Source organism: Chiroxiphia lanceolata, chromosome 1 (assembly GCF_009829145.1).
Source record: "Chiroxiphia lanceolata isolate bChiLan1 chromosome 1, bChiLan1.pri, whole genome shotgun sequence".
NCBI classification, from domain to species: Eukaryota; Metazoa; Chordata; class Aves; order Passeriformes; family Pipridae; genus Chiroxiphia; species Chiroxiphia lanceolata.
The window spans coordinates 127,776,272-127,903,743 of NC_045637.1; the positions used below are offsets into that span (position 1 = coordinate 127,776,272).

At 38.4% G+C, this 127,472-nt stretch overlaps 3 protein-coding genes across 3 annotated transcripts; 1 reads left to right on the plus strand and 2 right to left on the minus strand.

Moving 5' to 3' along the window:
• Window positions 1-1,989: 1,989 nt before the first annotated feature.
• On the plus strand, window positions 1,990-38,606 carry VWDE (von Willebrand factor D and EGF domains). The gene is made up of 29 exons (XM_032696577.1): window positions 1,990-2,077; window positions 7,291-7,475; window positions 10,282-10,513; window positions 13,284-13,543; window positions 14,986-15,075; window positions 16,309-16,453; window positions 17,110-17,324; window positions 17,647-17,720; window positions 19,715-19,988; window positions 20,070-20,278; window positions 20,720-21,705; window positions 22,907-23,043; window positions 25,835-25,990; window positions 26,586-26,690; window positions 27,055-27,169; window positions 28,165-28,415; window positions 28,535-28,754; window positions 29,302-29,439; window positions 30,012-30,074; window positions 31,557-32,237; window positions 32,565-32,660; window positions 32,746-32,841; window positions 33,363-33,458; window positions 34,408-34,503; window positions 34,843-34,938; window positions 35,433-35,528; window positions 35,628-35,723; window positions 36,988-37,083; window positions 37,644-38,606. Exons 1-29 carry the CDS (start codon window positions 1,990-1,992, stop codon window positions 37,802-37,804), a joined length of 5,553 nt encoding a protein of 1,850 aa, XP_032552468.1. The 3' UTR covers window positions 37,805-38,606.
• Window positions 38,607-44,427: 5,821 nt separating this feature from the next.
• On the minus strand, window positions 44,428-51,381 carry LOC116790981 (von Willebrand factor D and EGF domain-containing protein-like). The gene is made up of 5 exons (XM_032696589.1): window positions 51,128-51,381; window positions 49,872-49,967; window positions 46,818-46,922; window positions 46,306-46,401; window positions 44,428-44,845 (listed from the first exon to the last, which is right to left on the minus strand). The coding sequence occupies exons 1-5, from the start codon at window positions 51,336-51,338 to the stop codon at window positions 44,736-44,738; spliced, it is 618 nt and encodes a 205-aa protein (XP_032552480.1). The 5' UTR covers window positions 51,339-51,381; the 3' UTR covers window positions 44,428-44,735.
• A 32,396-nt stretch (window positions 51,382-83,777) lies between these two features.
• On the minus strand, window positions 83,778-102,179 carry TMEM106B (transmembrane protein 106B). The gene is made up of 8 exons (XM_032688192.1): window positions 102,094-102,179; window positions 98,685-98,906; window positions 96,161-96,224; window positions 94,694-94,853; window positions 93,757-93,897; window positions 93,619-93,668; window positions 90,241-90,294; window positions 83,778-89,551 (listed from the first exon to the last, which is right to left on the minus strand). Exons 2-8 carry the CDS (start codon window positions 98,902-98,904, stop codon window positions 89,413-89,415), a joined length of 828 nt encoding a protein of 275 aa, XP_032544083.1. The 5' UTR covers window positions 98,905-98,906; window positions 102,094-102,179; the 3' UTR covers window positions 83,778-89,412.
• Between the last annotated feature and the right edge of the window lie 25,293 nt (window positions 102,180-127,472).

Here is a 127,472-nt window from a genome sequence, read left to right on the forward strand (position 1 = left end):
TATAGTATCTTAAATTCTTCATTTGACAGTCTCAATTTTCCTCCCAAACATCCTGCTACTTAATAATATGCACATACAGAATTCTAGTTTGAGTTCCTATTCCATTTTAAATGAGAGAGGTGTTTTCAGCAGTGCAAACCAATTTTACATAGCCTATGATTTACTTAATTAAAACTATGGAAATTATGGACTAAAACTTTCTGAAATTGCGACCTGCTGGAAAGATCTATTCTCCAACTATAAACATGAGGCTGGCCTAGAATTACTTTCATTTTCCACAGATTCACTCTCATTGACACAACTCTGTCACCATGAGTGCCAAGTACTACTTTTGGCAAGTTGTCAGCTCTTTTAACCACAATATGCTCTTTCTCTGCTGTCTCTGTAAGAGGCTGATAGTAGCAGAGGTAGCTGGTAGAGGAAAACCAGTCTGGAAAAGATAAAAGGTGTCTGTACTCCAGGAGCCATTACTGCCACCTCTTTCGATCCTGTGAATGATCCATGACCAAAGGTGTAAATTCTCCTGTAAATACCACTCTATCATGATTTAGCAGGCGTCAAAGAAGTAGTTCAATGTTTAAATTTTGTCAAAGCTCCTCATATGTCTCTTTCTAGGTCCGGATTTTGTAACTTGCTTTGTAAAATACCTCATTCTTTCCTCTTGTCTTCTTTATAAGCATGTGGTTTTAGAAAAATTAGAAATAAAACTCAAACTAATTTCAGACATATGCAACTTTTCAGGATAAAAGTTTATCATATCTGCTAACAAATAACCCAGATAGTTGAGTAAACAATTAAGAAAACTAATTGTTAAAATTTCCCTGAATGCTTAAGACAAAAGTATCTGCCTGAGAGAACTGTCAGAAATCCAAGACTCGACATTCAACTCTTAGGTTGTGCCAGAGATTCCTTTTAAAAACTCACCGCCATCATGGAGTTGAACTGCCTCTTGCAATGAAGAGGCTCAGAGTGTGTAAGCAAAAGAGGACAGATTACCCCCAAAACGCTGCTGTGCATCTGCCTCGACTCCAAGCCCTGATATCTCCTTCTGCAGGGAAACCTGCTCTGCAAATAGCCACCCGGGTTAGTATCTCCTGGAAGCAGTCCTCTTTGACCATTGTAGCCTGAACATCTGTTCAGTGGAAGGCAGTAAGCTATGTTTCAGTGTCATCAACATTTGTTAGGTCTAGGTCTGCATGTCCTACAGAAAGTATTAAACATTTCTGTGGACTGCTGTACACCTTGGTGTGTGCAAGGTAGTTCAGTGCCTGCACAACCTCAGGCCTACAATAGAAAATATCAGGATTGCCAAATCTAAAATGCTGAAATTTGTTCTGTCCTTTGTCCTCTGACAGACATGAGGAACATCTCTCAGCAAGGCTTGAAACTTGGACTTTTGATACTGTTAAATGTTTGCTAAACTCAGTCTGCATTAATGGTAATGAAGGTTACATATAATAAAGGTTGAAGAAATATAAAACACTCTTAGCAATCTATGGAACGGCCAGTTTGAAACCGGTTCTTCTTCAGCATTTTACTGCACATTAGAAAGTAAAACCATTCTGGGTTGGAGGGCAGTAGGACATTGCTCACGATGTCGACCGGCTTTGAGTCTGCCTGGGATAGGGAAAAGCATCTTTACAAAGCCCTCAACAAGAACTAACAACTGTTGTTCGTTTTCCTGCTGAGAATCCTCACCAGGGACCACCGGACAGGGGATGCCACCGCACCCCGGGCACAACCCCCAACCGTGTCCCCCCAGCGCCGGGAAGGGACAGGGAGTAGACAGGGACAATCCACCGCGACCCCCGGGGGGCCGGGCCGGGGCCGGGGCCGGGGCTGGATGGGGGGCGGGCGGAGGGCCGGGCCCCGCCGAGGACCCCCGAGGGAGGGGCTGCGCTGAGGAGCGGGGTGGGCGCAGGGAGCCCTTGGAGGAGCGCGGAGACACCGCCTGGGCTGGGAGAGCCGCGGGGGCCTCGGAGAGGAGCCATGGCAGGGACCGCCCCCGCAGCCCCGCGCCTCTGGCTCTGCGCGGCCCTGATGGGCTGCCTGGCCGCTGCCGGGGCCCGCCGGAGAGGTAAGCGGCGCCGGGAACCGGGCTGCGGGAATCGGCACCGGGAATCGGGAGCATCGCCGCCAGCAGGTGGACGGGAGGGCGCAGGGCGAGCGGCTGCTTTGGGCGCCGCAGGGCGGAGGGGCAGCGCCGGTGCTCCCCTGTGCCCCCGCATCGCCTGCGCATCGCCCCGCGGTTACGTGCCACTGGTTTCACTGGAAGAGGCGTAACTTTACCAGCAGTGTAGGAACTGCCCTTGTCGTAGCGCACTGGCGGAGAAGACCTGCCTAGGGAAACTCGAGGACCAGGAGTGCTGGTTGTCCCACTCTCTCTTCATGGCGCTCTTGTCCTGCGTGCTGGGGCACGGGTGGTGCGTTGGCACATCCTTACCTGGGACTTCTGCAAACTCCGTGTCTCTATTGTTTCAAATTTAGGACAGAAAATCCACATAAAAAAGTAGATGCAATTGTGTATTACATTGAAAACGACTACAAAAAGTTCTATAAACATATATTTTACGTTTTTATAGAGGTTATGCAATTATTTACTACCTTTGCAAAACACCCCTTAGGGTGTGGACATGAGTGGTTGAAAAGTGTTTTTAACACCAAATCAAATAAGGCTATTTATACAGATGTATTAATGTGTTCGTGTTGATTTGATTTTCTTCGGTATTCTGTGCATAGGAATAGTCATATTCCTGTTCAGTGGGATTGCAATACTGTCATTGCTACAACATTTTTGCTCCCGTTCTCATTTGTCTCATCCAAGGAAATGGCATCTTTTAGGTATTTACAGTAATTTTTATAGTTTGCTTTGAAAGTGTTACTCTAAATAGTTTTTTCAGGATCACTTCTTCCAAAAAGTGAACTTCTTTTTATTTTAGCATTTTGGAAGAGTTTAAATCCACAAATACATCTAAGCACTTTTATTAAATGCAGTCCTAGTTTTAATTTCTGCCTTGGGATATTGATATGCTGCCTCCTTTGCAGTCAGTAGATGCAAGAAGAGGCACATTCATGATCAGAAAGGGCACTTACTAAAGATACTGTTTAACTGAGGCCACTTGCCAGACCCTGACCTTTGGACAGGAGGAGATATAAACTGATAAGCTGTTTATACCATAGGAACCCAGTTGCCAGTTCTACCACTCTACCCTTGCCTATCTGTACTCTGCTGTGGCTCTTTTTCTCATCTCTGCTCTGGTTTGCATTCATCATTTCTCAGTTATTGACTGCTCCATCAGTCAATATTACGGACAGGTGGACAATCACTGAGCCCTCTTTGCACATGGATGGAACAGAGATATGAACAGGAAGTTGAAAAGCCCCTCCTTTGTGGAACTCATTTTCTGCCTGAGTGCCTCAGAGGCAGTCGTCAGGAGCCTTAAATATCGCTTTGGGGAAAATGAGCTCTTTTGTGAATTTCAGAAACCTCTTTGACTTTTGGTTAAGGGGTGGTATTCAGAGTACCTATTAGCTGACCCAGTTTATGTCAATCATGATACAAACCCTGATGTGTTGGCAAACCTTTCATCTACATCTCTCCCAATAGGCTCATCCATTGGCACAATATTATCCTTGTCTTTAAAATGTTGCAGCCTAGGGTCACATTTCTCAATATCTGGCAGGACCAAGAAGGCCTGTGATGGATCCCAGTAAAGCTCACTGTACTAATTCTGAAGACCTCCAGGAAAAAGCAAATATGGAATCAAATTCTTCCTGGTATGCAGACACTCGAGTTGAAGAAGAGTAGAGACCTATATGCAATATATGGAGGGTTTGTGGAAAGAAGCACAGAATATGATAGAATATTCTGGGGAAACAGCTACATATATTCCCATGATCAGCAGACAGTATGTAGTATCTGGACCTCCAAATAGAAAAGAGAGTTTGACTTTCTAGAAATAAGTCTCTCCTGATCACATGTATCCTATTGCATGTATCTCCTTTGAGTTAAGTTAAACCAGAGGTGCACAATCTGCAAAGAAGCCTGAATTTCATTATCTCAATTCTCAAGTATTTGTTTGTGTGTTTCATAATTAGAATTTCCTTATTCTATGGCAAATATTTCAAATTAAGGATATAAAATCACTAATATATTTAAAGGTCCAAAAAGAAATAATTAAAAAGAATATTCCCATATATATGGAAAGATTTCCATCAAGAACAATCATGATTTAATGCTAAATTTTGTTAAAACTTACATGAGTTTCCATTTTGTGTCAGAACACTTTAGAATTTTTCATGATTGTGGATGAATTCAAGACAGCAGTAGTGCATACATCTTCCCATACTTTAATGTTCTCACATGCTAGACAGAGTTGGTAGGTAAACCTGCTCTGCAGGTAACCTTCCTCATCACTTTGCAGCTATCACACCCTGTTTTCAGGTCCTTATAATTTTGTCAGACTTTACTCACTGGGGAGCGACTCATTGGAGAGAGACTGTTTACAAGAGCACGCAGTGACAGGACAGGAGGTGATGGTTTCAAATGGAAAGAGAGTAGATTTAGATTAGATATTAGAAAAAAATTCTTTACAATGGAACAGGTTGCCCAAGAAGCTGCGGCTGCCCCATCCCTGGAAGTGTTCAAGGACAGATTGGGTGGAGCTCTGAGCAACCTGGTCTAGTGGAAGGTGTCGCTATCCATGGCAGAGGGATTGGAACCACATTATCTTTAAGGTCCCTTCCAATGCAAACCATTCTATGATTCTATAAAATTGCTGGGTGTTAGACACAGGCAAAACTTTTCTGGAGCACTACACCAAAATCAGTATTCATCATTCTGAGAATATTGTTTTAAAGAATGTTTATATCAAAATATATTTTTATTTAATGCATCCTGAATAAGTAAATTGTGACTTCAGTGGAAAATTTAGCCGACTCTCCTCTTAAATGCCATGGTTTGAGCAGATCTGGTCTTCAAGAATAACTTTTTCACAGAGAACATGATATTCATTTCTTGTCCTTATCTATCGATAAATATGATAGTTTTATTTGTTTCTGCTGTTGCTAGAGTCAGACAGCATTTCAGATGTGTAAAACTCAAATGTGCAAAAAAGTAATTTTTATTTGTGTTATTGATGATGGTAGTTATTTTCAGTTGTTTTGCAGGATGTGTAAGGAAAGGAAAAGAGAAAAAACATCAACCAGTATTACACGACTCTGAAGTTTCCATACAATAACTATGTAAATATTAGCATACTTCTAGAAAGGAAGAAAGAGTATACAAAATACTGTATGACATTTTAAAGTGATATGCATAATAAGAAACTTATAATTTGATCTTTAGTAGGATTTATAACCCTATTACAAGTGAGTACAGTCAGCTGCTTTAAAGATCTATCAAATGATGATCTAATTAAACTGTGGAGGAAAAGAAAATAAAGACTTGTCTCATGTCTAGCTTGATTTATTAATGGAGAAGGTAACAGATATTAATTGTTTCAGGAGTGGCTCAGTTACAGGAAAGGAAACTAATGAGGGTGCTCTATGAAAGGAAGAATTCCAATAATAGAGGACAGGAAGAAACTTTCACCATGGTTCATAAACTGCTTGTGCTGTAGCTTGCTTGGAAAACATTTTAATAACACACATGACTGACCTGTGATTCTTCAAGGGCTTTTCTTTAAATTCCAGTGGAGGTAAGTTCTCTGTAAGGTCAAATTGTATGGACACGAATAGCCTACAGGCTACTACGAGCAACTCAGAAGCACAGTGGTGGCACAGTCAATCACACCGACTTCCAGCTGCCCTTAAAGGCTAGAAGATAAAGCTATTGTTACCTGCCTGGGTAGCCTAAAGCCATATTGGATTAAATCTTCAGTCTTTGAAAGACTACAGGATTCTCATGCTGTGTGCTAAAAGAGATGAAGTCTGTTCTTTCACTAAGGCTTCTTCTCCATTTAAAGGTAGAGAATTACCTGGTTTGGAAACTGTTTTATAGTTGTGGTTATCTAGACAATGGCACAAAAAATGTGGAAGATTTTTCATTATTGCATGATTTGAACCAAAATATGTTTGTAGTCAGTGACACAATTATACCACACAAAATACGCGACAAATACAGACAAACCCAGGACCGAAAACTGAAGATCGGAGCATTCATATTCAAAATATAACATTAGAGAGCTTTGCTTACAGCTGCATTTTAAAATTCATTAGCAGCATAATGAAAGCAAGAATTAAGATTCACTGTGTCATTCAGCATAACCTGAAATTCTGTTCACAGTCAGCATCGGTTGGTATCCATTTTAAAAAGGAAGGTAAATAGATAGGTATACTTCAAGTGTAATTTACTTCTACTTTATTTTTCTCTACTTTCACTTCCCAAGTACATTCCTGAGAAAGAATGGCTGTTCAGTACATTGCATGTAAATATAACATTACTCAGAACTTCTGTTGTCACTGTCTTTGACAGGAGTCAACTCAGCTGTCAGATCAGACTCAGAAATTCTGGCATTGTGCTTTATTTCTGAATGAGTCTGCATTTAAAAAAAAAAAAACCTATCATAAAACTTCTTTGGATTCTGATCCTTCATTTTACCTATCAGAAATCTTGAGATATTTTTTGAGGCCACAAGGTCACTTACATGTCCAAAAATAAGTTTTTCAGTTGTATTTACTTTATTATAATTTAGCCTGTCAGTCATGCAAATTGACATAAAATGCATAACCAAGTGTCTACCCATTTCCATATACACTTTTACTATAATCTGCAAGTACACATACAAACTGTATGCAACTATCCAACTATCTTTCATTCATTTGAGGGAATTCTTAATTTCATGCATTGGAATCCTGTAAAATGATAGTCTATTTAAAAAAGAACTTTGGATAATCCTTACTTCAGGTAAGATTTTGATCTTCTAATATATCTGACTCCCCATTTATATTCAGGTTCTTAGGTTTAATGAACATCAGTGGAACCAGAAAGTCAAAATCTAGATAGACTGTATAAACATATTCCTTCCCTCCGTTTTTACATCTAGGGTAAATGGTTACAAATTTGCATGTATTGTCCACAAAAAAGAAAGTTATCACATGATGAATTCTATTAAATTTCAGAGTGCTAACATGAATTTGTTGTTACTAAGACTTCAATATGTTTTTCTGTAAAATTAGTGTCAACCATATCGTGATACATCCTTATTTTCCCTTAAAAATACTTAACATCTTTTTAAAAATATTTGTTGGACATTCTGCCTTGATACTTGAAATACTCTTGCTCCACAGTTCTTGAGTGCTCTCCTGCTGGACATCAGATCCTGCAGAGTCCTTACCGAAGCGTTGATTTTGATTCATCCCATCTCCAGCAATCAGCTATTCAGGATTTGATCTGTGACCATTCCCTAACACCAGGATGGTATCGCTTTATGATTTTCGATAAGCCTGCTGAGATGCCAACCAAGTGCGTGGAGGTATTGTTGCAAATCATTTGATTCTGAGAAGTAACTCTCTTTGCTGAAGAATTTTTCAGTAGAATAGGTATAAAAAAAAAAGAATATGGTTATGGAGACTGATGTGGAAGAATACAAAGTACCCAACTTTTCTAAATACTTAATTATATTAAAATGCATTACCTTGAAAATTAAGTCTTAAGCATTGAAAATTTTACACTGAATGGGCAATAGCAGAAGATGATAAATTAAATCCCTTCTAGAGCACTCAAAAACTGTAATTTGTAGTCAGTGCTAAAGAAGATTTTCTCAGTGGCAGCATAGCAGGGATATCATGTTGTAAAGCTGCAACTATGCGATGGTCAGTCCATTAGCAAAGCCATGTGAAAGCAGAATAATAACTTGAAGCCACATGAATCCAGTACTTGTGGAGCTTTTAAAGTGATCATGTCAGAGAGAAGGGATTACTCCCTAAGTGACTTGAACTAACAGAGCTAACTGAGGATGAATTATCTTGTCATCTGCAAGCCCCCAAAGACTCAAGAACTACTTGAAATATTTAATACTTTAGATGTGTAGTTCTTTATTTTGGAGGATACAACAAACTGTAATATTCTAAGAAGATATGTCTTTGTAGTTTCCTATTTTAAAACATTTCCATGTTTAAAAACCTAAGACTGTCATCAGAATATTTTACCCTTGGTTTTTCTAAAAAATTGAAGTTTCCTGGTCACAGTCTATTAAAAAATTAAAATAAAATCCCATCAATTAAGTGCTTCTAAAGGAATACAAACCAGTTAAAGTATACTAATGAATTAAATTGAGTTTATAGCAGCCTGTCTTATTTATATTTATTTATTAAAACTTCACAGCTGTATAACGCCATTGAAGTACCCTTAATGTGCAGCTAACTCAAACACTAAGAGGGATGTGCTGCAGAGGCTACTCATTATCCAGGTTTTATACTGAAAAAAAAATAAATCAAAAAGTATGATTCCTGAAGGACTTTCTTTCAATTATGTTTAATACAAAAAAAAAGGAAAAAGTTAATCAACTGGTTGTGTTTTCTCAAAAATTGATTCTTTCATGTAAAGAAGTAGCATGAAAACCGGGCGAAAAAACATTGTGTTTTTCAGAAGAGAGGTTAGACAAAATATCTACTCATCTCATCTAGGTAGGTTTTAGAAATTTGAGTGAAATTCTCAGTGCTTAGTAAATATTGTTAAAAATAGGCTACCATCCTAACACAGAGGAGCTCAGATAATTGCAGTTGGAAAGAGATTGATTCAAAGCTTATTCAGCAAATTAAATTTATGCCTTGACATCTGCTTTTTTGCATCTGTTGACAAAATCAAGACATTTATTTTGAATCTCAAAGTCAAAACATTAAAACCAAACTAAAATGAATGTCTTGTTGAGGAAGTTTCCTCCTTTCTTTTCTTTTAGGGGAACGTTTATTATAGCTGCATTTAATCTCTGTCAAAGATTCAGATTTAAACAATCCATCCCATTTCTGAGTCCTTGTTATTAATTCTGTCCTTCTGATTGATTGATGGTGGGCTCAGAGATTCTAGATTAAGAAAGAAAAGTGTAATTTAGAGATAAATAATTGCTCATTGAGTCTGCAGTAGACTTTATACCAAGAGATCTAAAGACGAGTTGATCTGACACCTTGTTACACTGTCAGGTCAAAGAAAGGAATACTTGAGGCAAAAACTGAAGAAGAGGGTCTCAAAATCTCACAGTTTCAGATTTATAGTTTTCATGTAAATGTTTTCCAAATGCTGGCTTTAACATGCTGTGTCCCTTTGCTTGTTTCTCTTCAGTTGCTTCCAGCAGCACATGAGAGCCAAGAGTTGATCTTTAACCCATTCTGGTAACCCACGAACCAGATTCCCTCTTTGTCTCCTCTTCTCAGAATTTATTTTTCTGTATTCCACTGGTCAACTCTTGTGTCTGTTAAGTCAGACTTATTCTTTGGTTACCATGGTTAGTACTACTGTGAAGTTTTGGCCTTCAGGGCAGCTTCTTTGATCTGAAGACCTGACATAGCCATAGTGGTGAGGGGTGAGGGAAAGTTGTCCGCTGAAGACTTCTTACTCCATGAAGAAAAGCACTGAACAAGGCTTTCACTTGCAAGAGAAGGAGCAATAATCTGCTAAAATGACCTGTTCAGTCAGCATCTGCACTACAAACTGTGGTCCACTGCTTTGTAAACACCAAAGGATTTAGGGTTGCTACAAAGTCAATGTGATTGTTATGAGGTTGCAACAAGCGTATTTGTATCTAAAGATGAGGAATTGAAAGACAGGCGGGGCTTATCAGTTGTCTTGCATTTTCAGGTCAGGCCACATCTTTTAGAGGAAATCCAGGAGATTAGCAGAGCCTTCAATTCATGGCAAAGGGTGTTATATTCAATGTAGTTGATATTCAGTGTGTGTATGTTCTGCCTTGTATTTGCTGTGATAGCATTCACACAGTCAGTTACTGCAGGTTAATGGGTGCAGAGTATCTCACTAAGCCATAACACAACTGTGACCTTCTTTGGGCAAAACGCTCAGTTGTGGCTCCCAATTAAGTTCTTCAGACAGTAAATTATAGCCTGTCTTTAAAAAAAAAATTCATTAGACTCAATGAAGGACTTAAGTCTCTTTTGTGTACATTTGTATTCAACCTTGAGGAGGAAAGTCAGCAAGCCCTCTGTTACACTGTCTAAACTTTGCTAAAAGCTCATGCAGGTAATTAATTAATACGTACCTCTCGTTAAAATACAGCAACAGTTTGATTTAGCATTAACCATTTTCTGATCTTTTTTCTGGTGGTGAAGATGAATCACTGTGGAACTCAAGCCCCTATCTGGCTGTCTCTGAGGGAGTCAGAATCCATGCCTCGACCTGGTGAGATCAAACAGTTAACAGCTTGTGCTACATGGCGGTTTTTCTTCAGCACTTCAAAAGACTGCTGTCTTTTCCGAATCCCTGTCAGGGTGAGGAACTGTGGAGATTTCTTTGTTTACTTACTGCAGCCCACCCAAGGATGCATGGGTTATTGTGCAGAAGGTGAGAAAGTGCATGCTCTAATTCAGATAAGCGTGTGTGTGCTTATAAGTGTGCTTCTGTGATACTTGGCTTAGTGGAAATATCAGAAAACAGTTATGCTAGAATTTCTTGCAGTTCTTACTTTTACTATTCATACAATAGAAGAATGATTTGAAATGGTAAAGTGGGTTCAATTCAACCCTTTTTATATTACATGTAGCACTCAACTATTGTTCAAAACTCAAAAACTTAAGAATTGAAATTTTCCATATAATGAAGTGGGGTTGTTAAGACCCATCTGGAAATAAAAATTCACTGTACCTACAATGGCACTCATACTCTGCAAATATCCATTACTGAACATGTATCGGAGTGAGCTTTGTCTAAGAACTTGACTAAACTGTGTTTATATCTGTTACTTAGCATTGTTCAGAATACTTTTGTTACTGTAATGCTTTTATCATCATTCTGGAAAGTATACATTTTGTTGCTAGAAGAAAATTTAACACAGAAATACTTTACTGATGCACACTTTATTAGTACTGTGAGAAAGACATTTAGATTTTTTGCAATGTCTCTCGTGTTGGACCCTTGTGCTGCAGAAGTTTGTTGGTGTTCACAGCTCAAAACTTCAGTATTTCATTATTCATGCCAGATTTTTCAGATAACTTAAGTAAGGCATGGTTAAATCCTTACAGTTATACCGTGAAACGCTGTGAAATAGGGACAAATTAGTGCAGTAGGAAATTCTTACTAGCTCGTATAATGTACCATAGTGAAAAGGCTAGTGATATTTTTCTGCATCATATACTGTAGTGCTCTGAGTCATAATCTCTATTACTGACTGCTTTCAGAAGCTTAATAGCAAATCTGCCGGTGGGCTTTCTGCTGCCTTTGTGGCCTAACATTACATCTTTAGGTCCAATTGTGAAAGCATTCTCCAAGGTTCTAGCATGCATGTGACTGAAACAATGAAGAATTCCTGCACAGTAGGACTTGCATTTACTTTGGCTCAGGGCTTGTGAAGAGGAAAGAAGATATAAAACCAGAGAGGCAGCAAGCTAGCAAATTTTTACTGTCTCAAAACAAAGCAGGCAAAAAGCATAACTCTTATTTGGCTCTGCTGAATGCTGTAAATCTGAAACACATTTTGAGTTTACAAGCACTCGTATAAGATGATGTTTTTGCATGAAGTGCACTGTACTGATGTGCTACTTTTAGTATCTAGGTTACCATGCGTACTGTGTTTTCTCTTTCACACTTGATAGCTGTAAACACTTGATGCAAATGTTCAAACAGTTTGTCCTCTACATACTAAGAAATTCAGATGTTGAATTGTGAAGTGTGGAACAGTGAAGTCTTCTCTTCATTCTTTTTGTTGAATGGGGTTTTCAGTGTTGTTGCTGCCCTTCTTATGTAGTTTGAGTGAAGTGACTAATCTCTTTCCGCTCCTATTACAAATGCAAAGTTCCACTTATTTTTTTATAGTATTCAAAGTACAAAACAATAGCAGTGCAAAAGCATTTTTTCTTAGGCCCCTGTAGGAAAGAGGATTTTTTTCAAAACAGGTCTGCACTGAATTTTGCTGTCCAGTGTTGCGGTTAATGAATAAGTGTTCAGATGTGGATTTGGGAAGGCAAAATATATATTCAAGAGAATAGTTTAATTCCTTTTTATTCAGTAACAACATCTATAAGTATTGGCTGAGTACATCAGCAGTAAAAGATGCAGAGGTGGTAAAATATTTTGTATACCCTCTCTCTGAGGTGATTTCCAACACAAGCCTTTGTACTGACTGCTGCCATAGTTATATATGGATCAGATTACAAGATTGCCTCTGTTCTGCAAATTTGCACTTCAGTTAGTGTTTTGTGATATTTGGTGTATTTGTAATATAGGCCAATAATTTAAGAGCACTGGAGCACATACAGTGTATGTGTGTGAATATACAATGTAAGAACAATTTATGAGTGTTTTAGATGCAAAGCCACAGATGTGTGATCCTGAGGGAATGGAATTTCAAGGTGCCTGCAGCAGTGAGTATTTTGTTTTGATTTTCAAGATTTTCTGTGCATCTGTGACCCAATAATGTCAATATTTAGTTATATTTTGTCTTGAATAAAAACATGTTCATGTTATCAACAGTGTTGCTTGGCTTGTTGCAAAATGAGCAGTTTGGAGGTAATTTCAGACAAATCTGGATTGCAAAAGTACTTTCTCAGAAAAATGTTTTGAGTAATGACTGAAATGTTAAAAAGTAACTGTGGTTATTCTGATTTACAGATTAATTTGATTCTTTGAAAGTAAAATATAAGAGGAATCTGCAAATCTACAGTTGCTTATTCTGTTCCTTTCTAAATAGCCCTTTTCTTTTCCTTTATTCTTTTTTTTTTTCCCACTTTCTTCATAAGTAGTGAAATTATTCTACTGTAAGGCAAATTCTTTTGCAAGTTGCTCTCTCCTATCTGGTAAAATAATTAATTGCATTTTATGCCCTTGTTTATGTTTTGTTTGGTTTTTTTTTTTAATTCCTCCCCCCCCCCCCCTTTAGCACCTTCCTATTGGCTAGACTATAATAAAAGGTTCATAAGGAGTTTTTCTCCATTTAACAATTCATAAAAGGAAGATACACATTTTTCTTTGTTCTCTTATGAAATTATGTAATAATTCCACATATGAAAAAGATAAATATTATTAATCTATTAATTGGCAAAAGGTAGTCAGTGTCATTTTATCCAATACTGATTTTGTGCAGAATAAAAAGCACAAACCACATTTCTGTTTGAACTAGGTAACCTGGCTGCTACATCAGCTCCATCTGTGTCACCACCACTACCATCCATTCCTGAAGTTGTAGCAGAGATGATCAAAGGCAGCATTTACTTAAGGTGTACCTTTGGCGTTCCTTCTGCAAACAGCTCTGTTGGATTCCTTGTAACTTGGTCAAGACTTTCCCCTGAAGGTATCAAAGAAGAACTTACACACGAAACAGCAGTTCATACCTTCTCACTTCTAGAACTAGATGGGATAAACGTCAGACTTGGAGACAGAGTATGTTAAAACTTAATTATAATTTCTCTGTAACTTTGTAAATATGGCCCAGTAGACACTAAAAGTGATCGGAGAGAGATCCAGCACCATGCTGTATAATTTTTTCTGGAAGAAGCCTACTGCCTCTACTTGTTTATGAATGTGTAAATACCACAGAACATATCAGTAATGTTTTGATATGTTTAAGGTTTTGAGACTGTCTCACTACAGTGTAGTGTGCATCCAGGAGGTAAAGTTTTATTCATGTTTCATCTTCTTCACCCTCTACTGTGATTTTAATTCAATACTGTAAATTAGGAGGATTTTTGGATGCAATTGCATCTCAATGAGAGGCTGTAAGAGCCAGAGGTTGTGAGAAGCTGTGTTTTTCATTCATTAAATAGATTTTTTTCTCTGAATCAATAATGAGCTGCTGCTTAATGGTTTTGTCTGTAGGATTGTATTTAAATGGTTTAATTTCTGCCATCAGAGATTACTCAGTGTGAGTACCTGCATTACCTTCCATGGTAGCAGAATCAAGACATAGGCTCTCATAGTAACTTTGAGAAGCTTAAGTATTGGAAAAATCAATAAATATATTTACAAAATACAGGTTATTTTTCCGGGCCAAAATAAAAAAAAAAACAAAAAAAAGTGTGGTTATTGTGCATGTGTGTGTTCAAGCCAAAGACAGGCTGCTTGGATGGCTTATGCACAACAATAACAATTGTTAATCCTTAAAAATCATTCAGGGACTTCAGTGACAGTCAAAAGGAAAGGCACAGTCATAAGTTACCTGCTGCTGCTATGAATCTTTGGTTTTTTACAGAATTGGAAAAATTGCATGTGGTTAACATATCTCAAAACGGATACAACAAAATTAAAAAATAAAACAAAACAACGAAGCCAAACACAAAACTGAAGCAAACCCACAGTGTCTAGTATCAGGGAACTAGTTCAGTGGAGGGAAATCACAGCAAATTCATCATCTTGAAAAAGATTATCCAGGCCCGTAACATCAGAAAAGCATAATCTAAGACCTAATGGGCACAAAAAATAATTAAAGGGCAAAAAATGTGAAATGGAAAAAAACAAGTAAATAGCATGTAATCAAGTGTAGAATGCATTTTTGCAAGATGTCATGGGTTGCAGAAATGCTCCAGAAAAAAATTTTTAAATCTGGGTATTCGTTAAATAGGACAACTTATATGCAGCTTTTAGTTCAAGAAGTCTCTGCACCACTGGTAGTGTAAGTCAAGGAAAGGTCTTAGGTAGCTCAATCTGTTTCTAGGTTATTTTCTATGCTGTATTTACCAATTACCACTGGCAACTGGTAACTTCTGGTGCAATCAGAACACTGACCATGACAAATCCGTTGAACTGACCCATGGTGACTGGGTTTTGTCTTTATTTGACCACTTCATACCAAAAATGTATTCTATTATGCTGGTTTTGCCCTACAGGTCTACTGTAGCAGTTCTACTTTTTTCATGGAGAAGCCAGATATACAAAGCTCTTCAGTTGAGAGCAAGGAATTTTTTGCTGGAATTAAGGTAATTTTTAAAAAACATTATGTTCTATTTTATTGTAGTAGGAATCTTTGAGTATTGCTACAGCAGTCGTTCCTCTGACTAGAAGGCACTTAAAATGTATTAATTGTGAATTAATAGAGCATGTTGTCGGCTGAGGTGAACTTAAATTTGTCAAAAAGCATAAGAGTCACAATTGTTTCTGTGCTCTTCATGTACTCAAGGTGCAGGAAGGCTGAATTGGCACCTTGCACATGCAGTACAAGCCTTGGATTCCAGCAGCTTGAGCCAACTCTGGCCCAGTGTTTATAAACATGGAGGGCGATGGCTCAGACCTGAGCCCAGGGACACTGTTGTCCATTAGTTTAATGCTGCTGCCATTTCTGGCATGATGTTGTCCTTTGCCAACAGGCTCTTCCATCATGTGACTGACAGGACAGTCTAGGCTGGGCCTTCTTCCCAGCTGGCTATAGGAGTGAGGGAGGGTGAGGCCAACCTGATCTGGGCTTAAAGAGGGAAACTGGGACATGGTCTGTGAGTTCTGTGGATACAGCTGTAGGGACCCATTCACTGGCCAGGAATGGGACCTCAGTCCAGGAAAGACATGCTGCATGTACTTACGTGTTGGCTATAGTCTTATTGACTTAGCCTGAGCTTATGTTTCTGCAGGATCAGGGCCCAGATTTATCTCATGTAAGTACAGGTCTGCAGTGTACACTGCAAAGGCCCAATGTGTTATTTTTGTTGCCCTGTGAGGCTGAGTTCAGAATTTTACCCAGTGTACCAAGCTCAGCTGTAGGCCCCTGTTACTGATCTCTAGTTGCATTTTCCATTATACATCTTTAGCGAGCTGTATTGTAAGCTTATGGAGAAGAATCCCAGGATAAATATGGTGCTTTCAGACTCTTTTGGGAATTGTTACCTGTAGGTAACTTTTCCTCTCTTTCCCTCCCCACTACGCCAAGACAGTACACCAAACTGTATCTTGGCTTCCAGGAGTTACATGGAGAATACATTTTTGTGGGGTTAATGTGGTTTGTTAGTTTCTTTCCTTTCTGTCTAGCCTTTAATCTTGCCTTTTGCTTATCCTTGCCCCTTTTCCCACCTCTTGAAGACTCTGGCTGTAGCATCCCCATCTTTTCTCCAACATACTGCTGCTCCTCAGCCCATGTAAACAAGCACTCCTAGCTGGTTAGTAAGCAGTGCTGCAGTTTACTCACAAAACACGCATTTTAAGTAGAGTTTCTTCTATGTTAGATACATCCAGAAACTTATGATATATCAGAAGATGGGAAGGAATACAGACTGACAATAGAAAGTAGCATTCCTATTCCTTGTCCTGAGTTCAGCCAGCTTGAAAGTGACTGCAAAATCTCACTGACATTAAATAGTGTTGATGAAGGTAAGTATTACACTGATTTTGTTGCACTTTGTATGTTTAATATATTTTTCTAAATGTTCCTGCTGTATCTTTTCTTGGAGAAGCTACTGCACTGTAAAATATTTTCTAAAATGTTAACGTGTTCACAGGCTGTATATGATTCTGCGGAAAGTATGGAAGAGTATGTCCATATTACTTGTTGAAGTTAGGTGGTTTTTTACAGCTATTGATAGCCACATTCTTTAACTTGAATAGACAGAATACTTTAATACTTGTAAAGTTTAATTCAGTTAATTTTGCTTACGTGTTGGTTTCCAAGTACTATATATGCAGTACCAAAGTCCTCGTTTTTTACTATTATTGACATTTTCTGTAACACTTTCTCAAGCACAAGTCCCATGAACCAGGAAGAGCAGACAACCATTTTTATGTCACATTAGCAAGCCTATCATGGTTTCCATTAGTCTATCAAAGTGGGAAATTAAAAAACAATTTCTTGTGTGTGTGTATAAAGGTGTGGAGAGGAGGTTTTGCGTGACCAAATGCAAGAAAAAAGCATAATTATTTTAATTTATGAAAGAGTATGTAGAAAAGTTATTATGTATATTAAAACCAGTATACAAAATGTGACTTCTTTAGAGGAAAAATTCACTAATTATGTATTTTCTTTAAAACAGGTAAAGAACAGTTAGGTTTAAACTTGGCTCTTTCTTCTTGTCATGTGGATCTTCTCCAGAAACCCTGCAATAATGGAATCTGTAGTCAAGCTGTAATTTATTTCACTGCTGTGACAGACTTCATGCAAGATGGAGACAGAATTACCAGAATTGCAGTTGAACCTATATCCAGTGAGAATTTCCTGTGGAATGGCTATGTTCCAGAAAGCACACAGGTTGAAAATCTTCATATTAAGCTCTGTAAACTAGCCAGAAATATGGCTGATGTTAATGAAGTTTCTATTTCAGTCCTAAATCACACCAAGATTTCTAAGTAGTCAGTTTTAATTGTTTTATTTTCAATTAAATTCTGTGTTTTCATTTAAATTATTTTTTTTTACATTTTAGTATTGATATAACTACTCAGTTTGATTAAAAGCATAATATAATATAATATATGTATTAGAATGTAAACTAGTATACTAAGATAAGTAATGTACCTGAGTCTGTTTATTTCCAAATCTGACATGGCTTACTATTTGCTACTTTGTTCTGAAGATTACAGTTAAGGATCTACCCACTGCCTACTGCTACTCATTTACTGATCCTCATATAATTACGTTTGATGGAAGGTAATTACTGAATTGCTGCTCTTAACTTAAAGCATGTGGGGATGTTTTGTGGGTAGTTTTGGTGGGCTGTTTTATTTATTTAAGCATTTATATATTTATTTCAAATCTCTGCTGGTGATACAAGTCAGATGTAGTTTTCTGTAATAGCACTGAGGTTTTTTGGGATTTTTTTTGACAATAAGGATAAATGTGCTTCAGTTTGTGAAAAAAAGCTTGCCAGTCATGATGGGGTTTGTAATATTTGCATTTCTAAAGGCAAGCTTTGGGGTTGTTGGCAAGAGAATGAAACAAATAGACTATTTTACTTTCTAGAGCCATCCGTCAAGAGAGGAGAGGATGCTGTGCAGTCTGTTGACTATGAAAAATAGTAATGCTCATATATGAACCATGATAAAATGATTAATTAGACAAAACTTTCAATGCAAAGGTGTTTCCAACTATTTCTGTGTGTCAGTATCTGAATCCTTATAAGGATCAAGTTCCTAGAAGCTTTCTACTGACTGTGTAGCATTTTGCTGAGTTTATTAGTGGCATTGAAAGCAATAGTGGCATTGACAGCACTTATTCAGTACTGTCACTTGCACGTTGCTGGCCGCCTTTTTGAAGTGAAGACAGCTTCCTTGGACACAGCTGTTGTGTTTTTGCTATGCTTCTTTCTTTCAAAATGTTTCTAATTCACAAAAGATGTCTGAACAAACACATGCTCCAAGCCTGAGACTTTCATATTCTCTGTTCAATGGAAGCACATTTCTTCAAGTAGCAGGGTGAGAAGAAAGAGGGTATGTTGCCTCCAAATAAGGATGTTCAGACCACAGCCCCACTCCTGTGAACTTGATAACAGAAGGAAAAATGAAGGATGTGATTGATTCTCTGGCAGAAATGTGACTAGTAATAATAATAAAGTCAATGGAGTTATCCTGATCTTGCAGTTTCTCCTTCAGTAGAAGTTTTAGGGATGTCTTCCCTGAGCATTTTAACTGTGGATGCATTGTGATCAAGCTTCCTTGTGAAGCAGTGTTTTACTGTGATGTGGTCTGTCAGAAAGCATATGCTGCAGGGAAAGAACTTTCTTTTTAAGGATAAATTATGTTGCTACTTTATTTTACAAATTGAGGAAACAAATAGAAAAGGAACTGTCTGCACTGAATCATGGACAATCTTATGCAGTCCCAGTAGGGCAGCCATCTGCAGTTTGTCTGCAGGACCATTATATACAAAGCAAATTGCCAGTCTACAATTAACTGTCAAATGCCATTTATAGCCAAGAGGCTGTTAAACTCACAGCAAAAGTTTGGGGGTTTTCTTTCCATTCTTTCTTCTTTTTCTTTCTTGCTACTGAATCATTAAATTGGCTATTTTAACCTTGCTTCAGGGGACAGATGGCAACCCTAAGGAAAAAAAGCAAGTTGCTATTTATGGTTTCCATTTTAAATAATCTTTGGGAATAAGCACTCCCCATCTCCATCTTAATAAAGCAGACCTTTTTAAAAAAGATGTGACTTTCAAAATCATTTTGTCAAGGGTACTTGTGCAGTTTTCAGCAGCTGCTGTGCATCTTATTGCTCTCTCTGCATAGGTATACTGTTGCAGAAACAGAAAGGTTGAGAAGTACCCTCCAGTTCCCTGTCACATGCAGTGTTAAAAAAAATTCAAAGAATGTCAAAGGCTTCATGGTTATGTTTCCATTCACAGCCATTGTCTACATATACTCCACTTCTGATACTTCTTTTATTCCTTATTTTTCTAGTGTAAAAATAAGGTTTAATTTTTTTCTTTTTTTTTGATTTAATGCTGCACAGAGGAAGATATGATGGTGTTTTTTCAGGATAAATTGTGTGTTAGTCTGCGGGCTGTACTGTTTGTTTTCTCTGACTCAGGAAAATGCATTGCATTATCAAAGTTCACCAAATATTAGAAATTTATTTGAAGATAAAGTTGCTGACATGTGGTGATAATAACCAAAGTGATATCACATGATACTCTTTTGATTCCAGAGCCTATGACAATTTTAAAAGAGGAACATTTGTTCTCTATAAGAGTACATCTCGAGATTTTGAAGTTCACGTTCGCCAGTGGGACTGTGGAAGTCTTCACTACCCAGCATCCTGCAACTGTGGCTTTGTTGCCAAGGAAGGAAGTGATATAATTGCATTTGACATGTGCAGTGGTCAGCTACATGAATCACAACCACACTTATTTGTAATAAACAGAGACACAACAGGAAGCAATGTCAGAGTCACTGAATCCTACCTAGGAAGAAAAGTAACAGTAAGTAGTGAATAATTTCTTACGGAATAGGTAAAATTAAAACCCATGTTTCTCATAATGATATCTTCAATCTCATTTTAGATTTTGTTTTCTTCTGGAGCTTTCGTTCGTGCTGATGTGAGCAAATGGGGAATAAGCATAACGCTTAGGGCCCCCAGTTCAGATTACAGACATACAGTGGGACTCTGTGGCACCTTTGATGGAATTGCGGAGAATGACTATCACACTGCAAGTGGGGTGGAAATCCCAAATCATGCTAATGTTCCTTTTTCTTTTATTAAGGAGTGGAGGTAACAATTGTTCTGTTTAAATTAACTGTCATAATTTTTGGTTCTTCACACTCTTAAAAACTTGTCAAAATACTAAACAAAATAATCTTCTCAAGTTTTTAAGTTAATGTGAGAATGCATCAATGCATTCCATAATTAATTTAAGAGAAAATTGAAACTGAAGTGCCAAATAAGTATTTAAGTACTATGATGTAAGGTTAGTTTGATTAGGTTTGAATGAAGTATCAAGGTATACAGAAAATATCCACTCATCTCAATTCTTTTATTATAAGTTGTTCTCGAGTTTTTGTGTCTTAATTGGCCTTTAAATATAGCTGTGTGCTGCAGATTCAGTGACATGCTGTAAAAGTATGAAACAACAAAGAACAAAATGTTAATACTTTAATAACACAATTAATATAGTTCAGATGATGCAGTTTCATCTTTTGCTTTCTTGTCTAGAATTTTACCAGGAGATAGCTTGTTTGACAAAACACCTGTTTCTTTAACATCTTCGAGAAAAGTAGTCTTCTGTGACTGTGCACTTGAAGATGATGGATTATATCCATCAGTGAACAAACTGGGAACAGTTTTTCAGTCAGAACTTCCACTGTCTTGTAAAGAAAGTGCAAGTGTTAGATTTCTTTCTTTGATACCAGGACTGGATGTCACTGCTGAGTATCTTGGTCCTATTGATCTTGTCAGAGGCTTTAAGAAACGTTCATCTGCACATGAAATGGATTCATCTACACTTCTGCAGAGGCAGGATAATCAAACCAAACTTCACAAAACATCACGAGTAAACTCACGTGTCTCGGCAACCTCAGGGAGAAATATTGGTATAGAAAGAGAAGGAAGTTCAAGCTCAGGCATTAGAAAAAATTCTCATCGTTACAGTAGTCATCTTCTCAAAAGTCTGTCAGTTACAAGTAGAGGGAAGCGTCAAAATTATTATGACTACCATCCAGTATTCCTATTCCAAAGTCTCAGCCAAACAGACTTAGAGGAATATAGTTATTTTTTCCCAGAGGACCATGCCACTGACGCAGACCAAAAGTTCCTTCCTTCTTGGCCCACACCTTCAGGCCTCACCGAGTCTAGTGCTCTGTTACTCTGCCAGCAGGCAATAGCTAATTCCAGTATAGGAAGATCTTGTGGTGCCCTTCTTGGCCGGCGAACAGAGGATGCAATCAATATGTGTGTTAAAGATTTGCTGCTGAAAGATGACCTCAGTTGGGCAGAAGCTTCCTTACCTCTTCTGGAGAATGAATGTGAGAGAAGAATTTTAGAAGAAATAAATTACAACCCACAGGAACTTGAAGGCTCAGTTGAGAGCCTACTTACTGCATTAAAGTGTCCCAGTCTCTGCAGTGGTAATGGGGAATGTACAGAATGGGGCTGTGCATGTTTTCAAGGCTACAGCTCGTATGACTGCAGCATACTGTCTGGTAAGCGGGGGGAGATTTAAGTAAGGCATTTACTTAAATAATGCTCATGCAACATACATGTATTTTTCTCTCCTGCTTTTGTACACGGACAAGGGTGACCCTGTTTATTACCCAATAAATTACTTGCCCTTGAGTACAGCTATAAATATTTACCATTCAGCCTTCTTGTTTCCAAAGGACAAAACATGGGCTTACTTTCTGGTATGCCAGATTTAAAAAGTTTACCACTTGGTCAGTTTGCAATCTAGAGTATTGCCCCAAGAGATCGACAATGTTTCCACACGCTGTCTTCTTCAGAGAAGATCTCCCTTCCCCAGTATTTTATAGTCTGTGTGATCCTGTTTACTAACAAGATCTGTAAGTGAGATGTTCTTCTCTTTATTGCTGTTACATGTCTGTAAGATAACTATTAGATATGATTGGATTAGAATCGATGGTGAAGAAAAAAAAAAGATACAGTATATAGAGCTGGGCAGCATTTTTTAAATTTTCAATAAATAAGACAGTCACTAAAAATTCAGTTAAGCAGGGACACAGGAAAAATATAAACTCTACTACAAAACTCAAAACGCTCTCAAAATCAAACCTGCTAATATTTTGTTTTGCAATGGTGTTTTTGTTTTAGTGACCTACTTAAAAGCAAATAGAGAAAGAGGTATTCTTTCTATAAAAAGAAATCTTTTATTCCTCTTGAAGTCAAATAAGATGGTTTTACTTCATAAAAACTATTTTGAGTATTCTAATCTGTCAGATTATTTCCTGAAATAACTTCCACCTGAGATATTTTTCTTTAGTCCTTAATTAAAAAAAAAAATCCCATTGTAAATTATTACATAACCATCACCTTTCCAGTTCCTATTACTAGGACCTGAGTTTCATTTTGATTTTATTCTGCCAATGTGATCTAAAGAACCATAGTTGAAAAAGCAAAACACATATTCACAAGTCTTTTTTGTCTGTTGAATTTTCTCTGCTTCATAATATTCAAGTTCTAAGAGCAGACAGAAGCCTAGCTTTAAATTTAGGATTCATTTTAACAATTAAAAAAAATCTTTCTGTTTATGCCTTTCTTCAGCTGGGTCCAGATTTCGTTGTTTACATAGTTTTCATAGTTAGATAGAAAAATAAACATATTGCTTAATGTAAATGCATATTAATGAGTTAATATACTGACATTTATTGTCTAATCTCTACTTCCAAGATGAGGCTCCAGAAATTACAGAGCTGGAGAATGCTGGGCTGTGTGATATTCGACAGTATGACTGCACATCAGCGAGAGTTTTTGGACATGGCTTCAGGGAGTCATTGAATCTGAAATGTGAAATCATCAAACTGCAAGTAGGTCTCCCTGAGTAGTGACAGTTATATTTTAAGCTTCTTGTAGAACGACAGACAAAATGTCTAACATATTATTCATTGATGTGGGTACAACCCAGTGCTTCAGTCAAAGCTAAAAGCAAAGGCTCTCAGCACTTTGCAGCAGACACTGAATTCTTTACAAGATTGCCATTTCCTCCATAATAAAAGAAATACAAAACATAATGGGAATGCTCAGCAGCTGAGAGGGAGATAACAGCATAGGGCAGCTATCCATCAGAAGAGGGCAAGGGCAACTCTGTTAGTAACAACCAGTACATTGCTGTTCGTTTTTTTCAGTGCTTATGGAGAGGAATTCAAGTACCACTTCTTTGAAAAAGGACATCAAGGTTAAAGACATTACTAGATTTCTGCCTAAATTCTAATGTTTGAAATAGCCCTTTATAAACAAAATAAATCTGTTAGGAAAGAGAAAGGCATTTTTCACGTGTTGTCCATTTCCCTGAGGCTATTTAATGGTATACATCAGCTCTATACCCCAGATTTGAACAGGAAATTAAAAAAATTGCATGGTAAATGTTGTATGGTAAACTAAGGGGATCCATATAGAGAGACTGTTGTTATTCAGACCTAGAATTTGCTCAAGGCAAATTTATAAGCAGTTTACATGTTTTGGCTGGAATAAACAGTCAGCAATTACAAGTTTTTATGTTGTGTTAGACACGAGCAAAAAAAGCTTCAAAGTAAAACTGTGTTTCATTGATGTGATGCTGGAGGGGGTAAGAGTTGGCAAAAGGGGAACCATTCAATGGGAAATGTTCTTGAGACAAAAGGTTTTCTTAGCTAGTTCTGGCAGACGTTAAAATTATTTTGACAGAATAAACAATGCTGGCTATAGATTTTTCTTAAACTCAACATATATCCACTCAACTTGGCTTGAAATGATAGTCTAGAGTAAGTTTACACTCCATTAGGTTAGAAGACTTTTAGACCATGCTCACCGTAAGTCAATTATTGGGAATTCACTTATCACAGTTTGAAATGTCTCAGTTTTAACTTGTGGCAAGATATTCTGAAATCTCTCTTTTAGGTGGTGCATTTGGCTCCCGGCTACAAAAACTTTCTATTTAATCACTTTTAGTGATGATCTGTTCACTGACAAGAGCCAATTTACCGCTGTTAGCTGCAGTTGAGGAGAAAGCTGCAATTTTTTTGCTTGAGAATACAAAAGAAAGGAAGTTTGGGGGTTTGTTTTGTTTTGTTTTGTTTTTCAGGATGGAGTAGTAGTGAATTTATGGAAATGTCAATGGACTTGCAACAGAACTCCCCATATTTTGAGATTGAGCTTAAATGATTATAATTTCATAGGGGAGGCATTTTGACAGAATTAAGAATTTCTTAGTTTCAATATTTTCACTTTTGAAATGTTAGATCAAATATGGTAGGAACTTCATAGAGGTTTGGGTTGGACATGGCCAGCAAGCTATGACTACAGAGATACAGAATTGAAATGTAAAGCATGAGAGTGTGTTTAACCTCTGCAAAATGAAAATATGGTTTTACTTCCTTCTGGTTTACACTGAACCCTAGAAGTAAGTTTTTCTATGAACCTACTGAGCTGGAATGCTAGTAGATCTGAGGGCTCTTTAATTGGTTTTTGAAAGGTTGATCTGTTTCTGAAAAACTTATCTGAACTTGCCTCCAGGTAATAACAAAAGATTTCTGGAGAAATAGACTGTATCACTTTTCAAAGGTTACAGTACTAAATGCACTTAAAATTATATATTTAGAAATGTTTAGCATTTATACTTTTACTTACTCTTGCTGTGAATTATTTAAATGAATACACGGTGAAAGAAAAACAAAATGTTTGATTGGAACAGAAATAGCTCATATGTCTTTTTAGCAAAAGTGTTTAATTTTCTATCTTTAAAAAAACCAACAAAAAAAAAAACCAACAAAAAAACCCCAAAAAAACCCACAAAGGCTTATACAGCAGATGACCTATGTGAGGACTGAGATTGAATAAACGTCTCGATTGGCTTTGGTAATTGGAAAATGTACCAGTTCAGTAAAACCTAGTCAAGCTCAAAATTATTTTTAATTTCTTAAATTAATTTCTGTTCTCTTGATTCTTAGTCTGTCTGGATTCTTACTTCCATCTAACTTTATTTTTTTTCATATGCTTATTCCTACTTCCACATCAATACTTCAGTCAAACAGTATTATCATCCTTATTCTGTTACCTTGAACTCTCAAGATGGATCCTTGGATGACTTGTCTTCAGTGCAGTTTAGAAGAAAAGTCTACAGGGTCAATGGTGTCTTGTCCTATTGAAAATCTACTGGCTTGTACAAGGGCTAAAAGGCTTAGTGCCAGTGTTCCCCCAGCACCCAGAATGATACCTGAGCTCTGCCAGAAACCTCATCTGTTCCTTCGATTAAAGCCTGTCCTCACATGGGAGCAGAGATGGAGTGTGACAGAGGCACTTGCATGTCAGCTCGGTGCCGTTGCAGGACCACCCACTGTTTAACCCTCCTATTACTCCCCAGTTGGAAGAACTCTTTGTCCTTGACAGTGCAGTGCCAAAGGGCTGTGCGTCAGCAAAGGCTTCTCTGCCTTTCTTCCACAGTAGCAGGCTTAGCTAAAAATCTGTGTGTGCAAATAATGTCATTTAATATTTGCCACTGCATTCTAATCCAGACACATTAGATTTGTTCAAAACTGTACAATACATGTGTTTTTTCTCTCTGATAAAAATATTTGCATGATGTGTTTCACTGAAAAACAGATTTTCTGTCTTACCGTTTAGTATAGTAATAGACAATGGATTCCTGGAGAACTTCTAACTATGCCAGCTGTCTTCCAAAATGCCAGGACTGTCTACTGCCAATTACCAAATGATGGCCAGCAGTCTGATGTCATGGATGTGGTTGATGATAAACCCATTGCCAAGTGGCAAATAAAGGTATTTACAGAAATATTCACTTATGAATATTCCTATTAAGATGAAAATATATCTAGTAGATGTTATTCTTTTTTCAGTGGTTCTAAAGGTGGAACTCAGCTTGCCTAACTTGGGGTCTCAGTTTCATCACCTAAGGTGAAGTGTTGAGTGTCATTTGAGAGTGTTCTCCTGCAGGGGGACTGTAGATATGACCTAGGTCCTACGGAGACACTTGTTCTTCAGGAGTAGAAGTTACCCTAGAGCATTTCAAATAACGTTGGGTACATTTATGGTAGAATTGAATTGAGCCCAGGCTATATGTACTAATCCCTGTGTGAGGCAGATGTCTGAGCTCTCAAACGGATTGAGTCAGTAAGGTCAAGGGAGTGTACAAACTGTTCAACTTACCCTAAAGTAGACACCTACATGTGGTTGGTCAAATATCTGCCTAGACTTATGGGCAGGTTTGATTAGATTTCTGATGACTGTTGTGAGAGTTTAAATACCCATATGTAGCTGTCTGTTACTAAGTGGAAGGTCACGTCAGCAGCCCACACTGGTGATCTATCTATTGATACCTGTATTGGTTAATCCATTTTTGCTGTACACCTTGCAGATTTCTAATGATGGACTCATTTATAGCAACTCTAAAACAATGATATTATATGATGGAGCCTGTCAGATATGTGAATCACAAGAATCTGGATTATGTACGTTAAAGGTATGTGTTTCACTACTCTCCATTATGAATAAAATGCATTTTTTCAGGCAGAAAAAAAATGTAGAAAAATCAGCAGAATGTATCCTGTTCTTTTTCCAACAGGGATTTTCTATGCACAGAAATGATATGCACAGAAAGACAATTGCCTTGAGATGAGGCAATATTAAATGTAAAGAATCAAACCAAAAGCACTTCATATAATTACCAAATAAAACCAAGCTTACTGTCAGTTGCTTAGATTTAAAAACAAGCTTAGTTGTTTAATGGAAGTGCAGAATTATTAGATTTTATTTGGTGCTATACAAATTCATAACCAATTTGATAACAAAAATATTAATAAATCACATTTTTATTTCTCTAAAAGGAGAAAACATGCAACATAGATGGACTCTGTTATGGTGAAGGAGACACAAATCCAACCAGCCCTTGCTTACTCTGCAGACCTGACATATCGAAGTTAACTTGGTCAGTTGTTGAAAGTAAGTTCTAAGTAGTTCTTTTGTAATACCAAGAAGTTGAAAGTCTACTAAGCTTTTATATTTATGGAAATAGTGATGGTTTAGTTTTAACTATTTACAAAAAAACTAATGAAAATTAACAACTTTCGGTTTAATTGGCACTTCAAAGTCTTTTGGTATTTAGCAAGCTACATCCACATATGGTTGTCTTCAACATATAGAAAGTATTTTAAAAAAAATTATTCTGATACCAAACAGATGGAGATCACAAACTGAATTAAATGACATGTAATATTTATTAGGCCCTTAATATTTGGACATCATCTACATCAATGGCATAGATACATGGCCTAAATATTTGAAAGTATATCCAAAGTTTTCATACTTCAGCCCATTTAGAAACCACACTATGTAAAGAAGACCTAAGATTTTCCTTTTCCTTTTCCATAGTATAAAGTTCTAGACTAGAAATGTAGTTCAATCTTTTGTCTCAGATTTTGTATTTTCCATTGGTGTTTATGTGTATGAATGTGCTGGCAAGACTGCCTTGATTGGAAAGGGTCTTGTGTGAATGGGACTCCTGGTGCCTGTATTGGTGAATCTTGTCCTCATTCAAACTTATACTGAAAGCCAGCGTAGCTATACCTATTTCAAAAGAGTGAAACCTGAATGAAAGGAATAAAATTAAACTCATCCAGCAGTCATGAAGTCAAGGGATTTTCATGTTATGGTCATATAGTTAAAATATAGTGGCTAAATTCAATAAATTCTTTTTTTTTTTTTGATGTATAGATGCAGTGCATTACAAGCTCTTGCAAAGTAAAAGTAATTTCTTGGTTATGTTGGTATAGTTAAAATGAAAATATCGAGTGTTTTTTCTGTGCCATACCAATGGCATTAGAATTTAAGAGGAAAAATTCCATGTGACTTTCTTAATAGAAAGACATTATCCTTTTAATTTTTTTAAGTATACTGTAACTTTTGCTTAAAAGATAAAAACATCTTCTTTGTTACAGACAATCAGCCTCCAGTCCTTGAAACTTCTCAGGTTATGCTACAGACTTTTTATGGAGAAGATTTTGTATATCAGTTTTTGGCTTCAGATCCAGAGGGCTCTGCTATTCATTTCACATTGGATTCTGGTCCAGAAGGTGCCAGTCTTTCCCCATCAGGTCTCCTTTTGTGGAAAGCTGTGTCAGCAAATCTCCATAAATTAACATTTTCTTTGACAGATGACTGCAATGCAACAACTAAGGTAGAAATAGAGGTAATGAATATTACAGTAAAATGACACCTACTAATAAGATATTTAAGATATCTAATTACAGAACTCATTGCTAGTACATTAAAAAAATAGAAAACTGTCTTATTGGGCATGTCTTGTAGGTCAGTGTAAAATCATGTGATTGCCTAAATAATGGCTCATGTGTGACAAACATTAATTTCCCACCTGGAAGTGGAAGATATCTTTGTGTGTGTGTGGCTGGATTTGAAGGTGATCTCTGTGAAGGGAATACTGATGACTGTAGACTTAACCAGTGTGGTATTGGCAGATGTGTGGATGGAATAAACAGCTATTACTGTGAATGTCCACCTGAACTTCAAGGTAAATTGCTACTTTATTTACACACATTTATCACGTTCAGTGATAAATAGGAGTTTCTAATTATGTCTGAAATTTTATTTTTTTAATTTTTGACCGTAAATAGCTTACTGTTAGATTATGAAGAAATTTTCTGTTCTGGTGATAAAGATATATGGTATACTTCAAGATTTTTCTTGCATGAATACAATGGTTGTTTATTTTAGTTTACTATGAAAGCAAATTTCCATAGTTTTTCTCCACAGAGGTAAACTCAGCAATATGGAGAAAGATACAAATGATGAGTTTGGTTACAGTGTGATTTCTCCTGCAGATAAACATGTAGTTCCCACAGCTCATTTTTTCCATATTCTCCAATAAGCAAGATACTTAATATAAGATGAAAAAATGTGAATTGCAAACCTAGTCAGCTGTTCTTATTAGCTGTACTGAAATGATAGATATTTTTTTCTCTATTTCAGCACTGGCATACATTGTACTTTTATAAATATGCCATCAAAGTCTAATGACGCAATATTATAGAAAAAATTAAATCTGTGTTTTAATGCAGGTAAACACTGTCAAGAGGATGTAGATGAATGTGTATCCAGTCCTTGCTTCCCTGGAGTATTTTGCTTCAATACTTTTGGTTCTTACTATTGTGGTCCATGCCCAAATAATCTGCAAGGAGATGGGAAGTCATGTTATGGTAAAATTCCTTGTTTTTCAGAAGAGTAGTACTATCTTACTGTCAGCAGTAGTACTATCTGTAGTCAACAAAACAGGACTGTGTCTCTGGTGATGGCAACATCAGACTGTACTGGGTTTCATAGCTGTAAAAAACTTCTTCTAGTGACAAGAAAAAAAACAGATACAAAACACCCCAATTCTTTTATATCAAAGTAGAATACAATGAAATTTTGGGGGGAGGGGGTGTTCTTCATTATTTTCATAATATGAGAAATTATTGACAAAATATTTTTCTATTAGATAGATTAGCATAGAATTATTTACCCAAATCAAGCCATTTGCCAAATAAGGTGCCCAAACATTTATTTACAATGCAATTACTGAATAACTTGTATTTTTAAAATACTCTGTTAAAAACTTCTTTAAAGTTATTAAGTTTTAATGTTATTAAAAAATATCTAAGAAATATTTTTCCTTTTTATTCTGAATTTTGAGTTGTTTTTATCTATTGCAACTTTTACTTTATTTAAAGTTGAAACAAATGTAGCTGCTTCTGTGCACTACTAATGTGCCTTCACATATTTTTTTTAGAAAGCTTTGAAGACACTGATGTTGAAAGGAAGGATTCCACAGGAGAAATTGGAGGAAATAAAGGTGATTTCTTTTCATAAAGAGAATTGAATTTCCAATTCACATACTGATAAGAATATAGTTGTCAAACAAAGGTCCTAGTCAGTTTTATGTTAGTTAGTTTAATTTTTCAGTTTGACACAATTTAATTCATTACTAGGGTTGTATTCTGATCTGAAAAATGAGACTGAAATGTCAATATCAACAAATCCCTTAGGTCAGTCAAGTAATTTTATTGAGTGTGATGTATGACACTCCTAGAGTTGCCTTTTGTTTTAGTGACTAACCACTGACATAAAATAGGTAACATGGGGATAGGAACATCTGTTATATGAGATAAGCAAAAGTTTATGGCATTATGTTGAATGCCATTTTCCTGCTTTAACTCAAAGGAAAGGTGAAAGATGTGGCAAGTGACTGTCTTTATTCTAAAACTCTAAATGCTGTTGCTGGCATTTCCAGGTCTGTGCCTGCTGGGGCTTTCTTTGCAGGAAATTCTCGTGTGTCTTTTCCCTTTATCTCTGAATTGTTGTTGAGGGAGAAGGGAGGTACTCTCTCACTCCACTGCCAATGCTGGATAACTCTTCATCAGCTGCAAAATGGTTTGCTTTTCAGCATTAGGAGATAGCACTCTAATACGATTCAGTAACGTTTAACCTTTTGTGGACCACTTTTTAGGACTTTTGTAAATGGATTGGGGTTTCATTCTTCCTCCTTCTCATAATGCTAAAAGACCACATATGGCATTCCAGCAGTCTTGGATTACAGTGCCTTACTCTTTCCACAGACTTCCAACTTTTCTTGGGCAGAATATGAAGAACGTTTCATTCATTTTGCGCTCCTTTCAATGAGGAGGCTGAGTCAGTCTCTGTTGTTTAGCAAACACATGCAAAACCTACTAATAAAACCCATGTAGAAACTTTAAGAAAGTTGCTTAAAAAGTTTGAAGAGTAAAAGATGGTAATACTTTTGCAACAAGGTGGTGGATTATTCACCGAGAATACTGTCCATGGTGCATCAGTAAGTAAAATCATCCATATAATTGTGATTAAATCTCTGCTTCTGGACTCTCAGCTTATTACTAGCACTTAGACACACTGATGAACCATATGCAGTATCTTTTCTTTAAATTCTTTCAGTTACCTGGCTGGAAGCCATATATGGATCTGGTAATCTGCTCTGACAGTAAATCTCTTTATTGACGTGGTATGGGAAAATCTCTGCTATCTAACTCATATATATGGTGATTCCTCCTTATCTTCCAGCCAAGAAAAGGCCATGGTGAGGGTGGGAAAGGATGTAAACAGAATACCTTGATCTTCTCTAATTCTACCACTTAGGTTCTACTGCTTACATTCTGATGTAACACATGGAGGGACTTCTTGAATCACAGAATGAATGGGCTGTATGTTTATCTGTTCAGAAAGCATTCCCCACGCTCAGAAGGAAAAGAGTCTGTTACTGTTCACATACTTTTTTCCCCCCTTTCTTTCTAACATGCTGCAGGGTTTCAACAATCATCCTTTGAGAAGGTTTTAAGCATCTCAAGCTATATTCCCAGTTCTACAGATGTCTCAAAGAGATTTATTTCTACAGAAATGGTCAGTAGCAGCGCACCACCAGCCTCCACAGTAAAAACAATCACTGCCTGGAAGTCACTTAATTCTCAGAGAAGTGCTTCTTTACAACCTGCTGTTACTGGAAACATTGCTCACACTCTCAGGACCATCAGTGGTCACCTTGCTGACATGGAAGTGAGTTCTTCAGTACATACTGTGATGACTGCATCTTCAGAGAGCCATGCTGTATCACCTGAGAAGAAAACAAGGCCACAAACTGAGGCCTACAGCTATTTTGACACTAGCAGGAAGACTTCTCCTAGCAGCAGAGCAAATATAAGCAAAGGACTTTCTTTGCCAAGCAAAGCATTCAAAGGTGGCAATGTTCAGAGAGTTCTGCACCTATTAGCCAAGCATAAAGCAAGTAATTTACCTTTTGCCCCTGTCAAAGTCACTGTCCCACCAAAAATGCTTCCTGAAGAACTGAGTGAAGCAGTGATTCCTAAAGCAATAACCTGTACTGACTTACCCTGTTTTCCTGGTGTACACTGTGAGCCAAGTCAGGATGGAAGCATCAGGTGTGGTCGTTGTCCTTATGGTTATTATGGAGATGGCTTCACTTGCAGAGGTATTACAAATAACTGAACTTAAATGCCTTGAAAAAAAGAATATTGAGATGTCTTCATAACTTGAAAGTACATTGTTACTGTATAATCAGTGAAAAGCCCAGTGTATTGAATTTTCTCACTTTCACTATTAATATTGGCATAGCCTACAGGCTTTTAGTTGTATGGATGCACTTAAAAATATTTTCCTGATGTGTCTTAGACTCCCATTTACAGACAGTGGCATAATGGATTCTCTGTGATTTGTGCATTATGTTAGGCAAAACACGGTTGTGTGAAATGCGACTTTTATTTTCCTTATTCCCTTTGTTTTCTTCATTGCCTTTCAGCAAGATGTAGACAAACATGTGGCAAAAATATGGAGTGTGTGGCACCCAATATTTGTAAATGCAAGCCTGGTTATGCTGGTTTTAACTGTCAGGCTGGTGAGTATGGCATTTTGATTTTGCCTGTGGTAACTCATATGCACAAATTAATGATTTGAAGAGTGATATTGATTTTTTCGCACAGCTCTGTGCAGACCTGATTGCAAAAACCATGGGAAGTGCATTAAGCCAAATGTCTGTGAATGTCTACCAGGATACAGTGGCTCCACTTGTGAGGAAGGTAAATAGAGTATTTTTTGCTTTTGAATACATAAATACCCAAAGGATGCTGTGAACAACTTCCATGACTGTTCATTCTGACAGCAAAGAGGTGTGCTCATTTTACTTTTACTTTAACAGAACCCTTAAGTAACACAATGGTGTATATCCTAATTTTCTTGATATACATTGTAATGTTGCTTGCGATGGGATATTCCTAAATTTAGCTTTTGCTGTAAGTAGAGGACTTCACCAGTGAATGTAATTGCCCCTAAGCTAAACAGTCCTGAAGAGTGGGAAATACTCTCTGGAAATTGTGTCAGGTTTCTTTCTTTCAGGGTGGCCATCACTGTTGAGACTGTGTACTCTTGGAATGAAATTCTTGTTGTTATTCTTGTCAAAAGGCATTGCATATGTCTCCTTATTTTATTTCCAGTTCTTTGCTCACCGTCAGTTATTAACATTTCCCTTTTTATAAAGCATGACCAATCCATGCATCTTTGCGGAGCTGATTTCTTGAACAACATAATTCTGTACCTGCAGCACATTGTAAACCACCCTGTCAAAATGGAGGCACGTGTTTGGCCAGAAATCTCTGCACCTGCCCATATGGCTTTGTGGGACCAAGATGTGATACAAGTAAGCAAAAGAGCATGAGGGAAAAATACAGAACATTTGCTTCTGTTGTTCAGGAGCAAGAAAGTAAATTATGGTTTAAATTTTTATGCACTCTGTCTAATGCTAGCAAATGACATAATACCTCTGCCTCTTTGAAGGAGCCCATACTTGGGCTTTTTGAACATTAGATAATATTTGCACATAACTTTGAAAACCTAATGGACTATTAAAGTTTGGCTAGATTTCATCCTGGTAATTTCTATCATTCAGAGAGTCCAAATTTAGACATGCTGTTTATATATCATTCACTTGAATGTACTACTTTATTGACCCAGAACTGAGAAAGTTCTTTGTCTCCTCCTCAAATCCCAGCACTTTTGGACTCAGTTTTTCTTGTTCTAGTCTCGTTTGTGACACTAAAAAAAAAAAAAAAAAAACAGCTGCTCTTTGTTAAGGAGTACTAAAGAGAATGAGATATAGTCTTGAAGAACTGATTCATGGTTTTCCAGAGCCATGATACTTAAATGTCTTTGCTTGTTAGTCTCGTGTCACTACGAGCCCTTGCTGAAGTGATGGAAGACATTTGACTGAACTTTCGTGGAGTCCGTCAAACTCATCATGTTACATGGTCTACTTGTCTCTTAGTATAGCATTTCCCATTTCTTTTAGAATTTTTTTGAACTTTTCTAGGTTTTTAACACTGAATATAACCAAACCATGGATAATTGCATGGAAAGACATTTCATTTACTTTGTTGTCTGGTGCTAGCTATTATGTGTTTGAGATTGGATTAATCTGTTCAGCAATTCCTCTTCAGCTAGTGGAATTGTATGTTATTTCCTGTGTTGATATGTAGGAAAGAACTGAAATATTAATCAAGCATAATTTGTAACATATCTCTTTCTCTCTCTTCACCCCGACGTCCTCCCCCACCTTCTCCTTTGTTTTTGCCCAACGTTTTGGATTCTAGTGGTTTGCAACAGACATTGTGAAAATGGTGGTGAATGTCTCACTCCAGACATCTGCCAGTGTAAACCTGGGTGGTACGGACCTACATGCAGTACAGGTAACACTCCTGCAACTTCCATGTTCCTAAGAGAGTGTCCATGGGACCTCCCATAGTTTGAAATCTGGAACTGTGTGGCTCAGAGAGCAGAGATGGGCAGCTGCTTACTGCAGTAGAGCTCCAGCACTCCCTCATGACTCTGCATGTAGTTTTGCTGCCAGCAGCACCTCTTGGAAGTCTTATACTGATCCTTTAATTTTGGTTAAGATTCTGTGGGAATGGTGTTACCTGCAGTTATCTTAGGTGTTTAGTTCCAGTCCTTGCAACACACACACATTTTTTTTTATATACTTTATTTGGATGTCACGCTTCCCACTCTTCCTGACCCTATTTCTGCAGCAATGTGTGATCCTGTGTGTCTCAATGGTGGTTCCTGTACTAAGCCAGATGTCTGCCTCTGTCCACATGGATTCTTTGGTGCCCAGTGTCAGAATGGTAATATTTTATGTTTTTTCTTACCCTCACCCCTTAGCTGCCAGTATGAGACAATGTGTGATAAAACATTAAGGCACGAAATTAACAATCAAGTCATGTACCTGAGAAGTGGTGCAAAACAGATATTGTGTTATTTTTTAGATTTTATGACTGATTCAATGAGTGTTCAAGGAGAAGGGAGACTCAAAATTTGTCTTGTCTTCCACTCAACATTTGAGCAGCATTCAACCAGTGCCATTGTATATTTTTTGTAGTCTAGTTACTCATGTACACGTACAGTTGCCATCCTTGACCCCTTTTTATCTGATTTTGTCTTTACTATTGATGTTGGCACCAAACCACATTAATATGATTTTTACAACACTGGCCTGGTAGTTCTGAATGTCTATACAAGCTGTCAGAATCTTAGTCTTGCTCTCTTGTTTCATAGAAGTATATCACTAAGGCAAACAAAATACCAACTACAGCCTCTTCCTCCTGTTTCTGTCTTTTAGCTGTCTGCAGCCCGCCTTGTAAGAACGGTGGTCATTGCATGAGAAATAATGTCTGTACTTGTCCTGATGGGTACACAGGTGGAAGATGTGAAAAAAGTAAGCCAGTGTTAAAATCCTTCCAGGATCCAAAAATAACCAACAAATTATTCTGTAATCAGTTAAATGTATTGAACAGCACATGTTTTTGATTTTAAGGTATCTGTGAGCCAAGGTGTATGAACGGAGGAAGATGTGTCGGCCCAAACATTTGCTCTTGTCCTTCAGGATGGAGAGGAAAAAGATGTGACATTCGTAAGTACCTTGTAGTTAACAGGAGAACCATACCTTACAAGTAAGATATGATTTAAGGTAACTCTGTCCACACAAGTAATAGGAAGTTAGTGCCAAAGAACTTAAGTATATACACATGTTGAAAAAAATAGTAGTCTGTAACTTGGAAGCGAAATTTAGGATGGAGAACTAATACCATGCAGTTCTTAGGCTAAATCATGAGACCAAAATATCTTCTAAGTTCTTGTACAGTAAATATTATCTGTTTCTTTCTTAATTCTTGTCTAAATAAGAAATATCCATATTTCTGCAAGGAGCTGAGTTCAGTAAAGTGAAAGAAATTCAATTTGTGCTGTAGGATATAAAAACAGATAGAAAAAGAAGTTCAGTGAAAGATGGAAAAACTGGAAATGGTGGGAAGCGATTGAAATAGAAGATGCAATGAGCACAAGCTCTTTAGGACAGGCAGAAATAGGACTGTGATGGTAGAACATCTGTGGGTCACATTATATCTTAATGAAGATACTGATGGTGCATAAAGAAAATGTGTCAGCGTGGATAAAAGCACAATCTGCATGAAAATCAGCATGAGGATGGGTGGTAGAAATCCCATAGCTAAAGTGTTAGTGTCTGTCATAGTACTCACCCAAGGCTCAGGAACTGATGCAGGCAATGAGCTCTCTAATGGCACGGAGGAAAAACAGTTTTCCCTGTATTACTTTCTGTAATTATTGGAAAGGGGGGGTTTTTTGTTGAAAAAAATATTACCAGTATGGACATGGATGAGATATTCTTGGACACTGTGGAAGAGAGATTTGATTATCAAATAGGCACCTAATGAATGGAAACAATAGCAGGTTAATTATCGTTTAATAAGCAGGGGCAAATGTGCAGAAAAATGGGTCACAGAAAATAACTTTGGATCAAATGTTCATGAGTTGATTCACCATGTGTTCAGTTGCATGACAGACAAAAGATCTCTCACCAAGGTATGGGGTTTAGAAAGGTAAATTTGGAAAAAGCAAAGCTATTTAGCATATTTCAGGCTTTTGTAGCAATCTGTGGTGCCACAGAACATCTCAATCTGAGCTTTGGCTGTAGGGCTTTTTGTTTCCAGTTGCCTTTCTTCTTTAATATCCTGTTGATCTTAGATAGATAGTTCAGTGAAGATGATGTGACTCGTGTTTGGAAAGCACTCAACCTCTCATGGGCATCCTGAAATCTGAGTCATAAGTCAAAGTAATCACTTGGAATTTAACCAAACTTTGTGATGATGTTTGTGCAGCAATCTGTCTTCAGGAATGTAAGAATGGTGGGGAGTGTATTGGACCGAGTACATGTCACTGTCCTCCGCAGTGGGAAGGAATCCAATGTCAAACACGTAAGAATTATGTGACCTGAAACCTCTTGCTTCAGCACAGTTCAGACTGCACAGTACAGCCATATGCAGAGCCTTGAAGTTCTATACCTTGGTTGTATTTTACCCTAATCTGTGTCAAAGGCAGGATAAAGAGTAGAGATTCGTCTGCCCATTCTGAAGCCCTCCAGGATATGATGGCAGTCTGGGACCGTGGCAGTATGTGTTGGCTTGCTCTAATACTGTACGCTGCTGTACCAGCCCTGAGAAGCCATTGCAATAGCTTGAAATAGTAAGATGCATTAAAAAACATCTTACTCTTGTTCCTTGCTCGGTCTGATTCACACTCTTGGCATGTTCTCATGTTAAATCTGCATCAAAGCATGAGGGGGATGGGATGGGCATAAGAACTTTGTTGGTTCCACATGACCGTTAAGTCTCCTATGCTGAGGGGTGTTTCCTTGCGAAAATACTGAACGAGTTCTTGGCTCCTATAAGCAAACAGAATAAGTATATAGAAATAGTAGCCACTTTTCCTCCACCAAGGTGTTTCCATGAATAAAGCCACATATCTCTTGTTTCAGCTGTATGCAACCAGAAGTGTCTGTTCGGAGGCAAGTGTGTGTTGCCCAACGTATGCTCTTGTCGTCCAGGTTATACTGGAGTCCTCTGTGGGAAGAAAATTCAGGTACATGTGGAGTCAAGATGCCATCACAGATACAGTGATTTGGGAGTCATTATCTAGTCCATCCTGTCCAATGAAGCAGCACGATATACACCAAATGTGTATTTAGTCTGATTTCTCCCTTTCAGTCTTCAGTGAGGGAAAATTAATGAAATTCCTAAGAGCTATTCCAGTAACTTTTAGGCTTTAATACTTAAAAAATTGTTCTCAACACCTAATGTACATTTCCTTTGTTTCAAATTAAGCTGATTATCTCTTGTCATGCAGCAGGGATTGGTAACTATCCTCTTCACAACCACTATTCTCTCTTCCAGCATCTGGCCCCATTTTAGGGAGAAGTGTCCCGCTGTTGACTTTCTTAGCTTGCATCAAGTCAAGCCCTGATCTTTTCCCAACTAACTACACTGCCACTCAGTTCATCCCTGTTTTATACAAATGTTCATTATCCCAAAGTGTAACTTGGGAATAGCTTTACTTTTTTGCATCATAAGGTATAATGGTGATTTCTCTGTTTTGTCACACAATTTTCTGTTGGATTCCCTTGCTTGAGTGCTGACAGTCACTCACTGAAGTAGTTTAATTAAACATTTCCTTACAAGTAACTTCTTTGTGACATCTGAAGTAAAAGTATGCTCTTCTTGCATCATCTGTAGTGTTTCTCTTAATTTCAATGTATAGACACTTTTCTGGTGCCAGCAGAATTGAGAGATGGGGCAGATATGCTTCAGAAATTGAAAGAGAGAAATGCTCATACATCTTTTGAAAATACAAAACTACACATCTTATGACAATAAGAGACTATTTTTTTCAATATGGATTTCCAAAATTGGCCCTAAAGAGAGAAATATTTTGATTTAAATGTTTACATAACTATGTCTGCAAAGCATTAATATATTTTTAATCTAGAAAATGTATATTGCTGATCAGTCAGACAGTGCTGTATTGATTAAAACGGCAAATTTTCTTTAAGAAATAAAAGAGCTATAGGCACAAGTTTAACTTATGTTGTGATTCTGTGGATCAGGAAAGCAGAGACTCATGGATAACTTTATCGTAAACATGGGTTGCATCATTAAAGTATGTTTTTAATTTTTTTTCTCTCTCTCCAGGGTACAAAGGCATCATGATTGAAGAAATATATCAATTAAATTGCAATGCTTCATGGATGTATGAGACTTGAAAATGCCAAAAGGGTTAAAGGCAATTATAGAGCTTATTTAAATGAAAGGAATATTCAGAAGTGTTATTTTTAAAGATTTGTACTACCAAAAATATGGTGAGCTTCAAACCAACAATCTTGTAGTCATTAAAGCATATGTATACTTCTATAATTTTTTGCTACCTCATGCACAAACCCCACAGCTTCTGATGTCTTCATTGGACTCAGATCTGATGACTGATGCAAACTCAAAATTCTGCAGTTTGTTGATGCAGTCAGCTGGACTGAGATTTCCTTTGTGGGAACAAGATTGTAGCAGCTGCTGGGTGTCTCCAGCAAGGAAGGCAACACTTCAGCACTTCCTGAATGGTACCTTCTGTTTGTAAACACTGTATACATTATGTATTATTTGGCTGCAGACAGAAGAAAAAGCAGAACTATGTTTTTCTTCTTCTCTTGTATTTGCATCATTCCTGGTATAATGATAAGCCAGTAGGGAGGAAGGAGGGAGAACCTGAACTGAGGCTGGGCTACTAACAATGGAGGCTTCCTTCCTATCTTGTTAACAGTCAACCAGGTGCAGAATGACTCTGGTTTATCTATGACAAGCCTTTGCAGCCACAAGCCAGATACCAACTCTTCTGTTTTGACTTCCTTACTTACGCTTATAAATTTGAGTACCCAGCTACTGAATTATTGATGTGTCTGTAAGACTTTAGGCCCCTGCTTTGAGATAGCATTCAGTCATATGAGGAAATTTTGTCCCCAAGTCTTTAGGAGAAATTTGACAACGCTTTTAGCAATGCTGAATCTTAAAATGGGAACTAATAAGCAGAGAAATTTGTTGTATATATGCCATCTGTACACATCATGTCAGAAAGTATTTGTAAGGACTTCTTAGAGGATTTCTTTCCATTACCTATTGCTCCAATGAACTGTTAGCACCTACCAGCTACCAGATAGTTTTTGAACAAATAAAATTCCATTTTTTCTTAAGTTTCCTACAGAAGACTGCTACCTTCTCCTACAGCTGTTAAAGACATTTCAGTTCCTGCCACAATGAACTTGAGTTCTGTAAAAGACACAAATATCCCTTTACTTAAGCCATTCAAATTTACTGTTTTGTTTTGTTTATTCTAGACCAAAATTAAATATCATGAGTTCCTGTTCTCCTGAGCAATATTTAGTTTACATATTCTAACTCTGAACGGGAAGAAAATAAGAGCTCATTTTGCCATTTACTGCCACTCTGGGATGCTGATTGCCAAATCACAGCTTTTAGCAGCTCTGTGCATAGATTTCTCCTCACCTTTTTATAGTCCTCTTATGTCATTTTGCAAAGTAAGCTGACATTTTGAGAGCTCAGCATCATTCCAGAATGAGACCTGATGGATTTCCAAGTGCCTGACTTGTGTATTTAAAAAATATTTTCAGTTTCCCACTTGCATTTTAAATTTCAATGTTTCCATAGTTTCTTTCACTCAAGCATCCCAGTGGCTGATAGCCTGATAATCTGAGAACTGTTCTATTATTTAAAACCTTTCTCACATCTCACAAAGATCTTGATGAACAAAACCTGACTAGCTCCTGGAACTGATGCCTCGGGATGATGCTTTGAATACATAAGGTTCTGAAAATGTTTTTAAAGTGCAAACACACCAGTATCACATAATCTCATATTGTAATCACCCCTATTCCACATGTCAGTTACAGAGGTACTGTGCTAAAGAGAAAGAGAACATCTGTCTGGAACACTGCTAATAGTATTTTGGTTAATGAGTTTCTGCAACCCTCTGTTCACAAAACTTAATATGTATATGTGCATTCTAGGATTTCAGGCTGAATAAAGGGGTTTTTTCATCATAACTTTTAGTATTTCCCACTTATTTTCAGTGGTTCTAAAGGCAGAAATTATTTTGTTCACATTTTCCAAACACAAGCTGTGTGAACAAAAGCACATCCAGAGTTTTGCTATAGTGGCTAAAAATGCTCAGTGCTAAACTGTCCTATTTTCCAGCAAACACATGGTGCAGAAAAATTACTACTACATGCAAAAGGCCAGACAGCTACTTCAAAACTGTCCAGTAATTATGTGATTAGTTGAAACTATTTTGTTACTATGTTGTCCATCATACACGTGAAACAGAATTCACTGTAATTAAAAAGCACATTGCAACAATACAGCAAAATTGCTCAGTGCAGCAAGAAGAGGCAGAAGCATAGAGAGTGCTTATGTACTGAGGTTAACAAGATTGTTCTAAACTTGCAATCTGAAATTAAGCCCCAAAGATTTAGGGGATTTGGGACAGGGAGAGAAGGGTTGCATAGTGCTGGAGTTCACACAATTCTGATATGATGGAACGAATGCCCACTTGTGCCAAACTGAAGATCTTGCAGTGACCCTTAGCACATTATGCAGAACACAGGCACCTTCACTGAATTTTCTTGCATGATTTCTTTAGACACCAAAGACTGCTGCAAAGTACCTATGTACATCATCCATTTATTACCAGGTTGTACTACAGTTGCTATTCAGGCCAGCAGAAATTCTTCCAAGTGCAGATTGACTTTTGTCCCTGATCTTGAAAAGATCTTTAAAATGCAGTACAATTAATGCTTTCTAAAGGAAGGACTCGTATCACAGAAGATACCACAGCCAGCCATGTTGGCTGTGATTTAAAAATAAAACCACAAGTGGGCCCCATGAGAAAGGCTCTTTCTTTTTACAAAAGTTAATTACATGTTCTCAGAGCTGTGAAGAGAAGCAAGTTAACATTTCCATTTACAAAAAGCAAACTTATAAAGAAGAATCAGCACAAACCCTAAAGTAAATAGGTATAAAAACTGAAGCTACTTGACAAATTTGTTACATCAACTCCATTACTGGTCCAAATGGGAAGATACAAAGTTCAAATTCTCAATAAAATGTAACATCTGGATAGATATACAAACCCAAATGTAGAGGTTAGAAAGTGTTACTAAGGACTAAAGATGTTTATGCTGTTTCTGTCACATTAAAGGTGTCACATGGCGGTGTCAGGTCATTTTATCCAACTTCCACCCACAGCTCTGTTTAGCCAGTAAATGATATTTTACAGATAAATCACTTAAATCAATTCTTGCCACAATCACTTAAGAGTGAAAGAGAAAATATAAATGGTAAAATATGAGTGTAAGTAAATTAGAAAGAAGAAGCACTTCTCACACTTCCACGCACACTCTAAAAAGACAGAGTATCAAAAATGCAACCAATGCAATATCCCTACAATTTTTCCAGTTCTTTATAGTGAAAAACAGAGCATCCTACTAACTATAGTTACAATTAGCTCTAATAAGTAAGAGAGCTAATATGTTCTGTTTTGTTTTTCTTGATCTTTGAGCTGCATGCATGAGCCGCTTCCCACAGAAAGACACATCTATCTCCAAAAACTACATTCTGTAACTTGTACATTCAATTCTCCAGCAAGTGGAAAACAAACAAAAGACAAGAATTACTGACAGTTCTTTTAGTAAATGTATGTGGAATGTGGAAATAATGTGGGGACCTGGACTGTCTCTTTTATTCTCTCTTAAAATTTAATTGAATTATTAAAAGAAATTATATTTAACAAAACAAAAAAACCCATGAAAAATCCTGTAGCCAGTAGATGGTGCTACATTCAAGTAGTATTTCTAAAATATTACATTACTTTCTGTGTGATATCAAACTACTGTTTACTTATCTCAGTAATTTTTAAAGAAGACATTCATTAAATTAACATTTGTTTTGGCCTGCTCAGAAGCACCAATTACACATCTCTCACTGACTGCTCCTTTTACTCCTAACAATGTCAAGATCTCTTTCAGCTTCTAGTCACCATTATTGTCAGTTTTGTCTGTACTAGTCGAAGTCAGTCTTTTGGGAATAATACTGAGATATGATGCCTCTCTGTATTTACATAGTTCTGCTCATTTACTCTAAATCTTTGGTCTGATGTAAGCAATTTTTTTCCCTTCACTCCCCTGCAAACAGTATGTCACCTAAGGTATTCAACTCCTAAATTTCTAAATTATGGTATGATTATTGTAATGAACTGTGACACTGAATTTCATCATCATCAAGCCTACTTCAGAACCACTGATAAATCATCTTGTTTCATGCATGAAAATCACTTTTTTTACTAGCAGGTGTGAAATAGACAGTGTATCACAGCACAAGCAGCATAAAAACCATGCACTTCTCTTATGTGGTCCTCTGTCTCCGGGAACAAATCCTGCACAACATGCCTGCAGCATGTTTTGTCTGAACTAAATGCAACAGCCTCTAAAGCAAGGGCAGAGGAAAGCTCGACTGTGCCACTCAGCAATTGCTCGTAACAAGAAAACAGGAGTCTCATGGACTACACCCTTGCCTTTCATTTGCTCCCTGCATGCCTGGGTTCTCTCTTTTAGAGGAGGCTGGTAACTGAGAAGACCCATTACCCTTGCCTCTTTGCTCAGTGACTTGTAATCCCTGGAGAAACATGCCCATATAAATCACTCTGCCCATGAGAGCTACTGCATGTTCTGGTAAGGGAGTTTATACAAAGTTAAAATGTTTTCCAACAAATGGACTAAAGTGATGCATAGCTAAAATTCTCTCATCAAAAATTCCAGTTTCACCTAGAAAACAAGGAAAACCAAACTATCTCTCTCAAAAAAATAATTGATCTGAGCATAATTCAGAAAGTTGACTGATTCAACTCAAGTGTTTTGGCAAAACCTTCCTCAACTGCAGCATTCAAGCAACAGCACAAATTAGACATGGAACAATGGACATAGGAGTCTCAGTCCAACATGCAACCTGACCAAAAGGCTGCAAAATCTAAATAAGGCCACATGGGAATATCTCCAGAAGGGAGGCCTCAACATGTTCCACACAGGTGATTTGTGACAGGCACAGCTTTTCCTCACTGCCAGTCTGTAGCCTCCCATTGTACTGCTCCTATAACAACACAGTCTTGAACGGAAAAGAATTATCAATGTCTCCAGAAGAAAAACACATTTCCCTATCTCACTGGGATAAGGAGAAGAAATAATTGGAAGTTGAGAGATGATCAGATAATATGACTGTAGAAGTAGTCAAGATAAGGACTCTTTTGGAGTATCAGTATGGATTAAGCTTTTAGAAAGTAACAGCAGAATTGTCTGAATGAATACTGTGTTTCTCTGGTTTTGGTTGTGGGTTTTTTTTAAACACTGCTTAACTGATCAAGATCCAGATCTGATTGGGGGGAGGGGCAAGCAGACATAAAGTGATAACCAGGATTTAAATAAGATGCAAACTGCAAATGTTCCAAAAAGATGCAAACTGCAAATTTCCTCTTGCAACTGTTTAATCTCATTGAAGTGAAATTATCACTGAACTAACAATCACTTCTGATGATCTGAATTGAGGGCTTTTTGTTTCATATGCTTTTTAAAACACACATAATTAATAGAACACAATAATTCTAGTCAAAGGGGGAAAAATCAAAAAGAAGAGCATAGATCTATTCTGAAGAACTTGAAGAACAAATTTTATTTCAAGGTCAGCTGTTATCAACCAAGACATAACACTTCTGCTTATTAAGAAAAAATGGGAACAGAAGAAAACGTGCCATACGCTATACACAGTTGAATACTTAAAACAACTTTGTTACAATCAGCAACACTTTCATATAGAAAAGCATTTACTTAATATAGTGAGGACAAAAAGCTATTAGAAATCGGTTAGTTACCATGTTTATTTTAAGGTCCCCCACTTCTGCAGATTTCATCTCTGGATGGTTATGTAAAAAAAAAAAAAAGCAGCTTATCTTTGCTGAAGTTGCTTCATTCCTTCCTTTTCTTTGTGCACTGCAGACCAGAGTATGGCAGTCGACATCTGCACACGTTTGGAGCTATGCACTTCCCTCCATGTTGACAGGGTAGTTTACATACAGCTGAAATGAGACACCAGATACACAGTATGTCTTCAGCACAATACAGGATCATTTTTCTTCTCGCCGTGGTAGCAGAATTGTTCCCTGGTGACTGCACTGGGACAGTATAAATAACAGCATAATGGAAGAACTGAAAAGCAATGCCTTTCAATTTATGGCATCGTGGCCTTCACTGGAATACAAGCACAGTATGTCTAGTCTTATTCATGCTCCATTTCCCTTTTAAAATACTATAATTTCTGTTCTTTAAGGCATGGGCTGGTTTTGAGATGGATGCTTCCATGAAAGTGAGAGAACAATAAAAATTTCTGCTGAAACCTTTTTAAGCGAGTTCTTGGATCCACATGCATGAGAAAAGTCACCACTTTCTCTTCCCCCATAGGAAGGGCAGATGAGGGCTGAGCTTCAGCTGTCCCCTAGCTACACATCAGTTCACTTAACAAGCCAGGGGCTGCAATTTGCTTATGAGCATCTGCACCAACAGAAGTCAAACTTAATGCAGACCCAGTTAGTTCGAGAACAGTGATTTTGACATTAAGAACCTGACCACTTCTACCACTATTGCAGCTGCAGGGAATGGAGCTAAGCATTTTACAAGTTCTTTGCATCTCCCACAGTTGGCTTTTATTATAACCCTCTGTCTCAAGACACTGACAAATACAAAGGATAAGGATTTACATGGTCAAATGGGAACATCAAAGTATTATTTGTTAATGTTTGCTTGAACATATATACTGCAGAAGAACTAACACTAGATTCCTACAGCCACACAAAAACTTCAAATGCAGAGGACTTAATTCAGAGACCTTGCACCCACAATATCCAGTTTAAAAGCAATGTTTACATGAGCTTTAAACATCAGGGCAGTGCTGCTACAAGCATACAAGGCCCACGAAGAGTAGATTAAAGACTTTATAATCATCTGCTTTTGTGAATCAAAATTTGTAAAAATGCCAGTGTTTGTTCAGCAAGTGTCAGTACTAATACTGACTACAGGCAACTTTCTCTTACTCAGAATTCTAAGAGCACCTGGAATTGATTCTGCCAACTTATCCTCAAAGTCAGAATCAAGTTTCAGTTTTGTATGTCCATAGAATTTAAGGAAGTTTCTAACCCACACCAGCAGCAATAGCATTTCTGTAATGGCTATTTTCAGTTCTTTATTCTAGGGTCTCAGTATATAAAAAATATTTCAGAAATACAGACAAGACATATCAAGTAATTAATTTGGTGGCAACCAAAATCTGAATCTCTGTCAAAGTGGAAAAATTCTGTGTTTTTGACCAAATTAAAAAGCCTTATGCATACTTGTAAGAGCCCCAGTATGCGGAAGCAGCTCTCAGTTACTATTCTAAGATACTTCCCTAGAAGCTTTGTTAGGCACTGAGGATTTGAACACTACATTGGTAAATCAAACAAGCAGAGGAAAGGATAAACGAAAAATGTCAGAAGTCATTTACCTAAGTGACATGCTCCACCGACCCATCCAGCTGGACAGCTACAAATCCCAGGAGCCACACAAGCTCCATTATTCCGACAACCTTGAGGACAAATTGCTAGAAGAAAAAGAATGGATAAGTCAGCAGGATTTACAAAACTGATATAAAAGAATTCTGACAGAATGAAAGATTCAGGATGATACAAATCAAAATAGCAAAACACATTTTTCTTCCAGGCCAGATACTCAGCTGGTATAGCTCCAAAAGCACTTCCAGGACCATGAAAATGGAAAATAAAAGTATTTATGCATTATGTTAAGATTTTTGGTTTAAATCTTAACAGATGTACACCTAATGCAAAATAATTTCACATGATTTTATCTGAGTATGTACCAATAATGTAGGTCACTCATTTCTGTAGTAATGCAATGACATTTCCATAGTTATTAGTCTCTTAATACTTTTAAAATGTTTTTGTTACTGCAGTTTTATTTTTAATCAATATAAATATTTTCATGAACGTAGATACCCACCTTCTTGGCATCTTGATCCTGTCCAGCCAGAAGCACAAAGGCACTTCACAACTCCATTGACAGAGATGCATTCCCCACCATTTTGACAGCCTCCTTCACAGCTTACTGCAGAAGACAGCATACACCATGCATTTCAGAAGCAGAAGAGGCCTTCAAATAATTATCTTTAAACAGGTGGTCTAGCATCAACTACTTGTTTTATCACATCTGCAATGACTTTTCAGAGCAAGACACAGTTCTCTGAGGAATGAGTGAGGATGACAGAACCACAACTGCAAATGCCACCTCAAAAAGCAGTTAAAATTAGGCATATGCTTAAAAGCTTATTGAGCATTTAGCCTGAGAGTATTATTGCTATGGCACAGCTCCTCCCCTACCCAGCTGTGAGCCAACTGCTCACCAGCTACACCACTGTTCATCAACTACACCACAGGAACTACTAACAGGCACATTCATATCAAACTTGCCAAATCACAGCTGGTACACCAATAACCCGTGGTCAAGGATGTACATATTTCCTTACCTGACAGGACCTACATATAACAAGAGGAAGAAGAGAAACGGATATTACTTTGACAAATGAACCTAAGCAGTGCCTTCCTAAAGGCCAAATATCTAAGCCAGCCTCCTCATTTCAGAACTGTTCCACACATCAAAGCCCTGCAGGCCTCACTAATGAAGCATTATTTATGCCAGACATATGATTGGTATCAACTGTGGTGAGCAACATCTTTGAAAAGCGGCACAATCATTCTTCTGTACAATCAAATACTTCCTTTCACAAGCATGGATGTAAATTATACACCACCTTCACCGCATTGAAGAGGAACAACTATCCTTCGTTATACAAATGGACAGTTGGGATGTCCATTTGATAATTTGTAGGAAAAAAATGGCCAAATCTCTGTTCAACCACAAGTTTTGAGCTAACAGATTTTTGGCACAAATACTAAACATGCAAGGACAAACAAGTAAACTCCAGAATAGCTGGAAAAGTTCTTCAAAGCTTGTTTGCATATTTCTTTGTCACATTACATAAGTTAATGTATTTAATATTGATGATGTTTGATCGATTTTGGTAACTGGGAGAAATGCCTCAAGATTGGATGAAAGCAAATATCACTCCAATCTTCTAGAAAGGCAAGGGGGACTGTCTGGTCCTTGGCCGCTGGCTTGAGCAGGGAGGTTGGAAATTATGACCTCCAGAGGTCCCTTCCAACATCACCCATTCTATGATTCTGTGTGATTCTGTAATAGCACACTGCCCCACACACAAGTCTGTACAAGGTGAACACAAGCCTTACCTTTGCCTTACAGGGATAACCCAATAACAGAATCACAGAATATTCTGAGCTGGAAGGGACCCACAAGGATCATTGAGTCCAACTCTTAAGTGAATGGCCCGTACAGAGATCAAACCTGCGACCTTGGCATTATTGGCAAACACAAGAAGGACTTTTACTCAGACACTAATCCAAGTCTAAGCTGTAGTATTAGCATAAACTGAATCCTCACTCTGCTTTTTTCTGTTTAAGTGGTATCACTCACCTTGTTTCTGATTTAGACTCTTGTAAGAATATCAAGTTCCCCTTTCTTGAGGGGTCCCTGTCAAGATTCCACAAAGCTACACTTTCAGTTGGCTTTTAAGACATTTTAAGAAAAAAAAAAAGTTAAAAATTCTGTTGCTCAAAAATTAAGCTGACCACGCTCCAGTTTGCCTCATTGCTGTCAACACTGTTATGTCTGCTCAAACTGAATAGTTCTTTCCCAATGCATTATGTAACAGTAACTGTGTTATACAGATTTTCATCAGAAGATACTTTCTTATCTTTTCTATTCCTCTATAATGTTAACAATTTTGATATTAAATTATTATCACTGGCAGCCAAATTCTTATTCAGCCTAGTTAACATCCCAGAGCTATAGTTTAAGCTTCTGCAGACTTAGACAGATGTTACCATGTTAGGTACTCAGCTCACACTTTCTTCATAAAATATCAAATACAGCTTTATGAGAAAAATAAACAAACAAAAAAAACCACCAAGCCAAAACAACCCGTCCACAACAAGGTTCCAGAAAGCTGCAGAAGCTAGTTGAGTTCCTTCCCCAAGTATCCAGTAGGTTACATTCCAAGTAAACTCTTGGTAGCTATTACACATTGGAAGGACGTAAAGAAAATGCCCCCAAAATAAACATCAAGCATAAACAGAGAACCCTGTGAGGTGTTGCTAGCTGCTATGACCATAGTGAGACAGAAGGTTTATTAAGTTCTCAGCACACTAACGACTGCCCAACTAATTCACCAGTGTCCTTTCAAAAAAAAACTTCTAAAAATTTTTAGGTGCCACATTGAGGCTTTTCTTCTGAAAGGAAAGAAACACTTCCTTTTTCCTTCCCTTTCTGGAGATATCTTGCCTACTACATCATTTTTCCCTAAAACTATTTCAAGTTTGCTTCCCCTTTTCTCCCAGAACTCGAGTTGTCAGTAGTCTGATCAGTTCATAACAACATAACAATGTTTTCTTGGATTGCCTCTTCCAAACCACACATATATTAAATAGGTTTCACAAAACCATAAAAATTGGTCTTTGCTACTCCTCATCTCTGTCATCTCCTATTACCTCTCAACAATACATTGCCACACATATCTTTAGTGACTTGCCCTCAGTATTACAACCTTGCAGATACTACACAAAAGTTTCAACCACTTAATGCAGAAATATGTATCTATACAAGCCATTTCATTAAATTATTTAGAAAGAATCTGTTACAAAGCTAAATAGAATATTTATGTAACACATAAACATGGTATTTTCTAAGCGAAAAAATTGCTCAGATTCTCACAACACATTTCAGTAGATGTACTCCATCCCATCCTCCTGCAAGCATACAGATCCTCTAGGCCATGCATGTCTTGACAGTAAGGTCATAGGTTTAGAGAATTAAGGTCATTATTTCAAAGTGGATTAGATCCAGGACTTGAGAAGTCCCAAATTAATTTAGTCTGTTTTCAAACTCCTTGTCTTTCAAAGCTACGACTTTTTTGGGTCTTACCTTTATGACAGTATCTACCTCCATATCCAGGTGGGCATCTGCATTTTCCAGGTCGGAGGCACTCCCCACCATTTTTGCATTTTGGATAACATGTAGCTGTAAGACAGACAATAAAGACAGCTTAGATAAATATATGGGAAAATTACTAAAGTTATTACTTAAATACATAAGAAATTTGCACATTGGTATACTTGCAGTTGTCTTCGTATTTCCTAAAATATATTTGTCATGTCATCTTACATTGCCGATCAGGTGAAATAACTTCCCTGCACAGTTAAAGCTCTGCAGTTAAACTTTAAAAGAAAGTATTTATAAATCAGACATGTTACATTAAACAGGGTTTAAACTAAAACTCTTCTTCATGATGTTCGTTTTTACATATTGGGTGACATTTTCAAAAATACTTTGTCTCCCCTTGGAAACCAACAGGCACAGACTTCAGTTCGCCTTAGCTTTACACCTCCTACCATGGAAATGGGATGTACAAGTGACTCTGTGGGTCGGGTAACATCTAGGAAGTAAAGTCTAGTACTTTTAAAACCACAACATGTTCTAAATAAAAAGAAATCCAGAACATAACCTACTTTCTACTCATTTTCTTGATCTTTTTGTTAGTACTATCCTGACTAATCGCACTTAGAAATACCAGTTTAATGTTGCTGAAGCTTAGTAAGACGTCAGGCCTCTAAAAGCATTCAAGAACCGTCTGGATGCAATCCTGTGCCACGTGTTCTAGGATGCCCCTGCTTCAGTAGGGAGGCTGGATCAGAGGGCCCACCGTGATTCTGTGATTCCTTAAATACTTCCAGGGAAGTATTTAAGCATGCACAGCTAAAGCAACAGAAGGAAGCCAGCAGAAGCCTGTCCAGTAAGTGGATCTTCACCCAACGTTCAGGTGGTAAAACACGATCTACTGACCCACGGCGGGATCTACTCACCCAGGTGAGCTCTTCACGCCGGCTCTTGGCTGTGCTCTATCAGTCTGCTATCACTGCCTCACCCCACCAAAAACTCTGCGTCTTTACCCTCTTCTTCCACCGCGCCTCATTTACGCCCTCCCCGCCACCCAACCACCCACCTCTCACACCACATCCAAATCCGAGCTCCTCAGCCCTTCCCGTAGGGATTACTCGCAGGAAGGCTCTCACGACAGAGAGCGAACACAGGTACCTATGCCCAGCTCTGCTGGCACTCAGACGCGTCCCCAGGGACCCCAGCGCGTCCCACCCCCGCCGTGCCGCCCCGGGCACCGGTACCGTGCTGGCAGCGCTCGCCCTCGTAGCCCTTGGAGCAGAGACAGGTGCCGTTGCCGAGGCAGAGCCCGCCGTGCCGGCAGCGGGGGCTGCAGGCGGCCGGGCCGGGCCCTGAGGGTAGGGCGGTCCCGCGGCACAGCGGGCACAGCGCGCACAGCGCCAGCCAGAGCAGCGGGCGGGGCAGCCCCGTCCCGCCGCCGTCTCGCCGCGACATGGCCCGGGCGGGCGGCCGCCAGCTCGGGCAGTTCGTCCCGCTCCGCTCCCCGCCCCTCGGCCGCCAACTCTTCGCTCGCTCCCCTCTCAGCCCCGCTCCCTCGCGCTCCCCTCGCTTTTACCCTCTCCGTTCCTTCCCACTCCTCCTCCCCAGCGCCGGCCTCCCCCCACCCCGCCGCCCCCCGCGCCGTGTCAGGGCGGGAGGGAGCCCCCCGGGTGTCCGTGACCCCAGCGGGGCACCGTGCGGATAGGGCCGGGAGTGCACGCAGGAAACCGACCCTGGAGAAGAGGAAGCTCGGGGAGGACTTTAACGCTCTCTACAACCTGGTTGTATGCAGGTGGGGAGCGGACTCTTCTCCCAGGCAACCTGCGACAGGACGAGACGACAGTCTTGAGCTGCGCCATGGGAGGTTTAGGTTGGGCATTAGGAAGAATTTCTTCACAAAAGGGGTGATTAGACGTTGGAATGGGCTGGCAGGGAGGTGGTGGAGGTGTTTAAGGACAGACTGGACATGGCACTTAGTGCCATGGTCTAGTTGACATGGTGGTGTTCAATCATAGGTTGAACTCAGTGATCTCAGAGGTCTTTTCCAACCTAACTGATTCTGTCTGCAGAGGACCAGCCACCAGGTAGTCACAACATGCATCAGGCCTGGTGGCACACCCACCAGTTGCTGGCCCTGCCACCCAGTTCTGGGACAGCACAGCTCTGACCTCTGACCCCCTTTGAGGCCTTACAGGCTCTCCAATTTCTATTCACTTCCACCTTTAAAGGTGCTAAGTGTGAATATCGTGACACAATTTTCAAAGAGTGATTTGAGAGAGGAGTGACGTACTGAACTCACTGTCACCTTGCAGATGAGAGGAATCTGGGTTTCATAGAACCATGGAATGGCTTGGGTTTAGAAGGGACCTTAAAATTATCTAGTTCCAAACCCCTGCCATGAGCAGGGACACCTTCCACTTGACCAGGTTGTTCATATCCCCAACCAACCTGGCCTTGAACACTTCTAGGGATGGGACATCCACAGCTTCTCTGAGCCAACTGTGCCAGTGCCTCATCACTCTCACAGTAAATAATTTCTTCCTGATATCTTATCTAATATACTCTTTCATTTTGAAGACATTCCCCCACATCCTGTCACTCCATGCCATCGTCGTAAGTCCCTTTTCAGCTGTCTTGTGGGCCCTTTAGGTACTTTAAGGTGCCCTAAGTTCATCCCAGACCATTCTATTCTCCAGGATGAACAGCCCCAGCTCTCAGCCTGGCTTCACAGAGGAGGTACCCCAGCCCTCTGAGCATATTCATTGCCCTCCTCTGGACTTGCTCCTTGCCATGCTGTCTCTGGATAGGGCTTGAATACAATTCTGTGACAAATATTTCAGTTTGATCATGAAAATATTTTTAGTTGCAAAGAACACAAACATAGATGATCAGAGAACATTTTTTGTCTCATTATTTCCCATATTTCACAAGCATTTCCTATAATTTTAAAAGTTTCCCAGAGAAAGCACACACTTTCAGCACCAAGACGGAGCCCAGTGAAGTGTTTTCAGATGAGTTTTATTGACCAATAGTGAAAAAGGGAGATTATAAGCACCAATACAAAGTTTCCACAGAAAAATGAAATAAATTTCGTGCCTTTTGAAAAAACTAAGGGAAAGACAAGTCTATTTTCAGCAATGAGAGCTGACTTTGAATTACTTTTGCAAGCAGCATAAAACAGCTTAATTTGTTTTCTAGATGAAGCGGTAGTATGATTTGGTAACTACACTCACTTTGACTGAAAATCAAAATTTATTCAATTGCCTGGTAATTGACAGAATAAAAGGCAAAGCCACTTTTGTTGTAAAACTGGTTTTAATCCCTTTTCATACCTACAGTGTGTGGAACATACAGTGTGAAGTCAAAAGCTAAACGATCCCAGGTTGGGGGTGAAAACTGGAATCTTTATTTAACACTCACTTCACAATATAAAGTCTTGGAGGCAGGACATGTTAATGAAGAGGACAGGTTATGCTAATCAGGGGATGAATTATGCTAATCAGGGACAGATTATGCTAACTAGATGATTACACAATTCTCTGCTACAATTACACGAAGTGGTTAATATTTTCCGTAGCGAGGACCACATGGAGGGGAGAGAACAAAGGGACTTCTACATCATCTAACGACATTATCACAAAGTCTTTCCATATCTTGCTGAAGGAGACAGGACAGTCAAACATAGTTGAATGTTAACAAGTCTTTTAATAAGGCTTCTCAGAGTAAGGAGTTTCTCCCAGCTCCTGCTGTCCATGGCCTGCTACATAATCCTATCAGTTCCCTTTCTGCTGATAGCTGAGTTTCGGATTCCAACAATACAGTTCATAGAGGGAGTAGAATATGAGGCAAACCTGTTACTGATACCATGAAGTGCTGTCTGCCTTTTTGCAAAGATTAAGGCATATGTAATGCCATCTTTGCAAGACTACATTTAGACTTTCAAGTAGCATAGTACCATTAAATGATTAAAACAAGAGTAGCCTAGAAGTGCAATACTAAATAATAGCCTCAAACACATGCAATTGCTCTCCTTCTTGTGCCTAGGCAACCGAAGCAGCTTTTAGATGATACGTACATACAATTGTATTCATCCTGTGCAAACCCATATTGCAAATATTCTCTCATGTAGTACTAATGCTGCAAAAAAAGTAGTGATCTCATTACTCATACACAAGGTTCCATAGTGTGTTTATTTGCTATGAAGAGTAACAACATCCAAGTCTCACTCTTATTGCAGTTGCAGCTGTGGTGGGGAGAACAGCATCTCCTGTTTTTGCATACAGTATTCACTCTTGCAAGTGACAGGGTAAGAAGATTGTGCAGTGAAAATACTTGCGGTAAAACTACTTGCCAGAAATATATTGCAGAATAAATTCTTCCCAAAAGGAATAGCTGTCTTTATGCCACCCCCACAAGAGCAAAAGGAAGAAAGAAAAGAAGATGCTGACTCTGGGCTGTATTGTTCTCCGGATACATGATAATTTTGCACTTCCTTGACTTCTGCCAATAATTTTGACCTCGCTGAGCTCTTCACAGAATTATTTTTTTCTATTTCTGTATTTTATTCATAAGACAGTTTAATGTACAAGTGTGCCTTTCTGATATTAATGCCTAGCAGCAATTTGTTCATACAGAATTCTTTCCAGGTTTTAACCGCTATTCTTCATTATTCATGTAGAGAGTCTGATTTTTAAAGTACTGTTTATTATTAGTCCCATATCCCAGCTTCTCTATTCCAAAAAGATGATTTACTGGTGGCTCAGGTTAATTAAGAGCTTCCTTTTTTTATTTTTCTCCAGGTTCCCTTTGAGGATCTTAAAATAATTAATACCAAAGAAAATAATCATATTTTGAAATATGGCAAGTGCCCCTTCAGCAGGGATAATTAAATGCAAAGACTATATTAAGTAAACTTGCCCAGGTGTTTCATTGAATGAAGTAAATTTGTTTAAATATTATCTTCTGTAGGAAGGATTAGGTTGCTTCACCATCTTTATGCATCTAAATTCATTTCAGGGCTTATCAAATTTGCTAAGTGCATGTCTGCATTTACAAGGGATTGAGTCGTGTTAACAGAGGTTCTCACTGAAAACTGAAATGGTTCCAGGCGTCCGATATGCTTAGCCATAGAAGCAAAACCTGATCAAAAATTAATTAAGAAAGACAGCAGTTAATGAAGTTGCTAATTAGAGAGTTAGACAGAGAGAATTCAAATTCGTTCATTCATGTCATAATGGTCATATTTGATACTTCATTTCAAACTAAAACCAAAATAAAGCAGTTTTAGAAGTAGGACATTCACAGGCTCATTTTTTGCTTATTTCTATGGTAGAAGATGGAGCGTCAACATCCTCCAGCTATGCTGGCCAGCTGTATCATAGCAATAGCCTCTTGAGGGGCACTGCTGTCCAGTTCAGAGAAAAAGACAGAGAAGAAGTGAACTCTGCATTATAACCAGAGTTAAGGTAGTCTATAAGGTGGTATATTGTGGCAGTAAGGATGCTCACCTGGAGTCTGGGATTCTGTTCCATGTAAGGCAAAGCAGTTATAACAACCCTATGGGAATCCCCCACTTCTGGCCAGCCTAGACCACATGCATGTGTCTCTTGTCTGTTTCAAAGACTTTTATTTCATTACAGTATGAAAAATACTCGAGAAGTATAAGCTCAGATCTTCGTGTGCCGTGGGAATTTAGTTGGCCAGCTGTAATACAGCACAACCTGCTCTTAATAGTAGACACTTGTAAGAAAACAATAAGCCTAGAAATAGGGATACAAAATCCCAGGAGGTGCTTGTGCAGTGGTGATAACACAACAATCTAATAAAATGTCAGTATCCCATTAACCAACTAGATTTACTGGGGTGGGAGATAATGTTAGGAGATGTGTTATACAGCTAAGCTCTTTCCTAGACCTGTGCGCTATGTGCGGTTCCAAGCTCTGGCAAAATCATTGCTGCACCGTTACAGCTGGACTGGGTGCTGTACTTCAATCCATGTAAATAATGTGTCATCCAGAGCTGATGCTTTGTTTATCAGTGTAACATCACAGGTAGCAACCACATTTATAAGTACTTTTCAGTATAATTTGGTCTCTGTTCTACCATGTGTAGATGAGCCATCAGGTAATGGTACAGTTAAGTAGCATTGATCACAGCTGTATCTTAATTCAAGTCCACGTCAAGGCTGTCAGATAATAGGGACTTATGGCCAATATCAGTCTTCTTTGTTGACAGCTTGAATGCTGATTTGTCTTCCAGTGGAATTGGGCTATGGTGGCATTTGAATGAAAGTCTGCTAAAAGAAAGAAAATGATATATGGGTTTATTTTCAAACATGTCCATGTGTGAATTAGGTGAGCAGAAATATTATACATGTACGAGCTGTGTACAAACATTCATCCACAACTGCCAGGCATGTCTCTTGTTGGTGTCCAAAATTAAGGGTCTGTATGGATTGCAGGTACAAATTGTCCTCATTAGTGCACCTAGCCCTTATTCCATAATATGAAACCTTATTTTAATTTTTATGCAACAGATGTATTAATCAAAAGGATGCCAGCCCTGTATGCAACTTCAAAACCATTATTCTAATAAGTAATCTTCTTTACATAACAGCAAACTTTTAATGCATGGTCTTTAGTCAGCAAGACTGATGTGCACTGAAGTTCTTGTTCACAGATTTATCTTGCTTACTAGATAGAAACATGAAAATGGTATATGTTAGTGAGATATTTCAGAATTAACACTTTAGTCATTGCAATGAGTTGTAAATTTCTCAGATTGTCACCTTATATAGGCATTTGCAATTAGAGTGCAGAATAAATCTATGTCTGGGGACTTTGGGTATCCCAAAGCAATACAAGAGTATTGTCAAATGACCAGCCAGGCTCACTAGGAACCAGTTTAGCTCTGTTTGAAGCTTTGTTTTATGTAAGTCAAGGTCACCCAGTAACTATTCTCTGGATGCAAACTGCCTGACAGGAAAAGAAATTACATTTCTTTTGCCCATTAAAAGATTACTGAGCAAAAAGATCAAGGCCTGTCTTATTGGCTGACAAACAGTTCAGCTTCCAGCTGTAACCTTAGTTCCTTGTTGGATCTAATTCTATCTTTCAGGAATGTTAGTTGACGTCCAAGCTAAGAAATCTTCCATTTCTACAGAGATGGTAGGCCAGTGACCCTTTCTCTGATTTTACAAGCATAAAGCTTCAAAGTTGTTATTTTATAAAATGAGGCCCTAATATTCCACTGCAGATCACCTTCATTAGTCTCTGCAATTAGGAGAGACCAAATGTCTGCAAAAATATCACACTCAATTTAATTTTGAAAAAAGAGGCCAGTCTCACCATAAGTAAGGAATTTTCTGTTTGTGCTATAGGTGTTGAGATCAGCTCCATCCTATAGATCCACCATCTGAAAGATGCTAAGCAGATACCTGCCAGCAGAACCAAAATCTGTGATCCATATACAAAAGTGACCATGAAGGATCAAAGTCCAGATAAAGCAAGGCTGCGAGACACTTTTAAGTATCACATCCACCTTCCTTCAGTGCCATCTGGAACATCCTTATTTTTTTCTGAACTGTGGTATCAGGCCCTACATCCTGGCAAATAAAGGGCAAGATATTGCAAGGTTACCTTGTGTTTTTATTTGGCCTGAAGTTTAGAAGACTCAGTATCTGAAAAAAACATCAAAATCAAAGTGAGATAGTCCTCCTCCCATCCACTTTTCTGCTGCACTGTACTCTACTGAGTTGCCAAAGGGGGCTTATAAGAAAAGGAAAGTAATTTGATTTTCTCACCACTTGTGAGCTCTCAACCATGTTCTTCATAAATAAATAAAGTCTTTTTGGTCACTGAATCTTATATTTTGCCCTCAAAGAAATTTGGCATAGTGTCTAGTGAAAACAATAATTTTATAGCACTTGGTAAACTATTGACTATAACCCCAATACCACAGCACCGCACACAGTATAAATACCAGGGACCTAATGTTCTGTAAATTAGTTGAAGTGGAAAGTCCATATTCACTATTCATCCTGATGAACTTGAGGAAAAAACCCAAGAGGCTAAATACTAATTCTAAGATAGGGTTTTTTTACTATTGAGTAGCGAATTTTATGTTGTTCTTGTAGTTAAATCTCTGCCTCATAGGATTCAGCTTTATGCCCATCAACTTCCTACAGCATCAAATATTATTAACCATTTGATATTTATATAGTTCTTATTGTGTCATAATTCTCATACACACTTATGCTGACATAAGCCAGAGCAACACCACTGAAGCTGTCAGAGTAAAACCACTGTGAGTGGAAGCATTAGAGAATCATCATGGAGACAAAGATATCACTTTGTCTGCCACAAAAATGTTGCCAACATTAGGGTGAATGTGGCTACTGTTCAGAAGGGTACTGCAACATTATCCAGCAATGTGGAACAGGAAACGAATAAAAAAGAAAAGACCACATCTAATTGATATTTAGATATGGTAGGATGTAATTACTCATGCTGGAATTCATTCAAAGCATCAGCACTCTGAATGCTCCCTTATTTAAAAAAAAAAAAAAAATTACAAACAGTTCTTTACTGTCCACCAACAGAGAAGACTTAGATTTTGCAGTTGATTGTTAAAAATTGGTTCAATACATATTTCTATGTTTTTCGTGTTATTATGTTTGTTAAGCTGTATTGCCTCAAGTCTACATCTGAATGAAGAAAGTGGTAGCTCAAGTAAATAATACTTAGAAGTTTAGTCTTTACAAGTTTAGCCTTTACTTAGTTTACCTTTATGAGTTTAAAATTCGTTGTAAATGTTTCCTGCTTGTGTTCATTTTCACAGCACTCCTGAGGGAAAATAAAACAGCAGAACCACTCTACAGAAAATTTTTAGGCAACTCACATTTAGGCCCAATAGCAAAGCTAGAGTATAAATGGTATTGTTTGGTCCATGTTTCAAATCATGACAGCATATCTAATGTAAATGTGTCTTCATGTGACCTTGGCATGTCTGGCCAGGAAATTAATATGTGAAAAGAAGGAAGTCAGATAATAGCTTATTTCTAAAGAACTCTGTCATTCATCTGAAAACCACAGGCATCATCTTTTCTAACAGCATAGGTATGATCATTTCAAGGGATCACACCTCTAATTTTAACACAGCTGGAATCTGAGCCCTAGAAACTTAAAAAGTGAGAGCTCCTAAACATAAAACCTTAATGTCAACTGAGCAAAGAGGTTGACTTTGAATTAAAATTCATGTTAGCCAACATACAAAAAAAAGTCAAAATTATCACTAGTATCAATGAAAATATCTCAAATCTACCTCTGACTCGTGTGTGGGTAACAGATAGAAGAAATTAATATATCCAAAAAATTTTAACATTTGTAGAAAAAAAACTTCAACAACATCATCATTATCTCTCTTTAAACATTCCCATTACATAGGCAATCTCTAGTTATTTGGCTCAATTCTCTCTGCCATTTATTCACTGTACTCCATTTAAATTCAACCCATGATGGACACTAACTCTGATGAATGCTTTAATCTGCACTGTTTGAATTTTAAAACTTGTGGCAAAGAGTTCAGAATGTAATCCTAGAAAACACAAGCAGATAAACTTCTTAATTTTGCTAAATGCTCAAAAATAAGACACTAGTATTTTTATTTATTTATGTGTGTGTGTCTACCTTTTGAGCTCCTAGGGTAGGTAATACTGTCCTTAATTTCAGTTTTTATAAATGCAAAATGGCAATTTTGTACATACAGGCACATCTGGGAACATATGTTCATGAAAACAGAGCCCGAGGTGGCCTGACATTCTAGAACAGTCCAAGTCCAAAAATCCTGAAAATCAGACTTCCAAGACATAAGATTCTCCATTTGCTAATTTAGACATTACATCTACAAACATTCATAATGCCCTTGCATTACCTTAGATGATTTTGACATGTGACATTTTCTTAAACCAATTTCTTAGGCTTTATCTCTTCTGGGAAGCTTCCTTCTCCTTGTTACAGAGTTACAACTACAAGTTATATGTGAATCTCAAGTGTGGAGAGAGGACATTCACAATTTCTCATTTTATCACCTGATTATTCTCAACTGGTTTAAATCCAGCACCGCCAAAGGTGGCAGGTACCAAAGTCTGGAGTCTTGACCCCCGCAACTGGTAATTCTCTGTAAATAAAAGAAATGTATTTCTGCATCTAGTTGCCAACCATTGGGAGAGTTAAAACTCCGAAGTCCTTGGGTGAAACATGCTCCAATGGCACAAAATTATCACATCACTTTGTATACACTGCTCCTACCTGTAGCTGTATAATGGATGTTGTACCACACTATAGAACTTAGATGCTGAACAGAAAAGTGAAGAGCTGCTGCAAACACAGTTTTGGCTTGAAACATAGCCAAATAAGCTCAGCAAAAAATGTTCCAAACAATTGAAAACAAAACACTGACTGTACAAATTTATCCGAGTATACTTGATGAAGATGAGACTAATAAAAGCCCAGCTGCTTAGCATTTCAGACTTTTAGCACACACTGCTTGTATATAAGATTATTTTGGTTCCAAATTGAATGTTGCTGGCTGGAGATTAATAGGTAGACCGAACATATGCTCTTTGTCTTGTTTTAGGAGAAAAGAATAACTGAAGTTAAAAAAAATGAAATCTGAAAACCAAGCTGAATAATGCAAACAGATTATAAGACAGCCTCTTCCTCTCTGAAATGATTAATATTAATATCAAAATGTTTCATTTTTGCTGATTTGAGTGATGAAAAAGTCCAGTTCTGCATTACTTAACTCTCCTGTGCCTTAAACAAAACAACCAGAGAATACCAGAACAGACCTTCCCTTTTTTATTGTAGTTTTTTGGACATACTTTCATTAAGGGTCTTAGCAAAACCAAATGAAATCGCCTAAAGACAACGTAGTTAATATTGTCAGATTATAATATCTCCATTCTCTCTTTAGAATTATGCCCAGTGGCAGCAGTTTTCATATCTAAAAATAATTTCTAACCCAAAGTTTTATTTTGCCACTATGAAAACTAGTAGCAAACATGCCACCAATAATGTTTGCCACCAAAACCTTTCAAAAAGTATCATATCTGCATAAAAAATTGTGTGACATTCTCATACATATTTGCTCATTTTTGTAGACATGCAGTTATGTTTTAAGACTCTATATTGGTGATTTCTGAAGTTGGCAAAAATACTACAGCAAAGGATGTCAAAAGTTGCTCTGCAAAGTTATTTTAAGGGCCTGTTAATGTCAATTGCAGGCTGTAGGACTCTGTTTTAAGACAAATCATTATTAGAGGGTCTTGACTTAATTTTTAGAGATGGATATTTCCATGCCTTATACTGTATTAGTTTATGGACTAAAACAGAACACGTGGCTGATGAAGTATAGGATGACACTTTTGTTTTCTTCCTAAAGTTGGTCACTTGGTTTGAGAAACTTGATGTCCCGCTGCCATTATAACTTAAAATAAGATGGCCCTACATGTGCAAAACAATATGTATTTGCAAGGAAGAAAGTGATAAAACAAATGTCCTCCATTTCACTTCCTTCTTAATGGCACTCAGAGGAGCAGATGGGCTGCAGATCACAAATACAGACCCATCGTTTCGTTCCTCAGCCAGCTCAAGGGTGGCATTCAAGTGTTCCAGGCACAGTTCATAGTGACATTTACACTCGGTAATCAGTATGAAATATCAGTAATATTTGACTCACTGTTAGAAATGTTTTGTTATGCTGCTGAAAGAAGATGAGGCTGATGGGAATCTGTACCATCCCAATGACTGCAAGGACACCTGGTCCCTGCACCTCTCCTTAGCCCCCTGAGTCATCCAGCACCAACACCCTGCACAAACTAAAATTTCCAGTGCACAGCATCAGCCTCTAGAGAAAACTGTGTTGTTCCTCAGAAGGAAGCCAAAAGATATGAAAGACATTGCCAAAGGTTTATTTTCTTAAACCTGTATGGAATTTTCTTAGTGAAAACTTACGTAAACCAAATAACCCTAAGAAGATAATGCTTCCCAGCATGAAAAAATACCCCACCAGTGGCTCCCTGCCTGTTCAGTCTGTCAGAAGTAAAGGACACCAGCTCTTCTTGAGTACCACAGTCAAAGACAGGTAGCATTGGTTCTGCCTACACAAAAATCATCCCACTGGAGTGTACCCAGTGCAAAGCCAGCATTGTGGTCTGGTCAACAGCAGGCCAATGCTACTGTTCCTAGGTATACTTATGTATATTATTTTTGTGAATTACTGTCATTTCTGCAAAGGCAATGAGGCTAATCACAGAAGTAAAATAAGCAGTATATAGCCAAAGCCAAGCGAGACTCATTTTAAAGTAGTACCAGACAAGGGAAGTTGCAGAAATTACAATTGTAAAAGCTTGGGTTATATTTCTGTTTTGTAAAAAGAATAAAAACAGTGATATGGAAAAAGAAAGTTTTATTTCCTATTTTCAGTGCTGAGAACACCTACACAGGATAATATCATATTCATAGCTATTTTTCCTCTACAGCTATTATCTGCAACCTGTCATGGAAGTCAATACACAATACAGCCTATTGTAGTGAACGGAGGTATTATGAGACTGTAAGAATTTGTGTCTCCTTTGCAATCCTTGCATTCAGTATTGGCCATTATGGATTTGTAATAGAAGGAGATTACCCAGCAATCTGCACAGCCCATATAGTGTGTCATATTGTCTCACTGGGAGTTGGTGAGTTGCTCACAGTTTATGGATACAACAGAGCTAAAATAGAGTGTAAATACCTTAATGTCTTCCCTGCAGATGTCATTTCTGAGCATTAGCTCTCCATCTGTAGAATATTGTCGAGCTCCTACAAATACGTCTATTCAAATGTGTCTTAATTTTTAGCTGACTGTGGCTTTTTGACATGTCCCATCAAATAACCAATAATGATGTATTTTTGGCACTCATAAAACTGCTTCCCATGTCTCTCAATTCCTTGCCCCCAGCAAAATGGCTGCAGTTATTAGCTTGGGCTTCACTGTGTCATTTGTGTTATTCTAGTTCCATGTGAAGTATGACTTCCTGCTGTTTATTTGCTGATGGCAGCTAGCTGCCTTTCCCCTTCCTGAGGTTTTGTTTCCCCTCTGAAACATACTAGATTTTTTTCTGGCCAGAAGCATAGTATTTTTCATTGTCAGTACATTGCTCAGTTTCATTAGGTTCTGTTCACATCCAGCAATATAGGTACTAGAGTTACTTAGCAACAATTAAACTTCTGGAGTATAATTAAGAGGTATTTTTAAAGTACCAAATCCAAACAGTATATAATATACTGTCTGTCATGACAAAGAAATACAACCATAGAAAAATGCCTTGGGACTTAAAATTATGATTTTTTTGTTGTTGTCAATCATCTTAGATTGTAGTCTTTAATTCCAAAATACAATTCCATATGCACAATAATGATGCAAACTGCCTCAGCAGAGTTTTTTAATTCTGTTTTGTGAAGAAGAACAAGTGTTTAATTTAATCTGCTTGGAATAAGCAAAACTAAATCCCACTGAAATTCATTCCTCTCTGTGATATTTCCATTTGTCAGAAAAAAAAATCAGAATTTTATAGATTTGTTTATTCAGCCTGCATTAAATACTGATTACCAAAAAAGTCCTTTGTGCACTTCCGGGTATCACAGATAGCTACTCTGGAGTTGTTGATGAAACTGGTGTGGAATTGTAAACCTGTTACAAGGAATGAAACACTAAAAATTCCAAATGAACAGTGAAAAAAAAAATTAAACCAAGAAACAAACAGCTGAAGTCAGGATAGAAAGCAATCAAAGCATGAAACAGAAGAGTGTCTGTCCTATACAGTCCCATTTTCTGACCTACTTCATTATTTCCTTTACTGTTTTCTGCACACTGTATTTCCAAACTCTGCAATTAGAGAATGCTATAGCATTGTTTGTCGCCTATGTATATTACAAGTGGTACTTCAGTATTCTAGTATTTCCTGGCCTGTTTAAATGACAAAGTATGCCCAGACCTCTTGGTGTTCAGCTTTGAATCCCCTCTGACCAGTCTCCTCCATAGTCTATTTGGAAAACTGGCATCTTTAATCCTTCAAGTCATAAATGGGTCGGACAAGATGAATTTGGGATGTGGTGAACTAAGTCTACAGCTGAACAGAAGAACCAATATGAAAGCAGCACAAAGATCATGCTAAACATGAAGTTCTGCATTAAACAGTGCCAGGGACTACAACTGGGAAAATGGTAAATTCTTTGTTGGTAAACTGTTCACATGATCTGCTTGGCTCTTGGCCATATGAGTCAGCATTCTTCCAGGCCACCCTGAGGACACCTACAGAGTTTGAACTCCTCAAGGACCAGTCCCAGCCTATAAAACAATGTGCCCAGTCACACTGGTTTATAGGCTAAAACTGTTTATATGAGCAGGGTATATTTTGCCTGTTAGTCTCTTTACCAGCAAATAGACATTGATGCTTTTAATATCCTAATCTAGACGTAGTTTTACAGCCCTAGCATCTCCTAATGCACCATAGGGGATCTGCACTATGACTTACACCAAGCAGATTCACTATTATCTAGTGTCACCATAGATTTTTTTTAGGTGAGACGCAGCATGCGCAGAACTGGACCCTTTAATCCTAAGGTTCATCTCAGGAAGTCTTCCATCATCCCCATATCACCATTGGCAAATCAGAGCTCAAATCAGTCCAGCAGTTTAATTACCTAGGTAGCCTCATCTCCTCGGATGGTAAGATTGACGGAGAGATAGACAACAGGTTAGCAAAGGCATACAGTGCCTTTGGAAAACTCCATAAAAGAGTTTGGTGAAATAAACATCTGAAGAAAAGCACAAAGATCAGTGTTTACAGAGCCACTGTGCTGTCTACTCTTTTTTATGGATCATGGGTCATCTACCGCCACCACCTGCGACTCTTAGAACGCTTCCATCAACGCTGTCTCCGTACAATCCTAAACATCCACTGGTCAGATTACGTGACCAATACATCTGTTCTAGAACAAGCAGCAGTCACAAGTATTGAGGCCATGTTGCTGAGAACACAGCTGCGTTGGGCAGGACACGTCTCAAGGATGAAGGACCACCGCCTCCCTAAGATCTTGCTTTATGGTGAACTTGCCACTGGCTGCCGCAAGAGAGGAGCCCCGAAGAGAAGATACAAGGACTCCCTGAAACAACATCTCAGCCTTGGCCTTGATCACCATAACTGGTCTACTCTGGCCTCCAATCGGGAGGTCTGGAGACACACCATCTATAATGCTGCTGATGCTTTTGAGAACGCACGCAGGATCACTCTCAAGGAGAAAAGACAACGCAGAAAGAATCGTGTCTTGCCAATACCACCTAGGGAGTCTTTCTGCTGTGCCTTTTGCAACCGGACATGTCTGTCTCGTTTTGGCCTCTTTAGCCACCAGTGCACTTGTGACAAATGTGGGTAGCGCCCTTTCCAAATCTTCATTCGTGAAGCCTAGCCATGAGTGTCACCATACTAGAATTTGGAAATAAGAAAAACTAATTGTGATACATCTCTATCTAAAAGAGCCTTTTCATTCAGTGAAATAGCAGCCAGCAGTTTAATTATATGCCATATGCTACTATATTTGTATATATTGGGTTAGATATGCAAAGTACTAACTGCACATTGTGTTGTCAAGGAAGAATTGCTTATCATTCAGGTGGCAAAGTATTTTACACAATATTAAAGTCAAAAGGTTAATGATGAGAACTGTGAGAGAAAGTACTACAAAAGATTAATAGAGAACTGGTTAGAATAACTCAGGTACACAGTGTGACTCTTAGGGATGGTCCTGTGCGGGGCCAGGAGTTTGACTCGATGATCCTTGTGGGTTCAACCCAACTCAGCATATTCTGTGATCCTGTGAATTTGTATTAACTACATCATCCATATGGATATTTGTTTATTTGCTACCATTGCAGGCAATATTTTCCCCTCATATTTTTTTTTAGGCAAAATATTTTTCTTACATTTACAAATGCCTGGTCTGTCTGTTTCAGATTAGGCTGTAGGAAAAATGTTCAAGGTACATTTTCTTTATTACTATGATAATTTTGAGAGGGACTCCATGGCTTGACATGATTTGGGAAAAAGAAGGTATTCACAAGGGAGCTTGTGGAAAAAGGAGGAACCTGTGATTTACCAGCTATTAACTTGATAATAGAAGTAAATTTTTAATTTCCAATCTATCCTCACAGCAATACATACTCCACTTATGCTTTGTTCCTAAAATAAGGCTTACAGTCTGCACTCTAACATATAAGCAACACAGAAATAGTTGCAAGGTTTACAAAATAACAGAAATTAGGACTCACAACATTAATCAATTGTCCTACATTTTATTGGGGAAAGTCATCAGCAAAGACAATAATCGTTAAAAAAAGAAAACAAATCTGTCTCTCCATCAGGTTCAATATTGCTAAAAATCACAGAAATGAGAAAACAAAACCAAACATTGTGACAACTGTTTATAACTCAGATAGCTTTGAAAAACAAGCAATTTGAATACATTATGGAGGCAGCAAATGTCCTTCTAAATTGCCTGTGTCTGAGGGTTCCTATGTGTATGCAATTCACATAGAAATAAATGCAAAGCTCTAACTAGACTTTCTATTGCTCAGCAGCTCAGAGAACCTCAGCATGAGTCTCACAGAAAACAATGACAGGCTGGTACTTTTACCTAGAATATGCAATTTAACATAGACTGTAGAGAAAATGGATGTATTTTAAAATGTTTTCTTATTTGTTCTGACAACATCTGAAGAGAAAGTGTTGTAGACCTCAGTTTTAGTTCAGTCCTGCTAAGTGTTGAGAAACAAATCCTGGTGTCACCTCAGACACAGCATAAAACAATGATCATCAACAGGAAGCCTCACATCAACAGCACTTACCTTACTTGTTCCAGGATAAGGTCATATATCTCCTCGGAAGCAAACACAGCAAAAATTGTCTTCATTTTTAGCACATATGACAAGTACACTCTGTAGAACAAAATTCACCCTCCTTATCTGTAAGTAGGTGGTTTGGCCCCACTTACACCCAGAGCAAGCATTTCCCTGTAATGGTACTGAGGGAGTAGTTTTTGATAAGTGCTTTTGAACAAGCTCCTCTGAGTGAAGCCTGCAGAGCTAATTGCAAGCCATATTAAATTAAGAGGATCAGATGGTAAAGTGGGGAGAGGTTAAATAATTTTAAAGCTATAATGGTAAGTTTGCCCACTCCATAAAAAGTTTCTGTCTATAATGCTCTAAGGGAAGGAAAAATCTGCTTTTCTCCTGGCAAATTATTTCAGCTGTCAATTAGCATAATGAAAAATTTTGCAGCTTACCTTTACTGTGAAATTTTTTGAGTCTTTAATGTCTCCAAGTGGGAAGACCCTTTTGGAGTCCTTTTTGCAGCTAAAGACAAACAAAATCTGATTTTATATTGATATAGGACTTGAAACTAGTCCTAGGCAAAGCCTCTACTTGATTACACAGGTGGTATACATGTACTCTTTAAAGTCAGGGTATCTGCCTGCAAGGATTACTCCTGTTTCTGAAAGATATTCTGCTAATTAAACAATAAGAGCTCTGGCATAGCTCTGTTGCAAACAGTCTTCACTACAGTGAAGTTTCAGCCAGAAAATGTACCATTTTGGTACGTGGTACTGATGGCAAGAGGCACAGGTAACAGGAAGGAGGCTGAGAGCTGCTCCTGACTGATGAGTAAAGCTCTGGGTGTCTGGGTGTCTGGGAGGCCAGCAGAAACTGAGATGGTAACCCTGAATGTCAGCAGCACCTGTGAAATGGCTGCAGCTCCTCGCTTGTGCAGGGGAGGCCTCTTGTATCCTAATGCATAATAGAATGGAATTGGCAAGCCAGCGTAGTCCACAATGCACACCTTGTCCTTATCAATGCTCTTTGGGCGTGATAAAATGGAAGGGCCATGAAAACAGGAAAGCAAGATTAGGAAATGAGTTTCCCAGTGTTAACTGCAAAAGAATAGGATTTATATTGCCTGCCACCCGAAGTTAAGTTTACTGCCTCTGCAACTTTGTTAAGGCTTTGGCACGGTTACTCATTACATTCTCCCTGGGAGGTGAGAGAAACTTGCTGGGGAAGTTGGGGTTGTTACAGGATGAGAACAAAACTGGCGAGAAACACCCCAAAGCCTTTTCCAAGAGCTCTTTGGCAGAGTGGGAGGATGTTTTTCAGAGGGTTCATCAGCATCATAACTCATGGGTCTGCTCCTTAACCTAACCTACATAAGAGCTGCCTTAGCCTGAGGGGACTGAGCTATCTTGAAAGACGTGCAAGAAAATGATACACATGTAAATTAGTGAAACAGGGGGATTTTGTGTGTCTAGTTGAATTTAAAACAAATAAATGAATAATGGTTGGGGGGTTTTTTGTGTTGTGTCCTTTGGCTGATATAGTTTATGGCTACCAGCAGCTCCTGACACGGCAGAAACAGTCCTTGTAATTCTATAGCAGTGTACAAGTGACAACAGGTGACAGTAAGTGTGTCTTTCAGACACATGGTTATGCTCTACTCAGGACTGCTGATTGCTTCATCCCTTAGCACAGTACAGACCTGGAAAAGGATGGCTATGTCTTAAGGCCACCTTAGCCTACGTTTCCTTCGATCTCACTCACACATTCCAAGGAATCTAGTTAGTGCTTCCCCTCTTAATACTAAAATCAGAATGAGACCTGATTAACCTGCTCCTGGTGGATATTCTCCCTTATGTCAATAATTCAAAACAGGTCCAGCAGCTGTAATTTGCACAGTGAGAATGAGGCAGGCAGTATTTTTCATGTTTAAGGGAGACTGTACATTTGTTTATCTGAAGCAGCTGGTATTTCTGAACTTAAAAATAAAACATAATGCCATGAAAAATGGGTATGTCCCACATTACTTCAAATAAAACATGATGCCATGAAAAACGTGTAGGTCTCACATTACTTGATAGCTTTTCCTTCACTCTATGAATACAGGACACACTGTCAGCCCATTTACACCTTTGTGGCTCAGTAATGAAAGTCTTTTGTGAAGTAAAAAAGAAAGAAAAGCCTGGAAGAGTTAAGCCTAGAAGCTAGCCATTACTCTTCTTGTCAGTGGTTGTATCTCAGTGAACTTTATAAGTAATTCATGATATTCCTTTTTGTTTTTCTTACTCCACAACATAGTGGGACTGTCTTTTGAGACTGTGATTCCTTGTTGGGCTTCACAAAGAGTCAGTGGTTGACCAAGAAGGAACAAAGGAGTTTTGTGAATCTGTCAAACTGAGGGGCTATTAGATTTTTAGCTAAATTTGAGAGGAGAAAAACGTCATCTAGAAACAAAAGGAGCATACTCAATCCATATGTCAAAGCCTAACAAATCCTGTCTTTGATTTGAGGATTGTAAATGCATCAATTAAATGGATGTTACATTCCTGAATGAACCCTTGTGGTTTTCATCCGTTTGTGGCACGAAAGCGCTTTCCTGAGTGGGGACCAGGGGTTCAGGAAACAAAGGGCTCTTGAACCCACTTTCATTTCCTTTTCACAAAGAGCTTAAGTCTTCAGATAAAACCAGAATTTAGGGCTCCCTCACTTAAGCAAAGTAATAAATGAAACCTCTCCACAACAGCTGCACTTCTGGCTAAATGATAAACTATGTAGACAAAAGCTCTTCATTTGGAGCACTTCATGAGAGTATTTCTGAGAGGTAACAGCACTTAAGAAGTTGAGGGCTATTTGTCTCCTCCCTTTCACAAACAATAATTCTTCCACAGAATATGGAAAAGTGGCAAGGGACCTCATTTTCCTTCCCACTCTGGGGAAAGTGATAACCTCAGACCCAGTCACAAAGGCCAGAGCAGATAAGCATGCCAAGACCAGCATGACTTTCACTTTGCATGGTCAAGATGGAAGAGGTGCTTTCAACCACTGCAGCATTGCCTAGAGGTGACATATATTTAATTGAAGCAGCTGAGAAAAAGAAAGGAAAAGCAGAGGGCATCACAACAAGGATCTGTGGAGACACTCAGTGTCATGAGCCAATGGGCTGGATGTTCTGCCCCAGCAGCTTCTCTGCCTCACTGGGTGTGCACAGCAGGTCAGGGAGCTGCACTTGTCTGACAACAACCAGGAGTGCAACAATCCCCCCCAGAATATGTTGTTAAGGACAACAACCATGCTCCTGGCACCATCATAGTTTCTTCCTGCTCTCCACAACTGATAACAGGTATCAAAGGCAGAGATTTCGGTTCCTGATGGTTTTTGACCTTCTGACTTTCACCCTCCTTCCCCAGACTGGCAAAAAATCAGCCACCTCCTCTTTATCTCAGAGATAGAGTTGGTACAGCATGTGGATATTTGCTTACTGCAGTGACAAACAAAAAAAAGCTAATTTTGCTTGTCTATGTGACTATATGCTTGCCTTTGTAATGCCATTAATGATGCCTGGGCTCTGTAGCTCCAAAAAATCACCAAGAGAAAGACAGTTTCTGCACTTCCCATAAGAGATAGGCTGATCAGGACATTGAAGAAGAACAGTTAGTCGTACACTGCTTTTACATAGGGCTCATCCTAAGTGTCCAGGTGCCAGAAAAGGTGGGTTCATCTTTGCCTTCTCCCTTTTGCAGGTGTGGGAAGACTATAATAGAGAGCAAATGACTTTGGCAAGGTCAGTCTTGAGTCACCTGTGAAGCAGGACACAGATCCCTGGTGCAAGGGCTTATTCATACCATCCTCTGCCACCAACACGCAGTGACTAAGCAGTGAAGCCAGTGTCAGAAACCAGCTCCAAATCTGGTTCATCAAACTCACACCAACTAATGAGAGGTGCCTGAATAAGCTTGTTCATGCTGTCTTCATGACCATGTCTCCCACCTGCAGGGCGCAGTGCAGAGAGATTGTCAGGTTTCACACATTCACCTGGCATTCAGTTATTTGACTCCTACACGATGCAGAGTCCCATTTACAAAGGAGCTTTGCAAGGCATATCCAAATCAAAATCAGATTAATCAAATTCATGAGTGAAGTAGCTAATAAGTATAGTCTTAATGGAGTGGGGACTACTGGCTTTTTGCTTGGTTCTAGAGAAACAAATAAGCATACACACAGTCTATCTGCCTAACTCCGGCTTGCCTATTGCCTTTGACCACTAAACATGACCAAAAACCATAGAAATGAAATCAGCTGAGACACGAGGTCCTTGCAAACACTGCAAAGATTTGAAGGTTGTGTAAAAGAGAGATGTCAAAAGTACTCCTGTTGTAGGAAAGATATGACTTTTATGGAATCCATTGCAAAATATCTAATCTAAAATATTTACCGATTTATCTGACAGAGTAATAACTGCTAAAAAAATTGGACAAGAGGAAGTTCCTGACAGTGTAATAGAAGTTTTAAAGGAAGAGAAATTAGGGGTGCCCAGATTTCCAGAACCAGCATACTTCTAAGAAATAAATCCTAAATTAGTCAGTGCCATAAATAATCCCCTAAGAGCCTATGCTTCTGAGATTGTGGGCTCAATTATTTTTGTCATGAGAGTTAGAAGAGATTAAGCAGATAAGGGCAGAGCATACTGATTAAGGAAAAAGTGGTTTGCTCAGCAGATGTCTTGTCAAAACCGCATCCTTTAATCTGAAATACAAACACTAAGACTAGCATTGCAATGATCTGTTTTAGCCATTAGAGTATGGAGTATTCTGGGGCACAGCAGCAGGGAATATGAAGGAAGTACAATCATTAGGGTGCAGAGGAAATGTAAGGTAAATGTCTTTCTGTGAAAGGATAAACATGGTTGTCTATACAGTTTCCCACCAGGAGGAACTCGGGAGATGGACACAGCCCTCCCAAGATATTAACACTCAAGTGGGATGTGTGGTACCCTGAGGATGCCCCAGGGATAGGCTCATCTCTCTGTTGACCTTTTGGAGGGAAAAGATGCCCTGTGCAGAGCCCGTGAGCCAAAGAGCAGGCTGCCAGCAGGATCAGTGGTGTGACTCCAACAGAAACCACCCCAATGCCTGGGAAGCTGGAAATGGAACAAATCCGTCTGTCTCCAGAGAGCATTGACAAGCGCAAAAGTTTAACTTGGGTGTTGAGCTCAACTCCATGGCTGAGACTTGGTGGTCTGAAGAAATCTGTAGCCTGAGAGACTGAAGATGAGGCTAAGAAAGCAGAAATCTTAGGTTCTATCAGTGTGGTCACTCACATGACGTGTAAACTTGTTTACATGAGAAAATATTCACCTTTAATTTTTGTCATTTGTCAGCTGCATTACAGTGCCTTAAAATGTTTGTTCACAAAACTAACAATAGCATTTTTTTTTTCAAATATTAGATAGATTCAAAATGGTCTTCCACAGTTCAACAGTTCAAAGGACACTTTTTGCAAACAGAACCTGTACAGGAATCAGAGACTATAGACAGTCTTTTGCAATGTTAACTCACAATTCAATCATGGAGTTAAAAGCACTGAAGCAAGAAAAGTAACTTTTCCAGCAGAAGACCTGGGATAAAAGGCCCATTGACAAACAGCTCTAGGACTTCTTTCAAGCTGGCTGCAGTCAGCACGTTCCATCAATCTAGCCCAGGGAGGGGTAGAACTTACACCTCTGTAGACTCTTAGCCTAAGAAATGCCTTTGTTTCTTCCACCTAATGTAATTAAATTCTGTTAATAATTTGTCAGAATTTGCTTGAAGGCTTGAATTCATGATGGGACAACAACTCGTCCAAGCTCATGTTGTTTAACAATGTAAAACAGAGTGGAACTCTATCTGCAGTATGAGCCCCCACAGTCCTTTCATTTGTCATTTATGAAAACGTAGGTATGTGGCAAAGATTATGTTCTTTACAGTATTTTTTCCATCATACCTAACCTTATAGAAACCTAATTCACCTGAGACTTTACAAAATAACCCCATTTATGATGGCTGCCCTTTTTTTTTTATCTGTTCAGTTTTTTGAACATTAGCTTGTTGGAAACCTTAATAGGGAGTTGGAGTAAATATTAACAGTGTATTACACATACGTGTATTTTTCCAGCTAAATGTACAATGACCCAATGGTGCAAGAATATGAGTGTGCATATATAAGCGAGTAAACACATGCACAAACTCATTGAGTTGAATCGCAGGCATGGAATTTAGATTAAATAAACTAATAACTTCTATCTGTGGACATGAAATCCCCAGAGTGATGGGGTCTGACAAGTAAGGTCTTCCAAGGAAAAGCTCAAGGGACTTTGCTGCAGGATGTGCACAAGGCGTGTAAGAGAGCACATCCCTCCTGCCACCTCACATCTGTGGAGCATCTGCAGGCACATGCAGAGCACCTGCTGGCAAAAGGCAGAAGTGTGTGAAAAGCCATGGGGACTAAGGGAGAAGGCATGAAGTAGTGCAAGATGCATCAGAACACATACCTCAAGGTTGCTGTCCACACCTGAAACTGAATGGACACTGAAATCCTGGCACTGCTCCCCTGTCCTTCAGTCCCAGCAGTTCCGATGGTGAATATGACTGACAAGTTCACCAGATGAGCAGCTTCAAGGTACATCGAGCAACCACAAAGCTAAGGGCTATTTTCCAGTTGGCCAGCAGGACTGTCACATCCAGTGCACGAGCAAATGTAATGGGTCAGAGTGTCCAGACAGTACTTCACATTACATTACAACCTGTGGATATTATTTGGATCAAGTGGCATCTCCTGTTTCACTCCTCCCCTCTTGTGCTGCTTCTGAGCAGAAAGCAAATGTTATCATAGCTCTAGAGATTCCAGCCTTTCCAGATCACATTAAAATCCTTGGTAGAATGATGATTGCCCAAAACAAACATTTAAATAAGCATATATCTAATCTACAACATTCATTTTGGCTTTAAAAGAAAAAAGCAACTTCTTGTCTTATTTCAATTTTATTAAAAACTTCCAGTAACATTTTACATAATGTTTGACCAAAGATCTCAAAAAACTTCATAAACTTGACAAAACTCTTAGTTTAATAAAAGTTATCTCCTTGAGTTAGGTAAATTCTGCTTCAAAATCCAAGTTCATTGATTCTTCTGCTGTCTATATTGGGGCTTACATGTAGTCCATAGCTGGTTTCTAGCAGACCAATAAACATTTTGTTCTGCATTGACTGTTTAACTTGGTGTTTGCAGAATGCGACACGAAAGGATGTTTCTTACTGAATGTTGTAGATTTGCCAGAGGTGTAAGAATAAGTTTTGCTAACGAGTTTTTAATTAATATTATTGACCTCATACTGTTATTCATGTTTTTGCTGCAGATCCCTCTACAATCTGATGTATAAGTCATGTATTCTGGATATGTGCACAGGTATATGTATTCATTTTTTTGTTGGAAATGACAAAAATTTCATGTGAGAAAATTAATCGTGAGATGGCTCTGTTGGAAAACACCCTGGCACAGAAACAAACTGGGAGGTTAGAAACCTGTAAGGAAGAACATCTTTTTTTTATTCTAGTTTATTTCCTTCAAGTGAATGTGTTTTGTGGATATCAAGTATTTAATTCCTAGAATAGAGAAACTTTTAATGTTTATCAACTATTTAATTCCTAGAATATAGAAGGTTTTAATGTTTATTCTTTCCTCTTTCACAGTCCGAATCCAGCTGCCTGCCTGGGCAGCCATTGCAGATCATCTGAAACTATCAGGTCTTTCATCTTATTGAGTTAGGTACAAAAAGTCTACTTAGGACAGTGTAAGGACTGCAAGGCTATAAGATTAATTTCATATATGGAAAGTTTTGTCCTGGATTTCTCAGAAAAATACACGGGTTATTTACATAAACATTAGCTTTACTATTCAATTCCAATGCCTCTCAAATGACAGTTAAACTAGAAGCTGTATTTCCAGCATCATCCACCTGACATGTCCAGGGTTATGGCTTCCAGGCACTACTGTGTTTTTGCTTAATATGCTTTCAGACACAGTCTACAGGGCGGACACTTCCATCACACATGTTATGAATGGATGCTGCATCATCTGTAGCCAGAAATCAGGTCAGAGGAAAGTGGGAAAGGCTATTAAATAAACTATGTCAGGAAATGCTTTGAATAACAACACACTGAAGAGGGGTGATGTATATCAATATCCTTTAGCTTGAAATACTGTCATATGAAACCTTCAGTCTGCATGTCAATTCAGTTTGGGCCATTAGCCATTTTTCCCCAGTCACCCTGTTCTGGAGGGAACATCTCTCTAGAGACAACACTGGATGATACAGTCATTATTTATCATCGTGACACCCCTCCTGGGACTGCTAACAAATTTCTCCTGAAAATCTGTCAAGACCATCAGTATATTACAAGAGAGAAAAGACAGTCATTATATAATAATTCTTCTGCAAAAATGTAGTTTAACAATGCGATATTAAAGCCTAATAGCCTATTCATCAGCAAAAAGCAGAATAATCCTTAGACTCAATGATCCTATCAATGTTTATATCTTCTATTGTGGACATTCAGAGCTTAATATCTCAAATGTGCATTCATATATATGTATATGTACACATATATACACTTTTTCATGCACTGGAGGTCACAATTATGGTCCACTTTTTTGCACTGAAGAGAAACAAACTCGATGGGTGAAAGTTGTCAGAACAGCAGTAGTATTGGTACTACTAATGTCTAGTCACATAGTTCTTGGTTTTTTTTCTAGTAGACAAACCAGTCATAGTGATTGGCCTCATACTGAAGCCTTTACCAAATTTAAATGCCTCTTTTCCTGATTTAACCAATTTTAGTTTCCCAAAATCCTGGGTTCAGCTATGCCACAGAATCTCTGGTGTCTCTTTGTAGCCCAGATCCCCTGCTCATGAACCACGGCAGGGACTGAATCTGCCTATGGGACCCTGCTCCTGCAGCAGAGTAAAATACACTACCTGATAACATATTTATAGTTTGAGTTTCCAAAATATATTTTTCCTTGCTGGAAAACTCCTGATTTTTCTTCTTATACAAAATAATTTTTTTCCCATGAATATCGAATTTCAGCTACCACTATTAGTTTAATGCTAAGACTTAGGCATTTGAGCAGTAATCTGCAAAAACCTACAGAAGGAAAATAAATTAGCCTACAAAAGAAAGATCAAGATATTACAAGGACAAAAGTCAAATATGTCTCTGGAAAATCGCTCTGGACTTTAAGTGTTGTATTGCAGTAATAAAACAGCACTTAATGCAAAAGTTAAAAAAAAAAAGTCTAAGAATTTTCAAATAAATTTGTAACAGTTTGGTTAACTCCCTTCCTGATTATTTTAAATTACTTTTAATAGAATTACATGTGCAAGAGATAAACCACACTTTTACCCCACCAGAAAAGAGCTGTGTATCTTTCTATCCAACTACTTGAAATTCTACTAAAATTATCTTAATTACACTTCTTGCTGCATTTGAATAACTACTTTTTTTATGCATGGCACATTTAATATTTCATTAGAAGGACCTTTAATTTTTCAAAATTACTTAATGTGTTTTATATTTCTAATTTAATGATTAAGTTGACAAAGGAAAACACCAATGTATTTGTAACAGGCAACAAAAAATATCTACTACATGATTATTCTTCCTATGAAAAAATAAGAAATAAATTGAAATGATTCTTTTCAATCTGAGAAAACAACAGCTAAACAATGCTGTAAAGTTGATTTTTATGTGTACTTTAGGACTCCTCCCTCTGATACCTACATGCTGGTAGTATTGTTATGTAGGAGCTCATTTTACTTTTGAGGTTTTCTTTTTAATTAGTTCATTGGCAGTGATTCTTTGCACAATTTATTTTTCCAGGTTCTGCTGTTTCTTATCACTGCCTGCCAAAGGAGAAGTACAGAATTTAAAACTGTTAAATAAGAAGTAATATTCTTACCCAAGAATAAAGCACAGAAGTTGGCTCAGATGTGTATTCATTCATCTTTTAACTGAATGGCTTCATTTCAGAAAGTACAACATAGATGCAAATCTCACTAGCTTTCCAGGGGAAAGCTGCACCCACTTTATCAATATACCAAATATAGATTCAGCATTTCAGTGTAAACTACTAGCAGAAGTAACACATCTGTTCTTCTTTCCTGGTGTATATATATATACGTACATACATATGTATATTTGTGTGTGTGTGTGTATGTTATATTTTATATTATGTATTCTATTTTATATACTATATATTATATATTGTATATTTTATCTAAAATATATATAAAATACCATATATAAATATTATTTTATATATTAGTTATATATATAATTTATTTTTTAAAAAAACATTTTGTTTTCCAAACAGATTCATCAACGCTCTTGTTATGCAATGTGTTGCACCAACTCTGGGGGAGTTAGTTTGCCAATTGAGAGGATTTTATTTATAAAAACGTTTCCATAACATTTCATGTACTTATATGTTCAGATCTTTCCTAATTATGACTACGCTTTGCTAGTTACAGAAGGATTTAATATTTGTCCTTTTTTTATGCTTTCTTCACAGGGTTGGTTGGTGTTGTTCAGTGAAAGTGCTCACTGATCTCAAAGTTGCAGCATTACATGACCAGTGGTGATGAGCAGAAATAAAGATCTTCTGTGACTTCTACCATCATCAATCGTAAAATCAGCTCTAAACTACCCTGATGACATTACTATTTATCATTTGTGGAATTTGAATGCATGTTTTTCAGAGCAGAATTTGTTTACTTGAGCTAAAGGATAATCACAGAGGAAAACGCCAAGTATTGTTTAACCTTCAAATGACAGACCTCAAACCATCCTTTTTCGAAGTCTTATGCTAATGATAAAATTACCATGAGTTTTCAGCATAGAATTCACAAACATGAGGGGAAAGCTGCAAATGTGATGGACCAGTAGCCCCAATGGGAAAGTGCGCACATGCACAGGCACATACACACACACAGGTTGAATCACCAATCATCTCATATAACTCCATAATAAAGTAATTGCTCTTCTTGACACTTGAGATGAGATTTGGGTCAGATTCTGTGCAGTCTCAGTTTATGTCTCCTGACAGCTACTTGCAGATTTCTGTGCTTTGCACACCCACCGCTATCCATCAGCCAACCTAATGGAGTGACCACTGCCACTGCAAGGCAACAGAGCTGTTTGCAGCATTCTCTCCCACAGGAACTCAAACCTCAAGAACCTGGGCACATTTGTTTGCAAATTTCTTCAGTAATTAGTTCAAATGATCAGGCTTAGGAAACAAAACCAACAAAAACCCCCTACACTGCTGCACTATACCAGTTCATCAGAGGTCATGGCCACAGTTCTGGCAATATGACCACATCTCCTATAGTCTCAAAATAGAAGCCATGAGCCTAGATCCAAAATTTCCTGAAGACATAATGGCAAAAAATTGGATTCTGGATTGCTGGGAGTAGTTAATCATATGTGCTTGGACTTTAGGTTTTGAATAATTACCCAGAAGTAGTAATGCATGAGATGCCACCCACTCACAGTTAAGTATCACATCATTGGTACCATGAAAAGGCTGTCTGGATGAGTTTCCCAAAATAAAACAGATAAGTTATATCCAGCAATGGATTTAGTGAAGCCAATCACGAGTGCATTGCATTATCAGATCAAGGCTCTACTGATTACCCTGTAAGGTAATACTGCTAGTATCTATTATTCAAATAGCTAAGGAGACTAAAAAAAGAAACAAAATTAAGCAAAGCACCATCCTCATCAACCTAAAATCCTAGACTAGTTTGTCTGTTGCATGGTCAATGCCAACAGCAGCAGAGATGTTCTGCAGTGCTTTATAGATGTAAAAACTATGGAGGTGCATGTGACACACTAACAAACTGGATCACTGCATTTGTTGCTACGCTAAACTTTTACACCCTTCCAGTGAATTTTCCCTACTTCAACAATTAAGAGAGAACTCAGTCACCTCACTCTACTTTTATTGACAAGATATCCAATTACTACAAAATTAAATGTCTACAGGAAATAGATGCCACTCCAGATAGACTGGTACAACTCTCAAATATATTCTCATTCATACAATAGGAAAATTGTTTTTCATAATCTGATTTGCATTAATAATGATGATTAACATACATATCTTGAAGATACTACATCCTAATCAGTCTCTCTGGACTGTTAATAAATGGATCGTTTGCAGCAGCTGCCCAGGGCACACTTGACACCTCAGGCTAAAAGATGGATGTTAAAAAACCCTGCGAGGCAGGAGAGTGTTCCTTTGTCTTCACACCAATGACTCAACTGCAGTAACTCCCCTCCAGAAAGGTATTAGCACCTTCACACCCAGCCTGAGGGGTGATCTCTGCTAATCGGCCATACTGGACTGGCATAATAGGCAGCTGCAAGGACCTAGACCATCAAAGATTCCAAAAATATCCCATGACTCACAGAGTTAAATCATCCATTGTGATGATGCCCTGGGGGGAGGTACTGGGCATTCCCCCTTGAACCTGAGCATATATAATCTTGGGGTTTTGGGATTTACAGTACCACTTGTCAGATCCAGAGGAGGACCAGAACTCCAACAGCACTGCCACTGCTACTCTCGACAGTACTGCGACCATTACTTCAACAGAACTGCCACCATCATCTGGATCAACAAGTTTTCCTTTCCTTTTTACTTTGCACACAGGGGAACCATGTGGTGCTCAGCACAGGGGCCTACAAACACTGTTCTGTTCTTGTCCCAGGTGCTGAGTTATATACCTGTTTTGGGGGTTAAAACCAGTTTTCTCTGTATCATTGTATTTATTGTAATCTTTTTAGTAAATTGTAACTGATTTGTAATCTCTCAAGTTGAGTTCATTTCTCCCACTGGTTTACTTTTAAACCAGCACACTGCATCAAGGGGTACTGGGAGAAGCAGTTGATGCCATTGCAACATCTTTCAAAGATTGCAGAGATACAACTACACAGACAGAAACAGCAGTTGCTCAAGGTCTTTCACTAAATTAAATGTCTTGGCATCAACAATATTCTCACTGCTAGTCAGTTAATAAATAAATACTCAGGACTCTTACATTTTAAATTCAAAAATAGACCTCTCTGAATGGGAATATTTCATACATTCAGAATGAAAGTCATACTGGATTTATTAGATTGAAACTCCATTTCATCTGAACAGTTCAACTTGGATAGCCCTGTTCTTTTCTGGAAGGTTGTTTTTGCTTTTTATTGTTCTTAAGCACGAGGGTGGGTGGGTAGTGAAGGGCTGGGGAGCAAAAACACTTTTAACCCCATTCCCTTCCTCAGGGAGCACTCTCCAGCTCCTCAAGAATCACCTGAACTACATCCATCTCACTGAGGCTGCTGCCCCTGGCACATGCCAAAGGCTCCTGGTATCACTGATGGAGGAAAGGCAGCAGCACTTGTCCACTTCTGCACGTTAGTTTTCCATATACAAGAAAAGATTAAATAGCATCAGAATAAAAACTAGGATGCCTTAGACTGCACTGTAAGTAATGATTAGTTCTATCTACAAATAAATTGTCAATAATAGTGGTGGGGTGATTTTTTTTGCCTTTTTTTTTTTTTTTTCAGGAGGTGTCAGGGGCCAGAGAGCTTCTTTGTTTTCTAAATAAAGGACCCTGCATACACTTTCCCCTGGGTTTAGCTGGTTTCATCAAGGTTACTAAGTAACCTTGAGTTGTATTCAGCGTTTCTACTGCTCTTTTGAGAAGGAAATTGAATCCCTCCCATGTTTGAGAAACCCAGCTTTCAGTTTAAATAGGATTTTTCAAGTATTAGCATATCAAAGAGCGTAGTTGACAGCATGCAATGTAAGATTAGCACATTTTATTTTTTTTCTAAGTCTCAGCTTCCTTCTGTCATACTATTTTGCATTTTTAGTGAGAGCAAACCAAAGGCAACCTTGGTAGCCATCTGCAGGAGCAAGACACCGGGTGTATTTACACAACAGCTTAGTTTGCTTCCAGAATATAAAGAGTGATTTTAATCTGTTGGGTCCCTCCATGAACGCTGCTGGCCCTCTGAAAGTCTACAAGGCAACAACACTTCAGTCCTGACCCCTGAAAATATTTACCGATACTGAAGAGCTGGATCCTGCCACGCCACACAGGATGTTAAAGATGCTGAAGAAGCCAGGATCCTCTCCTGATCATAAACTGTTCAGAGGGCAGTCAGTCACGTCAGGTCATATGGTATGTTAAAAAGGGCAAGAGTGGAAATAGTAATTCTGCCCCATCTCTGGATTGGCGGCAAGCAAAAGGGGTTGTAGACAGTATGAGTTTTAGAATCTATATTTTGCAGCCATAATTTGGGCTTTTAAGGTTTATTTTAACACTTTTTTGCGTATTTGATGAAAAATTCACAAATTTAGTTTCAGCATGAAAAGTGAAACAGTTACTTTGATCCTCTTGATTATGTCAACATGTTTAAACACACTGAATGTAAAATTTGGTCTTAAGTTTATGGTGGGAATGGATCTCGATGCAGACAGCTGCTAACACTCCACAAACCTAAATTAAGACAGACTTCACATTTAAGAAATAATATATAAGCCTCCAAAAGTCTTGAAAAACATAGTAGGTCCTTACCTGTTGTTTTTCTAGGTATTACCATGTACTGTGATAACCCTTATATCACTCCTCTGACTTAGTGCTAGAACAACAGTCTTGTGGTACAATTGTCACAAGGAAAGTCAGAGCCAAATTACATTCATTTCTCAACCTCAACTATATTGCTAGGGCTGTTAGAAGCATTACTTCCTAAAAACCTCTCGAGTATGACATACATCATTACCTTTCAGATATCTATAGCTGCAGTCAGTGAAATGCTGTGTTGCAGTGATGCTGAAGCTCCTTAATCAAGTTCTAGTTTTCCTGCATTAGGTGATTCACCAGTTCATAAAAAAGCAGTTCCATTACAGTGCCCATGACAGCTTATTAAACTGTGTGGCACCTGCCACCCATACACAGGAAACATGAGTGAGGCATCTCAACTCAGGCTTAAGAAGCAAGGATTCCTGGAGAAGAAAAGGACAAAAAAATCACAACAAAAATGTAGCAGGATCTTTACCTCATGTGACACCAAGAGATTTCTAGCAAAATGAAATGTGTGATTTAGTATTCCTCAAGCTGCCAGATAGACATCATCTTCAGACTGGAAGGCAATTGGTGTCATTCATCATTAGGTGAATGGCACCTAGTCAGGTAAAGGCACTAGCACAAAAACACACAACCCAAGTATGCACTCAGTTACACACTTATATTGAAATCTGTATGAAATTTTGAGAAGTAGAAGGAAAGCAATGTACAGCCAGCCAGGGGAACTTTGAAATCTTTCAGAAGTTTCTGTCAGTCGGGTCTTTGAAACTAGTCTATTTTAAGATGTCAGATCTTTCAGTAGTTAGATATCCAAATCATCTACATTGGGTGTTTTAGAATAACAATTTCTGGGTCTTTGTATTTGTCCAAATTCACATTGATTTATCTATTCTCATTTGCCAGTGTATTTTTCCCTTTTAACGCTCCTTATACTCTCCAGACAGACAAGGTGGTGTTTGAAATTTGTCAGGTAGGATTTAACTTTTGTACTCCCCTACCCACTCTGAACGGGGGAAAAAACCAAACAAACATGAGAGGAATCGAAATCATGTAGGCTGAAGTATTTGGATCAAGTAAAACTGTTCACTGCTAAAGATATAATTCTGTCTACCCATCTCCAGGTAGGTAGAACAAGACAGAAACAGTTCTTCACATCTTTTCAAGCATTTATCTATACATAGCAAAGTACTGCTTAGAGGTTACTGTTCTGCAATTTTATAATGTTCAATACAGGGCTTGGACAGTCATAACAATGATTATGACAACTCTGGGAAAGAAAAAGGACCGTATGGAAAAGAAAATAGCAAGCATGACTGAAATTATTTTCCCATACAAACTTAGTTTTTAAAAAATTAGTCTTTGTAAAGAGATCCACTAGTTGAAACAAAACACAAAAATCTCTCTACATACTAAGACCCTCATTTAGTTATCCAGACCAGAAATCTGATGTAGCAGTCATGAAACTACAACAGGTTTCTCCAGGAGAAACCTTAAAAATAATCCCTAAGGTTTTCCAAAATGTCTGTGTAAGAATATTTGTAACATTTGAATATTATGAGTGTTCCAAAGTCATGTTCTTTGTTGCCCAGTTTTTAAATATTAAAGCTTTTAGGTGATAATCAATGCCTAATATAACTTTGCAAATAGCTGTAACTGGGTCTGGCTGAGATGGGAGTTAATTTTCTTCACAGCCCCCCCCCCCCCCCAGCTCTGTGCTTTGGGTTTGTGGCTAAAACAGTGCTGATAACACACCAGTGTTTTGGCTAATGCTGAATGGTGCTCATCCAGCACAGAGGTTTGATTTTTCATTGCCTCCTCTTCCTCCCCACCCTTCACTCTGCCCAAACCTTCAGGGACTAGGCTGGGGATGGTCAAAAGCTGAGAGGGAACACAGCCAGGACAGATGCCCCTAACTGACCAACAGGCTATTCCACATGGCATCGTGCTCAGCCATAAAAGCTCAGGGTAAAGAGAAAGAGAGGCCATTCAGAGTTATGGTGTTTGTCTTCCTGTTGTAAACATCTGCCTGCTGGCAGGAAATAAATTCCTTTTTTCGCTTTGCCTGTGCACATAGCTTTGCTTCTCCTATTAAACTGTCTTTATCCTGACCCAAGAGTTTTCTTGCTTTTGTCCTATTTCTCTCCACCACTGGGGGGAAGAGTGTATGAGCAATGGGGTGGGGGCTCACTGGCTGGCAGAGGTCAACCCACCACAGCAGCCCAGGTTTGAACTCAGCCACTTCGGTAGCTCAGTCAGACAACACTAACTCATTCACATACGGTGTTCAGCTTTCAGATACTTCAGTTTATTACAGACTTAACACAATAAAACATAGTATCAAAAAAAAGTAGATTGCAAGGTTTTCACATCATGGAATGCCAATAGTTACAAAAATTGAAGTCATACCATTGAAAATACATGAAAACTAGTGAGAAAATATGGTCAGATAGGAGGAAAACTTGTGGGAGACAGGGAGGAGGAGAAAAAAAAAATATTAAGTCAGTTAAAAAAAGAAAAAGGAGATACATGATCCAAGCTTTTTAAATAGAAAATTTAATATCATTCTTTGAGTCAAACAATCCCATCTAGAAATATATATTCATAATGAAGTTAACTCCAGAATTTGAACCTCTAAATAACAAGATTCCTTGTCCCAGTTAACTTACATTAAGACACCTTATGTCCTACAAGTCATTCCAAAATACCCTTTTACTTCTAGAGTGTTTATCATGCTTAAGTGGATAGATTGTTTGCTACACAGTTACAAGAACATCTTAAGTTACAAAAATAGTTATCACTCATTAGTATTTCTATACATATCTTAAGCTATTATATGCACACTCTGTACAGTGGATGTTAACAGTAGTTAAATTTGCTTCCTTAAACAAAACAAAAGAACTAAATCACTGACAGATCCAAAATATTCAGGCACCATAATACACTCACATGTCTGGTACTAAACAACCCCGCCCATGTAAAGCAAAAGCAGTTTCACTTCCCAGGAGACATACACATCCATGCTGTAGGACCCTTGTGATGGTTGGTGGAAGAGGACAGTCTGAGGATCAGGACAGTCTCTCACTACACTGCCAAGCATTCAGGTTCCATGCAGATTCCTGGACAACAGGCCTCCCAAACCGGTGGAGAATCAGGCTTACATGGCAAAAGCTGTAGGGCAGCAGAACTACCCCAAACTAGCCCTCTGGTAATGACCAGAACTCCCCAGCTAAAGATAAAATAGGAAGGTGACTTCTCAAGTGGAACAAACACTGAGTGTTTCCCATACCCAAATTATTGTTTCCAACATGTTTTGGTTAGGTTTTATTCCTCCCTCCCAAGGCCAAAATAAAAAAATCTAAACTGTTTTGCATGATCAGGGCCATCACAAACCAAATATTTTGCTGGTTTCAAGTAGTCCATTACTGAAGTATGTTGGTTGCACTTGCAGTATTTATCCCTCACTTTCAGAAGTAATAGTAAGCCAGGAAGCATCGCTAGGGTTGTGGCTTTTTGTTAGACAGACAAGTAAAAAAAATAGTTCTTAGAGTTACCACCATTAGTCTTAATAATCTCGTAACATTTGAAGTCCAGTTCAACTGACATTCCACTTCATGCCACTGCCCAACTCTGAAACAGGTCACTCATTTCAGAAGGTGCCGTCTAGGAACATACAGATGTTCTGCTACAAATTTGGGGGGTGGGAGGGATGGGAAGAAAAACAAAACCACAACTACCACTCCTGCAAAAAACAAGGAAGCCTTAAGTGCTGAATAAGAGATAACACTATTTCTTTTTTAACTTTTTCTGAATCTAGAAGCTTCTCTCATACTACTCCAAGCACCATGAGGGCACAACACTTCAGTCAGAAGGTTAAAGACCCTAACAGTTCAATCCAAGCATTTAAGAGATTTGGTGCTTAAATGGTTCCCTTTATACACCACACACTAAAAAGCCCAGGCATGTTTGCAATGTACTACAATGAAAAATATATCCACTTGCAGAACTTCAAGGACAATTTGAAGTAAAGTCAACTAAGGCATGTACTTAAGTCTGCCAACAACAGACTGCAAAATATAAACACTACAATGTTAAAATCAAGGTCATGCACACATCAAAAGTGCATTAAGAATTTCAAAGCTATACCACACAGGAAAAAGATACTTATGCTTGTCTTCATGAAAGATTAAGAACTAAGCAACTATCCCCTAAATATCAAGATGATCAAAGAAATGATGAATGAGCTTCTACAGGCCTTTCCCCACACCAGGAATTCAAGAGTGAGTGTCAGGTACTACATCTTTTAGTAAGACCACTTCTCTTTAAATCTCTCCAAAAACATATTTGATTGTTGGATCTTTGACGGTTTGGTAGCTTCATCAATTCATTTATTTATTTTTAAAGCAACATATTTAAAATGTACAATAATTTTGCTCTCCAATGCCAAATAGCCAACATTTTTATGCATTTAGGTGTTCCATACTTAAGTTATGATTTTGAAATTTTACAGTTATTCTATACAGAATACATTAAGCTGATTTTCAATAGTGCCATTACAGTGCAACACCTGGACCACTGTTATAAGGCATAACTAACAGAGCTTCCATTTTAAAGTGCAACAGGTTTTGGTACAGGAATTGCTACAAAGAATTCAAGTGAAAACAACTCTACTAGAAATAAACATACTATGATGCCAGTATAAAGGTATTTTATAGTACTAGAAGGTTATGGGGAAATTACAAGTGAAATATGAATCACTTCAGAAGAAATCCTTCAGAATCTATCTATCTTACACATATGAAGACAAGTCAGGAAAAAACCACAATTCTTCAAGCTCACTTTCTGGAGAGAATTTGTACTTACTTATAGTGAACTGAAAGGTTTGCCTTTTTTATTTTAAAATCAAGATAAAATAAATGTGAAAAATGACAGGTCTGTCACTTGGATCTATTCTGATACCTTGTTTAAAAAGTTATACAAGTTAATAGAGTTCCCTTGCTCTCTTAGCATGTTTCCAAGGTCAGCCACATAAATCTAGTCTAAGTATTCACACAGATGTTTACTTGCTTGTCTGATGAGATGTTATATTAAAATTAGTACATAAATTAGAATACTTGCCTTGTTTGGTTAGTAATATGCTGATAGTTATGCAAGGAGATACTAACACCTGCAGAACCTTAAGCCTGTTACTGTTACTTCTCTCATACTGACTTAATTTGAGAATTCAACAGGACCTTTAACCCACACTTTATCTTTTAGGTGAGAACTCTTCATCATTCAGTAAGTCTACCATGAATTGATGGTGTTAAAGTTTATATCCATTAGATATCCTAGAGGACAGAAATTGAGTTGTACCTTTCCCCTTCTGACACATACACAAAAAGAATAACTCCACTCAATTCTTTAATTTGAATTAACCAATACCAAGCACTACATGCAAGGTTAAGATCTACAGATTTAAGTATGTATTTTGCTCAGCACGTCTGCCAAAATTTCAAAAGTCAGTTTGAGTCTCAGCGCTGCATAATGTGTAACCTCCTCTTGCCATGCTTGTTCAAAAGCAGCGTCCACTACTCTCACCAAATAATTTTGTCATTGTGCTATTCCAGTTATTTTAGACTACCTTTCACCCTTGGAAGAAAAAAAAAAATTTTAAATCAATGTAAATATCTGCCTAGAGCTGCTTTCTTCTTTTCTCTTTCAAAAAACCCAAACAAATAACAACCCCCAAACAAACAAAACCAAAGCTCTAGGTCCAAATACTTAGGCCTAGAAGAAAACGCCTGCGTCACTTGGTGGCTGACTTCAGATCTGACATGATTTAAATCAGAATTCTCTCCCTGCTCTCCAACATAAGCAAATCTTCTAACAACAGGTAACATCGAAAAGTTAACCCCTCTGCTTTTAGCCAGCTCTCCACTATCCTGGTTTTTAGTTATCTCCTTTCAGACAAGCTTATCCACGCATTTAAGCAGCCACAGGACTGAACCTCATCTATACCCTAGAAAGACTAGTCAACTGTGAACTAGTTTCCCTCATGATTGCAAGCTGTAATAAAGAATGTTTACTTTCAAGGGCCAAAATTCAAGAATAATTTTCAGAATATAACTACAGGAAGTCATCCAAATTGACTACTCCAATTCCAGAAACTCTCTAAAGCCAAAACCTGACATCATCATCTTATCAAAAACTGTATGAAACTGACAGTTCAGGATCCAAAAGTTTTCAGAGACTGTCAGAGTAAGTGCTCATAGCATTTCAAACAAAGAAGGGGTTTTTTGGTTTTGTTTTGGAGGGATTTTGTATGGTTAAGTAATGCCTCCTAAGTAAGTCTTACATCACTGATATTCTTTTCCCCATCCATCCCCTTAGGTCCATCTAAGAGAGGCCAGTAAAGAAAAGAGTAATGTAGACATCTATCTTGACTGAAGTACTGGAGCGTCAGAAATTGTTAGGGGCAAGAAGTTACCCAGCAGCTTTTTTCCATAGTGTTTATTGCTAATTCATTTTGTGTAACTTATTTCCAGCAGAAGGGAAGGACAAAAACCACAACATCTATTTAAAAAAAAAATATCATTCATTAAAATGCAACAGTCTCAACAGTACCTTCTTATAGATGCATCTTATCTAATTCAGAAATAAACCAATCCTGATCTAGTTAATTAAAACATTTTGCACCCAACCCTTAGAACAGTCGGCCCTAAGGAGTCAAGTAACTTTGGACCCAAAATTTATAATCACCATAATTGATAAGAACCCTGGAAATTCTCACCGTGCAAACTATGCTATAGAAACTATTTACTGCTGTGAGTCAGTCTTGCAATTACATCAGCATTTACCCTTACAGAAAGGATTGCTGTGTTTTCCCTTACTTAACTTTGATGTGAACTGTGAGTGCTCTGGGGATACAGTAACTACTGCATTTGCTTACTGAGCCTGTGCAAGAAATAAGCAGAACCAAACATATTAACACTTAGAAGTAGTTTAAATACACAGTATATTAAAACAATAAAAATCATGAAAATTTACATGACGTTCTCCAAACCTGTGCTTAAAGCTTCCCATCTAGTTCCAACTGCACAATATTGATTTTCATAGCTATTCTCAAAAGTTTACTATAAAACACACCGGCAAAGCCTCTACTTATTAATTTTCTACAGTCTTGAATTTTTCCTTTGTCAGTAATTGTTCTGGGGGTTGTTTTTTGTTTAGTTTTAAACCCGACTTTAAATTTAACAATGTACATTCTCCTTATAACATCCCAGAGGTAGCAGGAGGGAATAAGAATGATTCTAGAAGTTGCACACTCAAGTGTAGTGTCATCCAAGAGAGCTTTCCTGGCTTTCACAGACTGCATGTCACCTCTAATCATGTATAGCAAACAAAAACATAGAATCCCAAAATAAAGAACTATTGTCACTGGGTTACTAATAGAAGTTTCACACCCAGATACTTTAAAGTAATCTTGTTATTTAAGTAGTAATACTGCCTTTTTCAACAGTCAAATATCAAGAACTGAAGTATAATCTTAAAATTTATAATTTTTTTTAAAATGCTCATTAGTGACACATTTCACCTAAACACAGACATAAACACAGTTACTCTAAGATGATGTACCACACTGTAAGGAAAGGTCCCAGTTCTGTTCAAGAATCCAATATTCCCCCTCTCCCTCCCACCACACAACTTGACAGAGGTGCTTACAGTAACAGAAAGCAAACAGAAGGGAAAAACACAACACTTAACAAGTGTGCCTATATACATTTTGCACCTCTTCCCTCCTTGTATCTAAAGCGAACAGGTCACCATGTTTGCTATGCTGTACACTGCACGTACTCTCCCCTTCATGTAGTACCAGTCCTATCCAAAGGATCTCTGCAAGCACCGACAGCAGTCATTCCAGACCAGCCAGCAGGTGCTTCTACTGTGGAGGCTGAAGTACATTTAAATATTCTGACTGGCCCAGCTGATAGGTCGTGTTTCCTCCACAGTCCACATACTGGTATCTCTCCTGGGATGTTTGCTCAGAGTGGCCAAAGTACGAGGTTGTCACTGTCACTCTTAAAAAGACAAAACAGAACAGATTTTGAGTTTTCTATTCTAAAACTGTGCTGTTATACTGCTAGGGTTTTTAAGGAGAAAGTTTTGGAACAAAATATATTATAAATAAATTTAAAAACATTAGTAATTTACCACTATAGATTTTCTCCATACAAGACATCTGGTTCCCTGAGTACACACTTTTTTTCTGAAGATGTTAAAGCTGAGGTTTGCTCATAATATCTTTTTTAGTGATGAGAAAGCAAGCGATTAGACAAGTCATCGTATGTCTAGCCTAAACACAGACCCCTACAACCCACCATGCTGAAATTTATGCAATGTCACAAAAGGCAATCTCTGACAGAGTACTAAAGCCTCTAACTCCTTCAAGATCACAAAGTTCTCAGCAAGTTCTGAACAGTGGCTGATACACAAAGTCATTTTAAAGTCTTTGAGACATTAGTAGCTCCACAGGTACAGCCCAACTGCAGAGCAGATACAGTGACAACAGTTCTGTTTATTTGAGCGTCTTTACACCACCAGAACCTGTCAAAAGGCCTGGTTCAGTTTCAAGAACTAGAAAGCACGTTGATTTCATTTTATCTATGATGCAAAGACTCCAAGATTAAATATTTCTGATTAATATTTTGATAACAATTACACAGCTTCTAAATTTTTTTCCAACAAATAGGAAGTTTGCCATACTTACTGCATCATCACCACTATGTTATGTACTTTGATAGATGGTAAAGTACAGAAGTCACTGCAAAAAAAGAAAAACAATTATTGGATTTGCATCAAACCTTTCCAGGTAATTATCTAAAAAGCAAGACTTGTGGCTTCAACTGGAAATTCTGACAGAGACTACAGAGTCAGTAGCAATGACAATAAAATCACTTGCTCTAAGTCACCAGCAGTCACTGTATGGTCACCTAGATCTATTTTATATACACAGTCTTGCTTTCACAGGAACAATCTAAACGTGTGTTTGCTTACATGTAACGCCTGCCAACAGAACTGTCCTAAGAAACTGTTCATTCCATCTTTCAGAAGCTAAAAAAGTTAACCTAAACCACTACAAAGCCTGTTGATATCACTTTGCCACTGACAAAGACTTTCAGTATGAAGGGATACAGAAATAATTTACTGCAACTCCACTTCATGTGGAATCTATATATAGAAACTTCACAAGAAAAGATCAATGTTATGCCAACTTTAGCATTTTTTCATTTAGTAGCATTCCTATTAAAAAACCCCCTCAGACATCCTGAAGGCACTGCTATTCTTGCTCAACACGTACCAACAACTTAGGAAAGTCCCTTTTATTTTTTGCACTCATCCACCTCTACATTATGCAAAGTAACCTTTAACCAATATACAGAGATTCTGAAGTCAAGGTTATTGTTCTCTTGCAAGAAAACCTTTCCAGAGTGATGTTTTCTGACGCGCCTACGTACCACTTATACAAAGCACCATGTAAGTGCATATTTTTAACCCCCACTTCTTAAATCATTTGCTCTTGGGCATAAATCTATCAGCTCTAGAATGAAAACCATGTGATCAGTGCAGTAAGATTGCATGGCAGCCACCACAACATTTCTGTGGTCAATGCCATGGTCATTCTTTCCCCTTGCACCAACAAACATACAATACAGTATTAAACAGTGAATGAACAAAGGTGATCCAAATTGTAAGAAAATACAAATCAAACAGTTTGGTATTAAAAGCTGTTTTATATCTGTACCAATGTCAAACATTTTGATTTTGTTTTCCATGTTAGGCTTAAATCAGAATTTAGTTAGACCGTAATGCCAGATACCCTCAGTTAATGTACTTTTCTAATCCAAAATACAGACAACCTGTAACACAATATAAAGCCAGTTCACATACAATAGTACATACTGGCTGACAAGCAGAGAGGGGCAACACCAATATGCTGGGGTTTTTTTAAGTCAAGATTAGATGAAAATTAATCTGCTTTAAAAAACAAACCACAAACCAACCAAATAAAAAAAAATACCAACAAACACTACACAGCACAAAACTGTAGCTAGGAAACTACATTGAAGGTGAACTCCACCTTGAGCCAGCTCTCTAAAATAAATGTGGAAATGCCCTGTATGATGCTGATTTCATCATGCAGGTTGGTTGAATGCAGACACTTCATGTCATTGAGAATCTCTGGTATTCAACCTAAGCTGACTTTACAGCACACACACTCTCTGGGATCCAAACCTGGGAGTTATGACTAAAGCAAGACCTAAATTAACTAGCTGGGGAAACACTGAAATGTGATCCACTGTAAAATCCCCCAATGCTATAACTCACAACACTATCTGCATTAGAAAGATAAGTCCAGGGTCTTCGTATTTTTGTGTGGAGAAAAATCCCAAACACAGAAACAAATACAAAACCCCAATAAGACAAGCTGAAGCTATCTTGGCTAGGTATTCAAACAAAGGAAGTTCACTTGCTGTCTCCAGGGTTGCTCCATACAGCAAACCCAGGTTTCCAGACTCACAATACAGTGAAGGAGCAGAAACCCATCAACAATAACTGTCAACAGCTCAGGGTGGTCAACTAATAACAACTGTGTAACATATAGAAAATATGGAGAAAATGAACAGCTATAATTTTGTATGTGGTTCATGTTCTTTTTAGTACATTTCAAACACATGACAGCGAAGTTAGTGAGTGTTACCCACTAGGACCTTGCTCTAACAGTCTGTACAAGAACTTAACTAACACAAACTTCTAGAGTCATGGGTCTCTTCACTAAACATAGTCCATGCTTAGTGTCACTGTGTTGAAGCAACAAAAATTCTCACGCATGTACAAATGACCTATTAGTCTGCTCTTCTAGCAACATTCACAAACAGTCCTGAAGGAGGGCAAGTTCACCTTACAGCCTGCTGGCACTGATGCATTACAGCTTCACTGTTTCTACTGTACAACTTACCTCCAAGTTGGACCAGTGAGTGCATCATTGTACCACACTACTGTTGCCAAGGCTCCAAATGTCAAGCATAAGAGTCTGAAAGCCAGTCAGTTCAGGCTACAGACAGCTTCTGCCCATCTATATCTTTTTACACATCCAAAGCCATACAGGTTTTTCTAAGGCTAGCCATCAGCTTGCAGGGGAAAGTTGCAGCTAATGTTAGGAACAGACTCTCAACAGCATTACTGAAGTTAAGGCCACAGTACTGACCGTGAAAGTTTCAATGTATTACTGCACCACAAGCACAACTAGGTAGGTATTAGCATGACTTCTACGAAGGCTATGAAGTTTATTTATTCCTCATACATCCGAAGAGTGAGCAGATTCACAGGATTCAGTGTTTACATTAAGCTACCTTACATGCTTTTGAAAGGTGACAGAAGTTCAACACTTTTCATCTATTTAGAATTTGTGCCCCTCTTACTATTTCATACCTATTTCAATTTATTCCAACACTGCAAAACTAGAAGGTTCTCCCCTACTCCGAAGGGGCTGTCATCCACTGGAACTGCACACGGACCTTAAGTCTCAATAGTTAACTCTTTCTTTTCAATCTGCATTTCAGTGTAAGAGAACTAACATTTAGCTTTTTTACCAAGACACAATGAGCTAACAGTCTGTTGGACAAATGAACTTTCAGAAGCTATGAATAAAACCACACAAAGGGCAGGCTGTAAACACCGCTTACTATTGTATACACATGGTCTGAAGAAAAGAAATACAAATTAGTCTTTAATTTGTATAGTATTAAATACAAATTTTTTTCTCCTGCAGAGGAAGTTGTAGGAAAGTTACTAGAGAACTTGTTAGGGGAACCCACCTGCACCTTCACCCTCCAAAGCAGCTACTGCCAAGGCCTATATCGTTTGGAGAGAAACAATTTAAAGGGCTAAGTGCCAGGTACAGGAAGTCACTATATGAAATTATTGAAACAACTGTGGTTGAACTGTTCTTCAGTACTATTAAACTTTAAGAAAATGCAACAACATCTCTGCAAGTAGATTTATGCTAACTTTGGAAAAAGTTGCTTTTAACACCATTGCAATTTTTAATAAAACCCATGTGATATTTAGAGGTGAATATACTTACAACATGTAGCTCATTTCATCTTGTATGACCGTGGGCACCATATAATCAATCTAAAAAAGAAAGTAATGAAAACACAAATGAGTAGATCTATATATGAAGATTAACATGTATTCAACTTTGAAAGCCTATACTACTTACCTGTTTCATATCCAGAGGACCAATGTTGGTGATATTGTTTAAACGTGCTTTGCCAATAACTGTTTTTGAAAACTGAACTTGGGCTGTGATATTTGCCACTTCAACAGAGTAATAGTTGTTATTCGTTATATTTAGTGTGTTCTGAAAAAAACAAAGACAAAACATTAACAGATAATCCGTTCTGCGTATCTTCATGAGAAAGCATTTTGAAACTTGTGCGTGAGACAGTAACACCTGAAATTATGCAAGTAAATTTTCTTGCTTGCTAGGATTGCAGGGAGGAGTGATGTAATGGACCATCACTTAACTCCTCTCTCAGGATTTGTTCGTGAATATATTGAGTAGCACAAACTTCTTCACAGCTTCCCTGGTGACAACCCTCCACTGCAAATACTGAATTTCTTCCTATCCTCAATTATTTCTTCCAGGAAATTTAGGCAGCTTTGCTTTATTTAAAATGAGGAACTCTACCAAAAGTCTTTAGGCAACTCTGTATTGAGTGCATTACCAAGAAGTCAAGAACCATGCGGAAAAAACTCCTTTAAGGTATAAGGTGGATAAGAAATCATTTTTCCTCAGTCCCAATTTAGACAAATGCATAATACAAGGGTAGTATCAAATGGCATTCCTACATAGACACATTATCTTTCACTTATATTCCAAAAATAATGCAAGAAACTCCAAAATCACTGTTCCCATGAAAAAAAAAAGTCCCAGTGTTAGCTTGTAATTCCAGTTCTATTAGCTGTAGATACAGGAACGAGCCACAGCAGATACAGTTACATTTTTCCAACTGGTCATTTTAGCTGCTTCTGTTTCTTAAGGCACTGACTAAGCTTGTCAGCTAGACCAGAACTTCTACCTATATTAAACTATCACAGCACTATCTCTTGATGCATTATTCAGTACAAATATCCAAAGAGACAGTCAGACTTACCGTAATATTTAGATATATTATACGCCTACCCTGTTCGTAAGTGACATACACTGACTTCACACCAACGTACTGAACGTCAATTGAGCGAGGAAACAAGAAAAATACAGCCAACCCAGAAAGCAGTAAGCATACAGTTACAGAAGCAGTCACGTAGAGCTTTCTGGAGAAAAAAAGAGCACATTTCAGAGTCAAAAGCACGTTAAACAACAGTGGCATGCTACTTTCTCTAAGTGATAAGTAGCAGGACTAGTCAATACAAGTAATTCAGTCTATTTCTAGCTTCCAATAGCTTCTAAAAGGGAAAAAATAGCTATGCTGCACTTCACATCTATGTATCAAAACAGCTGTTACTCTTGTTTATACATCAGAAATCACATTTCAAACCACACAGTTATTTCAACATTTGTAACTTATAGAGAAAAATGGAAGAGGTAAATATTTTTGTGTTTTGAAACAAAAGCACTTCCTCTTAACATTCATTTATAGCACAACTGTCATTCTGCAGGACTGTTGCACAACACACCCAGAAAGCAAAATAAAGTTCTTATGACAGAGAATCCCAACTTTCAGGGAAAGTGTTAGACTCCAGATAAGGAGCAGGAAGTTCACAGTTAACCTAACTGTGTGTGTGTGTGGAGTGTGTGTGTATGATAATAAAAAACCCCGCCCACAAATAAGACTCTACTGTAGCTCCAACTTTGTCAAAATTAGAACACTACAGTAATACATTTCAAATTTGTACTAATGTTACATCAGGTGTATGATCAGAATATATTATGTGAGGTTACTGTATTTTTTTTTCCTGGTGATCATTTCTGTTTACTACAGAAACATCAAACATTATCCAAACATTACAGAAAACAAAACAAACAAACAAACAAAAACAAAACTAAAAAACAAAACCCAAAATGTGTCAGAGCAAGAAGCCCTGAGCATTGTAATGAAACCTTTAAGTAGATCCTACGAAAAAAATAAATATACTGTATCAGAATGATGAATTTGTTGACTTTGCTACTTGCAAAAATCAGAACTTTACAAATTAATTTTAGGTGACTTATTTAGTAGTAGTGGTTCAAAGAAGCAATCACAACTCAGACTTTAATAGTGAACGTGTATCTGCTTAGGTCAATTAAGATACCACAGAGATTGATAAATACTTGCATCATTACTGTAAACACACAGATAAATATCTATATGAATAGGTCATACAGTATTACTTAGCTTTGTACTTAGCTAAGACATACTGTGATGGAAGTATGCACACCTGTTAATAAATAACTCTCCTGAAGTTAGAGGTTAAGAGTGACATAACTCACGATAAGGGTTCTTTCAGTACAGAATGCAAGAGAACATTCCAGTGATCTCAGCTTGATTCTTCTTATCACTATCTCCTTTAAATTCTTGAATTTTAACTAGAAGAGAATAATTAACTGTAGATCCATGTATGACAAGTAACCATTAACTTACGTTCTTCTTGGCCTCAGTCTCTGATCACTGTATGGAATTAATGCTACCAGCTGATTTTCCTGCCCTGAAAACAAAAACACCCTTTAAAAATTTAAGCAAAGAATAAGTACTGTTGCAGTTTTATCTGAGTGCCCATTGTGACTTAATGGCACCAAAGAATAAACACTGATGATAAACATTTAAATTCCAGATAATCAAGTCAAATACTACCGCAGCTTCTGTCATTTTCTAAAATAGAGCATGGATTACACAACATTGAGAGGAAAAAACACCAAGTCTGCAAAGACCAAAACACCAATAAATTCCACCTCTGTGCTGCACGCATGCACCAGAGGCAGCTTGCCTCTGGCACCACTTCCTGGAGGAAAACAGAGATAGAACAGCTTTGAGCTCTCTGTGCCAGACCATATAAAGTCATAGGACAAAACATTCAGAAGCTTGGGCAGTAAGAACTGATACAGAAGGCATTCTTCATGTACCCTTCTGAAAAGCAGAAGTCAGGTTTGTTTAAAAAAAAACCCAACGAACAACAAACCCAAACTGAAACTACCATGTAACAATACGGATGGCCTTGGCAACACAAGTTATACATACACTGCATTCTGGAAATCACTGGTATATAAAACCATTCATCATGGTGCTGCTGGGCTGCAGCACCCTGTAAGTAAAAGTAAATATCTACTGGAATTTCTCCAAACAACAAGTTATGTCACTAGACAGCATGTTTAAAAAGGGAATATCTTAACAGTAGAAGTAAAGAACACAGGCACAGATGAGTTGTTGAAAATACATGGACCACACCTGCCTATATAGCTTTTGCTCTTTGCTGTGGAACTGAGATTTGTCTGTATGAGAACAGAGGCCTCAAGGCCAAGTCATATTTGCACTTTTTAAGCCAAATGCAGAATTTGACCAAATCATCACTTAGCTAATTAAGCACTTGGAAGTAATTCCATGCTGAATCACTAAGCTAGGCAAAGCATGCTAACCAAGAAGGTACTAACATGTAAAACATCAACCTTCTAAAAAACTTCTACCAGTTTAAAACAAATTTTCATCTCTGCTTCAATTAAGCATCTTCAACCTTTAAACACAACAGCACAGTCCTGCTTTCATACCATATCATACTGAAAAAGCTAAAGCTTTCCAAGTTACAAAGCATAATTTCATGTATTTATTATAATTTAGCCATAATCATGTATTATAGACTTAAGTCATGTAGTCATTCTGTGAACACTTAATTTATACCCTATTCCCTCAAAAAACCTCCAAACATTATTTTCTTCTTCTCTAAAGTACTAAGGAATAATTAAAAAGACAATGCTCTTAGTTCTAACAGCTCATTTAAAGTTCTAGCTTTAACCACATTATTTCATTAGAACGTATGGACAACATGCATGTTTTAATAGTTACTGTAAAATAATTACTTCAAAAAAATAATTAACTCACATTTAAGTATTACATCTACAGATCCCACAGTCAAAGAAATAAGCTTCAGAACACAGGAATCCCGTTATTTCTGCATTTTAGCTAGCACGGTTTTGAGTAAAACTTGCTATTGATATTATCTAGTATTTCAAGTTAGCAAGCTAACAGAACAAACTTCCTTCTCTATAGTCTTTTGCTTAATATAATTTTTAGTTTCATAGCTTTTCCACCCTTCAAATTTGCTGAATTCACTCCAATTATAGTATGAAGTTTAACAGCTAAAATACAAATCTCTTATATTTACAGCTGTTTAACTGTGCCCCCTGCCACTTATACATATGTGAGACACAAGTATTTTTGAACTATATCATAACCTAATCTCACTGAGGCACACGCAGAAGGACACAGCACAGACATCACTCAGTTTTCCTGAGATGTTGGTCAAAATCAGTTCCAAGAGCTTTTACACCCAATAATCTGTTTTGGATAAGAGGTCTGGCAAAAGCAGATCCAAACACTAAATCATCTCATCAGTTCTCCCCCCCCATCAAAGGGAAGATCTTGCAGCTGAAGCAGAAGACTGTCCCTTGGCCTGCTGTGTTTGTCACTCTCCTTCTGCCCACTTTCAGATATTCTGCATTCTCCTTTCACAGATCGCTTCCTAAATAGCTATTTAGGTGGCTTATCATACAGGAGAGAAGTGTAACAAAACAGCTTCATATCAAAAGGAAAAACAAAATATGAGGGCAAAGTGAAAAAAAAAAACAGTTAGGTACGAAGACTAATGCTAGGCAGCCTATTCTTTCCCTTGGCAGCCAAAGATCCTATATGTTTTCAAATCTAAAGCTGAGAAGAAAGAAACAGTAGCATTGTACAGACAAGTGAAAACCCAAAGTGAACAGCCAAAACTGACCCAATTTTTTCCATTTATGTAGTGTAATTGTAACAAAATACTTACTGCTAAAAAGCCAAAAAGATGAGAAAACTTGAGTAGAAGGGCTATTTGTCATGAATTATTACACTTATAACTGCACATGGTTATGAAGCAAACTTATAAGTTAAAAAAGAAATTAAAAGAATAACAAAGAAAACTTACCTCGCGGAATTCTTCCTGTTCCCTGACAAGTTGGGCAGGTGACACTGTCTCTCCCTGTAAATTCCACATAGGGAAACTGCGACACATCTCCACATCTGCTGTCCTCATTGTGCACTTCTGAGTGAACTAAACCATTCCTCACGTTATCAGACACTGAGCTTCCATCATAGCCATCTTCCTTGCATGTATGCATAGGCAGGTGAGAAAGTGATTTTCCCATGTCTAAAATAAAAGTCAGAAGAAAGTTTTCAGGGACAATGATTCAAACATGGCTTGTGTTTAATTCCCCTGCACCATGTAACAGTCTATGGTCACAGTCTGACAAGACTCCAGCTCTCCTTTGTTCAGATCCCTTAAGACCTGCAAAGTACCACAGCCCTGTCAAGCTGTAAAGAACCTGAACTAACTGGGAGTTTTGTTCAGATCCTCCAATATGCACAGGTTGAAAGGGGATCTATGAGAGGCTTTAAAGTTCGAAGGGTACAATCATTGGCAAAAGTTGCAACAGTCTAGCAGGGCTTTTCAAAGGATTGTTACTGTACAGACTTTAACAGAACACATCAACCTTTGTATAAAAGAAAAAATAAAATCAACATTGGGCTCTAGAAAGCAAGTTTGCAATTTTTAGTTAATTCTACACACACTACAGACCCAATTCTAACAAGTTTTTTAGGCTGGACTTGTTTTGATAACATGGAATCAGCTACTAGTTTCCAAGCTAGAAATAGAAATCCAGGTGTTTAAACTGATGAGTCCTTTTAACTCAAAAGAGGACTAATTCACAAGAAAGTCAAGTTAAAAATGGGAGTGAGTTTAACATAGTTGCCAAGTAGCATTTATAAAGACTTACATAAAAAAAAAGCATTACTCACAAAAGCATTTTTGTTACCTACACAAATTTTAACTTTTTTCTCATTACTGTAGCTTTTCAGCCATAACACTGGAACACTTTGAAACACAGTACAGTTGGATCTAAAGTCTGTAATAAACTGAGGCAAACAGAAATCTTCCCAATTTGCAACAGGTGGAAAGTAAACTCCAAGTTAAAAAAAAATAAATCTGTACAGCAGTGGCAATCAGCTTATCCCCATAAGCCATTTTAGTTACTTAACACATAGGTACACCAGTCACTCAATTCATCACTGTCTTGGGGAACAGCAGGATTTAAGGAGAACATGCAAAACTCCATTTTTTTTCCCATTAAGTGGCATTTTTAAAGCAGCATCTAGCAATTATCATGCTGGTTCACTGAAAGGAAGCCCTAACAGTAAGATTTAGAGAGCAAAACAAGTCAGAATATTTTAAGCCAACCACTCAAGACAGAACAAACCTCAAATGTGTTGATGGTAACACAAACACAACATTAATTCATTATATTGCCACAAAGGATAGGTGAACGTGGGAGTGGGAAAGTAAGTCAACAAATGCCAACAAGTCCCAGTTACTGCTCCAGCAAACATGCAGGATTTTTTTCTCCATCGAGGTCATTAAACCCTCATAAGAAGGCAAAGTACTAACCCTTGTGCTGCTACTTTTTAAAACATTCTAAGTTTGAGAGCCATTCAATAATAGAAATTGTTGAACTGAAAATTAAAACTACCAGGCTGTTGAAAAAAAAAAAAAATCCTGAAAAGGCTGTTGACAATTATTCCACAAGGGGACTTTGTTTACTGTTCTCCTTGCAGCTGACCCAGAGCCTTCATGCTACGAAACTTGAGTCTTGCAGCTTAGGCAATAGCTGTCACAGCTACAGGCCTGAAAGCTTATGGATCAATCCCTGGTGCTGTGGTGCTACAACTACACCCAACTTAGATACTCTACTGACACCAGGCCCAGGCTATGTCTACATTAACAACTTAACACACACCAAGCAGCAACTCTTTAAAAGAAACAGTCACTGAGCATCCAAAATCAACACTGCATCTGTTTTTGTGTGTTCATTCCATTGTCTAGACTGACAACAGCCACTGGCAATTGGACTGCATCTTCTAGTTTTAGCTTCTTTCAAAAGGAAGAGTTCATGCACTCCCTGATCACACTGTGACAATGAACCAAAGTGCAGCACGCAATGGTAACCAGGAATTCCTTTCAAGAGCACATCCTTTATTTGAATTAAAACACTGATGCAGATGCATCCTTCAATGCCAACTCTACCTGAGTTAGAATAGTTAGAATTTACTGGTGCCAGAGACTTGGGACATGTCTCAGTTCACAAATAAGAAAACAGAGAACCATCTTCAAACAAAATTTGATCCTCCAACATGGTTTCCCCCCCAACTAAGCCTAAACCATATTACAGCTTACTAATAATCAAGAACATGTTGTTCTTTTATCCAGCACTTATATGCTGAAGAGTAGTAACTCTGAGAATATAACATCTTCATATGTAACAGCTTCCATACTGTCACCAAAGCCAGGAACCCAACTTCCTTAACAGCTGGGCTTTGATCCAGTCTCTCCCTTGTAATTGATGTTACACTTCAGTCTGCTTGGAGTTTCCTTAAATTCACAGCCTGTTAAAAACAGTTTGGTAAATTAAAAATGTTTTGAGAAGTGGCTTTGTTTAAGACTGCACCCTTCAGATTGCTACAGCACTGCAAGACCACAGTATATAGACAAAACCCAAACAGTGTCGCAGACACACAGAACCACCACATCCTGTGCTACATGCAAGACTCGGGGAGGTGGGAGGGAGGACACTTTGTTTATAAACTCAGTGAAACCTTATACAATCAAACTGAGTTGTTATACTTCTCCAGCAGGTTAGGGTGGCGTTCTTACACTTTATATGCAAATACATAAACTTGAGATTACAAACCTACTTCTTTTTCAATACATCAAAAGATTTCGAATCGCGACCATCTCCTGCCCCGTCAGCTGTGCCTTAATCATGAACATCACAAGCTCCTCCAGAGCAGAGCACGCAGCAAGGTAAGGCAGTGACTTGGTGGGCACGACCAGCGCTGCCTTTCATGACCCCTTGACAACCCCACCTCTCAAGCACTGCCTGCCCAGTTAAGGCTGGCACTGCCAAAAACACGGGAGTCAACAATCCCGGGATTTCGGGGTTTTCTCGCCCGTCACCGCCAGCTGCTCTCGCAAACATGGCGAAGTTTACGGCCGGCGGGCTGGGACTGGGCCCGCCGAGCTCGGTCGCTGCCAGGCTGCCTCCGACGCCCGCCCTCCCGGGGGGATCTCGGCGCGGGAGCCGCTCCGGGGCAGGGGTAGGGCCAGGTCAGACCAGGCCGGGCCAGGCACCCCCCGCCCCGCCGCGGGCCTGCCCAGGCCCCGCCGAGGCCCACGGGAGGCCGCGGCGACCCCCGCCCGGCGCAGCTCCGCCAGCGCCCCACAGCCCCGGCCCCGCGCCGGGAGAGCCCTTCCCTTCCCTTTCGGCCCCGTCCCTCCCCACCTGCGGTGCGGGCTCCGCTGCCGGGCCGGGCACGGCAGGACCGGAGGCTCCCAGAGCGACGCTGCAGCCGGCGCTGAGCCCCGGATCGGGCGTGTGCGCAGCCGCGGGGCGGCGGGGGCGGTGCCGGGCCCGGCACGTCCTGCCCAGTCTGTCCCGCCTGGATGCGGGTGGAGTTGAGCTTGGCTCCCGTGGGGGGCCGGGGGTATGGGGGTCACTGCTGTTCTCCTGGCAGGCCGGGCCGTGCCAGGCTTCCAGCTGGCACGGGAGGTTCGGGAATGGCACATAAACTACTGTCACTGGGCGGGGTGGGGGATGATCCCGCACGTGGGCATGGAATCAAGGGAAAGGGGAATGGGCGAATGGGGCAGCCCTGCTCCGCGGCGGAGATGGAGCGGGATTTCTCCCAGACTTTCCGTGTCAGCTGTGGTTCAGAATCAGTTAAGTTGGAAAAGACCTCTGGAGATCACTGGGTCCAACCCATGACCAAACACCACTATGTCAACTGGACCATGGCACTCAGGGCACTCATGTCCAGGGACAGTCACTCCACCACCTTCCTGGCAGCCCATTCCAATGTCTAATCACCCTTTCTGTGAAGAAATTCTTGCTAATGTGCAAGCTAAACCTCCTCTGGTGCATCTTAGATCTATGTCGTCTCGTCCTCTTGCTTGTTCGCTGCGGTGCCCGCAGCTATGTACACCCCTCCTTCTCTCCGAAACTTCTTGGTACTTTGTGAGGCACCATCGCTATTTGCTGTGCCCCGTTTGGTAGCTCTGGTGGAAGTACCTCGTCCCGATGTGCTCCGGGGCAAGGGGAAATGCTCGAGGGAGGAAAAGCGACGTCAGGTCAGAAAAAAAAAAAAAAAAAAAAAAAAAAGAAAAGAAAAAAAAAGTGTCAGAAACCGCTGGTTTTATAACTTGCATCATTTTATACAAGGTTGCTTGTACAGCAGATATTTATCCAGGGCATGAAATGTTATCCAAACAATTTGCCAGAGCAAAATGAAGTACGTTGGAAGTGAATAACTCGTGATAGTTGGTCTTCATGGTCCTGCCTCTGGTCCACGAAAACCTCTGCCCACTCTCTGTGACAACAAGGGAGATGGCTCCTCTGCGGGGGTACAGGGGCACCAAAGGGAGCTGTGCAGAGGGGCCACGGCTCGGGAGGACCAGGAGGGGGACGAGGAAGGAGCTCTGCCTGGTTTGGGAACCTCGACCCAGCTGCAGGAATTAATCAGGCTGGGGGTGATCCTGTGATTCACACCACGTATTAAACTGCAAGGGCAAGATTAGGGCCAGGGTTCGAGGGAGAGAATGAGGAAGAAAGGTTCTTAAGACAACTTGGGGTGATCACGAGGCTGGGGCGGGGTGCCAGGCTACTCCAGAGGCTGAGAGGAGACAGGCTGCCTCCAGCAGCCATGCAGAGCAGGTGCAGCTGTGACGCCACCCACAGTACAGCCTCGCCAGCAGTGTGCCCAGCACCTGGCTGTGGGACCAGGATATGATCAGTACAGAAAATAACTTTCTCCCATCCAAAAATGGGCTTAGAGAAAAGAAATCTGCAGGTATCTTTATCTAGGCTAGTGCCAGCTCATTTTTTCCCTCTGTTACTAGAAAAAGCTGGCAAGTCCCACATCCATCTGGTAGACGTTCACCTGAGTCTGTGAACCAACATTGTTCATGGTTCCTGAGGTGCCCATATAAAGCTCTCTGTACAGCAAGATCAAAAATATTGTGGTATTTTGTGAGTCCTTAACTGCAAAATGGTGTGTGCAAGATACCTTGAACAGATGCCTGGCATGCTTAGCACCTATGTAGAATTTATATCTTGCCTTAAAGTATCAGCAAGTCCCAAATTTGGTAGGCTCAGGCCTGACTTAGTTTCACTGGCTATTGGCTTTTGGGTCTGGCTCAACTTTATATTGATCCAGGAAGCACAAAGCAAAATGTAAAACATAGTCATAGTTTTTGGCTGTCCAAACAGAAAGTAATGCTGTCTTTGCCTTTTAGATTGTTTTAAATAATAGTGGCAGCCAGTCAGATTGACCTGAATCATCACATAATGGGGGATGTGCCAAAAAAGGTCTAAGAAAAAGGTTTTTGGAATAGCTTTGGGAGGTCACACTGAGTTCTGGCAATTAAATTCTGTCAATATAAATTTATTCAAGAGAAATATTGCTAGTAAATTGTAATTAGCAGGGAGATTTTTATCAAATCAGGATTTTGTACCTTAAACTGCAGCAGTTCTCACCTAATACTTCCAGCCCTCAAACTATGTAAGGCATCATTCAGGTAACAATATTACAAGGTTACCTGAGGCAGTGTTTCCCTTGCCCATGTGAAGCAACAGCTGAAATCAGTGAGGGCTTTAGAGATAGTTCTCTGTTACTGTAATCAATAGAGATATTTTCTATTAAAGACTTCTCACTACTTGCCACAGCCTTTCTGTAGCTTTGACACACACAGTATAGTTTGTGGTCTTTATCTCTTTATAGCTGTCATGATGAAAGGGAACATATCTCTGGCTATCTGTTTGCTTTATTTTCACTTTGAAAGTACAGGTTAAAGATAGCATTGTAGAAATAGAAATCAAAATGTTGGAAGGATCTATCTCAAGCTCATCCACATATCCTCAAGGTCATCTTAAATATAATTTATTTGGTATAAATAAATAATTCAATGGAAACTGAGAATAAAAAATAATATAAGGATAAAGTGTCACACGAACTGTGCAGTCTTGAAAAAAAAGAAAAATATGTGGTAACAAGAGGTACAAATTAGAAGCACATTAGAAGTGCTTAAATATGTGATGAGGTACTTAAAAGTGTTACTGAAATGAGCCACTGAGTTTGGGATAATCATGACAGGGTTCCTGTGATTATGAAAGGCTATTTTGCAGTGAGGAGGTACAGAATGTACAATATCCAATATTGCTGGTTATGTCTAGTGAGGATTGCATGTTTAAACAGAGACACAGAAATTAATCAGTTCAGAAATACATGTTAGAGGGGTGGTATGTAATACTAGTAAACAGAAATACTCAGATGGCACAAGGAGAGAAGCTGAAATCATCACCTTTGGATGGAGTTATGGGACAGCTGCAAGTAATATGAGCTCTTAGTTCTCGTAGATCACTTAACAGGTGCAGTTTGTACTTCCGATAGTACATCAGTAAAGAAATCCAAGTGATGAACCTGCTTTCAAGTTGAGTTTTGTGTCTGGGGTATGATAAGGGAATCAGGGCCTTGAAAGGGTTGGAGCTGGCGGTTGTTATAGCAGTAGATTGTGCCAGTATGCAGCCTCCAAGGTCCTGTGAGCACCTGCAAGAGACATAGGTCCTAGAAGTACTAGTGAAGAATTACATTTACTTCTAATTTTTCCCCCAAGATGAATTACAATCTACTAGCATTGGTTATCCAAAGAAACTTCAGGCTGTTCACATTTATTTCATCCTCTAGAAATATAAGCTACTAATTCTGTGAATATTGAAGGTAATGAAGCCTGGTTTTCTATGGATTTTCCTCTTGGTTGGCTATTATTTACCCAAATTATAACATTTTCTGTTATGACTACATATACCTAGCATCTTCTCCTGCAGAGCATTTTGACAGCAACATGAAGGCTGTCATGCTCAGATGGGGAAATTTGTAGATATACGCTGATTGGATAGGAAGTTATTATGTTTCGACTCCTAAATGTTCCGTTCCTTCTGTCTCCTTCCTGGTTATCTGTTTTTATGAAATTTGTGTAAACTCTCTCAAACTCCACTGAAGCTGGATAATGCCCTCAAGGTTATTGGAACTTTGTGCAGATAGAGACAGAGAGATTGCATAAACCTTGTTTTTATATAGCCTACTAGGCTAAAATTGGATGGCATGCTATCTGAATGCTGAGCTGGATACAGAACCCATTTTGATCTGCAAGCAGTCTCCAAGTCCAGAAAAACAAACAAACAAACAACAACAACAAAACCAACAAAACCAAACAAAAAGAATGTGAAAACTATAATCCCATCTAATCTAGAGTATGAAGTAGTAGTATGGGGGATTGTGTCCATATACCTGTTGCTGGTATATGGACACTTAAGAATTTCTCTAGTTACTTTAGGTTCATCATTACTACACTGGGGTTTTTATATATAAGGAAAAGCAAGTTTTGCAGAACTATTACAGTTGTCTGTGTGGATTACATTCCTCCTCCACCTTAAGTAGCCCAGGGAACAGATATGCTGCCATGTTGTAAAGATCATGTTTTTTCTAAATTTCTCACTAGTTCATGAGGACACCCGAAAGAAAATGTTGGTTCCCTGTAGCATGGGCTTCTTACTGAGAAACTTCAGAAAAGAGATACAGGTTAATTAGATAAAAATAAGACCCCTAATTTTTAGCAATTTTACCCTTGATTCAATAAAATTACAGCAGTCTTGGTTTTTTGCCAGTCATCCTAGTCAAAGGATGCACTAGTCTGAGCTATAACAGTGGTTTCAACAGTGGCTTAGTCTCAAGATTGCAAAATATGCCAAGTTTCATCATTGAAGGGTAGCTAAAGTCACAATCAGGCCAAAATGAAAAACAAACCCCAAGCTTATACTAAAAAAATGTTCCACTGTCTTAACCTGAACTTTTAAAAGTTCAATTTTGGAGCATCTAGTTTTCCCCCCCTAGGAAGTATTATTTGTATTTGAGAATTGCTGATTTTAATGGTATTTATGGTAAAAATTTTTAGACACATTTAATACTTGAATGTAATTTGTCACAGATACTTTCATGGCTCTGTATTTTCTGATGGTAGGGATTGTGCATTGAGTTATTTTCCATAAATAAAACATAAGTAGCCTTTTGTAACTGATGTGTTTCTGATAGATTGCACAGTTACAGGTAGCTGTCATTCTTGCAATGCTCTATGGTCTTCTGCAGTGTATGCATCATAGTTTCTCTTTTTTCATCACGTGTGCACAAACCTTAAATTCTGCATTAGTTGACAAATGCATGGGATGATTATATTCTGTAAGAACATGATTTTTGTCCATTCCTCCGCAATTCTGATGCCACGTAAGAACTGTGTCTCACTGCAATAAGTGCTTCTAATACCTTTTGGGGGGAAAATGGCCCCTATTTCTCCTTTCTACATATTTTCACCTTTCTTTTTGAGAAGAAAATGAGCTGAATATTGATGAGGAAAAACCAAAAAACAATCCACAGATCTAGATAGAGAATAATAAATCTTTGGATCAACTGGGGGAATGACCTGGTGATTACACTTTTAATGCTTTTGAATAGCTTCTTTCAGAACAAGGTTTTTACAAATTGCATGCAGAACCATTTGCCTTCACCTTGGCATTTGGTGGTGGCAGATGTGGCCACCTTTGGCTATGCATATGGACACAGAATAATACTATTAAGAGCAGACCATTGATCTTAGACTCATCTCATTTACACATGACCTATGCTGCAATTTCTGATGGAGGAAAGTACAAGCAAGGATATTCTAGCTTTATTATTTCTAATGCATGGCTTGACTAGCTTTAATCAAATGGGCTCTATGCAGAGTTAAACCTATTAAACTTATATAGCTCCTCAAGGGGAGACTTGAACAACCAATGGAATATTTAGCCTTTAAACATTTAAAGATATTTAACTTCTAAAAAGAATATTTTTTTAACACATAGTTGGGGGACAGTAATGATGTATGTATGACTTACATAAACCTCTGAGAAGACCTAGTTTCCTGCATTTGGAGAGTTGTGTGAGTGATGATGACTGTCTCTTGCTGACTTTGCTAACATAAAGAATTAGTATTTCACAATGCCATAAATAAATGAGTTTTGCTATTGATTTATTTTTATTTAACTTGATCAGCACTAAGAAAATCCACTTGAACCTTAAAAAGTTCCCATATTCTTCTAAAACACCTTGGAAGAAATCTGGTATTAAGTTCTCTATCTTTCATTTAGGACTCTTCCAGCTGATTTAAGGCTCAGGAATCAATCTGTGCAACCTTCTGCACAGTTTATTCCATTATTTATACAAAGAGATTGATTTATGATTGATTTATCAGTCTTACAGATGCATAAAATACTTTCTTAAGCTACTATTAAAATACAAGAAATGGTATCCATAACAGATAAGTAAGAGATAACAGAAGGTGCAGCATCAGGAGCAACAGTGTGAACAGATAACATTGAGGAAGTTTGCCTAAAGCCTGTTCCTGGCATTGTAGCTTAAATGTTTTTATTTGTATGTATCGCAACAGTAAATATCATATTCAACAGTAGCATATGTGAAGACATCTTTGATAACCCACTTACTATAGCAAAATGATAGACAGTTTGACCAACCTTTAAAATAATGTGTTAGGCTGTCAGATAACCAACTTGAAATACATATGTTTTTGGGGAGTACTATTCAAAACACTAACAACGTAATGGTCTCATCATTGTGGTCATGTCTAGCCACACAGCCTCTCCTGAAGGTTTGCCAGGTGAAGGTGCTGGAAGATGTGAGCTTTATTTCTTGGAAAATAGATAGAGGCAATCTGTTCACAGAGGGTACTTATGTTTCTAGAGGTTTAGCTTTCAAGTGCTTATAATTTTTACTTATTACTGACTAGACCAGAATCAGAAGCTTTGTAAGGTAAGAAAATTGGTAAGTATCTTAGAAATGGAACATCCTGAATTCCCTTACCTTTTAACAGGGACTTTCATGTAATGGCAATGGTAATTTTTCAGTCTTGCCTGCTCAGCTGAGTCTTTAGCTTTAATGGTTCATTTAATAAACAAAAGCTCTTTTTTATCCTATGTCCTCTTGTATGTTTTATATTAGGAAACCTTTTTGTTACTAAAAACAGCATCATAGGTTGTGAAGGCAAATGAATATAAGTAAATCTGATTTAAATAGCTGTTTGGCTAAAGGTTATACTTTAAAATATATTTTAGTTCTTCAGAAAAATACTTTAATAATAATTTTTAGTTGTCATATTTACTGTGCAAAAGTGCTTCCAGAGACAATGTTCGTGTTTCTGTTGTAATATATTCTGCAGTATTCTAGTGGAATACATATAGAAGAGATGGACTTAGAAATTAATATTTTAACTTATCATCATCATCAAAATAATTTGTCATGGAAAAGATGATCATATAATTGCATTATGATTATCTTAATAAGTATAATTTGCTATGTCTGATTTTTTGTCCACTTTTGCACTTCTTCAAAATAGGATCCTATTAAAATATTTTTCATTACTGTCATGACAAATGCATTGAAATATTTTATTGATAATTTAATCAAGCTATTTTTGCCTACTCTCTTATTGCAAAGGTAGTTTGACCTTTGTGGTGGGTTGACCCTGGCTGAATGGCAGGTGCCCACCAAACCTGCTCTATCACTCTCCTCCACAAGTGGACAGGGGAGTGAAAATAGAGAAAGGTTCGTGAGTTGGGATAAGGACCAGGAGAGATCACTCACCAAATACTATCACAGTCAAAGCAGACTCAACTTGGGGATATTAACTGAATGTATTACTAACAAAATGAGAGCAGGATAATGAGAAGTAAAAATGAATTTCAAAAACACCTTTTACCCACCCGTCCCTTCTTCTCAAGCTCTACTTCCTCCACCCCCCCAGTGGTGCAGGGAGATGGGGAGTGGGGGGCTATGGTCAGTCATGTTGTTCCTGCCACTGCTCAGGGAGAAGAGTCCTTCCCCTGCTCCATCACAGGCTGCCTCACAGGGGAAATCCTCCATGAACTTCTCCAGCATGAGTCCATCCCATGACAACAGTTCTCCACAGGCTGCTCCAAGGTGGGTCCCTTTTCCACAGGGTGCAGCCCTTCAGGCACAACATGCTCCAGCACTGGGCCCTCACAGAGTCACAAGTCCTACCAGGAAACCTAGTCCAGTGTGGGCTTCTCTCTCTGTGGATCTGTAGGTCCCTGCCAGGAGCCTGCTCCAGCACAGGCTTCTCATGGGTTCACGGCCTCCTTTCAGGCATCCACCTGATCCTGTGTGGATCTCCTCCACAGGCTGTAGGTGGATCTCTACGCTCCTGTGGACCTCCATAGGCTGCGGGAGAACAGCCTGACTCACCATGGTCTTCACCAGGAGCTGCAGGGGAATCTCAGCTCTGGTACCTGGAACACCTCCCCTGCCTCCTTCTTCACTGACCTTAGTGTCTGCAGAGTTGTTCCTCTCACATATTCTCACTTCTCTGACTGCAATTACATCTGCGCAATAACTTTTCTTTTTTCCTTCTTAAATATGTTATCACAGAGGCGTTACCATAATTCCTGATGGGCTTGGCTTTGACCAGCAGCAGGTCATCCTGGACCCAGCTGGCGTTGGCTCTACTGGACATGGGGAAAGATTCTGGCAGCTTGTCACAGAAGCCACTCCTGTAGCCCCTGCTACCAAAACCCGGCCATGCAAATGAAATACAGTCTGGATGAACTTTTTCGAAAGATTATGTTCCTAGAGAGTAGTATTTTTAGTCAGTACACAATCACAATGTATTCATTCCTGTCATACTCAACATAATTATTTTTAAAGATAGCAGAAAATTCCATTCCAATAAAGAACAATGCCATCTTTAAACAGGATAATGCCATATAAAATTATCCTGGTACTTTCTGTTCTGTAGTGCAGGAGAGAACTTTTGTTGTTGAATGGCACTGTAGAGACTTGAAGAATATAGGCTTAAGTTGCTTGAAGATTAAACTAACTTTTTTCTTTTTTTTTTCAATGAATCATGCACATTTCAATATATACATGGCGCTCACAGATCTCTGATTCTTTATAGAGTTTGTTATTAATTCACAATAGATTCCTTCTTTGTTGCTATGGCTTTAGATTTCAAAATTAACCTCTAGATTTTCCTTCCCTTCTTTGAGTGGTAGATACCAGAAATAATATGCATTTTTTGCTAAATAAATTAGAGAATTTCCATTTTACCTTGCAGCTGTTATCCTCACAGAGATTTGGTTGACCTTACATGTTGTCTCAGTAAGGAATCCAGTAATATATCTGCCGTTAAAGGGTTGGTGTTTCAGATAAAGCAGTGATCATTAAGAATAAGTAGATCTAATTGAGCACTTCCATTTCTAGATGCATGTATGTTGCATGCATTCCTATAATCTTTTAACACTCAGTTTCCCCTGAGTATGCATATCTAAATAGTGTCACTATAACTGGGAAACAATCTAAAATAACCAGAAATAATTTGACACCAGCTGTTGATGGAGAAACAGCTGTATTACATTTGTATGAAGTGTGAAGATGCTTTTAACATAAAAATGCCCCTTTGACTAATTATGAGATTACATGTGATTCAGTTGATAGCTAACATGCTTGAAATTAAAACCAGAGTTGTAATACAGGTAGCCTGAACATTCAAAGGAAAGTGCACAACAACATTTATGCTCATGAGTAAGGCAAAGAACAGAGTGGATGACATGAATTAGCCTAAATTAGATCATAAGAAAATAAAAATTGCAGATGAACACATTTAAATGCATATAAAATTACTACTTTGCTTACTTGAATAATGGGGGAAAAAGAAATGCCTGAAGGACAGATTTTATTAATTGAGGAGTTCACAGCTTGTTTTGGAAACATGAAGATTTCACTGAGGTAACGCAGTCATTAAAATCTGTCTTTCTGAGAATGTTTATGTGCAAAGTACAGTGTTTGGACATTTCTGTGAGTGAGTGTGAAGAGCGAGAAGATTCTATCTCTCAATTTCAATTAAACATATGGAAAAGGTTGGCTTATATTTTTCTAGACTGCTGATTTGATTTGATTTGATTTCATTTCATTTAATTTCATGTTCTGTGAGAAGAATAATGTTCTCTGGGGAGGACACACTGTCAGCATAAGGGTAGGTAGAATATAAGGATATCTGGTGTGCAAGGATATCTGGTTAACAGCTAGTCACCTTAAAAGACAAGGACAAGAGCAAGAGAAGTATTAAACACTCTGATTCAGCAAACTTTAAGGAAGAGGAGATAGTAAGACAGTAAGAAATACAAAGGTCCTCAGGGCACTGATTGATGGGCTGCTCAAGGAAGCTTTGAAGTATGGTCTTGAAGAGACCAGAACTTTGTCTCTGATAAGAAAGCAAGAAACAAGACTATCGTAGATCTTGTGGGGAGGTGCAAACTTCTAATGGAACATTTGAAGAGACTTGGAAGGTTCTGTAAAACTTATTAAGGCCTTTTGGGGGGGATTGTGAGAATGAATAAAATTTATTATATCACATTTAGGACAGGGGCTAAATGCAGGGAAAAGAAGAGATGGTGAAGGACCAGAGAGGAATGAGTGAAAAAAAAGGAGAGGAGAATAAAAAAGATTAGTCAGAAGTGAAACAAGCTGCTAGATGGTATGGTTTCTGGCTACGCCTTGGTCTTGATTACTTCAGTGTAGCTTATCATCCAGATAAACTGTTCTTCTCAACTATTTTCCCATGTGGATATGTCTGATCAATAGTGAGCTTCACAGCAGACCAGCTGGTGGCTGGGATGAGCAGTCAGGGTGCTGACTCATGTATGCTGAGGCCACGGGCCAAAGGGGCTAGTAGGTCGAGGAGACAGTGACTGGAGAGATGGATCAGCTGCCAGAGGGACCCATTTGTGTGTGTGTCTGCCAACAGCACAGCTGGAGTAGCTGTTGAGTTGGGTAAGAGCACTGTGAGCTTGACAGTGGAAGGGCTGAGGCTCTGATAGTCAGGTACTGGAGGGACCATACACCTGGGCCAGCTGCCAGAGAGCCTCATGGGTGTGCATGCTAGCAAGCTTTGAGCCAGGTTAGCTGGCAAGTAAGGCATGATCAGGCCACCAGAATTGTTCACGTTTACGTGAGTCCTTTTGGCGTAAGCTGTGCGTATGCAGATGCCAGAGAAGGCACTGCCCTCTGCCTGGGTCGCTTTGTGCTGCCAGCTGTGTGCGTGCATAGCTGGGCTATCTGCCTAGCTGAACTGCCGTCTGGACATGGGAATGGCCACAGCAGCATCTACACCAACCAGGAAAAAGCTCTGGGGTCCTATAGCTCACCAGACTTAGCTTACCTTACTAGCCACTTCCATGGCCTTATGTCTGTGTATCTACACCGTGTCTATACTGTGTACAAACATAAGAGGTGTGTGCTGGCAATTGCAGATGCGGTTGTCTATATGGAGAATCAGTATGTCAGTAATTTATAGCCTTCCTTCTTAGCACATTCTCAGAGATGGTGATATGATTTTATAACATACATATGCCCTAGGACTTGAAAGCTTTCTAGATATAACTGAAGTTAATGTGCAAGTGCAGCAGAGAACGCAGAAATGTCTGCCTGAAACAGTAAGTGTGTTTATAGGAGCCCTATTCATATATTTTACAGAAGCACATTGATTTAGTGTCTTATTTCAAGTACACTTCGTAGATCTCTGGGAATGACATAGCTTTTGCCATCAATATGATCAGACTGAAAAGTTGTTTTTCTGTCTTCATTTTTATTCCCAAATGTACACTTTTGACACTTGATTTGTGACAGCTGACACCTCAAAGCTTATATATGGCTCAAGAGTTAAGCAGCACAGGGTCAGACAGAATGAGCTAGCTGTAATCTCTCAAACATACAATACACTCTGACATCAAATGTGAAAATCATCAGTGTGTGAATAGTGTCATACAAAACGAAGTGGAAAATTACTTGAGTTTTGACTCAGGGGAAGTTAAACTTTTAAACTATCTGGTATGTATTTTTTATCCTCTTCCCTTTCTTTTCAAGGCTACAGAAATAAAAATTTTATGCCTGTATTTCATATCCACTTCCATGTCTCTGTTGCTGAGGAATAATAAGAGAAGGGGAGGAGAAGGGGAAGGAAAAGGGGACAAAGAAGAAAGAGTCAATGTCTTTCCCAGCAGGCTTCTGGATTTTTCAGTACTGCACTAGAAGAAGGCACAACTAAACTACAAATATAGCCTTTGTTTCCTGTATCTTCTAGGAAAAGGATAATTGAAATGAAGGTAGAATTTACCAGGGTTTTTTTTTAGGGAGAGGAGGTCTGAAGTTGCTGCACTCTGAGTTACTATACCAAATACATGTCTGTTTAAAATCAATTTGCTGTAAATCAGTAGTTGTCCTGATGGTAGGAAACGTGTTTTGTGTATGTTAAAAAATTCAGAAGGTGACTTTGAAGGTTTAGAAAAGTTTAATGCTACTACTATATGTGAGCATATACAGAAAATGGTTTTAACTGCTGTAGTAGTGGTCATACGGGAGTTTGGGCAAGAATGGGCTGCCTTCCTCCAATAAAGCAAAAGATGGAACAGAGTTTGTAGGTAATGTTACTAAAAATGCACTGAGGAATATGAGCCTTAGAAGAAAAGGCAAATACATTATTTCAGGCATCAATATGTGATCTAAATGTGTTTTGAGAATAGTCACACTCAAGGTTGGAGAGTGAAATTCAGAGTATATGGGGAAGGCTATTTCAACCTCCTTGAATTGGGAAATTGCCATAATGCATGAAACCAACTCCCAGACACTGAAAGGATTTTTTGTGTAGTAAAGTCAGAAGGCCTTTCAAAGAAGCCAAATGTCATAGAATCATAGAATCATAATTATAATCATAGAATCAGAGAGTAGTTTGGGTTGGAAGGGACTTTTAAGGTCATTTAGTCCAACACCCCAGCAGTGAGCAGGGACATTTTCAGCTCCATAAGGTTGCCCAGAGCCCCATCCAGCCTGACCTTGAATGTTTTCAGGGATGGAACATCCAGCACCTCTCAGGACAACCTGCTCCAGTGTTTTACCACCCTCATGACAAAAAATTTCTTCCTTATATCTAGTCGAAGTCTACTCTCATTTAGTTTAAAACCACATCCCTCCTCCTTTTGCAACAGGTCCTACTAAAAATTTGTCCCCATCTTTCTTATAAGCCCCTTGGAGCCTTCTCTTCTACACACTGAACAACCCCAACTGTCTAAGCCCTTCTTCACAGGAGAAGTGCTGCAGGTTTCTGATCAACTTAGTGGCTCTCCTCTGGACTTGCTCCAACAAATCCATGACCTTCCTGTTCTGCCCCAGAGCTGGCCAGAGCACTCCAGGTGGGCTCTCACCAGAGTAGAGTAGAGGGGCAGAATCACCTCCCTCAGCCTGCTGCCCACACTGCTTTTGGTGTAGCCCAGGATATAGAGGCTTTCTGGGCTGTGAGCGCACATTGCTAGTCATGTTCAACTTTTTCATCCACCGTATTCCCAAGTCTTTCTCTGCAGGGCTACTCCCAGTCCCTTCATCCCTAGTCAGCTCTGTGTCGTCTGCTAACTTGCTGAGAGTGCTCTCAGTCCCGCTGTCTGTGGCACTGATGAAGGCATCAAACAGTATGAGTCCCAGTACAGACCCTTGAGGGACACCATTTGTCACCAGTCTCCATCTGGACATTAACTCCACTTCTGATTGTCAGTTGTCTCATGCATCAAGGATCAGAGGAAAGACGTGTGCCAATACTCCCCAAAACAGAATGTGGTGGTTTGAAAAACCACCACACAGATCAATAAATAAGTTTCAGCAGAAAGAGATATAAATATACACTAAATGGTTTGTTTCATTTAAGAATATTTAAACAGAGATCAAAATCAACCACAGTGTCAGGAAAAGGCTTGCTTCCATGCAGTAGGACAGCTGTTTTCCATTTTGATCTACTGAAGAGAAGCAGTATTTTTTGGCTCACTAGAGTCTAGGTCAGGAAACTGAGACGTTTTATGATCCCATTGGAATGGTATCAATCTCATTGAAGTTTATGACCCAGAAGAGTGAAGAATACTAATTTACAATCACGTTTTTAAAATAAAGCCACTACTGAAGTATTTTGTGAAAGGCTAGTACTGAGCTGAGTGCCAGCTGTGCTGTTTACTCACCTATTGTTAGGTTTATGTTATTTTTTTGAATTTCTAGGTCTCACTAAGGCTTACAAGAAAGGACAAATGCTGAACTCCCAATGAGAGTAGTTTGGAGTTTGTGTAGGACCCCAACAACTGGGGTCTGTCTCATCCCTCAGAGCTGCAGCAGGTGCTGCTCAGGGGACCTTCATGGCTCTGGACATAAAGCGCATTATGAAGTCTGAGTTTTCTTTTGGATTTGTCTGATATTCTAGTTACTTTTTAAATTCAGAGTTTAACTTCAAGAGAAGTTAAGTAATCAAGGGGAAATTCAGATCACAATGTGAAGTTTGTTTTGTAAACTTGGAGATATTCATGCAGGATGTGAGACCAAGTCAGCCTTTTTTTTAAATATAACTTGTGGGAGGCAATTGAGCTGTGGACAGCTTGGGCCCTGAATTTGAGTGGTTGCAGCTGTGAAGTTGCGAAGGAATGTAAACAATGAAGATGAGAAGGTGGATAGGGAGGATGGAGCTTTGGGACAGCTGTGATAGCCAGAGAGCTTGGACTGTTTGCTGAGTCACCCTGAGTTGCAGAAGCTATAGAGCAACCAAGTTTAACATGTAGTAAGGGCACCAATGGCAGTGAAACACGCTGGCTAGGGGAGGCTATAAATTAACAGTGTTTGTATGAAATGAAACTTTTTCTGCGTAAAATCCCAGTGTGGTGTCCGTCCCGACAACATCAACTTTTAATAATAAAGAGTCTATAAGCTTCTAAAGAGGCTTATATCTTTTTAACAGTTGTGTCCCTCCCCTTTGCATTCACTAACTTTGCTATCTGTCCTGTACAAGTGCAGGCTAAGTAATAGCAGAATACTTCTGCTGCCTGGGGTTATGGCAACTGCAACAGAATCCTCATGCAGTGCCCTGTCCGAGTATTCCATCAGTGGTATCAGTGAGAACTTGGGAATCTTCTTTCAGCTCAGCATTTTTGTGACTTCTAGTTACTAATACCTCAGACTGAAGTTACAGGTTGAATTTATTTTTCTTTTATCTGTTTCTTCAAGCTTTATCTGTTTTTTCAAGCTTTTAAGGCTAAATAAACAGTCTGTTCTTTATCTAGCCATAAGTTGTTTAAATTTGAATATGTTTGCTTTTGGGTAAGAAAAAGCTCCATTAAAGGAAGCTGTGTAACGTGTAAAGATAAGAATTTTCTTTGTAGCTTGGTTATAGCTTTGGACAACATTTTAAAGCCTACTAGCAATTGTAAATCAATGTATGTCAATTAAATGTACATGTGGCTGCCATTTCAAATTTGTTTTGGATTTATTTACTCAGTTTGGCTGCTACCAGTTATTTCACCTTTTATCAACTACAAGCAGCATGAAGCTAACAATGAAGAATGATGCAAATGTAATGATCCTATTGATTGAACTAGGATTCATTCCTTGGGAGAGATTGACTGCACCTACTGAAACAGAAGCTACGTAGGTAATGGACTTAGATGAATTAAATATCAACTGAAACTCTTAGAAAATGAACATTATGGTATTTGCCTCCTGAGAATCTCTATATATTAGTCAGTTATTGTCAGAAGCTGTACCACAGCTATGCTTCAGGGAACATTATGGTTCATCGTAATGGCCTCCACAGCTCAGAAAGTTCAGTAAAAACGGGGAATGAAAACACAAGAGGGTTTCACTTCAAAATACTGAAAATAATTTACAGCTATGGTTTTCCTCAGCCTTACAGAGGATACAACCCCTTCTGTCTTACCCCTTACCAGTTGCATGGCTAGGTTTCCTGTGGCTTGATTTCAGCCCTACCTGTAATCCTATACTGCAAGTGGACAGTGAATATAGAGAGTTGTCAAGTACAGCACTATTTCCTCTTTGGAGCAAATGGAGAATCAATACTGCCTGAACTCATTATCTGCTGGTGCATCTGCATTGCCTGTATAAATTGTTATTCCTGATAAGGACTAACTTAGCATCCATTTATCTATAGTAATGTGATAATTTCAAGATATTTCTGTGTTTCAAACAATTCTCTAGACAATTGCATAGTTACAGCAAGGTACCATCTCTGTGATATTATCATGGCTAAGTTAAAACATGTGATGGGAGCTTTGATTCATACACTAGAAATGCTCTTTACACTTATGCTTTTAAGATATGTGAAGCAGATTTTCCTTGTCCATTTAATGGTCACTGTACAAGAAATCTCTTAACGTAGAGTTGTAAATTTTCCAAGCTTAGTAAGTGACTGCCAATTCTGGTGCCCCAGACTGACATCCAGCTCACAGCACTGAATTGGTTAGGGTGCTCACCCTTCACCTGCCCCTCTACTAGGACAACCCTTTTGGCTGCACTGATCTCCCATCACTTGAGACAATTGACTTAATCCTTTAATGTTCAACCTCGTTTTTTCCCCACTGTTACAAACCCTGGTTTTGTTCATTTGTTCAAGTTAAAGATGGGAGGAAGCACAGAGACAGTAACTAAGGTCAGCCCCAAGATGGCTGAGCAGGACTGTGGGTGTACAGATTGGCCAAGGCCAGGCTGGCATGCCAGCTGGTGGGTCGGAGGCACCCCCACAGCCTATCTGCAAGGGCTCTCTTCATGGTCACCAGTGACACTGTCTCTAAAGTGGCACTCCTCTAAAGAGCCTGAGGAGCCAAATTCCCAGGGTAAGGGATACACTGAGGGTCATGCCACCTTCAGATGAAGATTTTTAGGGAAGAATGGGAAAATTCATCTTGTCTGCATATAGAGGAAGAGTTTATTTGGGGGGCTTGAGGTCTTTTTGCTTTCTTGGGTTTTTTACTTGCTGGTGTTTAAAAGACTGTCATTTTGATTCCTGTCATTGAAAAGATGAATTTTACTTGTTCAGTCAATTCCACAATGTGCAATTGTCATATAAGTTGCTCTGCACTGTGGGGAAATGTCCTCAAAGTTATTCTCCAGAAATGAAAAATGTGTTCACGCTCCCAATCACAGTGCCTTTGGTTCATGAAACGCCCTATGGAATATCAGGTTTTGTAACCTACCACTTCTACTCTTTCCTTTATTTGGTATCTTTGCCTAAGCTTAATATGTCCCAGCGTATTGGGATGGGCAATACTTTTTAACACTCTTTTTTTCGAAAACTGTTTAAATGCCTGGACAAGAGCTCTTGGAGTAAATAACCCTTTCCTCTTGCTTTCTGGCTCTTCATTACCAAATACCTTTTCTATTGTTGTGAATACTCAATATCAGTATAAAAAGGTCAATTTAACACAGATCAGTTTCATCACAGATCAAAACAGTTCCTTGATTAGTACCATGAGGAGCATAACTAATCAGTGATACATACTGTATGCAGCCTAACTGCATGGAATAATATTTTTGTCTCCATATAGTTATGGCTAACAGTGAGCTTTCATAAGCTGAAGTAATAAAAGTATATGATGTCCCAGAGTATGCAAAAACTTAGATGAACCGTTAGATATAATGCTTGCACTCCAGGTATGCCTAATATCTCGTTTATTGGGATTCATCAGTTCTGGCAAGGCATTATCAGGGAGTTTTGCAGTGCTCTTCCCAATGTGTTTGATTCCAATGGGTTTACTGGCTGGGTGCAAAACCAGCTCTGATCTGTTTTCCAGCTGGACTGATAGATTTCCTCAGAAAGAGGGCTCCCAAGAAGTCCTAGCATGTCTGTAAGTGGTGCTCTGTGTATGGCATAGCCAGGTTCAGAGTGTACTGTGCCTGATCTAGTAAATTCGATGGAATTCATCAGTATCATCAGTAGGATGGTTTTACTCATGCCTTTGGACTCCTTAAGTGCAACCCAGCTATATTGCTACAGAAATGAAGCTGTTCTGTATTCCAGGTCTGGGTGTACAATTAGCATATGCTCACACCCTGCTCCCCAGTCTTACACTGCCTATCTCAGAGTTCCCTTTTTCTTAACTGTATGATTCTGACTCATACTAACCCAGATATTACTTTGTTTAGTGCTTTTACTTTGCCTAAATGCAATAGAAGAGCAATGACAGAGAGACGGGAGCTGTCAATATTCAGTATTTTAGGCTAAAATCTTCCTGCTAAATATCTTTACCTCCTTGTTCTGCTTTCCTGCTAGATTAGTGCCATTTTTTGCTCTGTATTTGTTTATAATTTAAAGCCCTATAAAAGTTTCTTAATCTTAATAGTTTTATCTCTGAACTGACAGTGTAAAACATCAGACACATAGGTTATCTTTCAGCATTATGGCCATATATCATGATTGCAGAAAACACAAAACCAATGGTCTGATATTAAAGCCCTTGCTTGGTAACTCTTGAACAATTCACTAGATTAGACAGAAAAAATCTAAGCCTGAATGTAAGTGCATGGAAATGTTGTTTACAGTTTGTTACAGAGCCCTTATTATAATAAAAATTAAAATAGAAGTAAAATATTAAGTAACACATCCATTTCTATTACTTATAAATGGTCTCCTTCAGAACCTGTAGATATTGTACATACATTTTTTGATCTCTGTATGACTGAGGATGCATGATCAGAACAGAGGAGACTAGCCCTTGACAAAGTTTTTTAGGACCTATCTTTATAAAATAAAAAATTATTTTGTTCATAATGAATTGATGTTGCTAGTCAAATGTTTAAACAGAAAATGTGGTTACCCATCAGCAAAATTTTATAGAGGTGGTTTCACACTGTACTGCGTAGTGCGCAAAACAGATAAACATAAAAATGAAAACATACTGATTTTTTTCTCTTTGATTTCTCCTTGTAATAGGTACACCATAGTTATATATGGAAAGAATATGTCCAAAGCTTTGGATGGATATAGTTTCCAAGGATAACCCCATGCATGGAAAGAATTGTATCTTAACTGTTTAAGTTCTATTTCTGTCTAATACTATTTGTAATTTCCCAGGACTGGAGATGCTTGGTTTCAGTACTCTTTGCAATTTCTATTAATGATCTCCCAAATTAATACTTGACATCAAATATTCATTTATACTGTGATTGTGCTATTAGCTGGCAAGTCAGTCTTCTACTGAAGAAAATAATTTAGCAGATGAGAGGGAGAACAGAGAGATTAAATGAGTTCCACAGGCAGTTGCTGCCACAGATCTTTTTATTTTGGTTGATAGGATAGGAGATGAGACAAGGTATCACACTGCCAAGCCTAATCACGGCAATCAGTAAAGGTGTTTGCATTGCTAAAGGGAATTACACTGAAAGCATGCGAACAGTGGTTGCACTTTGTGTGAACCTCCATATAAACATGGGTGCCTTTTTCATGTTTGTTAAGCAGAAAATGATTCATTTCAGGTAAGGTTTTATCCTGTTTCTGTGGATTTTATTTGGTGTTTTATTTAGATGAAGCAGTAACTCAAACTAAGGCTATGAAATTTTGTACTGACGTACTTTTAAACGTTTCTTCCTGGAATAAATCACTTTGACTTTGCAAATGCCATCTTAGATCACTGTAACTCATCTGTCCCTGAGGGCATAAAACCAGAACAGCTTGAAGGAATATAAACCTGGCCTCTGAAATTCCAAAGGTCTCATGGAATGGATGCTTTATGCATTTCTCAAGTTTTTATAAGTGAATGAGTTCCTGACCCCATGCAAGCCAATGACCAATCCCTCATAGACTCCAGAGAAACCAGAGATTCACTAATTTTTGGTGACTTCTTTCAGAAATTTCAAATGTTCTATTTTAAATCTTGCTAGCATTGTCCTCCCACTGTTTTTCTAAAATTACTTCTTCCAATAAAGATATTCTAATTAGTGATATAATTATTATTATTACTATTTTTATTACTTGCAATATTCATTGTGTTTTATAAACTTTCTTTAAATGTATTGCCATCACAGGGTAAAAAAACCCACCATTTGTTTCAGCAGACGTGTTAGATATTTGATATATCAGAGAATTTGAAACATTTTGTCTGAGAATGTGCAACATGTGTTCTGTACTTCTGTTGAGGCATTATGGAATTGTGCTGGTTTGTGCTTCTCTAGTGGGATGCTGGACCCTGTCGGGATCTGTTTTTTGAGAAAATGTGTTTTAGGTTTTTTTGTTATGTTATTGTAATATGTTATTGTACTATTCTCTTTCATTGTACCCCCATTTTCCCTTATTTTCCCTATGCCTTTGAACCCTGTGTTTCTATTGGCCAGTTGGTGCTGCATTGCAATACCAACCTTATATGGCCATTTCTTCCTTATATAGATATGCTCCGCCCCTTGTTCTCCCTATATGGTCCTAGTTTGCATACTCCGCCCTTACTCCTCCCTGGTTAGTCCCCTTGTTCCAGCAAGTTCTGCTCCTGCCCATAAAAGGCAGGAGCCATGGTAATAAAGAGTTCCATTTTGCACCCTTCACCTAAGTGTCTGAACCCTCATTCCTATCGGGCCGTCGGGGACACCAAGGGCCTGGTTCCCACAGGACCCCACTGGCCAGGTTCCAAGGCACAGCATGTTTAAGAGTCAGGAATGATGTTCAAGATCCATCAGACAGCAGAGTCGTCAAAATAACAAGTTATTTCTCTAAATTCAATCAAACGGGAAGTTAAACTAAACTGTTTGGTTCTTCAGTTGGTGGTTTGTGTAATGCATCTGCCTCTCAAGGGATAACCATATTTTCTGATACAATCAGCAAAATGCTGTGAAAATGTACAAAACATGGTAGAAGAAAACCACAAGTTCCACCCAAAACTGATTCATAAATTATCATATGATTAAGGTGTGAGACTTATTTTTGCATTTTGGAAAGAAGCGCATCATATGATCTCTTTTCATTGCAGCATGAGTCATGCTACACAGTTTATCTCTGCAAATTTTTGGGTTTCTTTGCTTTTGTTGTTACTAATTCTTGGGATTTTTACTCATTTTACTCTAAATATGTAAAATGTAATATTGTTCTGAGAAGGAAAGAAAATTCAAAGGTCAAAATCATCGATACAATGAGTCAGTAATTAAAATAATTAATGTTTCACCAACTAAAAAGACATTTAACACATTAATGTGTGGGGAATTTCGGCGGGACTGAGCCCCTGAGATGGAACGAGAGCGAGTGACTGAAAATGGAGGCCCTGATCCTGACAACATACTGATGCATCCTGAGAGAGCAGAGGAGCAGTGGGAAAGAGTTGTCCTGTGGGAACAGAGAACACTGTCTCATGAGAACAAAGACCTGTTTTGAACAAGAGTGGCTGAGAAAAATATAAACATGGAAGAAAAATAAGAGCAGGTGTGCAGGATTGTTGTGGGAAAGTGCAGGGTTGTTGTGGGAAAGTAGAGCTAAAAAAGTCTATCTATCAGCTGTAAGAATTCTAGTTTTTGTGTTTAAGTTAACCTATCCGTGTGGAATACGTATGTCAAAAATCTGTACTTAAGGGGCTGCAAAAGCAGCTCCAAGATCTCCTTTTCCTGGAAATAAAGTTTCTTGCTGGACATTTCATGTCGCGGTCCGTTCCAACAGCGACATTAATGTATTAATTACAAAGTGTGAAGAGAAGAACAATGCGGTGCTGGAAGATATATCACAAGCAACTAAACAGGGTAAAAAATAGGTAGGTGTATAGGGGAATTTTCACCCTATGGTTTACCTTTTCAGCCCACAAAGACAGGTTATAGACCAAGTGAACCCTTAGTCTGACCCCATACACTTTTTTAGTTGTTGGTTTGTTTGTATTTTTTTTTTAAATACTTGCATGTCTATATCACATACTGCTTATTTATATGTAAAGCAAGGAATCATTGGAGAAACTATGAAAGAATGTATCTGGGAACTCTAGATGAGGTAGTCATGCTAAAACATTCAAATCAATGTAACATCAATGATTTTGCAAGTTCTTCTTTCAGGAACTCTTAAAACAGAGCTAAAATTTTAAGCGAACAAATTTATTCTATTTGCTGAATAGGCTTCAAGAAGCTGGATTTCTCTCCATAGCAGGAGAGGAGAATCTGGCAAGTAATTGAATGAACTTTTAACGAATGACTTGTAAAAAAATGTATCCATGAAAAAATTACAGCTTTAAACCTTTTTGAGAGCTGTGTAAGAGGTGAAAAACTTTTTTAAAATCATTCTTCCATGTTTCTTTGGTACACTGTAATTTGAGTAAGAGATGTCTGTCTGCAGAGGGAAAGAACAAAATACAAATTCTGGCAGTAACACTTTCTTTAGCACTAACAAGGCACAACCACTGCTGATTTGCCAATAGGTTGTAATAGGTATGATCGTCTAGCTGACTTTCTATTAAATACAAAAACAGAGCAGTTGGAGTGGAATATCTGTAGTCTCCTGAGGATCATTTACACAGACTTTTATCTGTCCATATGCACACAGATATAGTGACAAAATGGTCTTTTGGTTCCTGTGTCTTGCTATAATGCACATTAATCTTTCATACATATGCGGGGAGTTTTCATTTATTGGTCAATCTGACTTTGATAAGAGGCATCATTATTACAGTCACTATGAGTTAATGAAGTGGTAAATGTTTCTGTCACGTGTCTTGGAAAGGAAAGCCAAGCTGTGTGGTGAGATGAAGTATTGAAACTTGCAATGAGGAATTCAGTTTTTCTGATGTAGCCTTTCTAATAATAAAATTATAGTTTTATACATTCTTTTAAAATAAGAATTTACATTATCTAGTTTCAAAGCATAAGGATGTCCTCCACATTTTATCCACAGAACAGGGACAGTGCACTGGCAGCCTACTGACATGCAGCAAGATGCAGACTCATCAGTGCTTCTCCATTAAGGATTAGAAGTTCCACACAAATAGTAGAATGGATAGTTTAATTTTTATCTTCTTTCCACTTTGGAAAATTTTGCCCAAGGCTGTCAGCCTGTATTGTGACACTGCAAATGGTTACATATGTTCTGATCTGCCAGAATGTGAGATGTTACCGTTGAACACAACACCAGAACCAGAAAGTCTTTGAGTCAGCTCATGTGCAGAAAACTGCGCTGACATCTGCAAGATCGAGGCTCAGGGGAGCAATTACTACAGATGGTTTTATGTGGTACATATCTGTCTGTTAGGACCTGGCCTGAGACCAACAACACATTTTACATTGGTCAATGAGTAACACTTCATATTAACTTTCTACCCCTTTTAACGTATTAACAGTTTACCCCTGGTCTGAACTGAACTGAAAATAATGAAATGGGATTTGACCTTTTATTGGGCTCACTTCTCTTTCAGAAAATTTGAAATGCTAATATTTTGGTTTGTTGTAGACTGAAATTTATTTAAAAGTCATGCTACAGCTACTATTCCTTTATTATATATTATCATGAAACATACAATAAAGATAATTGAACTAAATGAGTATTTCAATATTTTCAAGGTCTAATTCACTGTGGTTCTCCCCTGACCTGAGTTAGTATGGTTTTGTTTTTGGTTGGGGAGGGGTTTTTTTGTTTTTGTTGTTTGGTTGGGTTTTTAAGGGTTTTGTTTGTTTGTTCATTAGGGTTTTTTTTTCTCTATTCCTCACTTTTCTGCAAGAGGTTTTCAGCTTCTTTTATGTTAGACCAATCTTCCACCTTCCTCAGAGGCAAAGTATAAATGATGTTAGAACTACAAGGCTATTTTTTGCATGTGCGTGGCTTTTCCTTCCTGAAGGCCCAGTAAGTGACTTTTTTCCTTCAAGACTGTCTAACAATTTAAAAGTATAATTCAGCTAAATTAGAAAATTCTGTTTCATTAGAACAGCCTTACTAAATGAGCAGGGAGCCTGGTTAGATATTAGCCCCCTGGGGTATACCACCACTTGCAGAAAAGGGCTTAGATCTCAGATGTGAAATCACCCTCGCCTGTGGGTGATTTATCTCTCCCCTCCCACCCCTTCCCTTACTAGACTTGTTATTTTACCTTTAAATGCTGATGGATTGCCAGTTGCTGACCTGTGATGGATTCTGTGTGGCAGGGTGGGTGACAAGGAAGCAGGTGTGTGAGGACAAAAGCTGGTTAGTTGGTTCTTGTGTGGTTGTCTCTGTAGGGGTCCTTTCTTTTAATGGCAGCAACATAGACATACAGTAATTTGACAATTACGCAGTTATATTAAATTTTTACACCCAGTTTGGGGGCAATATGAAAATGGTGTCTCTTTAAAATAAGAGTGGTTATAGAACAACTGATAGGAGCGCATTTCCACTGTTCTGCATTGATCCTTCTTAATCTTTTCTCTCCTAGTGCAGGAAAATAGAGTAACAGAACATAGATGAGGAGGCAAATATGGTGGGGAGAAAAGCATGGTAGAAGGAAGTAGAAACTACATTGAACAATTGTCTACTTAAGTACTTTCAGAATTCTTTGTTGTTCAAAATACTTCTATGGTATTTTCTTGTGAGATGCTATGATGATAGGAACATTTTTCCTATCTGTCTGTAACTTTAAGTACCTAATTGGTACAATTGGTGCAATTGGATGGATAAGATACTTTAATTTTAGTATTCTGCATTTAAACTAAAATGCAAAACTCCAATAGTTCCTAAGGTAAAGAAGCCCAAGGGAAAGCTAGTAATTAACATGTGAAAAAGATTTCTAGGGGGAAAAATACTTTATATATTTGCATGCTAATGCAAATTAGAAATGAATAAATTCCTGGAATAATTAAAATGATTTAACATTTACAGCTTTCTTCAATATTTGAAATTATGCTGCCCAAGTTTTTCACATCCATTTGTGCTTTTCAGCAGTGTGACACCATTGGGATTGCTTTTAGTATTTGTTTTTTAGTTTCCTTTATAATACTTCTAGTTTTTCTTTGTAACTGATCACAAGAAAGATGTGATCATCCTCCTACTCTGTGTAAAGGTAAACTTCCCTGAGAACAATTTCCAGGAAACTATAATACCATATTGGCATGTGGCTTTGCTAACAAATTTCATTCCATAACAAATATGAAAACAACTTTCTGGGATTATTTTTTTTCTGTATAATTGAAAAAAATGCCTGAACTTCTAACCTTATCATCAGAAAAAGAAATAATTAATTGATGTAACTACTACTATGGGGTGTGGGGGGGAAGAAAATACAGCGAAAACTATATAGAGGTGATGGAAAATTCAGTAAAAGGAATGGATTCTTCTGACTCAGCAGCTTTATATCAAAGAAACAAGTCCTTATTTTATGGTGGCAAACAAGAAGGAAGCACAGAAATTGCCAAGTTGCCTTATAATTCTCAAATAGTTTTCAGTAACAGATATAGACAAACCAAAATAACCCACTGAGAGATATTTCTTCGTTTCTTCAGCCTTGGATATGTCATAGCTTGACTTCAGAGCCTTATCATAGACTGTCTGCACAATGTTATTTAAATAACCAAGGCTCTATCAGTGAAATGTATTTTCCTTGCTATTTTTCCTTGGACTGTAACACATTTATTCTTTTTGTTTATTCTGAGCTGAAATTGGATTTTTGATTACATATGAAGTTTATTAGTTAACAATTTTTGAACAGAATGGAAATTGGGCTTAAGAAGAGGGAGAGAAAACTGAAAGGAGACTGTA

Excerpts from the sequence above, each read along its gene's own strand:
- VWDE (XM_032696577.1), top strand. The coding sequence starts at position 1,990 with ATGGCAGGGACCGCCCCCGCAGCCCCGCGCCTCTGGCTCTGCGCGGCC. Across the intron at positions 15,076-16,308 it reads AATTTTTTGCTGGAATTAAG|ATACATCCAGAAACTTATGA; the intron begins GTAATTTTTAAA and ends CTTCTATGTTAG. Across the intron at positions 27,170-28,164 it reads AACTTGGTCAGTTGTTGAAA|ACAATCAGCCTCCAGTCCTT; the intron begins GTAAGTTCTAAG and ends TCTTTGTTACAG.
- LOC116790981 (XM_032696589.1), bottom strand. The coding sequence starts at position 51,338 with ATGTCGCGGCGAGACGGCGGCGGGACGGGGCTGCCCCGCCCGCTGCTC. Across the intron at positions 46,923-49,871 it reads AGGTAGATACTGTCATAAAG|TAAGCTGTGAAGGAGGCTGT; the intron begins GTAAGACCCAAA and ends TGTCTTCTGCAG. Across the intron at positions 44,846-46,305 it reads CGGTGGAGCATGTCACTTAG|CTGTATGTAAACTACCCTGT; the intron begins GTAAATGACTTC and ends GTCTCATTTCAG.
- TMEM106B (XM_032688192.1), bottom strand. The coding sequence starts at position 98,904 with ATGGGAAAATCACTTTCTCACCTGCCTATGCATACATGCAAGGAAGAT. Across the intron at positions 94,854-96,160 it reads AGACTGAGGCCAAGAAGAAC|AAAGCTCTACGTGACTGCTT; the intron begins GTAAGTTAATGG and ends TTTTTTCTCCAG. Across the intron at positions 93,669-93,756 it reads GTCCTCTGGATATGAAACAG|ATTGATTATATGGTGCCCAC; the intron begins GTAAGTAGTATA and ends TTTCTTTTTTAG.